The 120,930-nt window shown below is 62.0% G+C and overlaps 3 protein-coding genes and 1 long non-coding RNA gene across 10 annotated transcripts; 2 read left to right on the top strand and 2 right to left on the bottom strand.

Moving 5' to 3' along the window:
* Positions 1 to 21,889: 21,889 nt before the first annotated feature.
* Positions 21,890 to 33,800, bottom strand: Mrgprd (MAS related GPR family member D). Its single transcript, XM_047519014.1, has 2 exons — positions 33,489 to 33,800; positions 21,890 to 22,851 (listed from the first exon to the last, which is right to left on the bottom strand). Exons 1-2 carry the CDS (start codon positions 33,706 to 33,708, stop codon positions 21,890 to 21,892), a joined length of 1,182 nt encoding a protein of 393 aa, XP_047374970.1. The 5' UTR covers positions 33,709 to 33,800.
* Positions 33,801 to 38,864: 5,064 nt separating this feature from the next.
* Positions 38,865 to 46,474, bottom strand: Mrgprf (MAS related GPR family member F). Its single transcript, XM_047518475.1, has 3 exons — positions 46,125 to 46,474; positions 43,217 to 43,327; positions 38,865 to 40,693 (listed from the first exon to the last, which is right to left on the bottom strand). Exons 2-3 carry the CDS (start codon positions 43,262 to 43,264, stop codon positions 39,716 to 39,718), a joined length of 1,026 nt encoding a protein of 341 aa, XP_047374431.1. The 5' UTR covers positions 43,265 to 43,327; positions 46,125 to 46,474; the 3' UTR covers positions 38,865 to 39,715.
* LOC124959972 (uncharacterized) lies at positions 44,636 to 56,779 on the top strand. Of its 2 annotated transcripts, XR_007104012.1 has the most exons (4): positions 44,636 to 44,821; positions 45,420 to 45,543; positions 52,575 to 54,287; positions 54,480 to 56,779. It is a non-coding gene; the product is annotated as an uncharacterized LOC124959972 (long non-coding RNA). The 2 variants fall into 2 exon arrangements; XR_007104011.1 differs by lacking the exon at positions 44,636 to 44,821 and having other exon boundaries at positions 45,154 to 45,543.
* Positions 56,780 to 65,151: 8,372 nt separating this feature from the next.
* On the top strand, positions 65,152 to 102,043 carry Tpcn2 (two pore segment channel 2). 6 transcript variants are annotated; one of them, XM_047519041.1, is made up of 25 exons: positions 65,152 to 65,290; positions 67,976 to 68,040; positions 68,545 to 68,621; positions 68,984 to 69,161; positions 78,421 to 78,537; positions 81,036 to 81,142; positions 81,783 to 81,858; positions 84,757 to 84,856; positions 85,736 to 85,801; positions 86,122 to 86,186; positions 86,717 to 86,793; positions 87,238 to 87,319; positions 87,440 to 87,526; positions 90,850 to 90,969; positions 91,088 to 91,147; positions 92,306 to 92,434; positions 92,991 to 93,040; positions 94,240 to 94,339; positions 98,602 to 98,673; positions 99,256 to 99,329; positions 99,618 to 99,699; positions 99,779 to 99,861; positions 100,269 to 100,350; positions 100,702 to 100,781; positions 101,419 to 102,043. In XM_047519041.1, the coding sequence occupies exons 1-25, from the start codon at positions 65,176 to 65,178 to the stop codon at positions 101,495 to 101,497; spliced, it is 2,223 nt and encodes a 740-aa protein (XP_047374997.1). In that variant the 5' UTR covers positions 65,152 to 65,175; the 3' UTR covers positions 101,498 to 102,043. The 6 variants fall into 6 exon arrangements, 3 of the variants coding, with proteins under 3 accessions (XP_047374997.1, XP_047374996.1, XP_047374998.1); XM_047519040.1 differs by having other exon boundaries at positions 99,603 to 99,699; XM_047519042.1 differs by lacking the exon at positions 90,850 to 90,969 and having other exon boundaries at positions 99,603 to 99,699.
* The last annotated feature ends 18,887 nt before the right edge of the window (positions 102,044 to 120,930 follow it).

Raw genomic sequence — 120,930 nt, 5'->3', positions numbered from 1 at the left:
GCCAGGCAGCCTCCCCAAGGCCCGAGGTGCCCACGGCAGCCTGGCGGTTGGTGCGTCGTTCTCCCCAGTGTCCCTTCTTCAGCCCCTCCCTGCCGGGTCACTCATGGCCGCTCCGCTTCTGCCATTGTGGGCCACCCTCTCCACCCTGCCCAGGCCCAGAATCCCAGCCTGGGCCTGCCCTCGGGTTCTGCTTTCTTGGCTCGCAAGTGGCTCCGGGACGCAGTGGTCTGGGAAAGGAGTTGGCCTGCTGGGCAGTGAACCCACGTGCCCGGCCACCGCCCTGCGCCCCGGCCCTCCTGGGCGCCCGACCACCGCACCATTCCCCAGCCTTTGGAAACCGTTTCGAGACGGGGTCTTGCTAAGTTGCCTCAGCCTCTGAGTGGCTGGAATCACGGTGCCACCGCGCACGGCTACCTCCAGTAGCTTCAGCGAGCCCTGACCAGGGCAGGGACGTGCCGGGCCTGACGGCTCAGGGCGCCGCTTGTCCCTGCAACGGAGGAGGAGCGTCTACACAGGAGACGCTTCAGAGGAGGAGGCGCGCAGCGAAGCCTCCGTGCAGGGCTGGGGGGTGCAGGGCTGTGGGGTGCACGGGGGGGCCGTCAGAAGGGGTGCAGGGCTGTGGGGTGCATGGTGTGGGCCCGTCAGAAGGGGTGCAGGGCTGTGGGGTGCATGGTGTGGGCCCGTCAGAAGGGGTGCAGGGCTGTGGGGTGCACGGGGTGTGGGCCCGTCAGAAGGGGTGCAGGGCTGTGGGGTACACAGGGGTCGGGGGCTGTCAGAAGGGGGCACAGGGCTGTGGGGTGCGCAGGGTGGGGGGCCGTCAGAAGGGGGTGCAGGGCTGTGGGGTGCACGGGCTGGGGTGCGACTCGCTCCTGTCTGAACCTGGAGACCGTGCCTCCTCAGCTTGGGGGTGAAATCACCCTTCTGGCCACTGTAAGGTCAGACCCAGGGATGGGTCCAGATCCACGGAGGGCCAGTGAAGAGGTCCGCAGTGGGCTGCACACGTGGATGCTGAAAGGTGGCCGCGCTCCCTGGGGAAGCCCGTCTGTGGGAGGGAAGGAGTCCAAAGAGAAGCTTCCAAAAATGAGGGTGAGAGAACATTGAGCACCTGGACCCAGCCGCGCTGACCTCCCATCCGTCCTTCCCTGTGCCGGAACTGGTAAGTCCCCCTTTCAGCCGTGGCTCTCTGCCGCTCGCTGCTGAGGTCTTTGCTGGTCCAGTCCGGCCCACACCTGTGTGTTTTGGGGCGCGTGCATTCCTGGCGTGCAGGCGTGTGGAACCTGCCCCCCTCCAAGCCCGTCCCTCTGGCAGGCTCTGTTCCTGTGGCTGTTCTGCCGGGAAGAGCTCTGGGTGGGCAGGACCCGGGTCTGATGCGACCCTCTGGCTTCAGCCGGTCTCGTCCTCTCTCCGCCGCTCGCTCCTCTCTGTCGTGGGCACAGTCGCCGCCTCTGGTGCTGCCGAGGATCAGGGAAACGAGCCAGTGGGAGTGTGCGGTGCAGTGGTCACCGCCCGGGAGGGGCGTGGTCACAGCAGGGCCCATGGCCATCACGCCCGCCTGCCCACTCGGGCACCGTCCCTCACCCCTGGTTGCTGCCCGTGCGTGGCTGTCGCTAGTTCAGGAGTCCGAGCTGAAGGTGCCGCACCAGGAGCCCGTCCTTGCTCCAGGATCTTGTTAGGAAGGTGCCCTGGTGTGGCAGGCAGGTCAGCCCCAGAGGGACCTCTCCTCGGCCAGCACCAAGACCTCAGGACAGTGGCCTGCAGCCCGCAGCCCTTTCAGAGGGGGCGGGTTACCTTGGCTCCCTGGAGGTGAGGGTCCCTTGAGGACTCCTGCCCATGTGTCCCCTTGGTGGTGAGGGGTCATGAGCACAGTTGCTGTCCCTGGCTTCAGAGCTGGGTCCTTCCCAGGTTTCCTCATCTGGTGCCTCAGTTTCCTTGTTTGTAAACGGGATGGTAACAGGACCATCCTACCTGGTGGTTTTGAAGGTTAAGTCAGTCATGTGCAAAGGCCCAGTGGCCATGCCGGAGCCAGCATGTTGGCTACCACTGTCTTCATTGTCCTGCAAAGCTGCGGTGACTCGGAAGTGCGGGCCCTGGTGGACCACCACACGTACGGTGGTGTGCCGTGGTGAGGCGCCCGGGGCCTGCAGGCTCCCGTGGAAGGGCCGAGCCTGGCCGCAGCCCGCTGTGTCTCCCTTGGGTGCTGCCGGGCTGCGGGGAGGCTTCAGCCCACGTCCCAGCCTTGGCACCGAGGAGGAGCTTCCTTCTGAGCCAGGAGGTGGCAGGAGCGGCAGCCTTATTTGGTCTGGAAACTTCTGAGCGGAGAAGTGCATCAGGGGAGCAGCCTCTCACGGCGGGCAGACGTGTGGCCAGCTCTCAGCGTCCCAGGACGCGCTGCCCAGTCCTGCTTCTCTGCGTCGTTGGCCGCCTGCCCCGTCCAGCAGCCAAGCCTCCCCACGGACCCGCCTGCTCTCCTTGGGGGTGCAGCTCACTGAGGCCCAGTCCCCACCCGTCACGAGGGACAGTGCAGTGACGGGGCTCCCGGTGGCCATGGCTGGCCTCCTGTCCTTGGGCTGGGTCCCTTCCTTGGCGGCCCGCACCCGCCGTTGGCCGTGCTCGGGTCGGGTGGCGTCCTGCGCATGGCTCGGCCCCAATCTGCTGCCGTGGGCTGACGCGCCCTGGCCGTGGACGTCCTGGGGCTGCCGTGAGCACCGCCTTCACAGACTGGTGTGGACACGTCCCTTGCCATTTTTCTTGGGTGGCCCTGGGTGGGGCATTTCTGGGTCCCACGTGGCGTGTGTTTGTCTAGGAAGCTGTGCAGCTTTCCCTCCTGCCGGCCCGGGGGCAGCTGCCCTGCACCCCAGCGTGGCCGATTTTCACTGGCCGCCACGGCCGGGCCACTGGGCGTAGGCACACCTGCTAGCGCGAGCTCGCCTTTCCTTCAGGACTGCCGGCTCGGGCACCCAAAGGCCTCTCCGCACCGTCCTCTCGGGGGCAGCCTGCTGGCGTCCCCCTTCCCTTTCTCAGCGCTGTGACTGGACACTTCACTGAGGCAGGCCTGGGGCCCTGCGGCACCCTGCCCGTTCGGAGTGGTCACGTCCTGTTCCCGAGGTGCTCCCTCTGCGGCCTGGGCGCAGCCTCTCATTGGCTGCCTGGCGCCCACAGGTCATCTCCTTGTCCCCGCGTCCCTCTTCGCCTCGCTGTCTTTCCATGAAGCCCAGCCCAGCAGGTTCTTCCTCCACGGCTGTGCCCTCTTGCCCGCAGAGACCTCAGCTCACCTGTGTCTTCTCCTGGGCTTGCGCAGGGTCAGCTCTGCTGTCCGGCCTCCCATCCGCTCCGAGGCGACACTCCTGTGTGCGGCTGGCCTTCCTGTGAAGGTCGGCGTCCAGCACCGCCTGTTGAGCTCTCAGTCAAGCACCACGTCCAGATTCTCGGTGTCGCCCACGGATGTGCGTCCACCCTGAAGCCACAGCCCCCCCGCAGGGCTCAGAGGGAGGCTGGTCCAGGTGACCTGGCCCTGCCCCGCCTCCGCCCAGCTATCCGCAGCCTGCGCGGGAGCTTTGAGAGCAGGTGGCCGTGCTCACAGGGGAACCCGCCAGAAGCAGACGGAAGCCAGGCAGCCGGGACCAGGGCTGCGACCTGCTGGGGTCCTGGCCTGGTCAACGCAGGGGCGGCTGGATGGACCTGGGGTGGGGTGCAGGCCAGGTTCAGCATGGAGCAGGTCGCGGGGCGGGCTCTGACTCACCCCGGGCGGAGGCTGTGCTGTTGCTATGGCTGCATAACACGCTCCCCAGACTCCGAGGCACAAAGCGGCCATTGATCCTGCTCATGGGTTCTGTGCTCAGGAATGTGGACAGAGCTCAGGGGGACACAAGACTCAGAGGCTGGCAGCTGGCTTCCAGGAGGGACTGACCCAGAGCCGCCTTGTCTCCAACTGAGACCATGTCTGCTTGGATCTGCCCTCAGCCCACATGCGGGGGTCCCCGTGAGCCCACAGCGTCCTGCTGGGACTCTGCTCTGGACTCCACACCCGAGCCTCCAGCCTCTTGGCTTGGATGCCAGTTACTTGCTGGTGACGTGGAGGTGATGATGGTCAGCTCTGACTTCTCGTACCCGTTCCCACGGGATACTTAATGTCACGCTCACCACGTCCAAAACAGCCTGATCGCCCCCGGAACATGTCCACGTCCTGACCTGTGAAAGCGACCTTGCTGGGAAGGGCACCCTGCAGAGGTTCTTCTGTCTGGAGGTCTCGGCCTGGGTGGCCCTGCGAGCAGTGACAGGTGTCCTTGCAGGAGGCAGAGAGGGAGGCGTGTGAAGGCAGAGGCTGCGAGCCCGCCTGCCCCTCCTCCCCGCAGGGCTCCGTGCGCCTCCCGCCTGCGACCTCCCCCCAGGGCCTCCCTCCCAGAAGCACCCGCTGAACTTGCCCTTTGTCCTGACCCACCCGGTGGATGGGCTGGAGTGCCAGGGCCCGCGATTCAGGGTGGCGCAGAGGGCTCCTTGGAAATGCAGCCCTGAACTGCCACCCCCCTGTTCCCTGCCAGGGGACCCACCTGCCCTGCGGGGAAAGGGACTGGGCAGCTCCAGGCGAGGTTTGCAGAGTGGACCGCAGGAGCACACAGCCCACTTCCAGCATTGGCCCCCTTGGCCCAGGGCAGGTCTTCAGTGTTGTGGTGCCCAGGACGTCTGCCTTTCTGTCCCCCAGTGCCGGGGATTGAACCCGGGGGCATTTTACCCCTGAGCTGCACCCCAGCCCATTTTGTTTTATTTTGAGCAGGTCTTGTCTACATTGCTGAGGCCGGCCTCACACCCGCCATCCTCCTGCCTCAGCCTCCCGCGTCCCTGGGATCACAGGTGTGGGCCAACCACACCCGGCCTCCAGCAAGCTGGGCAGGTGCTCTACCTCTGAGCTGCACCCCCAGCCCCGTCTGCTTCCCACCGTGGGTCACATCCATGGGTGGGCTGTGAGGTCAGGATGGGAGTGGGGGCCAGTGTTTATTTGGGGGCTTGTGCACAACACATAATGGCAGAACCACAGCAGCTGCTTTCCCACCTCCTCAGCACCTGTTTCTCTGCAGGGAGAAGGTTCGCCACCCTGTCTTCTGGCTGTTCTGCAGTCACCCTGCATGCCGCAGAGCCCCGGAGCCCTATCCCCGGCTGGCCGTAGCTTGAGTCCCCTTGCTCCACCCTGACTAGCCTCTGCTCCTCCTCCGCATTCTCCCATGAGGCCTCGTCCCCCTTCCACGTGTGCGAGGTCACGTGCTGCCTCTCCGCCCTGCGTCACATGACACAGTGGCCCCAGGCTCCTGCTGCTGCCCACATGGTGGGCTGGCTACTGGCTGATCTCCGTCTGTCCATCGAGGCCGGGCCCTGGGTTCCTCCCGGGTCTCGGCTGTGCCTCGTCCCCGACGTCCTCTGCCGAGCGTCCTCCGGCAGTGGAGGGCTGTGTGGTGGCTCGGGGCCTCGAACCTGGAGGCCTTCTGTGCGTCCTGTGTGTCCTCGCTGGCCTCTCTGGTGCCAGCCCCCTTGCGGGTCCAGCGTGCTCTGCATGCGCTGTGCCAGGCGGGCCGAGGCCCCCCTGAGCCTCCTCTGGAGAAGTGCCTGAGGCGCGAGTGCGGAGCCCCTTCCCAGGCGCCCCCTCCTCTGTGCCCGTCTTTCCTCCTCCGCGCCCTTCTTTCCTCCTCCCTCTGTCTCCGCGCCTGCTTTCCTTCCAGAGATGCTCCTCAGCATCTCAACGTTCTCTTTGGGTTAGAATCCACCACGAGTGCTCCCGGTGTTCCAGAACCTTCCGTCGCGCCCCGTGTCAGGCGCTCTCTGCAGCCCCTCGTGGCGTCCTTGGTGCGTCACCAGGTGTCACCTTCTTCCTGCAGCGTCTTGATCCGCATTCCTCGGCCTTCGGCACTGCTGCCCTCAGACCCCTGCCCCCCGGCAGCAGGAGGACCGTGCCCGGGACTCGGGGACCACGCTTCGCTCGGAGCTGGGGCTGCGGCTTGTCTGTCTTCGTCCTTCCTCTGGACACAGCAGGTGCCCGCTGTCCCAGGAGGGAGTGGCGCTGGGGGTCCAGGCGGCTGTGTCTGTGCCTCCCGACCCCTCCTGCGGGGAGCCTGGCCCGTGGGGCCTCGGGCCCAGGGCCAACGTCCACTCCACCCCTGCAGCGGGCAGGCCTGCGTTTAGCCCCACAGCCCGGGTGCTTCCCGGGCAGCACGTGGGACTTGGTATCAGATTGCTTTTCCCTAACTGTCGCGCAACGCGAGTCACATGGAAGCGCCACCTGGACTCTCCCAAGGGCACCGTCCGCGGTCTGGTGGGCGTCCCGCCGCCCCGTGCCACCCCCACTGTCCACTGGCTGCACTTTCTCGTCTTCCCAGTGGAAACTGCCCCCCTGGAGCACTGACACCCTCCCCAGCCTGGCCACTCTGTCCTGCGTCCTTTCAGGCGCCCTCCTGATTCCAGCCCATCACCCGCTCCCGAGGGCCCCGAGCCAGCGGGTCTGGGGTCCTCCACTTCTCCCCCGAGTCGGGCCTGGGTCTGGTGGTGGGAGGGGTGGGGTGGGTAATGAGGAGGGGGAGGTAGGTTCCGTGTGTGTTTTGGAAAAACCTCCCTGGTGACCACCTCCTGCAGACGGCGTCTGAGGGGGACAGTGGTCACCCAGGAAGAACTGTGTGGGGCGGGGGCAGCTGCTGCGTGTTCCTGAGTTAGAGCAATGGAATTTGCTGCCTGCCCCGCGTGGGGGGCAGGACGTGGAGGGTCTGCGTGTTTCTGGCTCTTGGCTCAGGGACGGGTGACCTAGGGCACAGGAAAGGGTTCCCAGATGTCCTTTGTGATGACTCTTCTTTCACGCGTGACCCACATAGGCTGCCGAAGGTCCGCGCCCCGGGCAGTGCAGGCGGGGCGGGTTCTGGATTTTCCAGTGATGTCAGGATGGTCGTCATCAGACTGCGACGTCTGCCGAACTCCTGGGGACCCTCCCTTGGACCCGTGCCATGGGCAGGAGCTGGGAAGGCTGTCCTGACCCCGGGAGCCCCTCGTCCTTACTGTGGCAGAGATAGGCGCTGCCCAGGGCAGGGCTGGGCACTTCTTCTTGCTGACCAGGTCTGTCTCAGCAGGTGCCAGTTGATCTGATGGTTGTATTTACCCAAGAGGTGATGCACTGGTCCCAGCATCTGGGTGCAGTCTACTCCTCTGACACCACCCGCTAAGAGACCCGGTGACTAAACATACTATGGACCAAAGCCAGCAACCCCAGGGCAGAACAGAGCTGGGAATGGACCAGTCCTTGGTGGCACAGGGCTACAGTTGGACCTGCCCTCAGACCACTCCCTTCAGATGACCTTCCCCTAGCCACCCTCCCAGGTGACCCTACTACACGGGCTCACGGTTGGGATGGAGGACAGAGCGTGATGTACAGCCCTTTGCTTTTCCTGGAGTTGACGAGTGCCTCGATGTTTCTTATTTGCTGAGTTTTCTGTGTACTGTCCTGATCTCCCACCGATCACCTAAGGCTGAGAAACCTCTCTTAGATTCTGCCGTCGGTGGCCGTGGGAGAAGGAGGGGATGGAAGGTCCCTGCGAGACCGTCTCTTCGCCGACCCTCCTTGTGCTGGGACTGATGGCTCCAGACCGGGACCAGCTCCGCCTGACCTCGGCGGCGCGGCCTGCTCCCGCACTCCTTTCTCCTCCTGTGGCATCTGGTCCCTCGCGTTCACTTTCTCTGTATTTCTGGAAGCGCTCGACCTTCTGTTCTCAAGGGTGCAGCACTAAGAGCTGAAGCTCTGCGGGGGCGGCTGAGTCACCGGTGGCTTCCCTGTCCCCTTCCCGGGAGGGATGTGCTTTCTTTGGGAAATCTCTGCACATGGCTGTCTGTAGGTTTTGTCCCTTGGGCAGCCCATGTGACAGGAGAGCGTGATGTCCACGTCCTCGTCCCTGAGACCCACGTGGCAAGGGGGACATTGCAGATGTGGTCAAGCATCTGGAGAAGGGGGTTGTTATGTGTGGGCTCAGACCCGTGGCCCCTCCGGGGGGCGGCCCTCCCACCGGCTCCCGGGCACCCGAGGCTGACTCGGGGGGCCCAGGGGAGTCAGCACCACGCACCCGCTTCCTGCAGGGGCTTTGGTTTTCAGTCAGCTCTTCCCGTCTGGACTGTTCAGACACGGATGCCAAGAGCCCTGAGGCGCAGGTGGCACGGCCCTCACGCGGCTCCTTCAGCCACAGCCACGCGCCTGGGCGCTCAGACCCGTGCTCCACGGAGTCCTTGCCCATGGAGCCCAACATGAGGGAGTGTTCCTCTTACATAATCAAGCATGTATTAGATGCCTGCTGTATGCGTGGTCTGTGCTGGTGCTGGGTACCCGCTGAGGTCAGGGAGTGTCTCTTGGGACGCTGGCTCAGTGTGGTGGTGGTCACCGAGGGCGCTGTGCACACTGCAGAGGCGCGTTCCCGGTCTGCGTCTGGGCTGCCTGCTCCTGATGGACTCCATGGCTCGGTGCCCCTCCCCTCCGAGCCACCCCCGCCCTGCGGTCCTGTAGAAGATGCCCCGACCTTGTCCTGCCTCCCTCTGCCGCCACTCAGGCCGGGAGGAGCAGTCGGTGCAGCCTCACTGGCTGCCGCGGCCCTGCCCGGCCACTCTCCCTGCGCAGGCCATCTGTGCGGCTCAGATGGTGGAACCGGGCGGCCATCTCTCAGCGGGTCACCTGTGCTGGCCTCAGCGTGCATACCCAGCCTGTGGAACAGTCTCTGCACTGGCGGGTGACCGGCCTTCCCAAGGGCCCTGCTCCTTCCCCCAGAGCCCAGGCCCTCTCCCAGTGCTCCAGCGGGGTGCAGCGGCCTTGAACTTGTGATCCTCCTGCCTCAGCCTCCCGAGCCGCTGGGATAACAGGTGTGTGTCCCCTCACCAGGCCTGGCCGTTAGGACTTAAATGATCCCCCTCGCTGGGTCTCGCCCTCCTTCAGCCCCATGCCTGGCCCACACTATTGGCCAGTAAAGTGACCACTCAGTGCCGGGACAGGAAGGGGCAGGGGCCTGGGTGGGGCCCCAAAGCAGGAGCGGGTGGTGTCTCTGGGCCAGAGTCCTGGGTGCTGCTCTCGCCGCTCTGTTGATGCGTGGAGGCAGCTCCCTCTCCTCCAGCTTGGGCACAGTCGCACAGGTGGACGTGAGCAGCTGTGGCCGCCTGCCGGCCCATGGGTAGAGTCCTCCTGAGGCTATGGAGCCACCCTGGGTGAGGAGAGAGAAGCAAGGGCGTGGCCGGGTGGGCGTCTGGACACCTCCCTAGATGGCAGAGTGGGGCGCCTGTGGCCTCCCCGCCTGCGTCCCCGGTCCTGCACATGCCTGTGACCTCCCCTGCCTGCGTCCCCGGTCCTGCACACACCTGTGGCCTCCCCTGCCTGCGTCCCAGGTCCTGCACACGCCCGCACTCCTCTGGGAGGGCCGAGCAGGGGCTTCAGGTGCAGCTGCACCCCTCAGACCAAGACGCCTGGGAGGGACCCAGGGCGGCCGTCTCTCCTCTGCCCTGACCCTCTCATCACCACCCTGAGGACAGAGTAAGCTCCCTGGCCCTGGGCGCTCCTTCCTCAGCCGGCCCCTCCCCAGGAGCCTTCTGGAATGCTGTGGTTTCCTCTGGCCGGATCCCGCTGCTCCCAGGGGCTTTAGCAGCTACCCAGGGCTCCCCCGCCCCTAACTCAGGTTGTGTGCAGGGACCCGGGCAGGCCGGCCATTTCCCTCCCTGGCCGTGAGGTGGCCGAGCCCAGACCGAGCCCGCTTCTCTACGCGCTGCCGCCGAGGGGTCGCTTGCTGCAGGCCCCCCTCTGCCGCCAGTTCCTGGTGAGCCGTCTTACTGAGCGGTGGCCCCAGGCCTCCTCTGCACAGGCCGCGGGGTTGGGTGCAGGCCTGGCGGAGTCGCCCCTCTGCCTGGGACCCCAGGTCGGCGTGGGAGGGGAGCCCTCCCCAGAAGAGCGTGCAAACCGGAAGCCAGACACCCACTGGCCTTCTCCTGCACGAGAAGGACGCTGCCGCCGCTCGCTGGCCAACTTCCTGTGTGCCCACATGGGAGGGCCTCGGGGACTGACCTCTCGGAAGGTGCGAGGGATGCGGGGAGCGTCAGAGCAGCGTGGGAACAGTGGGCCACTGGGGACTGCCCCCCACTGGCCGCCCGGGCGCCTCCCGCCTGTGCCACCCAGAGCCCCCGCTCGTCCAGCGCCCGCTTCCTGGGAGGAGGGTGCTGAGTCGGCCCTGCCCCAGTCCCCTCCGGCCCCCTCCGGGTTTGCTGCGAGAACCAGGGGGGCCTTGGTCGTCAGGGTGGGGACGTGGGGACACTGGAGGCCACCAGCCCCAGCACCCTAGGTGGCAGGTCTCCACTAATCGCCCCAGGAACAGGAGCTTGGTCCCCCGTGCTGCCCACTCTCTGGGCGCTGGAGGGGCTGCACACCGAGGACGGTCCGGCTTGGCCCCAGCCTGGGCCCCCGCTCTGCGCCAGTCGCTCCCACACAAGGACACACCACAAGCACCCTTGACCCGCCAGAGGAAGACGCACCGCGGGCCTCAGCCTGGCCTCTCTGGCACCTTCCCATGGGCCTGGGCCTGGGGTCTGGCTGACCTCTGCCCCTGGGAGGCAGGTGTGTGGGGAGGGGCCTGCTCACCACTTGAGGCCCCCGCCCCCCCCCCCACTGCCCTCAAGCCGGGGTTGTCGTCCCCATTTCACAGATGGTCAGCCGAGGCCAGGGGAGGAGGTGGGCGGCCGATGGGCTTGTGACCTGCCCTGGGCTCTGGGACTCCGTGGTCCTCTCCCCTGGCGGGTCTGTGTTGGAGGACTGGCTTGGAGGCCCCTCAGCTGCCCTTGGCCTGCCTGGCCTGCTCTGCTGACCTCTGCACTGTCTGACCTCAGAGGAGGCCGTTCCTCATAATCCTGGAATGGAGGCCGAGGAGCCGCATTCGACCTTCCCTGCCAGAGCCGAGTCCGCTACCGTCCTCAGCCTTCCCGCTCCCTGGCCCCATGGCAGGGGTGGACCTGCCCCAGTGCTTGACGCCTTACCTGGCCTGGCCTCCCCAAGAAAGCTGCCCAGGGGCCAGGGGCTGCCCAGCGGCTGGCCCTGACCACGGGCAAGGGCCGTGAGGCTGGCCCTGCAGCGGGCGGTGGGAGCTGGGTCTGCTTATTTGGCTCACTCTTCTGGGAAGCCGGGAGAGCCTTCTTGCTGGTGCAGAGTCCCCGGTGGTGCAGGGCATCACATGGGAGAAAGGATGTCCCAGCTCAGCTCTCTCCTCTGCTGCCAAAGCCACGGTCCTTGGGATTGGGGCCCCACGCCTGTGACCCCATGCAACCTCCGTCACCTCCTAAGGCCCCACCTCCAGACACCCTGGTCGGTTAAGTTTCCCCCTAACCCCTCGTGATGGGGACCAACAGTCAACGTGGGCAAGAAGAAGCCCAGGGAGACAAGTCGTCGAGAGGCGCCCTAGAGCATCTCCAGTGGAGCCAGAGGCCCCACCTCGGGAGGCCCGTGGGCAGCTGGGCCCCACGTCAAGGCACTTCCCCGCCCGCTGGACTTCACTTGCCCAAATTCAAACACAGGAGGACGAAGGTCTGCAAGATGTCCAGCAGGAGCCCGAGTGCCCAGTGCAGCCCGCAGGAGCTCTGCCGACCTTTGGTAGCGGCGGTCTGCTGGTGGCCTCCTTGGCTCTGGCCTCGATGTGACAGGCTGCAGAAGGCAGCACCCCGTGTGCAGCTCTTCAGAGGAAACGGCCCCTGAGGCTTCGCCCCGAGTCCCCAGAGACGGAGGCAGTTGGGGATCGAGGGGAACCTGGGGAAGGAGTTTCCCTGGAGAAGCTGCTGCCACCCGTGAGTCCCCTGCCCACGTCCCCCTGCCCAATATGGGGCGGCAGGAGGCTGGGGGAGCTGGGGAAGAGCTCAGGAATGTGCTTCACCGCAGGGGCCGGGTCTGACTCGCACCGGGAGCCCAGAGGGCCGGGAGGCTGGGTCAGGGAGGCTGCTGGGCGGGGCCCAGATGTGACTGTGGGAAGGAGGTGGCCCACGCGGTTCTGTCCACAGGGCTGCTTCAGCAGGCGAGGCTGGAGGTTAGGAAGGAGTCCCCGAGGAGACACATCTGCCTGAGAAGGGCTCTGGGAGGGAGAGTCCATGTTCACTGACCGCCAGGTGACCATGTCACCTTTCTGTCCTGCCAGAAAGCACCTGAGACTTGATGCCTTATCCCCCAAAAAGGTTGATGTGGTTCATGGTTTCTGAGGCTGGAAGTCCAAACACTGGTGCCACCTCTGCCGAGGGCTCCACTGCTGTGTCACGTGGTGGGTGGCCTCGCAGCAGAGCCTGTGAGAGGGCAGCTCACACGGCAAGACAGGAAGTGGGAGAGTGGGAGGGGCTGGGCTTGCTCTTTTAAAGGACCTCTCTCCAGAGCTAACCAGGCCCAAGAGCCCCCCTTCACATCCCATCCCTCCTGAGGCAGCACGGGGACCTCGAGCCCTCCCGCCAGGGCCATCCCCCGAGGTGGCAGCACCTCCCCAGGGTCACGCCAGAGACCAAGCTCCAACACGTGAACCCCAGCACACCCAATGTGGCCGCCCCTCGCCATGGCCAGGCCCCCGAGCTTGGGTCCCCGGTCCCTCCCCTCCCTGACCCCGCAGGGCCATGCAGGGCGGGCGGCTCGGGTGTGCCGACCTGCGCGGTCCATGTTGGAGTCAGGCGCTGGCAACCTTGGCCACCAGGCCGATTATAGGACCAGGACCAGCCCCACCTCCCCGAACCTTGTGCACTCTGGCCCCTTCCCCCAGACCAGCTGCGTTTGCAGGGGTCCCTGTCCATCCGTCTCTCCTGGCCCGTGTGGCCGTGGCCAGCCGGGTCCCCATGGCCTGCTTGTGGCAGGGAGCACTTGCTTGCGGGATGCTCTCCTGGTGTGGCTCAGCTGGGAGGGGACAGGGCGGGACTGTGTCCACCTTGCAGGCGAGGAACTGGGTGGGGGAGCCGAGGAGCCTGCCAGGGGAACTCTGCCAGCCCGGGGACCGCGGGCCTCCCCCCTGGGGCTAGTCCCACCCCTGCCCCGGAGGCAGAAAGCGCGCCCTGGGCCTGCCTGGGGTTCTCCTGCCAGGGCTCTGCTGGCACCTGCCCGCGGCCGCCTCCGTGGGAGCCTTGGGGAGCCGGGCTGGGTATGAGGAGCCTCCAGGGAGCCCGAGGGGAGCCTGCAGGGGCAGGGACAGCGCTCCTTTCCCACACTGGCTCCTGGCCGGCCGCCTGCCCAGCAGGAAGGCTCAGTGATGGGAGCAGCTGCCAGATGGTGCACAGGGACGTCTCTGGGACCCAAAGCCACATTCTCCAGATTTGCTCCAAAATGGAAGTCCCGAGGCCCCAGGGCAGCTCTTTCCCCCTCTCTTCCTCGGGTGGCCTCTCCTGCGTGGCTATCTGACCCTTCCTCATGGTGGTCAAGCTCGATTAACAGAAAACGCGACCCTTTACCCACGTCCAAGTGCACCGCTGAGTGGCGGCCCGCGTACCCTGCCCTCGCCGTCCACCCCGGAGCGCCCCGGCTCCCAGACAGGAGCTCTGCCCCAGAGCCCTGGCTTCCCCTGCCCCGCCCGGTGCCTCCTCTCCTGTCTCTGTGGGCCTGACTCCCATCCCGTGGCGTCCGTCCTTCTGCGACTGAGCCGAGTGTCCTCCAGGATCGTCCCTGTCGTCCCCGCCCCTTCCTGCCCTCTGCTGGGTCTCCTCCCCACCCGAGCCCAGCTCCTCGGGGAGGGCGACCCCTTTTCAGGTGAGCACCCTAGGGGCTGCCCGCCGGGCAGTGGCCGGTCACCTCCTGGAGTTCCGCCTCCCTCCCCGCGTTCCCCTGGCCTGCTCTGCGCCTCTCTCCATCTGGAAACCCAACCCTTCTCTGCTGGGCGGCTGGCAGGGAAGCCCCTGGTTCTAAGGCCCCAGCCTGCTTTCGTTTACAGTCAAGACGGTAACTTGGGGACCTGGCACAGAGTGGAAAGGCTGGGTGCCTGTTTGGAGGGTCAGCATCTCCCAGGTGGCAATGGCGGGCCACCCACAGGCCCGGCTCTGTGTGGTCAGCTGTCCAGTAGTTCTGCCTTCCAGCCTGTCAGGCCCAGGAGTTCCTGCTTCACGCCCCAGCCCCTCCTGGCCATCTGCAGGTCCTGCTGAGAATGGTCACCAGCTCCCAGCCTCCATCCAGCTGGGCTCCCTCCCTGCCCTGCACCTGCAGCCGAGAGTGCTGGCCTCCTCTGTCGCCTCACCGGCTGCCCCAACTCTCCCTCCATCTCCATCTTCATGGCCTCCTCTCTCTCCCTCTTTTCTTTTTTCTACTGAGGATTGAACCCAGGATGCTGTACCACTAAGCTGCATCTCCAGCCCCTTTTACTTTTTATAGTGAGACAGGGTCTCACTAAGTTGTTGAGGATGGCCTTGAACTTGCGATCCTCCTGCCCCAGCCTCCCAAGTCACTGGGATTACAGGCATGTGCCACGGCACCTGGCTTCAGCCTTCTCTGTCTCTCTCCTCAGTGTGTCGTGTTAGGACACCTGTCATGGGATTAGGTCCCCCCAGGATAACCCGGGGTGAGAATCTCATCTTGAGACCCTTCTCCTGACAGCATGTGGGTTTGTCAGGGCTCCTGGACAGTGAGGGCCAGTGGTGCTTCTCTCTAAGCTGCCTGTCCCAGGAAGTGACTCAGGCAGCGAGGGAGGCCGGTAATCTGCCATCTGCAGGCTGGAGAACAGGGTGGAGGGGGCAGTGAGACGGTCTGAGTCCAGAGGCCTGAGATCCAGGAGGCCCAAGGTCCAAGGGCGGAGAGAGGGCAGGACTCAGGAAGAAGGTCCACCCTCCTCCGCCCTCTGGCTCTGACCAAGCCTCAGTGGATCGGTGAGCCCACCTACGAGGTGGAGGACGAGTCTTCCTTACTGTCCACGGCTGGAGTGCTCCCCCGAAGCACCTCCCGATACGTTCAAGGCCCCGGGCATCGGTGTGGGTGCAACTTTCGGGACCACGTTTCAGGCTGGGGCAGCGGCGCCCCTGATGAAGCGGCAGCCCCGTGAGCCGGGGTGAGATGCCGGCGGGGGAGGGGCATCCCGTCCACCTGCGGTCAGCAGATCCCAGACCCCGCCCCCGCCCCGCAGCCACGGCCAGGACTGGACCCGCGCTGCCTCCTTCCCGTGCTTCTGGTCTGCGCCCCTCCCACAGTGACAGGAGGAGCTACCGTGTAAGTGGACAGTCCACTGTGACACCTCCACCGGCCCAGGACCCTGACCAGAGCCTCAGCCTCACGGTGGTGTTTACTCAGGTCAGAGGAGCGCAGACCTGGGACTTGCCAGAGCCCGCTCCCGAGTCACCGGCTCCAGGGAACATTCCCGGCCCCGCAGGAGCCGGACCTCACGTCTTCTGTTGGCTTCCAAGATACAGCCGCCCTGCAGAGCCCGCGGGCGGACGGAGACGCTGGTCCCCGCGTGCTCATCAACAGCAGCGCTGGAGTGGGAACAAGTTCGGGGCCAAGTTCCATGAATCAGTGTTTTCCAGCTCGGTTCCATCAAAGCAGAGGAAGAAAAATATTCTGCTCTTTCAATTTGGCTTTCTTTACTTTGAATAAATAGAAGCTTGCTGTGCCCTCAAAGCAGGCCACAGTGCCACCTCCAGCAGAGCCGCCGGCTGCTGGTTTAACATGCGGCCTCGCCCCCGCCGACCCTCCTGAGCCCCAGGCCAAATGACCCTCCCGAGCCCCAGGCTGACCCTCCTGAGCCCAGGCTGACCCTCCTGAGCCCCAGGCCAAATGACCCTCCTGAGCCCAGGCTGACCCTCCTGAGCCCACTCCGTCTTCTGTCAGCTCCTGGGTCCTTGCGAGGCTGTCCCATGTGCGATCTGTGTCCTCCTCTCTTCTTCCTAGGGGACCCAGTCAGTTTGACTAGGGCCCACCGGAGGGACCCCATTTCAATGCTGCTACCCTTCTCCTAATTCCAAATGCTAACTCTGAGGTTCTGGGGTCAGGACTCCAGTGTGGGGGTGTGTGGGGACGGAACCCCGGTGTCTGTGCACCTGCCAATCAGAAGGGGCGGCAGACTGCCTGGCGGGATCAGAGGCGGGACTGCCCGCAGGCTGCCGCCCAGGAGGAAGCAGAAGCTGCTCCTCTGAGAAGCGGGAGCCTCAGGAGGACGGGGCCAGCTGCCCAGGACCGCAGCCTGGAAGAGCGTTCTCTCAGTCCAGTCAAAGCGACGTCCACCACTGGGGACTCTGCTCCCCCGCGGAGCCTCCGAGCAGTGGGCGAAAGACGGGAGCTCCAGAGGCTTCTGAGTCCCCGAGTTAAGGCCCCAGCATCCCGGAAGCTGCACCTGCAAGAGGGGAAGGAGAGAGCTCTGGAGGGGCCCCTTCCGCCCATCCCAGGTCCGCAGGTCAAGGGGCTGAGGTTCCAGTCACCTGGACCCCACGCGGAGCCACGAGTCCCTGCTGAGCCGCACGGGCCCCTCCAGTGCATGCTTCCTGCCCGAGGAGCCGGACAGTGCCCCAGCCGTGGGAGCCATCCGTGCCCTCGGCCGGGACCGGGGCCAGGAGTTCAGTGGCGGCGTGGACACTGAGGCCGGGTGCGGTGCCCTTCGCAGACCCGGGAGCCGCACCATGAGGAAGCTCACAGCCACGCACGCCGGGAGGTGGGCCCTCGTGGCGACCAAGCTATGGCCCACGTGCCGCTCCTGTGACGTGGGATGACAGGACAGTCATCGCCCGTCACCCCGCTCTGAGCGAATGGGGTGTCCTTCCACCTTGTGTTGGAAGGACCTGTGACATTCTGACTTTCTTGGTTGTCAGTCAACTCTCCCTGTCCCCACCGTCACCTGTGGGCAGTGTAAAGGATTGGGCGTGCTCGCAGGGCGAGTTCCAGCCGGTTCCTCAGAGTCTCACCCCAGGACACCGCCCCGCTGGCTGGCAGGGTCGGGGGCAGCCTGGCAGGAGCACTGTGGCCCTGTGCTGATTTAGGACCTGCCCTCCATACGGCCTTGGCTTTGAGCTGGCGATGCTGGAATGTGCGTGTGCCACCAGGTGACCAAGCTTTCAAGGGAGCTGGCCACCAGCCAAGCCCCTGCCCTGGCCTGCCAAGGTCCGGGGCCTCTGGCTACAGAGATGAGCCGCAGGTGATTCTTGGTGGGAGGTTCTGACCTCACTGCTGGCCCCACAGGCGTGTGCTCGGCTCCCTGATTACCTTGGGGAAGCTAAACGAGTCTAGTCCAAGAGAACTTGGTCCAATCAGTCCAGCAACTGTCAATCCCAGGAGCTTCATGGTACGAACTTAGGAAAAGGAGCCACCCTCTTCTGGTGAAATGAAACCTGAGATGTGGGAACCCATTATGTCATCCAAGGGTGAGCACCTGCCTGAGGATCAAGTCCACAGGGAGATCCGAGCTTCAGTAAAGAGAGAAATATTCCTGGTAGCACCGTCTGATCACCTGGATCCACCCATGCCTGAAGCCATGTTTGAAGTTTTTAGTTACAAGAACCAGGAAGTTCCTCTTCCCTTTTATCCAGTTTGACTTCAGTGTCTCACTTGCCCCCAGAACAGCTGCATTATGCTCAAATGACAGTAATGTGTGCATGTTTGGGTCACCATCAAGCCTGTCTGACTTAAAGAAAAAATAAAAAGACAACCTTCATTGAAGCAGGCTTGGGAGCCACTGTGCTGCCTGAGCCTGGAGCCCTCTGGATACCCTCTGTGGGTCAGAAGTGGCCAGGGACACCTCTCCCTGGCCACTGTGTCATGTTCAGTTCTCTGGAGGGAGGGAGTCTTCAGGCTTTAACGAAGGACCCGAGCTTGGAGTTTGGAGGCTGGGAACGGCAGGTACTCCTTCTCTCAGGTTCCGGGAGCCTGAAGTCCGAGGCGAGTCTGGGCCAGGTGGGTTCCCCCTGCACGTTCCGGGGAGAATGTCCTGATATCTCTTTTTCCAAGGACAGCTGTGCAGTCTCTGGTGAGCAAGGCCTTTCTCACCTCAAGGGCCCAGGCATGTTTGTTGACTGAATAACAGACCACCAGGCTGTGACTCCCGCAAGGCCTTGTGGCTCTGCAGTGCTGGAGACAGCACCCAGGGCCGGGAGAGTGTGCACCCCGCGCCACAGCCCTGCCCCAGCGATGTTCCAGCCCCAGGGTTGCGGAAGAGCATCATGAGGGCTGCTTTCCCCCTCCAATCAATCAGCCTCTGGGCTATACCAGCTATTACAGTAGCCCCACTGCCCAGCTATCCCCAGCTGATCCTGGGTCCATCTGGAATTTGAATTGGGTTCCTCCTCTTTCCACCCAGGGATAAATTTTGTGTGACCTAGGACTAGAGTGGGTGCTGCTGGGCACCATGGCTTATACCTGTAATCCCAGCGGCTTGGGAGGCTGAGGCAGGAGGCTCACAAGTTGAAGGCCAGCCTCAGCAACTTAGGGAGACCCTGTCTCAAAATTTTAAAAAAGGCTGACGATATGGCTCAGTGGTTAAGTATCCCTGGGTTCAATCTCAGTACCAAAAAGAGAGAGAGACAGAGAGAAAGGGAGAGAGGTACTTTGAGGAAAAGTATACAAAAAAGTAAATGTAAAATTGGGTTCAACAGTAAATATTTATTTAGAATGAGACAAGGAATCACAACAAGTGATTGGTTTTTAAAACCTGACAAATACCACAAATAATGCGACATACAGGAAACCACCTATGGGCCTGGGGTGGGGCTCAGCCATAGGCAAACTGAACACCAGGCCCTGGGTTCCACCCGGGAAAGGGAAGAGAAGAGCCCATGAATTTCTCTACCCTTTTAACCTCACACCCTCTGAAGGCCTTTTCATTTGTCAATGGTTTTGATTATTTTTCACAGGGAGAACTGAATTGTAATTTAAAATTTAAAAGCATGGTTGGTCAAGATTTGTACTTTTTTTTTTTTTTGGGTGCTGGGGATCGAACCCAGGACCTTGTGCTTACAAGGCAAGCACTCTACCTACTGAGCTATCTCCCCAGCCCCAAGATTTGTACTTTTTAAAAATGTTCTTTACTTCACGAATTCCTTGCTGGTAACGTCCTGGACATTGGTGGGGCTGTCTCAAATCTGGGAAAACCTCTATCAAGTTCTCTTTCTCCCCCATATGTTGGCGGTTAGCGTTCCGGGGTTCACGTTTTCTCGTAGTGATTAATCCGAAGCGGTCTTGACCTTCGATGCCCCTGGCCAGCTGTCTGTGGATGGGCTGGCCGCCCTGAGGTTTATGATTTTAAGTCCCCTTCACGGACATCAGATCCGCGAGAAATCTGATGGTCCCGTCTGTTCCTAGGACCCAGGGGCTGACTGCGCCACTGATCACCCGCTCGCTGCGATCCTACTGCCGCTGGCTCTCTGGCCTTAACCAGTGGATTGCTTTTGGTACAGTTTGGTTCTCAGTTCCAAAGACTAACGTCCTTAGATTTCGAAGTTCACCTTCTCCCTGTTTATAGTCCATTCTCGCTGCACTTCCTCTTTGTTCCTCAATAACGCAATACCCCAAAAGGTAAGAAAAGAGGCAGCCAGGACGCTGGGGAAGGCCGTCGCGCCCCGGGCGGGTGCCCGAGCCCCTTGGCGGTTCCCCCAGACCTGCCCCTGCCTTGTCTGGCTCAGACTCCTGATGGCCAGCGGGACTCACAGAGGAGGTGGGGGCCGAGGGTGCTGGCCGGGGAGGGGGCTTGGCATCAGGCCACCCCGGGAGCAGGGCCCTCGGGCGCATTGGTCTCTGGTCCTGGTCCTCCAGGGAGCGCCCCGGCCTTTCCCTCTCCCTTCTAGGGCCCTCTAGTCCCCTTGTGGCATCTGCAGCCCTTGCTACTCTCCGAACTCTGATGGGGACCAACCCGGCTTAGGGACTGAGGATGACGAGGCTGCCCTCCGTCTTCTGGGTGCCCCAAGGCAAGGCTCTCCCTCTTGGCCACCTCTCCCCAGGCTGTGTGAGGGTCCCCGCCCCAACCCCCTTCCGAGGCCACTGGGAGCCACCATGGGGGCCGGGTGGAGAGATGGCGAACGGTTGTCCTGACAACCAAAAGGGATTCCGGGAGGCGTTCCTAGGGGGACAGCCGGGGGCAGCGGCAGGCAAGGCTTGGCTTGGTTTGGAACAGGGGCTTCCGGACCGCTCTCGGGGCCACACACTGCACAGACCCGTCAGGGCAGAAAAACCCAAGTCCTTTTCCTGCTTGTTTATTTTTAATTGACACATAGCACTTGTGCACATTTACAGGAGGTGGGAAAAGATACATGTCCATCGTGTGACGATCCAGGCAAGGTGACCAGCATCTCCACCCCCCACACTTCTATCGTTTCTTTGGGGTGAGACTTTCAAAATCTCCTCCCTGCTATTGTGAAGTACACAGCACATTTTTATCTACCCAGTCACCTGCTGTGCATGGAATTCCAGAACCTGCTCCAACCATTCGGCTTTAATTTTTTTAAATACTTTTTTCAGATGTTGATGGATTTTTTTTATTCACTTATTTATACGTGGTGCTGAGACTCCAGCCCAGGGCCTCACACACACTAAGGCAAGCGCTCCACCACTGAGCCCCGGCCCCAGCCCCAGCTGTAACTTTGCATCCGCCGACCAGCCATCCTGGTCTCCCCCCCGTCCTGCTCCCTGTCCTCCTCCCCGGCAGGTGCGACTCTGCCCCCGGCCCCTGTGAGGTGGCCTTCTTTCCGTTGGGGTAGGTGGGAACGTGCGTGTTTGTTTCTCTGGGTCTGACGGTGTGCTCCGGCCATCCCTGTGTCCCCAGTGACAGGGTCTCATCCTTTTCCATGGCTGGATACTCGTCCGCGGTGCATACCCACGTTTTCCCCATCTATCGTCTGGACTCAGGTGGGGTCCAGCCCTGGGCTCCCGTGACCCCTGTGAGGCGCATGGGCTGCGGCTACTTTTCTTCAGTGGTGGACGGACACACACCCTTGTATTCGGGTGCTGAGGAGGGAACCTGCGCCCCAGCCGGGCCCTGTGGCTGTCTTCTTGACCCTGGGTCTCCTTCCCTTCGGATGGCCCCCCAGTGGTGGGACTGCCGGGCTCCAGGAGGCACGGCGCGCTGCTCTCTGCCGTGGCTGGACCAGCTGGCACACCCACGTGCTGGCCAGCACCCGACGTCTTTGATCCTTTAGGTAACAGCCATGCCAGAGTGCGTTAGCTCGTGGAGCCCCCAGGGGTACTGGCCCCCTGTGACCAGTTCTGGGGGGCCTGGTCACCTCCGCGTCCCCCACCCTTTCCCCCAGGGCTGCTCTCAGTTCTGGCCTCCCACTGAGGGGACGCTGTCTGCTCGGTCTCAGTGGCCATCTTCTTCCCGGCATCCCCTGCCTGGCCCTGGTCCTGGGGCAGCGAGGCCTCTGGAGGAGAGCAGACAGGCCCGCTGTGGGGCCAGGGGTGGTGGGGAAAAGCAGTCCCCAGCTCAGGTCAGGGGTCCAGTAGGGGACGAGGTCGTCCCGTGGCCCCCTCTGGTGAGAGGGGTCAGCGATGGCAGGGCTGTTGGCTGCAGACGGGCTGGGATGCCCCCAGCGTGCGCCCGAGGACCGGCGGGCTGCACGGCACACAAGGCACTGCCCAGCAGGTAGACAAAGATGCCGGCTTAGGGAGAGTGCAGCCAGAGAGATGGACACCCCCGAGGTGCCTGTTCCCCGCCTGCAGAGACGCCTCCCTGACAGCTTGAAACAGGACTGGTGCACAGCCTGCGGTGGGCTGTGCAGGAGGCAGTCCCTCCTCCCCAGCTGGGATCCAGCCGTGTGGCCCGGGTGGGGGGCTTTGGCATGAGCTGCGGAGCTTTTGGGGTCCCCTGCGGCAGGCCAGCCGGGTTTGCAAGGAAGGGATTGGAACAGCTCTGGGCCAGGAAGCCCAAGTGCGGTCCTGGGCAGCAGGCACGGAGGGCCGCACAGAGGGCCACACGCGGGCCTGGGCGGGAGGAGAGGTGGCCACTCAGAGCCCCGAGTTGGTCCCGGTGGACGGCGTCTCCCTCCCCTCCAGCTCTGGCTCCTCTTGCAGCGCCCGGCCCAGCACGGCCTGCAGGGGCTCGGCCAGCCTCCGGGTCCTCTGGCTGCCCACCAGGAAGTAGATGACGGGGTTGGCGCTGCTGCCTACGGCGGAGGAGAGGCGCGCCAGGCAGATGCACAGGAGCTCGGCCTCAGGCGGCAGCGGCAGCCAATACAGGACGAACCAGTAGAGGCCGAGGGGCAGGGAGCAGACCAGGAACACGAGGACCGAGGCCAGGATGACCAGCAGCAGCCGCCGGGGCTTCCGGCGCCGCAGCAGCGCGCTCCTGCGCACCCGGATGTAGAGGGTGAGTCCGGACACGGTCATCACGGGCGTGAAGACCCCCATGATGAGGGTGCTCAAGACCACGTCAATCGTGAAGCACTGGCTTTTACTGTGCTGCCAGAATTTGCTGCAGAAGGCGGAGGCCAGCAGGTTCATGAGCAGGAACAGCGCCCAGAGCAGGGCGCTCACGGCCGTGGACAGGTGCCGCGGGCGGCGGCTCTTGTACCAGACGGGGAAGAGGACGGCCAGGCAGCGCTGGGTGCTGATGGCCGTGAGCAGGCTCAGGCTGGTGGTGTAGGCGAAGTACTTGACGCGGCTCACTGCCTCGTAGGCCTCGGCGAACCTGTCGGCCAGGGCGGGGGTCTCCAGGCTCAGCTCGGAGGCCATGCAGAGGAGGAAGAGGAGGTCGGCCGCCGCCAGGTTGAGCATGTAGACGCAGAAGGGGGTCCTGCGCGGGCCGGCGCTCAGCAGCCAGACCACGACGCTGTTGCCTGCCGCCCCGCACACGCAGGCGAACATGGCCAGGGCACTCGCAGCCAGGTAGACCTCCCGCAGTGCGCGGCCCCTGGAGCCGCTGAGCCCCGGCTCTGCGTTCCAGCTGCTGTTCGGAGTCTGGTTCATCCCTGGAGGAGGAACGTGCACCCGTGTGAAATCCTGGGTGGCCTGGACCATGGGGATGTCCAGGAGCTCCTGCCCCCAGAATTTCTGATTCTGAGCTCTCATCCCAGGCTCTCTGGGCAGCTGCCCGTGACCCCCACCCGGGCTCCCGCTCAGCCTGAATCAGCCCTCAGCTCCGCCCTAATGGACACCAGGTTGCACTACAGGCCCTGCTCAGGTTAAGGTCCTTTCTATTCTGAGTTCGATTATTTTTCAGACCATCAAGGGGGGTTGGCTTTTATCACCTGCTTCTTTTTTTTTTTTTGGGGGGGGGTGCTGGGGATCGAACCCAGGGCCTTGTGCTTGCAAGGCAAGCACTCTACCGACTGAGCTATCTCCCCAACCCCTCACCTGCTTCTTGTATCTCTCTTGAGGTGTCATTTTTTTCTCCTGTAATCTTTGAATCCTGCATATTAATTTTTTGAAATTTAGATCTCAGGGGCAAAGAGTAGGATTGGTTTCACCCATTGATCTGAGGTGCACTGTGGCCCTCATTCCATTTACCATGGCCTGTTTACTTATCTTCCTCTTCATCTCTACCCCAGCTTCCCTCCTGACCCATGTCTGCTCTATCTGCTTAACACAGAGCCTAGGACATTTACATATCCTTCAAAATAGGGTGGTTGCCCATCAGTGTTTTTAAATCTACATAAATGTCGTGACTCAGAATTTATGCTTTTTTTTTCCCATTCAATAATGTTTTTAGGATATATCCAGGTGGCTGTGCCTTCAAGGCAACATTTCATGATGTACACTGACCCCATTTTACTTACCGTGCATCTTCAGATTGCTTCTAAATTCCCGTTATCATAAGAACACTGTGTTGAGCATCCTCATGGGTCTCCTGTTGGACAAGGCTCAGAATTTTCCTGAGGTAAGTATGTTCCAGAGTGGGATTGCTGGGTCCTAGGGTCGAGCATTTAATTCACTTATGTTGGTGGTTCCCTTCTGAATGGCTGCTCAATGCTCCACTGTCACCAGCAGGGCAGGAAGGCCCACTTCCCTCGTCCTCACCCACACTGGGTTTACGCACATCTCTCTATTTTCCAGTCTAAGGGTTATGAAGGGTTATCTCTGTGCTCTAACTTGTACTCCTCCGGTTACATCAGTCCATACATTTGACAGCCTTTGGGTTCACCTTCTTTGAAATGCCTGTTCATATCAGCCACCTCTTCTTTTCCAACTGGGTTTCCTTTCCTTTCCTTCCTGATTTGCAGCAGTTGTTTATCATTTGGATTTCTCCTTGTTCATCCCTTCCTGCATTTAGACATCGTAGGTGTTTTTGTCTGAGAACTCTCTTTACTATGGTGGCTTTCTCCTGGTTGGCTCGCCAAAAAATATAACTATATAAATAGAGATATTAATAAATAATTTAAAATGTACATCTTTACCTGTAGTGAAATTGGTGGAGAGAGATACTTCTTCTTAGGTACATTTTTCCACCCTTGAATGTTACACCTTTTGGATCCTAAGTTATTTCATATCCCTGGGTGAAAAAGATACTCTCTTATATTTTCTTTTAATATTTTTAGAGTATTTCCCTTTCTGACTTTGACTTGGATCCAACTGGAATCTATTTTTTCCTGAGGGATAAAATAGGAGACCACTTGGGTTTTCCTCCACGTTATGGACCAGGTTTGTTAACGCTCTCTCCCAGAGAGTCTATCATTTTTCTAAAGCTGACGAAGTTCCCTTTTATACATGGTACTGCTTCTCTCTCCTGTTCTATAGCATAGGTTTGCCTGTCTGTTCCACATTTCTTCTTAATATGGCTTTGTGATAGGTCATTTTATTTTCTGGTATGAATCTCCCTTCTTTGCCTTTCTTTTTCAGAATTGAAGGAGCCATTTGTAAATCTTAATTTTTCCTTATACATTCCAGAGCAAATTTCAAAAAATTTTCCCCCAAAAGTCTAAGTTTTCAGTGGAAGTTCATAGTATCTACAGATGACAACAAAGGAGATTCATCACCTTTATAATACTAAGTCATTGTGTCCATGGCAGGAACCGTCTCTCTGGTCTTGGATCTTTTCTTACAATCTTAAGTACAACTAAAAATAACTTTGGAATTTTCTTCACAAAAGTTTTACACATTTTAATGTGTTAATTTCTAGATATTGTTTGAGTGTTTTTGCTGATACTAAATCATTTTATAGTTATAGTTATACATAATGAGTTTTTTATTTATAGTTTTTATTGGACTTCTGATGTGTAGAATAGGATTAGAAATACTTATTGCTTTTTGACATCCTCCCTACATCAATCCATATCTGGCATGAGAACTGTAATTTTTTGTAGTCCAGGGGTGCTCTATCACTGGGTTACACCCCCGTCCTTCTATTTTGAGACATTATTACACCCACAGGTCTTTTATTCTGAGATAGGGTCTCACTGAGTTGCCAGAGCTGGCCTTGAACTTGTGATCCTCTGCCTCAGCCTTCTGAATAGCTGGGCTCACAGGCGTGCACCACCAGACCCGTCAGGAAGTGTGATCTTGACAACAAATGATTTAACAGAGTTTGCTGGATGGAGAATGGGTTTCGAAGTTCAAGAGTAGAGACTGAGAGACCAGTGAGGACGCTGATGCTGGATGGAGAATGGGTTTCGAAGTTCAAGAGTAGAGACTGAGAGACCAGCGCGGACACTGATGCTGGTGTCAGAGCAGCTGACCTGGGGCAGAGTTTGAAGGTCCAAGAGGCTTGCTGATGACATGGGCATTGGGTGGGTCCTGTCAGTCCATGCACTCAACCATTAACTCACTAGCTCATTCACTCAGCACCCTGGGAGTTCTTACTGCCACTCAGCCCCATGGGTAAACTGGACACCAGCGATATATGAAGGCTCCGATTTTCTTACTGTTATTGTCATTATCATTTTTTGATTGTAGCTTTCCCAGTGGGTGTCTATGGAAAGTGGCATGGTCATGGTGGTTTTGGTTTGCATTTTTCTAATAAATTAATTAATGATGTTAAAATTCCTTTCATGTACTTATTGGCCATGTGTATATCTTTGGAAAAATATCTGATCGGAAACTTTTTTCTGTTTTTAAGATCAGGTTGTTTTGTCATCGAGTTGTTAGAGTTCTCTGTAAATTGTGTACTAAACCCTTATGAGATATGATGCAAATATTTTTCTCCCATGCAGTAGGTTGACCTTCTGCTCTCTTGCTGGCATCCTTTGAGGTGCAAAAGACTCTTACTTTTGATGAAGTCTGATTTGTATCTTTTTTCTTTTGGTGCCACACCTAAGAACCCATTGCCAAATCCAAGGTCATGAAGATCATGTTTCCTTCTAATAATTGTATGATTTTAGCTTTTATTTTTAAGTCATTGATCCAGTTTGAATTAATTTTTGAATGTGGTGTGTCACCTCCCCTCCACTTCTCTTTTCTTTTTTCCTGTCTGTTTACAGTCCTGAGGGCTGAACCCAGAGGTATTCTACCACTGAGCTCCCCAAGCCTTTTTCGTTTTTTATATAATTTAATTTTAATTTTATTTTTTGGTCCAGAGGATTGAACTCAGGGCCACTTAGCCACTTAGCCGCATCCCTGGCACTTTTTTTTTTTTTTTTTTGATTTTTTTTTTGGATTTTTTTTTTTTTTTATTGTAAACAAATGGGATACATGTTGTTTCTCTGCCTGTACATGGCATAAAGGCATACCATTTGTGTAATTATAAATTTACATAGGGTAATGTTATTTGATTCATTCTGCCATTCCTGGCACTTTTAATTTTTTTTTTTTTTTTTGAGACAAGGTCATATTAAGTTGTTTATGGCTTCACTAAGTTGCTGAGTCTGGCTTTGAACTTGTGATCCTCCTGCCTCAGTCTCCTGATTTGCTGGGATTACAGGTGTGTGTGCCATCTCCTGGCCTTTATTTTTTATTTGGAGACAGGTTTTGCTAATATACCTAGGCTGGCCTCAAACTCACAATCCTCCTACCTCAGCCTCCCAAGTTTCGAGAATTGCGGGCGTGCTCCCCTGCCTGGCATCACCCTGATTTTGATGGGTCTTTCCTCTAGATAAAGAATTCTAGGTTAATCGCCACCCACCACCACTTCCAGGACTCCGAAGATGTTAGTCCATGGTCTTTGTCTTGCATAACTTCTGCAAAGGATCGCCCAGTCATTCTCATCTTTCATTTTCTTTTCTCTGGCTGTTTTTAAGGTCTTCTCTTTATCACCAGTTTGGCATGGAGATATGCTATGCCTTTGGCGTGGTTTCCTTTGTGTTCGTAGTGTTTGCCAAGCTTGCCAGGGATCTGAGGGTTTATAATTTTTTATCTACTTATTCCACATACTATATTTTCAGGTATAAAAGTTGCATTTGGTTCTTAACTATATCTTGTTTCTCTCTTTATTGTGTTCATACTTTCCTTTAAACTTCTGGGTGTTTTTTATAACTCTTTAAAACGCCTTACCTGCTAATCTCGTCATCTCTGCCATTTCCTGGTCTCTTTAAATTTCCTAATGTTGCTCTTGGTTCTGGTCCCCTTTTCCTGCTTATCACATGTCTAGTGATACTCGACTAGATTCTGGACATTGTTTGACATCATTAAATGTTTCTAAATTTTTTTGTCTTTATGAAAAAGGGGCGGGCTTTCTTCTAGTGGGTATTTAATTTGCTGAAGGTGAATGTGATCTTTTTGAGACCTGTTTAGCTTTGTTAGAGCTGGTTAAAGTGGCTAGTCAGGTGGCTTTTCTGGGCTTCTTCCTGAGTGCCTCAGACATTGGGTGAAGTCGCTCTGCTCTGGTTTATCAGAACTTGAAGCTCTCCTGGCCCTGTGTGGGCTCTGGGAATTGTTCAGCTGACAGCTAATTCATAGTTGGTTTTGGTCCAGTTTCATGTCACTTTGTCCTGAACACAGTTTAGTTTTCAGCCAAAGACTCAAGGGGGGGTTCCTATGCAGAATTTTGGAGCTCTTCCTCTGGATAGCCCATCCCCTTCCCCTCTGATACTCACAAATTCCAGCCCTTCAAGCTACCCAAAGTATGGTTTCTGAATCTTCAACTCATGCTCTACCTGGCTTCTCCCACATCCTGTGCTCCTGTCCAGAAAGCACTTCCAGGCAGAAAGCCAGGGTCATTGGAGGACTTGCCTCTCACATTTGTGACCCTCTCAGAGGTCACCGTCCTGGTCTGTTTATGCAATGAATACATGTTGAGAGTTTTTTCTGACATTTATTCACCCTTTTATTTCCAGGATAAACCACTATAGTTTCCTGGATTCTCTTTTCTAGTTCACTCTGATTTTATTTGGAGTCATTTCAGCCCTGTCCATCAGTGAGACGGGCCCCCAGCTTGCCCTTCTGGTGCTATCCCTGGCTGTTTTAATTTCAATGTTGTAAGGTTATATTGTTTTCATAAACGAGCCAGAGAGATCACCCTGTGATTCCACCCTCTAGAACGATTTGTGTCGTGTAAGGATTATCTTTCTTTGACAGCGCGACAGAAGGTAAAGCCATCTGGCTGGGCATTTTTCTGTGAGTGGAGAGGACGTGTGTGGCTTTGAAGCAGCACTACAGATCCAGCGTCTTCAGTGTTTTAGGTCTATTCAGACTTAACTGTCGGCGTCAGTGCACACGTCTTTTCCTTTAATTCTTTTCTTGGTTTCCTGATTGGCACTTTTCAACGTGACTCAGCTGAGCTCTGTCCCTCCCCATCCTCCACTTTCTTCTCCTTTTTTTTCTTGGTTTGCCAGATACACTTTTGTCAGGGGCTGGTGTGTCTATGTTTTTTTTTTTTTTTTTCCACTTCCCATTTCCTCAGTTTGTATTTTATTTCTACCATATTTTTTGCTTTCCTTGTGGTTCTTTTCCTTGGATTGAATGCTTAGTTAATTAACTCAGATTTTAAGACTTTTTTTTTGGTTCCAGGGATTGAACCCAGAGTCACTTAACCATGGAGCCACATCCCCAGCCCTTTTTATTTTTATTTTGAGACTGGGTCTTTCTCAGTTGCTCAGGACCTTGCTAAGTTGCTTAGTCTAGCCTCGAACTTGCAATCCTCCTACCTTAGCCTCCTGAGTTGCTGGGATTACAGGCATGCACTACTGAGCCCAAACTGTCTTTTCATAACTGGTATTTAGAGCTACAAACATACCACCAACTATTTCCACAGATGTTTCATGAGTTTAGATATGCAGTGTTTTTATGGTTCTTCATAGGTAGATATTTTCAAATGTAAAACTATTTTAAATATTTAAAATTTCAATGTAAATTTACATACATTATAGATTCACATACAGAAATATATTTTTAAAAGCATGATTTTGGCTATCTCTGTTGGTGTCTAACATTACTGCACTGAGGTAGATAATGTCATTTAAAAATATTTGTTGAGACTTACTTTGTAGCCTAGTAGGTGGTGGATTTTTGTTTTCTTTATGTGCGTATTTGATTAAGCTTTCGCAGTTGTGTTGTTTGAAGTATTTTTATCCTAATCTTTCCTCTGCTGTAAACCTTGGTCCATAATGATTGCCGTTGGGTCATTTTCTCTTTGTCCCCCTTGAAGACCTGTTGCATGTGGACAAACTCGAGATCCCCATGTGGTAGTGGTGCTTTCTGCCTTTTATGCAGAGGTGTCCTTCATATTTTTTAAAAGCGTGAAGTCCATTGAAGCTGATATCAAGTTTTCACAGGGTCCCTTGTGCTTTGCGGGCGCTGGGCATCTCCTCCCGGGTAGCAGGCCTTTCCGGTGGAGCCCCACGCGGGCATGCGTGCTCTTGGCATCAGCCTCTGTTGAGAATTGAAAGGGTCCGCGGGTCCAGGAGCAGGTTTTTGATGGATTCGTCTCTTGGCTGGGAGACTTGGTGTCGGGCCAGCGGTTGCCAATTCAGATTCTGCGCCCGGCAAGTGTGCAGAGCTGAGGCCGCGGCCGCTCCAGCTTGCCGCCCACTCTGCCTCTCCCGGACCACCTCCTACCCGCGAACCCTCCGGGCCCTGCCCCAAGCCCCTGGAGCCGCAGCTGAGGCTCCTGGGCCATGGGTGTCAGCTGGGGCCTGCGGAGCCTGAGTCGTCCCTCCCTGCCTTCCATGCTCAGCCGTGCTCCTTGGAGTGGGCGGGGCGGAAGGGTTCCTCCGGCACTTCTTTGTAGCCACAGCGGATACGGTTACCAATGCACAGTGCCCACCGCCAGGGTGCCCCTCGCAGCAATGCCACGCCGCTGCTTGGCATTCAACACAATCTAAACAATAAGCCAGGCACACGTGGACACATTCATTAGAGACCTAAGTCTGTGGATCACACACACACATACATAATAGCCGTTTTTTAGTACATAAGATGTAGTAGATATAATTCACAGCACAGTGTATATAACATAGTGGCAGCTTATGAGTATGGCACAGTGTATGTGCACATATATACACGTATGTAGCCCCCACAACATGTGTACACACGTGTATGCGGCACACACACACACGCGCGCACGCGCACGGTGCACACACAGCCGCACATGAGTACCTTGCACCCTCAGCACACATTTGGCAAGACCGGGGTGGCGAAAACCCCGTCCTCACGAACACACCTCTAGGGGGACACAGAGCTGACACACTTCCCTGCCTCCCCGGGGCGTAACCAGCGGGGTATGGCCCTGGCCAGTGCTCCCGGGAGCTCTGCGGAGAGGGATAGCAGTCAGGAGGGGCGGTGCTGGTCTGGTGAGTGGAGCGGGCTCCTCCCACAGGGCCTCGGGCTCCTCCCACAGGGCCTCGGGCGCCCGCCCCCTCCAGCTTGCGGGAACCCCAGTCTGGTCTGTGGAGCCCCGTGGCTACCTCTTGGTCATCTGCACATACGTGGGGTCCCTGGGCCAGAGGCAGGGCTTGGTGAATGCACGTCCCTTCAGGTGCCAGATTAAGAGGTACGCTGGAAGCCCTCTGCCGGGGTGGGGGCCGTGGGAGGAGCATCCATCCCCGTCTCCTCCCACCCCTGCTCGGGGTGCCTGGACAGGATAGAGATGCCTGGTGAGGGTCAGAGGCCTGGGGCACATGGGCTTCTCCCTAAGTGTCACTAGGAAGCTCCTCTGGGAAACACACGTGTGCCCAGGTGCTGTTCCAGGCAGGGCTGAGGTGCTGGGAAGAGACCTGCTCTCGGCCCCCTGCTGGCGGTGTCTGCGGGGGACACTCCAGGAGCAAAGCGCACAGGCTGCTCCAGAGACTGCTGGAGGCTGGCAGGCTGACCAGGGCTTTCCTACGTGGCTCTGAAGGACTGAGCAAGCAGGGGCTGGGTGGGCGCTTTGGGGGGCCAGCCCTCACCTGCAGAGAGCCCTGGATGCTCTGTGCACCAACGTGGGGCCGAGGGAAAGTGGTGGCTGCTGGTGTGAGTGGGCTGGGGACAGGAGAGTGAGGTCTGGAGGGACAGGTGAAGAGGACAGGCAGGAGAGGTGAAGGGACCCGCACCCAGCAGAGCCAGGGTCCTGCCGGGAGCCCAGTGGTGCGGTCGGGCGCACGAATGGAGGATACCTGCTCTTCCCAGCACCCTCCTGTTCAGGGAAGGGGATGGGAGGTTGGAACCTGGGGCTGGAGGAAGGGAGCTTTGGGGGGCTCCAGAGAGAGAGCAGCCCTCATCCTAACTGAAGCCGACACTGTGAATCTTTTCTAATAAGAACCATGGACTTATGGAGAAACACAGAGAAACTGGCCGCAAGCTGGGAAGCACCCGGGTGCTGCAGGCAGCAGGCTGTGAGGCAGGAGCGGGTCTGGCCCAGGTGCAGGTGGGCATCTCAGCTGTCCTTGCCTCAGGGTCTGGCACGCTGTGGCGCTCAATAAGTGTTTGTGCACCCCGCCCCCCAAGCCAGGAGCCTAGCGCTGTTCTGCCCTGTCACTCCAAACCTCCCTCCCTGGTCCCCACCGACAGGCTTCAGTTCGGCAGTGCACATGCAGGCCAGCGAGGGTCCGGCTGTGGCTGTCTGTCCACGGTCCCTGGCACCACGCCTGCAAGGCATAAATGTGCAATAGACTCGACGGCATGGAGGGAGCCCGTGAACTGCCTGGCACCCAGGCAGCGTCTGCAGGGGTCAACCATGGCCCCGGAAGCTACGGCCCTGCTCCAGGGCCTGCTCACGGGCACTTACTGGGAAATGGCTCTTTGCAGATGCGCTTGGAGTAGGGATCTCAAGAGAAGGGGGTGCTCTGAGGAGAGCCAAGTGCCGTGGCCACGTGGCTGCCTGTGGGGACTTTGGACAGGGACAGGAGAGGAGTTGCAGCCAGGCCTGTGCCGGCCCTGCTGCCTCAGGGTGGCAGGAGCTCCTGTGGCCGGGTGGCCACTCCCAGCGCCCTCTTGGAGGAGCTGGGGGTCGGGTCCAGCCCGGGGCCTTGCCCAGCTCAGGGTGAGCACTCGACTCACTTGCTGAGTGTCCGAGGAGTCTTGGGGTCACACGGTTCCCCTGGGCTGCCCTTGGGGCTCCGTGAGCTGGGTTGAGGCTTGCTCTCTGTCCCCACGGGAGCTGGGAGGCGTCCTCACAGACGTCAGTTGCCCTCAGCCACAAACAGCCAGCGAGCTGCCGGGGGCGGCAGGGAAGGAGGCCACCTCCGTTCAGGCCTGGAAGTGCACCTGTGGGCTCGGGCGCGGGCTTCCTACCTGGGCGGGTCCTTGCTTTCTTCTGGGGTTTGGCCCTTTGGGGTGTTTGTGGACTCTTTCCATTCCCTGTCGCTGAGTTCAACATATTTCTGATTTTAAAAGGATTTTCTATTTCTTCCACTTTCGATGAAGAAATGAGCCCAATTTTAAGATTCACTGCGATCTCAATTGCACTCTTTCTCTCTCCCTCCCCCTTTCCCTCCCCTCCCCCTCCCCTCCCCCTCCCCTCCCTCTCCATGTCTCTCCCCCTCTCCCTCTCCTCCCCCTCCCCCTCCCCCCCCTCCGTTTCCATGTCTCTCCCCCTCCCTCTCTCTCTCTCCCTCCCCCCCTCCCTCCCTCTCTCTCCCTCCCTCCCTCCCTCCCTCTCTCTCTCTCCCTCCCTCCCTCCTCTCTCTCTCTCTCTGTTGGAGAAGGCACTGAAGTTCAAACTCTCCTCTAATGAAAAATAAATTAACACATACGCTCTGCCCTCATGCCGGTCTGGCTGCACAGGGTCCCCTGGGCTGCCCTTTCTGTTCCTGCCCCTAAACGCCTGTCCCTTCTGCTACAGACTCAGCGGTGTTCTTCACACCAGGACGATCGCCATGTCGTCCATCTCGCCTCGGACGCTCCACCGTTATAAACCGCACAGATGCCAATCCACTCACTCTAAGCCATGCAAGTGTGAAAGAAGGAGATCTGCTGACTCGCCCCTGGGGACCCCGAATCTCCCGGCCTCTGTTCTGGAGACACATGATTGGGGTTCTTCTCCTTGGACTCTGCTCTCCTTGTCACCTTGTCCCTGCTCTGCCATCACCTCCAAGGCAACAGGCACCAGGGTCAGTGTCATGTGCTCACGTGACTTTAGGGCCTTGTGAGGTGGGTTTATTGGCCTTGCTTTCCTTAGGAGATGAGGGCTCAGAGAGGCTGAGACACCTTCCCAGGACACCCAGCCGAGCCTGCTTGCCCTGGGTCTAGTGGGTGGCGAGACACCATCCCTAACCACCATGCTGTCCTACTTCACCCAGATTGTAAGAAGCCTGCCTCTCACCTGCCCCTGGACGTGGCGCTGGTCCTTGAGGAAGGGCGTCAGCCTCCTGGCTCTGGTCCCTGGAGGCCCCGGAGCTCTCCGCGGCCCAGGTCCCGAGCAGACCTGCTGTCACTCTCTGCTCAGGCCTGAGCCCTCCGTGTCTGCCCCATCGGCCAGGCCTGCTCCTGGCTGTCTTCGCTGCCCTCGCCTCAGGAGCCCTGTCCCCAGGACCCCAGCACATCGAGGCTGGCCACCCTGAGTGCGGGGGGACGGGGAGCTGTTATAGATGCAGGAACTGCCGCCCCGCCCCTGCCTCCCACGTGGCTGCAGCAGAGCTGGGCTGGGACGTGCTGAGGGCTAATGGGCCTGCTCCCTGCCCGGGGGACGTGGCGGTGAGGCTGGGGGCCTGCAGGGAGCAGTGGGAGACTACCCCTTCCTGGCCATCTGAAGACCTCAGGGCATTAGCAGGCCCCACCTCGGGAGCCGGGGGCTGTGGAGTGGGAATGGGGGCTCTTGTGGGCTGGGAAAGGCCATTAGGTTCATCCGACTGCCGCGTGCAGAGACGTTCTGGCTAATGGACTCGCCCAGGCTCTGCTTGCTGAGAGGTGGGGAAGAAAGAGCCTGGGACCCAGAGTCCAGAGTCTTCTTCCCACTCTTGAGTTCTGCCACCAGTGAGATGGGGGACTCCTGAGCCCCAGAGTCCTCACTGGAAGCTCATATCCCTCTCTGGCCTCCTGACTCCACTGAGAACCAGAGATTGCATGGGAGGGAGGCGGTGCACCTCCCACCAGGTGAGAGAAGAATCCTGATGTAATGAGGCTCCTCAGGGCGGATGGAGGCGGGTGCCTCACCTGAGCCATCCGGCCTGCAAGGTGTGTGTGGAGCAGCGAAGGTGGAGGCCCTGGGAGGGCCGGGAGCCATTGCTGTGTTGTCTGGCCGGCTGGCCCGCCCAGGAAGGGGAACTCGGTGTGGGAGGCGGCTTAGACACAGATGTGAGTGGAGGAAGGGCTGGGAGGCCAGGTGTGGAACCTGGTAACAGAGGTGCCTTGGGGCCCTGGTCTGCTTGGACAGCCCGGGGAGTTGACCCTACAGTGATGGCCAGGGCTTGCTCAGGAGCTTTATCCTGTGCCCACCTTGCCTCCAGGAGGCGGACGCAGCCTGAGAACAGGAGATCTTGGACCCAGAGACAGAGACAGGAGGCTCAGGAGGCTGCAGCATTCCCCAGGCAGGGGTTGTGGGACTCTTGTACCGTTTGTGCCCAGAACAGTGCCTTGTACAGAGATCCTCGCGCGTCTTGGTCAATGGCTGGTAGTTTGACAGAATCCTCTGGGTTCTTGGACACCTGGATCCATCCATACCTGAACTATTTAGAAAGAAGAGCCACCCATTTGCAAATACCTGCATTGCGATGTGCACCTGCTGGGTCCTGAGGGATGACACTGGCCCCACTTTCTGTGGTGGGCCATGTGCGTCAGGAGGTGGCTCAGCTCTGCTTTCCCGCTCCCACAACTGTTGATGTTCATAGCTCCGAGGTCTCAAGGTGGCTGTTTCAGCTGAGCCAAGAGGGATAGCTGACTTCAAGATCTTGATTAGGTGTACTTAAGGCTGAGGTTTAGATTCAAGGATCATCAATCAAAGAGGGGTTGTGGATTTTGTTACTAACTCATGAAACTGACCCAAAGCAAGAAGGCCAAGAGTTACAAAGAGGTCAAGAAGTCTACATTGTCCGATGCTCCAAACCTGCCAACCAGGGCTCCTCCTGGGGCTGTCTCCTGGCCTTTGAACATGTACCACCAAGTGGTCCCTGCTGGTGTGTCTGAGGGCTCCCCTAGGGAGGGAGCTGCTTCAAAGCTCCTGTGGTCGTGGACGGTACAACCCTGTGGGTTGCTGGACTGAGGGCCTCAGTACCTTGCCTGGCTGGTGGCAGAGGCTGCTCCCACTTCTTGCCATGAGGGCCTTTCCAATATGGCAGCTCCCCACACAGCAGCTGGCTGCACTAATGCTAGTAGGGGAGAGACTGTGCTCAATCACCTTGCTGTATCCTACTGATGAGAAGCAGGTCACCTGTGTATCCAGGGAGGGACGTGAATTCAAAAGGGCGTGACCACCAGGGGCCATCTTGGATTCAGGCTACCTGCTGGTTGGTGGACCAAGGACTTCCTTGACCTACTGGTGCTTACGGTGTCCTGTCCAGCATAGAACATGCTACCGCCAAGAACCACTGGGTGCTGTTTTTGTTCTTTCCTCTTCCAAGTGGGAGTTTTTCTTTTCTTTTTTTTTTTTTTTAAGTATATGCTTATTACCTTTCTCTGGTATGTGAGTCAATAAATTCCCTTCAACACACATGCCCACTCCCACCTTCCCTCTCCCCATCTTGATTAATCCGGGGCTCTTGCCACCAGGACTCCTGGCTGATAGGGGGCACACCTCTGCCCGGGATGCTAAGCGGGAGCAGCGTGAAGCAGAGGTGAATGCTGCCTTGGGTGAGGCCAGACAGGCGCTGGACTGACTGCCCGCTGGCGACGGGAAGCTCTGGGGTGGGGTGGACATGTTCTCGGGGGATGAACACCTCCTGTGTGTTGGTTTGCTGATGCCAGGGGCACAGATCCTCCGATCAGAGACTCGTGTGTATCATATATTAAATGGTTACATCCTATTGCATGTCAATGACGCTTTGACTGAATTAATGAGACTTTTTTTTTTAATTCTCCTGCGTAGGTGAGCCTTCTCTTGGATTGCCAGGAAACTTCGTGTTGGAGGTCTGACTCATGGAAGCAGGGCTTTCCGTGAGTGTTAATTCCATGGACTTTGCCCTGCTGGCTTAGAGTGGCCTGTTTTGCATTGGTGCACTGGGGGCTCTGATTCTGGAAGGTTCCAGCAATGTTTGCTGGTCACTCACAGGTCGAGGGGCACTTTGACCTGAGCCTGGGCTTCTTCCCCAACAGTGAGAGACTGGACCCACCTCTCTACCCGCCTTCTAGAGAAGCCGCGGTTCCTGGAGGAAGGACACACGGTGCCTCAGGATTCTGAACCAAGCTATGCAGATGTGAAAAGACCGTGGGCTTAAAAATTCTGGCATAAAATGTGAAACTGAGGTTACGTGAAAACCACAGTGGGCAGGGTGTGGGGAGCAGGTCCCCGAGTCCTTGAGTCAGACGCAGGGGAGAGGAGAGACCACGGCTCCACTGGCTGCTGCCTGCCAGGCTCCCCACCTCCACTCCCTCTGCTTCCGTCGCCGACGGCCTGAACCTGAGCCACGTCTGCCCTCGGCCTCCGTCGACTGTGGAAACCAGCCAGGTCTGCCATCCTGGGTTGTCCTGGGGCTGTGCTGGGCATGTCCACTTCAGGCATCTTCCAGAATCCAACTGCCATTGCGTTGCTGACCGAGAGGCCACGGTCAGAGGCCAGAGCTTGCAGGGCCACTGGACAGCCACTGTAGGGACACTTTGGGTGGCGGTGGTGGGATTCCAGCATGGTTGTCCACCTGGTGTGGCTGACCATGGTCAGAAATGCCATCGGTGAGCCCCACCTTTCACAGCTGGCACTGCCAGCAGGTCCCGTGTGGCCCTGCCGTGAAAATTAAACCAGGCACCTACCTGAAGCTGTGGCCCAGGCCCTGCTGTGGCCCTGGTGACCAGAGCCTGGAACGGCTGTTTGTGCCTCTCCTCTACTGACCACCCGCGTCCTCCCCTCTACCCACCACGCCCTTGCCCTGATGCCTGGTCAGGGTGTGCTGGGCAAGGACACAGGTAGGCCAGCCCTGTGACGTCTGTGTAGTGGCATCCAAGGAAACTGAGGCACAGTAAGCCTGAGGTCCACAACTAGTAGGTAGCAGCCCTCTGCCTCCTGGAGACTCTGGACCTTTCAAATTTGTCCTTGTCCATCTCTTGTGCTATCTTAAGTCAGTGTGCCTTCCTGCTTATTTCTGTAGAGATGGTGGGTGCAGGAAGTGGGGCCCTGTCCCTCTTGCCCGCCCCTGCCGCTCCCTGTCCTGTGCAGGTCAGGAGCAGGTCAGGAGCAGGTCTGGGGGTAGCGGGCAGCCCAGCAGCTCCTCCACGGGCACCATGCTACTCTGCTGTGGACGGCCTTGCTCCAAAGTGTCAGGACAGAAATCTGCACGACTCAGGACACCTGGCCGTCCACCAGAAAGAAGGAAGCTGGGGGCAGCTGGACCTGGCGCCTGGCCTGGCTCCTCCAGCCACTTTAATAATTAAGTACCCAGGGAGGGATGGGAGGGATGGGAGGGTGGGCCTGGCGCACCCACTCCTTTAGTTGTCTGTGCCATTAGCACAGAAAGTGAGGGGATCTGGGAGGGGCAGGGACTCCTCCCAGGGCCGCGGGTGGAGGGGGAGGAAAGCCCAGCTCCCTAGCAGGACTGTAAGATCTGCACAGCAGAAGGACCCAGAGCCTGGACCAGCCTGTTCCTGAAGCCCACCCCGTGCTCCGCCTCAGCATGGTGAGGGCAGGTGGCACACAGAACCTTCCCCACCCGCAGACCCTGGAACCGCAGATCCCTCCATCCACAGATTCCTCCTTCCCATAGCTCATAGCTGGGAGGCCCAGACAGGACTGTGAGAAAGAGGAGCAGAGAGAGTCCAGGGTCAGAGTGGACGGGAAGGGCAAGTTGGGCGGCTGGGGGCGGGCCATCAGGCACCTGGACTTGGCAGGGGTCAGCTCTATCTGGGACCACGTCCCCCAGGTTAAGGCAGAGCAGGCTCAGGGCGTGCGGGTGGGGCGCCAGGTGCCGGCAGGCAGGCCCACTGGTCACGCCTTCCTCAGTGGCTCCTGGCTGTCCCAGAGAAGGGACCTGCTGCGTCAGCTACGCTTCCTGGCGGGCCACTGATGCCTCCGCCCTGGCTCTCTCCTCCGGCCTCGGAGTGAGCAAGTTCCCGTCAGGTTTCCCCAAAGAGAGTCCCAGGCTAGACCAGGGGCCCAGGATGTCCTCATGTGGGGCTCAGTGAGCCCTGAGAGCAGCCCTCCAGCCTGGCCCAGGTGGTGTCCCCGAGGGCTCCTGGCCGACGGGAGGAACGTAGAGAGGTCCAGGCACCAGGGCCAGCCCTGCCTGGGGTCAGGGCAGAGAAGAGCAGCAGGAAGCGCTGCAGCCACCTACTCCAGGGAGCCCTGTGGGGCCACCACATCCCCTGTGGAAGGGACAGTGTCAGCCAACAGAGGGCTGGACTGGAGTACCCGCAAACAGGTTTCCTGGGTCGGGACGGTCACTCCCTCTGGCAGACAAGTGGACGACCCACCAGGAAAGGGGCCGGCATGCCACAGGGAGGACAGAACCAGCCAGAGGATGAGGCTCAGAGCAGGAGGATCGAGCAGATGGCTCAGGAGAGCCAGCAGGGAGGGCTGGCCACTCCCCCTGCCCTTGGCTGTCCTCGCCGTGGGAGGCAGAGGCTGCAGGGAGGACCGCGGGCATTCGGCCGCCTCGCTGCGAGATACAAATGTTTATTGATAACATTTCATTGTCTTATGAAAGTCCTTTGGCTACACGGGGCCACTGCTTGCTGGACACCACGGTGCCAGTCCCCAGGGGCCAGAAGAGAGCCAGAGCCCATTTCTGGGTGGGCGGGGGCTGGAGCCCAGGGACTCGGTCCAGGAGCGGCCCATATGGTCCACAGTGGCCTGGAGGACACAGAGTGCTCAGGAGGCTGCCCAGGGTTGACCGGGCACAGAGTTAGTAAGGGCCGTCCTTCCTGTCCCGAGGGGCTCCAGGGCCAGGCGTTTCCCCCATTAAAGTCTCCAAATGTCTCACCGAGGGGACAGGGATGTTGTTTGCAGGAAGATTTGGCTGCAAGGCAGATGAATGGACACCTCTCCTCGGTAGCACCGTTTGGTTCAGATCCGCTCACGCTCCACCCTGGGGCTGGCATCTCGAGGACAGTCCACCACCGGGGATGAGGCCAAAGGGCAGGAGGTGGCAGGGCTGTGGCCACCTCCACCCCTTTGCTGACCAGCCTGGGCGAGGAGGGACCCCACCACATGGGGGCGACTTTGGTACAATGGGTCACTGAGGCAGAGTGGCTGAGGGGCCTGCAGGTCACAGGGTCTCTTCACTGGTGACCACTCAGCCTCTCGGCCACCCCCAGGGCCTCCAGCCCTGGGAGAAGGAGGCAGGAAGGGCTGAGCCAGATCATTCTCCCTCCTCCCACATGGGCACCAAGGCAGGCCCTGTTCCTGTCCAGTGGCAAAGGGTCTCTGGGGGCCAGGGTCCATTTCTGGCTGGGCTCCCCTGTTCAGGCCCCTCAGGAGGCATTCCCAGGGGGGCACTGCATCTCCATGGTGACCGTGTTGGGCGAGCCGCCCGAGGCCTCCCCCAGCTCGGCGCCGTCCCTCAGGGCCCGCTGGAAGACCACCCTGAGAGGCTCCCACAACCGCTGTGACTTGTCCCTCCCGGCCAGGAAGTAGACGAGGGGCTTAGCGCTGCTGTTGATGCAGATGCACAGGTCGGTGACGTACTCGGGGAAGGGGGCCGGGATCTGGAAGACCCAGAAGAGGAACCAGTCGATCCCCAAGTAGATGGAGGAGACGAGGAAGACGGAGACCATGGCCAGGACCACGTGGTTGAGCTTGGCCGACCGCTGGCGCCTCCGTGCCCGGCACTCCACGTGCAGGATGAGGGCCAGGCAGGGCAGCACCATGAGCGGGCAGAAGACCAGGAAGAGGAGGACGCCCAGGGCGATGTCCATGTGCCTGCAGGCCGCCCCGGAGCCGCCCAGGAACACACAGAAGTAGTTGTGAATGCCGGTGACCAGCAGGGACAGCAGCCAGAGCAGGGCGCAGACCACGGCCGACAGGCGCTTGGGCCGCCGGCGCCAATACCAGGCGGGAAAGATGACGGACACACAGCGCTCCGTGCTGATGGCCGGCAGGAGGCTCACGCCGCTGACGAACGTGCAGAGCCCCACCACCCGGGACACGCTGCGGACGAAGTCGGCGAAGGCGCCCGGGAAGCCCCCCGCGTTCAGGAGGGAGAACAGGGCCTTGCTGCAGAGGTACGCGCTGTCGGCGCTGGCCAGGTGCAGGAAGTAGATGGAGAAGGGGGTCCTCTTGATGGAGAAGCCGAAGAACCAGAGGACCAGCCCGTTGCCCACCAAGCCGCACAGGCAGAGCAGCAGGAAGATGTAGTTCATGACAGCCGGCGGGGGCAGCATGGCGATCTGCTCGATGGTCAGGAAGCCCCGGCTGTAGAGCTCCGAGGCCTCGCTCAGGCCGGGACACATCTGCAGGGGTGCAGGGAGACACTGCTGTGGCTGCGCCCCTGCCCCCCGCAGTGGACCTGCTCCCGCAGCTCCTGCGGGGTCCCCACAAGACACCTGGGTCCAGGGCCTGTAGGGTCACTGGCTCTGATTGCAAACAGCAGGAGGAGCCCTCCCGAGGCTCACACTGTTCCCGAGCCCAGAGCCAGCAGCACTGAGGGGCAGGCCTCCAGGAGGGACATGGCAGCTCTCAGTCCCCTGTGAGCACTCCAGGCTTCCCACCCGTCAGAACAGACTCCCCAAAATGCACGTCATGCAGCATAAGGGAGAATGGAGGGCGTTTTCTGGATGTATGGAGACTAAAGATCCATAATGCAGTGCTGTGAGCCTGCATCCACTGGACGCAGGCAACTGCTACCGAGCATGTCGTCGGGACATTTGGAGGACACGGGCTGCAGCTCGGGTCGGTAGTACTGTATCATGGGTGTGGAGGTGTGCTCTGGGCATGCAGGGAAACAGCCTGGTTCTCAGGCCAGTCTGGCTACGTTGAAGGCATAGGGACTTGGCGTCTGCCATTGACTCTCAAGTGATTCTGGGGGACAGGGAGAGGAAGCACATTTGGCACAAGGTCAGCAGTGTAGGGAGGGAGCCAAGGGCTGTGGGCGTGTCCCCTCCTGTTCTGGCAATTTTCTTGCAATGTTTCAGGACTAAAAGGTGAAAATACTTATTTCTAAGGAAATAAAATCAGTTGTAAGGAAAAAAATGTGGAGAGGAACTTGACCTCCACATTTGGAGGGGAACGGGACCTGGTCTCTCGGTGGGACGGGGAGAACTGGGATCAGAGGAGGCGCCCGTTGCTGGGCCAGGATTGTGGGAAAGCCCAGAGGGTCTCTGGGGAGGGGGCAGTGGCCATAGGAAGCACTTTCATATTTTACAACAGGTTTTGCTAGAAGGAGTATCAGCCTTGTCCCTGGTGCCTGGGTTGGTGTGTAAGTGCACAAGGCTGAGCCAGGTTCCAGACATTGGTGAGTGGTGGGCACTCAAGAGCACCCATCCTGATCAAGGTGGGCAGCCTGCTGTGCTCCACCCAGTTGTGGGTGTCAGGGGACCTGCTGGTGGAGGGGCCCATCCCCCTCTCCCCTCCTCAGAGGCGCCAGAACCCTAGATTGTAGCACTAAACACCCTGATCTTTCTATGTGGACATATAAAATCACTGGCCAGCCAAACAGCCCACCAGGGGTGTTTTTGACCACATTCCTGAAACTCACTCCCTTCCCCACACCCCTGCAGACATTATCAATCCATCCCAGCACTCTCCCTGAGGCTGGTGTCCATGCCTGTCACTCAGGACTCTCCAACAAAACAAAGGACCCTTTCTGCCATCTTCCAGAGGGCTCTGGCAGAAAACAGGATCCTGAGAAGCTGCTGTTGATGTCCCCTAGCCAAGGGTGGGCTTCTCTGGCCTGGCCCCCTCAAGGGATTCTGCAAACAGGAACTGGACGGTGTTGGCAGAACTCCGGGAGCCCCTGGAGGTCAGAGCCGTGTCGTTATGGGGTCACCACCAGCCACAGCAAGAGCTCTGTCTGCCTCTGTTGACCACTCGATCCCACTGTTAGCTGCGCTCTGCTTCCCTTCCTGGGGATGTCTTGGGAGTTCCACTCAGCAAGGACAGACAGGTCCAGGGAAGACCAGCCCGCCACTGAGAGGGAACTTGACCGCAGGGGACAGCGGGTGGACAGAGCCATGTCAGAGCACTCTTGCCTCTTGCAAGCTGGAAAAATCCTGTAATCCCCTCCTCGAAGGGGAGGGGGGCCGGCTGAGTCACAGGGTGGGAGCTGTTCCCAGCCACACGAGGCCTTGTAAAACTCCCGCTCTGGAGCCTGCCCCCTCCCCGAGAGCTGTCTCTGTTCCGGGGACTTCTGGAGACACCCCCCAGCCCAGCCAGTCTCCTGGGCTGCCATCACTTTACAGTGGGCCCAGTGGGGAGCAGAGAAAGGGGCAAGGACGAGGGGTGGGACCCCAGGAGCTGGGAGGGGGCAGGTCATCACCCTGGGGTCGGCCTCGGTTTCCTTCAGTGAGGAGGCTGAACTGCTTGATTCCAGGGTCTTTCCAATCCGAGAGTGTCCTACCCAGGATTCCGAAGAAAATTCCAGACTTTTCAAGGGGAGGGGCAGGGCAGGAGGAGGTGGGTCAGTCTGAAGGGCTTGTCGGAGTCTCAGGCACGGCTCTGTGGAGCACTAGACACCGGGGACGCCCGGAGGCCAGTGTACAGGCCTTCCGGGCAGGCCCTGGCCATGGTAAATGGTGACTGCCCCCTCCGCAGGGAAGGGATGAAATGAGACCTTTCACGACTGGCCAAGGACGACCCAGGGTCAGCAGCAATGGGACTTTCTGTGCTTGTCTCACTGAAGGGGACACTGGATCCTAGGGATGGTGACCAGGGCCAGCCCCATGCCCACCCCAGAGCAGACCTAGAGAGTTGCCTGGGAGGAAGGGTGTGGGGGGCAGCCTCTGGCAGACCAGTGGCCTCTGCCTGGTGGCACTTGCCTTGTCCCTGTTGGTGGGATGGGCCTCCCAGGAGCAGTTCCCAGCCATCGCCAGGCTGGGTGAGTCCAGGTTCCTGCTCACAGCTCACCGGCCGGCACGTCCACCTGGCACCTGGCAAAAGCCCAGGGAGATAGTGAAATGAGGGCACGGGGGTCTGGCTCCTCCGGAAATGCCCTCCACCTCACCTCCCAGCCGGGTTCCCCAGCCCCAGGGCTCTCACCTCGAGGGAAAGGCGACACCCAGCTCCCTAGGAAGGGCTTGGGGGACTGTCCTCCTGGGGTCTAGAGTGCTCGTCCTGCGAGCACAGCCCCTCCTGCCGGTGGACCCCTCATGCAGACCCCTGGGGCCCCTTGGAGCCCCCTGCCCCTCCCTGGGGAACGCCCCCTCACCCCTCTGCACCTGGTCTGGGAGGTTTCCGGGAGCCTCACAGTTTCCTGAGCACTGCGTGTGTCCTGGCCCGCCGTGGGCCAGGGGAGGGCTGGTGAGGTGCAGGGCAGATCATGTCTGGAGGGGTCTTTGTCTGGGCCTTGCATCTGGTCTTTCCCCTACAGGTGCCTGGAAGGCACCCCATGACCAACCCCAGCCTCACCTAATGCTGGCTGAGCAGCTGCCAGCCCACCTACACCCCTCATGTGGTGTGGTCCTCATTACCAGCTATGGGGCAGGGGCCCTCATTCCCCTCTAGCAGGTGACCTAGGATCCAGGGGTTGCTGTCCAGCAGCAGGTGTCTGTCTATTGTCAGGCCGCAGCTGCTGTGGATACCAGCCAGGAGGTCGTGCTCTGGGCTGGGGGAGGGGAAGCCTCAGACTGCCAATCAATGAACCTGGGAGGGGGACCAGCTGGGGAGGAGCCACCCTGCAGGAGACTGGTCCACCCTGGCCACCACGGCTCATGGGTCTATCCCGCCTGTGTCTGCTAAAAGTGACCTGTCCCTTGACCAGATCTCTGTCTCTGCAGGCAAGCTACTCCCCTCAGAAAATGGGGAAACTGAGGTCGAGAGTGGAGAAAGGCGGGGCACGACCCAGCTGCAGGCCACTGGAGCCCTCCCCTCCCTGGAGGGGCTGCTGGGCAGCGCAGTAGCCTCCACTCCCCAGAAATTCCTTCCACCGGCTGCCTGGGACCCGCCACCCCCCCTCTCCTCCAGCCCCAGCTGGGCTGCAAGTCATTGGCTGCAAATGGTGTCCGTCTGTGCAAGTGGCCCGCCCCTTCTTTAACCCTTGGCCTCCAGGATCAGGTGGTGACACTACTACCCCGAGTACCAAGGCTGTGCCAAGGGGTATGGAGGGCCCAGTGCCGTCCCAGGCCTGTGCCCAGTTCAGGACTTGCTGCCCTCCTGCCCCCAGGCGGCTGGGGGTGCCCTTGAGCTTGGTGGGCGCCCATGTGCTCAGTGGGGGCCGTGGGTGCTGGGGTGGAGCACCCTGGGTGCCCGTGCGGTGCTACGCAGAGCCCGTGCTCTCGGTGCTGGGGAATGTGTCTTTGCTCACCCCGCCTCTGGGCACCACCTGGACTCCAGGTGGACCACTGTCCCACAGCCGGGCGGCAGGCTGCCTGCTTCCCACGGTGGGCCTGCCAGGCTTTCCCCTGCCGGCACCCCAGACCCCCCAGGTAAGCAACCCCCAGCTTCCTCCCTTGCTCCCGCTTTCCCATGGCCCTTCCAGAGCCCACCACACCCAGGTCCAGGCCCTAAGCTCCCCTGAGGGATGCCCTGGCCCAGGAAAGCTTCACCCTTTCCCTTTGGCCGGGCTGGAGCGGGGCAGAGGGCCGGCCTGCGCACACGCAGCCTGGCATGCCGTAGGGCTCCCTGCCCAGCGTGCTGACAGATCTTATCTGGTCCTCGTCCTACCAGTCACTGCACAGTGATTTCACTGATGCAGAGAGTGATCTAGAAGCCCAGACGGGCCATATTAAAGACATGTGTGTGACATGTGTAAGGCTGCGTGTGCGTGCGTGTGCTGCGTGTTGATCTGGGTTAGGACGGAACTGGCTTCCGCCAAAGCTGACCAGAAAGCTGCCAGCCCAGCCCCCACCTGTCCTCCCTTCCAAGCAAGGACAGCTGGGCCACCTGTCTGCTTCCTCCAACCTGGCCCACCCCCAGCCCACCAGGACCAAAGCCTCTTGTTTTCCCCTGGCTGGGCCTGAGGGCACCGGCCAACAAAGGGGCCTGCTGCTGCCATCCACAGAAAGCGCCTGCCTCCCACTCTAGGACCCAGGTCCCTACTGAGGCTGGATCCAACGGGCTTATGCACGGGGACGGGACCTGGCAGAGCAGCTCAGGAAGGTTCCAGTGGAGGAGCACACCGCACCAGGCTCCGCCAACCTGGGAGAAGGTGGGACCCATCTGCCTGACCTCCTGTGGCTGCTGCCGTGACCCTGGCTGTCCACCGCGGGGCTGGCTGTGCAGCCGCTCCTCACCCGGGTTCAGCCCCGGCAGAAGGCCGTGTGCATGGGAGCTGAGGAGACCTCTCCCCTTTCTTGGGCCGCTGCCCACTGGGTGTTCCCTCTAGCCCTTCCAGAAAGCATGCTTGGACGTGAAGCTGGGGGAGGGACGGGAAGCCCCCACCCACGGGAGGACAGAGCAGGGGCTGGCTGCTGAGGCCAACTCGGGGCTGGGGGGGAGGCCAGCTGGCCAGGGCAGGGCCACACTGGAGGGGGGACTCTCCAAGTTCCTCACTGTCGCTGAGAACCCTGCAGCTTGAGTGGCGGGAGAGGTCGTCTGGTGGTTGACAGCCCTACTTTGGCATCTCAGGGCTTCTTGCTTGAAGGGGCGGCATTTCTGGGAGCCCCTGGCCCGACAGTGCCCACCTCCCTGCCTGAAGACGTCCGCCTTATTTTTCTTCCCTGCCTGGCCTTCACCCTGCAGAGCCCCTTCCCCGAGCCCCTCCCTCGGTCTCTGGACACAGGGAGCTACCTGCTGCTGTCCTGGTCCGCGGAGGCCTTCCCTCTGTGGTGGGCTCCTCCTGAGACTCCTGCCTCCGGCTGGCCGACCCACCAGGGCAGCAGGCCAGCCCGGACGCTGCCCGGAGTGTCGGAGCTCGGTGCAGGACCAGCCCTTGCCTGCTGGAGGAGATGGCTTTGGAAGCAGAACCCGCCCCAAACCCAATTCCAGGCCCGGCAGGAGGGGGAGGGGAGGGCGGAGGAGGAGGGGCCGAGCTCGATGAGGCTTCGGGAAGGAATGCCCCGCTCAGGAGCCCCCCCAGAGCCCCACTGGGGACTCATCTTTTTGCCTGATGACGTCAGGTTGGCCCGAGCACTGAGCACTGCGGCCGGAGTCCAGCCGTTACTCTCCTTTGCATCCCACCGCCCCCGAGCCTGTCCTGTCCCGTAGAGGGAGCTCCACGCCACTGTCCACTGGCCTGGTGCCTTGGGTCTGCTCCCAGTGGACATTTTGGGGTGGATGGATGGTCCCACCCTGCCGTCTCCACTGAGGGAGGGGCCGGCTTGGAGAAGCTGGGAAGTGTGGAGGCGAGGGCTCCCTGGCAGTGGTGCAGAGTCCCCCCAGGGACTGTAGCAACCCCAGGTGGCCTCCACCCCCCTGCCCACCCCGGAATGTGCTTGGGGGCCCCCTGTGGCCTTGCGGAACCAGGAATTCCCTTTCCCAGCCCTAATAGCAATCAGATGGAGTAAGTGGAAAATCACGGCGCGGCCCTGGTGGAGCAGGGACGCTGGCGGCCACGGTGCCTGGTGCGTGCGGCTCAGTGGGGATGAGTCAGCCTCCCCCAGAGAGGGGGTCCTGGAACGCAGCAGTGGCTGGGCACCGAGCCCGAAACGGGGCGGGCGGGCGGGTGGTGGGAGCCGGAGGGTGGGCCACCAGCCCTGGTGGGGAGGACTTGGGAGGGGAGCACGCTCCTGCCCCGGGCCAACTTTCTCATGGCCAGGCAGCCCAGGGGAGCTCACGCTGTCCCTGCACAAGCAAATGGTGCCCGGCGGGGGCGGCCTGCCCCTGTGGGCATCGCGCAGGGCACCGCCTGGGGACTCCCTGCACCTGCCTGGAGCCTAGCTTCCTGCCTGTGGAGGAGTCTGCGGTCCCTGCCCCAGCGCAGACCTCTGGTGGAGGAGGGAGCCTTGGGCTACGGCCTGCATGGCCCAGCTGGTTTCCTGGGGTCTCTTGGGAGGAGGGGGCTCTGGGATGCTGGGGACACACAGACCACACCCAAGGCCCAGAGAGGCTGGGCAGGCAGGGTGTTGACCTGTTTGCCTCCCCCAGGGCAGCAGCTGGGGCCCAGCTGGGCCGCTTGTTTACACGGGGAGGCTGGGGGAGGCCCGGGAGGCCGAAGCCAGGCAAGTTCCAAGTGCGATTGCTTTTGGACACTTAAAAGGAGCTGTGTGGAGTGGGCAGAGGCTCTGGAGTCCACCGCCTTATTTGGTATGGAAACTTGTTTCTTTCCAAGTCAGAGAGGTGCTTCTAGATGGGAGCGGCACCCTGTGCCTGGGCCATAGAGTCCTGTTTGCCACGGTCCTGGTCCCTCTGGCTTATAAACAACAGGAACTCATTCCTCGCAGTTCCAGGGCGGGATGGCCAGGAACCAGACGTGGGCAGCTCGGAGTCTGCTGAGGGCCCATCCCTGGTCCACATGTGGCGCTTTCCCTCATGTCCACGCACGGTGGAGGGGCTGTGAGCTCTCCGGCTGCCTTTCACGAGTTGCCGGCTCCCCTCAGGATGGCTCCACCCTCATGGGGGCCTAGTCACCCCCGAAGGCTCCATCTTCTAATCCTGCCATCTTGGGGGCCAGGATTTCAAATAGGAATTTTGGGGTGCCCTGACATGTAGTACACAGCACCGTCTCCATGTGGGGAGCTCTGGGCTGGGGCTGCAGGGGGCGGCCCTGATGCTGGGCTGCGACTGGGGTGGAAGAGAGAACCCAGCCAGCTACAGTCGGGATGGCCCCAGGCTGTTCACATCCCCCTCTGGGCCTCGGTTTCCTCATGAAGTGGTAGGAGGAAGGGGTCGGTCCCAGGAAGCAGAACTCCTCGTTCACCTCAAGAACACTGTGCCCTGGGCTCCGTGTGGGGGCTGCTCAAACACTCACCAGGGTGTCCAATCCAGGGCCAGCCCACATGGAACTGGGACATGTCCTTCGCTCTACGAACTTTTATAATCTTTCCTCAGGCTCTAAATGGCCACCACTGGCCATCCAGTGCTCTCCCTGCCTCTCCTAGTAGAAGGGATCTTTATTTTTAACTGTGCCACACACATCCATCCATGTACCACCCACACATTCAGCCATTCATTCACCCACCCACCCATCCACCCATCCACCCACCCACCCATCCATCCACCCACTCACCCACCCACCCATACACCCATCCACTATCCATCCACCCATCCATCCACCCACCCATCCACCCACCCACCCTCCCACCCATTCACCCACCCATCCACCCACCCACCCATCCATCCATCCACTCACCCATCCACCCATCCACCCACCTGCCCATCCACCCATCCATCTATCCACCCATCCACCCATCCACCCACCCACCCATCCACCCACCCATCCACCCATCAACCCACCCACACATCCGCCCACCCGCCCACCCACCCATCCATATGCACAGCTTTCCTCCCATTCGTCTATTTCTCTGCCATCCATACATCTATCCCTCTGTGTACCCATCCATCCACCCACCCACCCACCCACCTTTTCCCTACCTGGTCGTTCTTATCTTCATTCAACACAGATTTATTGAAGACCAGCTGCTGTGGGGGAAGAACTGGAGGAAACAGATGTGGGGCAGTGGGAGATTCAACAGAAGGCCAAGGAGCAGGGGATCTGACCCGGGGTCTGAGCCGCAAGGACAGTGGCAGATGTGCTGACAGAAACTTACGGGTTGGACAGGGAGGGAAGTGGTGGGGGGGGCGGAACTACAGCCTAGTGCACAAACCTGAGGAGACGAGGCCTGTCTGTGGCCAGAGACTGCAGAGGTGGTGAGGTTAAGTTCCGGAGGTGGCGACGATGCCCTGGATCCCCCAGGTGGCCCTGTCATCAAAAGGTCCCCAGAAGGTGGCAGGGGCACCTGCTCCTTGTGGCCCAGCGCCAGCTTCCTGCACGCCCCTGCTTCACGCGGGCCACCTGCTGTGGGACCAGACGCGCGCAGCTCCTCTGTCCTGCCCTGGCTCATGGCCCACCTGTCCTCACCCACAGTTGCGCCTCCTCTGCCCCAAGTGGACCCCAGGCACCATAGCACCGGGTCTGTGACCTCTTTAGCCCAAACTCAGCAACAAGCCTTTGGGAGCCAGCCAGGGGGGCTGGCAGACACCCTCCCGAACCTGTGTTCCTGTCCTGCCTCTCTCCACCCGCCCTCCTCCCTCCTGCCCTCCTCCCCCTCCCTCCCCACTTTTCTCCCCTGTCCTTTCTCAGCACACCAGGTTTCCTACAGGACAGGATGTGGCAGGGCTGAGGCAGGGAATTTGGGATGGGGAGGTTGTGGCCAGAGGGTTGGAGCACCTGCCCATGGGGACGCAGAAGCTGGGTGTGCTCCTGCCTCCTCCTAGGAACCTTGCGAGGACAGGACCACCTCAGCAGCTGGCCCATGTGGCTGCCCCAAGCCTGAGGCGGGGGCTGGAGGGGAGGCCGGGGAGGGTCCGTCTGCCCACCACGGCTCTGGAGGAAAGGCTCACCTCCAGATCTCCCCTGAGTTCCTCTCTTTTTGGGTCCTGAGCCCTCCCGTCACGTGGGGGAGACCGTTTGCAGGCTTGGGGGCCCGAGGGCCGCGTTGCGAAGCATCTGCCCTTTGTCCACTGGGCATGCACGCCACCTCGACTTCTTTTCAGAGGGGATGCTGGGGGTTTCTTTGGTGTGTTCCCAGGAAGCGCTGCGGGTAAAGGCGACGTGAGATAGGGATGGGAGGCAATTAGAAGGACGCGGGCCCGCCTTCTTCTGGGGCCTCGTTTCCAGCTGGCCCTCGCCTCCTCGGTGATTATGACAACAGGCACCTGCCAACCAGGGCACCCCCAGCAAGGGTGGCTCGGGGACCCTCCGCTCTCCTGCTCCTTTGCCTGGCGGGCTGAGAGCAGCCGTGGGGTGTCCTCTCCTGACCTGGGGGAGCAACCGAGAGGAGGTGAGAGATGAGGTTGCACTCAACACTGAGATGGCGGTCCGACTTCTGTCCAGGCCTGTGCAGGTGCACAGATAAAACACGCCTGGGGACCACACCAAAACCTGTCGAGGTCTTCCCGGGCACTAGTGCTCAACTGTCGAGTTGCCCTGCGTCTGAGCTGTCCCGGGTCCTCGGTTAGAGGCCACACGGGCTGGCCGAGTGTTCAGTGGAAGAGCGTTTTCCTGGCGTGTGTGCGGCCCTGGGCTTCCTCAACTTTCAGGCAGAAGCAGCTACTTCCAGCCGAAGCTTCCAGACTGGATCTCTGTGGATCTCTCTGATCTGGACTTTCCCTGGTGCCTGGTTGCATTTGCAGGTCACACTGATTGAGGGCAAATGCCATTTTTTTAAAAAAATTTTGCGCTGAGGGTGCAGCTCAGTGGTGGAGACCTGGGTTCCAATTCCAGCACTACAAACAAACAAATGAAAAATTATTTTCCAATTCCAGGATCTTTAAAAATCACACATGTTTATATGACCACGTGCTTTACCTCCTGACCGCTGTTCAGGGCACTAGGTGTGCTCACGAGCAGGCTGAGGGACTGTGACCCACCCCCGCCCAGAACTCTTCATCTTGCTCAAGGGAACCCTGTCCCCATTAACTGTGGCTTCCTCCTCCCTGCAGCCCTCCCCGTCCAGTCTCACATGGGGACTCCAGTCTCCACGTCCTGCCCACAGCTGCTCATTTCCGGCTTTTTCGATGGTCGCTGTCCTGGTGGTAGTGTTGCTGGAGGTGTCGAGGAGGCTCCTCGGTCCCTGGGCCCAGATCACCTAAGATTAGGGCATCGGCTGGTGCAGACAGCGCGCAGCAGGGTGGTGTGTGGGGCGGGTGGATCGCCAGGGGAGGGAAGGCAGGAGGACCAGATCCAGCCCGGAGGGAGGGCACCAGAGGCTGCGGTGCACCCTGGGGACTGGGGTCTGGGCTTCTGTTGGGCTGGGGTGGCAGCCGGTGGCCTGAACCCCGGGGTGGCAGGCAGACACGCCTCTTGGGCCCCTGGGTGCAGCTGCGGCCCGGTTGGCTGGAGTCACACGCCTGCGCTGTGGGCACCTGGGGCAGGTGCCTGCGAGTTCTGGTCACTTTGCCCTTCCAGCCCAGTGCCACCCACAGAAGGCCGTGTGACAACCCCAACCCGTGGAGCAGCTTGCGGCTGCCTGTGTGGCCTTGGGAACAGGACAGTGCCCAAAAACCCACAGAGGGGTCCCTTTGGTGGAATGCGGGGACCGGTGGTGCCGATCGGTGACGGAGTCGTCTGCCCGCCTTCCCAGCAGGGGCCTCCTCCATAGCCCTCCTCACAAGGGACGGGGAACACGTGTCCTGTGGCGTCACATGATGGACGTCAGGTCCCCTGGGTCATTTGCTGCTGGGGCCTTTACAGCCACCCCTCGGGGTCTCCCCGCCCACCTCTGCTGGCCTCCAGCTGACTCCTGGCCCTGGTGGCACCTCATCACGGCTGCCTGTGCAGCTTCTGAGTGGGGAGGACGGTGGTGGCCCACCTCCCACGTCCAGCGGCCTGTGCAACCTGGAAGAGGGGTCGAGAGGCCCAGCCCCCCGATGCCCAGGGTCCACCCCTCCCCCGTGGCCCCCGGATGCTCTGTCACTGGAATACTGGTTGGAGAGGTCTCCATGATGGACGTGTCCTTAGTGACCTGCAAGGACAGCCAATTGAGCCGGGAGGACACACGTGCGGCCACAGCAGGGCTTGTTCCTGCAGTGCCAACCAGGCAGGCGCAACCTCCTCTCCCTCACACAGCCTCACGCCCCCTCCACAGTGCCCTGAACTGTGGGGGTTCTTGCCAGGTGGGATGGTCAAAGCTCTGCTCCTGCAGGGCCGGCCATTGGGGGGCTTGCCTCTCTCGGGTCCCGTGGCTTCCACGCTTTTGACCACGGGGCAGGGGAGAACTTAGGGGGCCTCAGACAGTCTCCTGGGAGCCAGGCATGGGAGGCCCGTGGCCTCTAGCAACCAGCGTTCCCTCGCCATCAGGACGGGGCACATCCAGGGGGACGGGACTCCCTCTTGGCCCGGGCTCAGAAGCTATGCTTCATCTGTGGCCCCAAAGCCTCGTCGGCAGCCCTGGAAAGGCCACGGGAGCCTTCTACAGCATCAGAGAGGCTGTGTTCATGGGCATATGGAGAAAGGAGCTCCTTGACCAGAGGTCAGCTTGTGGGCGGCGATCGCCATCCCTCAGGTTCCCTAAGTCCAGGGAGGGGGGTCTGGGGGAAGTGTGGAGGCAGAGAAGCCAAATCTGTAATTGATTTTTCTAGGAGAAATAACCATGGAAGATGGAAGTGGCCCCGTGCAATCACCCTGCCACCAGGGCTGGCTGCCCCGGGGGGCGGTGTCCTGTCTGGACAGTCATATGTGGAGCGGGCCAGTTTCTTCCTCTGTCGGCTGGACACAGGGACCCCCACGGGTGAGGAGTCCATGCAGTGATGGGCGTCATTAGCTCGTGCCCCAGGACCCGCTCACGTCTGCCGGCGTGGCTGATGAGGGGGCCGTGCCGCGTGGGGAAGTTCTCAGCCTGTGGGGCTGGTGGACACCGATCGAGGTGGCAGCTGGGATCACACGGGGACTTCGCGCCCCCCGTTTGCACTGGGTCTCACCTGAGGCCCAACAGCGAGGCAGAAGCTGGGTCTCCCCAGGAGACTCCGTATTGCCAGAAGAGGACGGGACTCCACTCCGCGGTCCCAGCCGTCTGCACCTGCAGGAGCCGCCATGGCGCCCACACACCATCCCATGCCCAGACTCTTCGGGGTCCTGCGTCTGCCGGGCCAGCAGGGCTGGAGGGTGCCACGGCTGCCCACAGCCTTCTCTCCTTCCACGCCTGCTCAGAACCAGCCTAGGGGAGCAGGACACCAGGCGGAAGAGCACCCCAAGGCGCGCATCCGAAGAGACCCGGGAGCCGCCGGCCGGGCGGAGGCGCCTGGTGCAGCAGGTGCTTCCTCTTAGCGGGGGCGGCTCACGCGTGCTCACGGTCCCTGGCAATGTCCCTGAGGTGCCCCGACACGCCCGTGTCGCGCCAGGTCTCCCCGGTGTTCGTGACTTCTGGCTCATTAGGCCCGAGCCTCACCACGCTGCTGCCGCTGCCGCCGCCCTGCTGTCCAAGGGGTACTTCCGAGACCCCTCGAGGACCGACGCCAGCGAAAGACGAACAACGACAATCATAAAACAGAGGCCTGACGGTGTCCTGCCGTACAGGAGCCGAGGACCAGGCCCTTCCTGCGATCGCCCGCTGGGCCTCCCGGCAGCAGGCAAGCGCCCTCCGCGGGCCGCACCTCCCACCTGTGACACTTCACCCCTCCTGTGACAGCGTGAGTTAGTGCCCCGTCCGTGTGATGAGACCAGGTGAGGTGGGGGACGCGGGGGACTGTAGGGTCCCTGAACACCAGCACCGTGACGCCACCATGGTGGGTCTGACCGCTGCAGGGACTGTGGGCCAGGTTCCGTCACTGTGACAGGACGCCTGAGGAAATGAATAGAGGAAAAGGGTCGTCCTGGCTCGAGCTTCAGAGGCTGCATCCACGGGCGCCTGACCTGTTGCTCTGGGCCTGTGGGGCTGTGGCCCAGCACGGCAAGAGCTCAGGGCAGAGGCGGCCAACCGCCTGCCTCACGGTGGCTGAAAAGCAGGGCAGAGATAGGAAGGGAGCAGCGTCCTAAGAGCCCTCAAGGCACGTCCCCAAGGTCCTGACTTCTTCCCCCCGGGCCCCACATCCTGGGGTTCCACCACCTTCCGACTGTGCCACCATCCAATGACAAGCCTTCAGCGCACGGGCTTTCTGGGGACAAGTCATAGCAGTGACTAACGGGCAGGGCGTGTACACAGGTCAGATACGCTGGACAAAGGGATGGCGCCCGTTCCAGGCGGGCGGAGCAGCGTGAACTTTCGGCATGCTACTCTGAAGGGCGGATGGTTGAGAGCTTGTGGATCATTTACCGGAATTTTCCACGTCGTATTTGTGGACCATGGTTTTCTGAAGGTATGTGGGGGTGGGAAACTGTGGGCAAGGGGTCCTTCCGTGCCCTGGATCAGCTTCTTGTCCTGCGGAATGGAGAGGTAACCTGTGACGCTGGAGGGGCTGGAGAGCCTATAAGTCCCAGGGAAGGTGGTGAAGGGTCAGAGCTGTCACTGCAAAGCAGAAACACATTTCTCATTTGCTTTTGTTTTTCAGTAATGAGTACAGAGAACAGAAATTGCCAGGTGTTGGAAGCTGTGTTGATTTTCTCCATTAAGGGTACTACATCCAAGCCGAGTGAGGTGGCGCACGCTTGTAATCCCAGTGACTTGGGAGGCCGAGGCAGGAGGATGGCAAGTTTGAGGCCAACCTCAGCAACTGAGTGAGACTCTGTCTCAAAATAAGAAGATCTGGGGATGTCGCTGAGTCATAGAGCGCCCTGGGTTCGATCCTTAGAACAGCAAAACAAAGCAAAGCAAGGGCCACCTGCCCCAGGAGAGCACATGAAACTGGACTCGTCTTACCAAGTTTACGATGTGACTTTTGGTTTCTATTTCGAGAGAGAGAGAGAGGCAGTCCTGGTGGCTTCTGCCTAGCCATTTCTGCAGAACGGCCCCCCTCTACCCATCAGGGAGCCACGGTGAGGACGCTGCCAACCGCCGAGCTGTCTATTTCACTCTGCTTTGTGGGACCAGGTGGGGCGGCCTGGTCACAGGTGACTCCAGCGCCCGCTGAGCCTCCGTGAGACGGGTCAGAGTGCAGCCCGTCCACGGCTGGGCCTCTCCAGCCCCCTCTGACTGCCGCTCCTGTGGGGACTCGTGCCAGCTGGAGTCGATACCGGCTCAGGCCTGGTGCACCCCCAAATCTGAGTACTTCCTTTCTCTGGCCACCCGTCCCAGATGATGGCCCCAGTTCTCTGCGGCAGGCGGGGAGATGGTGCACACTCAGTGGTGGCAGCAGGACCAGGTCCTTCCTCAAGGAGACCCGGCCTCCCCTTCACCCCGGGGCTCTGGATGAACTCCGGGCGTTGGCCGAGGGGCCGCGGGTGTCCGCTGGGCCTATCAGGTGGGGCATTGAGGCAGCAGGTGTGGTGAGCTGCTTATTCAAATCGAGGACCACCCGGGTTGAGCCGTGTGGAATGGAGTTTGCAAGCCGTCACCAGCCATCCAGGGACGATCTGGGACACTCGGGAGGGAGAGCCCAGGACATACTCAAACTCCTCGCCATTTCACACGCGGGACCTGAGCGCCGGGATCTCCCATGGATCCGGGGACGCCTGTGAGGCCTTGCGAGGGGGCCGCTCCCAGGCCTGGAGAGATGGTCCCCGGGTCTCGACCCGGCGTGTTGCTCGGCAGGGAGGGCTGGGCACAAGGGGCCCCCCGCCAGGCCCTCCAGTGCAGCCGTGGCCCCCGTGGGAGTCCTCGCCAGCAGGTCTCTTGCCGTGGCTGCGGCTGTGGTCCCTGGACGTGGCTCCCGTGGCACTGGCTCCCTGCGCCTGGGGTGATGGTTTCAGGGGCTGTTTTGACAGCCGGGTGGCGAGTCCCTGGGTCCCTTCTCTGCGGCCGCGGGATCCGTGCCTTTGCCTGTGGTCGGCCAGTTGGCAGCTTCCGGGAACTCTTCTCCAGGTTTTCTTCTCCCGGCCCCACTTCTGTCCCTGCCATGTGGGCTGCAACCGGAAAGCAGCCACTAGGTCTTGCTGAAGCCAGGGGCTTGCTGTAGGGGGTCCAGGGTGCAGGAGTCCAGGTCTGGGCATCTGCAGCCAGAGGACCCAGGAAGACGGTCATCACGCACTTTGCATGAGGGCCGGCCACCACAGACACCCAGGGGAGACTCAGCGGGGTGCTCAGAGCCAAGTCCCTCCGCACGGGGCAGGGCGGAAGCTAAGGCAGAGCCGTGTGAGGGGTGGCCTTGCCGTGGTTTCTGGCTGACTTAGGCCTCACGAATCTTTCGAAAGCCCCTCTCACCAGGGCCACAGCGCGGAGGGCATCCTGGGTCGTCCTGGCCATGTCAGAGGGGGTCCTGGGGGCCCTGACGGTCACGCCCTCTCCGCCTCTGTTCTGGGTCGGTGTGGAGGACCTTGGCGTCTGCGGTCCTGTGGCGCCTCGGACCCGGCCCCTCAAACGGTGCCTGGCCCCCCGGGTCGCCCTCACCAACAGGCGTCCGACTGAGCAGTGCGGCTCTTTCACACGTCTTCCAAGGCTCTGTATTTCAGGAAGATGTTCTGGAATCCTGTTCTTTGGGTCTGCCCATGGCTTTGGTCTCCTCCGGGGATGACTCGCTGTCTTCTGTGCCTGGTTGTCCCCCTCGATGCTTGTGTTTGGTCTCAGTGCTTCTTTCCTGTTTGAACCCCTCCTGATCTCCATGGTCTGTCTCTTTCTTTGCCATTACTTGTAGTAATTATCTGCTTTTATGCTCTTTTTCATTTTTGTTTTCTTTTCATTTTTCGTACCAGGGATGGAACCCAGGGGTGCTTAACAACTGAGCCACATCCCGGTCCTCCTTATTTTTTATTTTGAGGCAGGGTCTTGTTCAGTTGCTGAGGCTGGCCTCAAACTTGCAATCCTCCTGCCTCAGTCTCCCTAGTATCTGAGTGTTGGGAGAAATCCTAGTTCTTGGCTCGCAGCAGTTAATGTCTCAAGTGTGTAAACTCGCAGAGAGGAGCATTCCGCTCTGACCACCTAGGAATGTAAATGACTGCCCCCAAATTGACCTAGTGCTACCAAGGAAACCTGTATAGGGGCCTGATGGTCTGATCCCCCGTGGCACATCGTGATTGGACAAAAAGTTTATAAAATGTATGGTTTTTCCTGCAATAAACGAGTTTGCAGGCTGCTTGCCACAAGCCTGCTCCTACCCAACTCCCAGGGTCTGGGTCCTGACTCCGCGGCTCTTACCTGAGCTAGCCTGGCACCCTTACAGCTGGGTCACAGGCATGCGCCACTGTGCCTGGCTTGTCTTCGTGTCTTAATTAGTCTCCTCTGCTATTGAAATCCCTTTCTGAGCTTTGGCACCTCTTTTTAAATTTTCCTCTCCTCCAGTTGCTTCATTTCTGGTTTCCTGGTTCTGATTCGTGCTGTTTCCATGCCTTCCTAGTATCCCGAGCTGGTGAAGGGGCAGCTTTGGTCGGGTTTTGAGGGTGCGTCCTCTGGCACGTCTCTGGCTGGTAGGGCCGTGGTGCCGCTTCCTCTTTTTGTCCTCGAGGTCGGAATGCGTCCCCGAGGCTCCCGTGTTGGAAACAGTGAGACAGCTCGTTCAGGATCTGCTCTGCTGTCCCGGGAGGGGCTCTACCAGGCCAGCTTGGCCCTTCCCTCCCCTCCCGATGTGCACTTTGCCTCCCACCTCCGGCCTCGGGTGAGGCAGCCAGGAGGCCGTGGCCAGATGCAGGCCTCCCAACCGGCCTTCCAGCCCCCAGGACCCTGGGAAGCAGATTACTTTTCTTTTTTTCCCTTTTTAAGATATTTTTGAGTTGTTGATGGAGCTTTTATTTTCATGTGGGGCTGAGGATCGAACCCAGTGCCTGCCACGTGCCAGGCAAGCGCTCTGCCCCTGAACCACAGCCCCCGCCCGGTTTCCTTTCTTTTTAAAACACCCAGCCTCCGCTGTTTGTTCTAGCAGCACACAAAGGAAGGAGGCGTCTTGGTTTGGACGACTCTTTCCGTTGCTCATTCCCTCCCCGCGAGACGCATCTTCCTGGGCACTTCGGAGGAAAGGCAGGTGGGACGGCTTTCCTAGCCCCGGCTCCACCGAGATGGCACATCAGCCTCACTTCCCGCACCCTCCACCCTGCCCCTTCCGCTGACGTCGGCCTGCCTGCCCGCTCCTGCCTGGCCCTTCTGGACTCACCCCAGCCGTCCACTCCCAGCACTGCATCTGCCCTGGAGTGAGTTCTGCTCTGTTGGCAGCAAGAGCTGGTGCCCCGCCTGCTGCAGGGCCGCCTGACCTCCTTGCTGCGTCCTTCCCACTGCAGAGGGAGGCCCATTACCCATGGGTTTGGGGTTTGCTGTCCCAGGCGCTCTGCCGTCGCTGCTGGGGAAGTTTGGGCAGCCGCCCTGGAACCCACCTACCCAAAGGGAGCAGGGACGTCCTGCAAACTGCAGTGTCCACAGCGATCCCCAGGAGCCGCTCCTCAGTGGGAAAGAGCAGAGCGTGAGGTGTGGGGGTCTGGGCCTTCCCAGGCCCCTGTCGCCAGACTGCAGAGGCCATGAGTAGAGCCATAAGCAGGGCCACCATGTCCTGTCGCTGGGCCGTGCACTCCCCAAAGGCACCTGGCTGTGGGAGAGTGGGGCTGACTTCTGGCTCATGCCCAGGTCTCTTGGTCCACCGAGACTGCCCAGCATGAGCTCGTGGTGTTCCTGACCACAGGAGAGGGGACCGTGTGTCTCCGGGGCCTCTTTCTGCATGCAGGTCCTACAGGGCGGTGTGCAAGCTGTGGCCTGGGCATAGGGTCTCTCCCTGAGATGGCGAGAGCCATCTTGCAGTTGAACGCACTTCCTCGGGTCTGAACCACTCTGCAGTCCCTTCCGGCGGACGTGCAGAGTCCTCTCTGTTCTGTGCTGGCCCCTGGCATCTCAGCCTTACCTGGGAAGGAGGTGTAGGGGAGGGAGCATCCTGAGGGTGCAGGCTCAGCTAGCGGGAGCTGGGGGCTCCTGGCAGCCACCTCTGTAGCCCTCAGGAAGGCGCCTCCTCAGTTTCTGAAGTCCGACCCAGCCCTGGAGCCTCGGTTCCTTTGTTGGTTCACCTCTACCCGCCATCCCCTGGAGAACTCCTACACATCCGCCAAGGCCCACCTCAAACATCCCCTGCTCCAGGCAGCCTCCTGAGCCTCGCTCCCACGCCAGCCAGCACTGCCTCCACTCAGCACGCTCTGCCATGGCTGTGGGTCCTTTGTTGAGCACCTGCTGTGTACCACCTCTGGAGGAGCCTCGGAGTGAGCAGACAGACCTGGGCTGCCTCCCTGCCTGGGGCTCATGGCCCGGGGCAGGGCGCCCCCGAAGACATCTTGGGGTTCCAATGACCACTCCAGTTCAGGAGGTCCCCCAGCCCCCCGGGGCTGAGGCTGAGAGCATATGTGGGCCAGGTGACCCCAGCTGCCAGGAGGGTCCGTGCCCTGGGAATGAGGGGGCTCTGCCGCCTTCCTCCTAATTCCTCCCTGCCCACCCGCCCACCACCCAGGGCCGTTAGAAGCATAAGCCCCACTGTCTCTGTCCCTGCTGGGGCCCCCCGGCAGCCCTTCAGTGCTTAGGACAGCCAGATCTGCACCTCTCCTTCCCCTGGCCCTCAACCCTTAGGTCACGGCCTGCCCCCACCCTGCGGCCCTCGGCTGAGGTGCAGCCCCTCCTGGAGGCTCTGCCGCCCTCCCCGCCCCACTGCTTCCTGGGTTTCAGACCTAAGTGACCATGGAATTAGCCCTGAGGTGCTGCCACAGAGGTTTTAGGCACATCATGAAGCCACGTGGTCACCACCACGTTCACACCTTATAATGTAGCCGGGTGCCAGGGCGCTCACCCTAATCCCAGCTGCTCAGGAGGCTGAGGCAGGAGGATCATAAGTTCAAAGCCAGCCTCAGAAATGTAGTGAACCCCTAAGCAACTCAGTGAGACTCTGTCTAAATAAAAAATGGGAAGGGCTGGGGATGTGGCTCAGTAGTTAAGGCCCCGGGGATCAATCCCCAGTACCCAAACAAAAACAAACAAACAAACGAAAAAAAACACCAAAAACCCAACTTAGAACGGTTTCATTGCCCCAAGAAGCGATTGCCCGTCATCTGTGGGTCTCCCCGCTGCCTCCCCAGGCCAATGGGCACCTGTCTCGTCTGCCGCCGTCCCGGGATGTGTCTGTCCCGAACATTTCACGTGACCAGAGTCGTGCCTGCTGCCCGGCCCTCTGCAGCCGGCCTCTCCTGAGCACAGGGCTCTCCACGTGCCCACCTGGGTGGGGTCCTGCTTCCTTCCTTCCCAGCCGCTGTGACTGCCTGCGTGTGACTCGTGGTCAGTGCCTTCGTGGCAGGACCCACTTTCTTTTTCAGAGTCCCTGGGGTTGGCCTGGTGTCGGGCATACAGATGTGAGGACAAACTCTGAGCGGGACAGTAGAGATTACTGGTTCCTGTCCTCCGTGCAGGGGTTCAGGCCCTAGGAGCAGCTGGACGGGAGCAGGGGAACCCCCAGCTTCGTGCCCCAGGCAGAGAGACCTCTGAGGCTCATTCTGCACAGTCCCCGGAGGTCTCCACCATCCGAAAACCCCTTCCTTGGCTCCCCCGTCCCTGCCCACTGCCCGATGCCCTACCGGCCCTCCTGCTCTTCCCACAAGCCACTGAGTGCCAGCCCTGTCCCAGGTCCTCCTGACTTAAGAAGACACGCATGGCTGCACCTCTCCACGGCCCCACAGAGCCTCTCCCCTGGTCCTGCCCCACCCTGACCCTCCTGACCCCACAGACCTCCCCGTCGGCCACCGCTGGCTGCACAGTTCCCAGCATGGAAAACCACCCAGGTCCCCCAGATTCTTGTTGCTTGTGTCACGGGTGAGAGGACTCAAAATAGCCAGTGCAGCCCAGGCCTGGCCGGGAAGTTCTGCCTTTCCCAGGGCGGGTTCCCAGGGCAGGGATGAAGCGTGTGTCCCCTGACGCCCGGCTCTGGGCTCGGTGCCCGGCCTTTGTGCTCGCCAGGCTTGGGCCAGGCTTGGGCCTGGCTTGGTGTCCGCTGGACCCACTCGCTGTGGCCCTCAGACAGTACGTGTGGCCCTGAGTCTCGGCTTCTTCAGATGCAGCAGGGGGCTCATTGCTGGGCTGCTCTCAGTGGCCGTTTCAAGGCCCAAGTGGGTCCAGGGACTGGAGAGGCTTTGAGGTTTGAAAGCCCCTCGCTGCTGTTGACCGGAGACGGGTGTGGGCGGAAGGGGCGGCAGGACAGGCGCGAGGCCCCGCGGTGTGTGCCCCATCTGCACACGCGCCCCTTCTCGCCACCACCCTCCTTTTAAGGACTGGGAAACGGAGGCCTCAGGAGGTGCCGGCAGCGGGGCCGTCGAGACCACGCCTTGTCCACTGGGCCACAGACCTGCAGGGCTCTTCCGCGTGAAGATTTCAGAAGCCATTTGAAACTGCCGGTCCTGCCTGGGACGGCTGCTGCGTGTCTGGGTGAGGGAGGGAGAGGAGGACAGCCGTGCTCCTGCCCACCGGGGCGCCCTGGGCCCCACTCCCTGCCGCTGGACGGGAAGCCCAGCTCCGTGAACGCAGGTGCCTGAGGCACCGGGAGGAGACGAGGCCAAGGGGCCTTGGGAGGCCAGGGCTCCCTCCAGGCTGCGAGGACTCTGGGGACCCACTGGAGGCCCCGCCGCGGAGGCGGCTGCGCGTCCCTGGGGCTTCCTCCATCTCAGGTGACCATCCCGCACGGGGGCTGGTGCTTCCCTGCTTGGTCCCTTAGGAGCCTCTAAAACAGAGGGGGACAAAACACAGGGCCGGTGGGCACTTCACCCAGGTAAGAGCCCAGAAGCGTGGCAAAGCCTCTGGGCCCCTGGGGAGGAGAAACTTAGGGTCGATGGTGGGACCTCCGGCAGCAGCCCTGGCGACACAAGACGCCACCCTTGGGCTGAGCCAGTCAGTGTCCCCACCAAGAGGACATCTTTGTCCACTGCAGTTTCCGAAGTGCACGGCTGGACCTAGAGCTGCGTTGGACAGTGCGGCCCAGTGGTGTGGGTGGCTTCCTGGCTTCCTGTGGGGCGACTGAGGGCGGGGGACAGGAGGACAGGGTCCCCTCAGAATCTCCTGCTCTCCTGCGTGGGTAGGAGGCTGTCCCTGAGGGACTGCCTTTCTTGTCTGCGTGGTGGTCTGCTGCCGACGCTGCCTGGAGGCTTCATCTGGGCCTGTCGCTTGCAGGACCAAGTCTTGGGCTGTGGCCAACGGCCATCCCAAGGCTGCAGGTGTTGGTCCATCCGGGTGGGCTCTGCTCCCTGCTCCATCCCATGCTGGGTGGGCCCACTGGGTGACCTACCCTCCAGCCTCAGTGTCCCCATCTGCCAAGGGGGAGTGATAGCTCCCTCAACTCCTGGGGTGGGTGTGGGGACGACATGGCAGCTGTGCCGGGACGGACCTCAGGGGCCCGGGGTGAAGGTCAGGACGAGGCCTTCCTGCCATCCACCGGCAGGCCTGTAGGACGACCCCTGCTAGGCGTGGATGTGGCCGGGCGTCAGGTGCCACCTGTTCCAGGCTCGGTCTCCACTGTGGGATCTTTAAGAGGGTGACTGGGGTTTGGGGCGCCTTCCTCACGAACGTGGCGTGGGACAGAAGAAATGAGCCCTGAGCAGAGCGTGGAGTCTCGGAGGACGGCCGAGGAATCGCTCAGTCCAGGAGTTCCAGGCTTCCCTGGCGCCCCGACTCCGTCTCCCAGGCCCGCCAGCGCCAGATTCCTGGGAAATCCGTCTGCTCTCTACACTTTCATTAACCCCCAAAAACAGACTAAGCAAAGGGAAGTATGACGTCTTGAGAAATCTACGACTTAGGGGACTTTCCAGCATGACCTATGCGTCACATAGTGGAGAGCACGTCACGTCATGGAAGGATCTCTGGATGGGCCGTCTGGGATCCCCAGGCCAGGCTGTCCTGCACGCCTTTCCTGCCCATCCCCCTCCCAGTTCCCCTAAAGGAAGAGCCAGGACCCCAGAAGCACCTCGGGCTCCCAAGATGGGCCACGTTCACCCTTGGACGCATGTTCCTCGCTTCGCCCCAAAGGCCTCGCTCTCTTGGACGTCCGCCTTTTCCCTGATGAGCACCTGCTCTCCTAGGGAAAGTTCTGCCTGTTCCCTGAGTGGCACCCATGGAAATTCTTTTCCATCTCGTGTGCCAAGAACCCGGCTCGTCCTGAGCTGAGTTTCCCCTTCTCTCTGGGAACTCCTGGGACCCTTCTCTGAAGACACCTTCTCCTGGGACATGGGGGTCCATGTAAGAGTTGAGGCATGGGTTGGGGCCATTGAGGGTGGTCTGTTCTTTTATTTTTGGAGTTGCTGTTATAAAGTGAGGCCACCCTGCTCACCCCCATCTGCCTGCAGTTGAATTCTCCTTCTGCTTCCTTGCCATTTAGTAATGGGTGGCCAAGGGTCCCTTGCCAGGGCACCTGTGTCATGCTCTCTGGATTTTTCAGCAACCAGGATAATGAGCAAAATAAACCTATTTTCTTTGTACAGTACCCAGCTTCAGTCATTTTGTTACAGCAATTCAAAGTGGACTAAGGAGCCCCAGCTCCTGGTAATCATGCTTGCATGATCTCCTACCCTTGGGTGGGCTGGACCTGCTACTTGCTTCCAACCCACAGAAATACAGCAAGAGTGATGGAATGTCACTTCTGTAATTGGGTTATAAAACCCTAGATGACAGCGTGCAAAGAGCTTCCAGGTTGAAGAATCCATGGAGGCACTGGAAAGGTGGCGTGATCAGAAAAGTCATGAAAATTCCCTCCTATATCTTGCCCTAGGCGTCTCTCATATTTGGCTGTTTCTGAGTTGTGTGCTTTAATTAATTAATTAATTAATTAACTAATTATAGCTGTACTGGGGTTGGAAGCCAGGGCCTTGCAGGTGCCAGGCAAGTGCTCTATCACGGAGCTACATCCTAATTATTCTTATTTTTTGTTTTGAGACAGGGTCTTGAAGAATTGCCCAGGCTGACCTCAAATTTGTGATCCTCCTGCCTCAGCCTCCTGAGTAGCTGGGATGACAGTCCTTTGCCATGGCCCTGCCTGACCTCCTCCCCTTTATTAGCCTGTCCCTCCCCCTCATTTCTTTTATTAGTCCACTCTCCCCCGTGGAGGGAGAAACAGATTCATAAGCTTTTCTCTCTGCTTCTTCCATTCTTTGGCTAAGGGAAAAAAAACCTTTCCTCGCTGCTCGATCTGGGCTGGCCTCCTTTATTGGCTCTGTGATTCCCAAAGGAAGAGGAACCTCACACGGTTCTGACTTTCAGAGCATGAAGCCTCAGTACGCTCGTGCTGGCCCTGGTGATGGAGGGGCCGCAGTAAGCCTCAACGGGAAATCTGGTACTGCCCAGGAGCTGAGAACCACCAGCGACGGCCGGCGGGTGGAGGAGACTTCAGCGCTAGCGCCCGGCAAACAACGGGGAGTTCCTTTCCCCAGTTTGCATGTCAAGAGCCCAGAGTGGCTTTACTTTGACCTCTACCCTGGGAGGTCTGGAGACAGGAACTCGGTTCAGTCCCCGACTTTTGACTGCCAGGACTGCTACGTAAATGGGAGTTGTTTTTTCCTGAATTTATGGTAATTTGCCACTGCAGCGATAGAAAACCAACATGAGCTTTTTGCATATTAATGTTGCAAACGCTTTTTATATATGTTGTAAATTTTTTTTCAAGCGTGTCACTTGTGTTTTTAAACTTTGCCCTAGATCACGTTTACTTTCTTTAATTTCATTATCACAGATAAACTCAAGTTCCATTTCGGGGAACCTTTGCCCATACCCCCACGCACACAATGTTCACATGCATCGGAATCACCCAGAAAGCCAGTTTAAACATATTCCTGGGCCTGCCCCCAGAGTCCCTGACTCAGTAGGGCTGGGAGGGCCCAAGAATTTGCATTTCTAAAACGTTCCCAGGGGATGCTCCAGCGTCAGGTCGCGACAGTACCTAGGGAAAGCACTTTCCCAGCACCGGGAAGGGCCCCCGGGAGGTCCTTAAAGCCCCAGGGGCTGCCCCTCCGGGGAGGGAAGGAGGCCCGTCCCAGCGGAGGGGCGGGCCCCCTAAGCCCCGCCGGGCCCCCTAAGCCCCGCCCCACGCCTGAGGCCTCCGTTCTCATTGGCTGCCGGCTCAGGGCTTCCCTCGCGTCACAGTGCGGTCGCTCCTCCCCCAGAACGCCAGGGGCCGGGCCTCGCGCCTGCGCAGTGCAGGTGCGCCCGCGGGTCCCGCGCGCTGTGTCCGGATGGCGGAGCCCCCAGCCGAGTCCAAGCCGCTTCTGGGCCCGGCCCGTAGCGACAGCGGTGGCGGCGACTGCTCGCAGGCGCTGCCCACTTGCCGCAGCGTTCAAGTCGGTCCTGGTGAGCGGCCAGGGTCTGGTGAGGGTGCCGGTTCCGCCGGGGTCCCGCGAGGGTCCCGCGGTCCCCGCATCCGCGTGGCTTCCCGGAGCCCACTCGGCCGGGCGCAGGGGAGCCCTTTCCAGAGCCCGGCAGAGTCGGGGCGCTGTGGAGTCGTGGCCGGCCCCGAGGAGCCGGGCGAAGAGGGCGTCTGGCAGCCCGCGCCGACCCGCAGCCCGGTCCTGGTACCAGGCTGGCCAGACCGCGGCGTTTCTGTGGTGGCCTTAATGGCTCCTAGGAGGCAGCCCTTTGATCCCCTGCTTCCCCCCGTTTCTTTCGGGGAAACTGAGGCTCAGAAGGAGGCTTCAGGCCACCCAAGGTCGCACACCAACAAGTGGCTCATGGGGGATTCCATGCCTGGTCCACTGCAGGTGGGCCTGGGTCAGTTCTTCCTCCCTACCCCTCCCTGCCCTTCCTGTTTATGGTCAGAGGTTGCAGAATTTCTAGGAGGGCGCCGCCAGGTGGAGTCCACCGCCAGGTGGAGTCCACCATTCCCCGCAGACTGGAGAATTAGGTGCTGGGTCAGAGGCAGAAGGAGCTGTGTCATTTTACTGAAGAAGAAACAGAAGTTCTGGAGAGGCCCCAAGACCTATCCACCGTCACTTGTGGTTGCTGCTGGGCGTTCCCGCCTAGCCACTTCCCTCTCTGGACTTCTTTCTCCTCCTCTGCCCTGGAGCAGACTGTGTTGGGATAGTGACCTCTGCCTGTGGGGTGGTGGCGCTCCCGAGGTACCTGACAGGAGATGAGGAAGCTAGAGGCTGATCTGGCCACGCTGTCTCTTCCCCTAGAGGTTCATCAGTTGCTTCCTGGTACAAGACTTCCTTTCAGCCCCTGCCAGACTGGGACAGGAGATACAGTTCAGGGGACACAGGCTTTGTGTCTGGAGGGTTGGGTGCCTTTCTGGGTCTGTGACGGTGGCAGTTGCTTGTGCGTTCTGAGTCTCAATCACAGGCAGTGGTAGGGGCTGGGGGAGGAGCGCTGTGTGATTTGGAGCATCTAGGAGGTGGTGGGGGCGCCGTGATGCTGCAGGTCCCAGCCTGGCAGGGTGGGCAGTGAGGGCTCTTGTCCCCGTTGCTGTGGCTGGGCAGTTGAGAACGAGGCCTGGAGTCTTTGCCTTGTGAACTCCTTGGCCAGGCTGCCTGCCTGCCTCTGTCCCTCCCTGTGCTGGGCTCTGAGATGGCCCCTGTGCGCCACAAGGCAGGGAGCTGCTGCTGCAGGGGCCCTGTGATCGGGTCCTTCTGGCTCAGCCCACCTGACGGGCCCCTGTCAGTGGTTCCCTGGGTCAGAAGGACGTCCTTCTGCAACTCGTGGAGAAGTCGGGCTGTAGACCTGCGTCTGGTGGGGAGATGTGGGGTGGGCAGGCGATTGCCAGCAGGGATGGGCAGGTGAATGCCCAGATCCCATTTCTACCAGTTGGGGAGCAGTGTCCCTGGCAGAGGCAACAGCCCAAGGGGTGGCTTGGTGGGGCCACATTCACAATGAATGACATTGTGGGGACAGGGTGGAGAAGCAGCAAGAACCAGCGGCTGGGCAGAGGGCCACCCCCACAGTAACAGGCTGGGTGGCGTGTGACTCGGGACCCATGGAAAGCTGAGGGGCTTCCCAGCTGGCACTGCCTTCCTGACATGTAGGGCTGGGACGAGACTTCTCAGTGACCAGACCCAGAATCTGAGGACCAGCAGCCAGAAAACCAGTTGACGTGGTGCGGGGTGCTGAGGCCCTGGCCTGGGTGGCCTGTCGGGGGCGTGAGCCCCTCCTCAGCCTGGCTCAGATCCACCCTGGGCCTTGGCCGCCTGTCCCTTCCGGTCTGAGGAGCTGGTGGGATGCCTCTCTCCAGGCTTAGCTTTGTCCCTCCTCCAGGGCCTTTGTGAGGGGTGGGCTCTCAGGCGCCCTGCCTCCCGGGCTGCCTTGGGGTGAGTCAGCTCTGGGGTCTGCTGTGAGCTGGGACAAAGCCAGGTGGTGCCTGTTCACCCCACCCCCGGACACCAGGACACCTGGTGCTGGAAGGGGCCTGGCATCCGGGGGCTCCTGGGCTCCGCCCTGGGGTGACTTGGGTTTCTGGTCCCGAGGGCAGGGACCGGGAGGGAATGGGACTCTGGTCGGTCTCCGTATTTGATGAAGGGTCCTGGCGGTGCTTAGTGTCCCTCTGTGGTCTCAGGACGGAGGTGGGTGGGTAGTGTTAGTGCATCGGGTAGTTGGGGTCGCCAGGGCCCTGCGGGAGGCCAGGGCTGGGGCTGGGCAGCCGAGGAGGGACGCACCCCCGTCGCGGGTCATCCTTGCTGCCAGGCCTGCTGGGGCTCTCGCCGCATATTGTGCCTGTGGGAGCCAGGCGGGTGGCTGTCCGCATCCCTGCTTGACGGGGCGGGAGGCGCCTGCGCTGCCCGGGGCGCTGCAGCGTGCTGCTGGGGGCCCAGGGCTTCCGGGGCAGGTGTCCTCTGCCCTCCGCCTGCTGGGCAGTGGCGGTCCTGAGGGTGGAGTGGCCTCTCTGGGCCTGGGGCCAGGAGCTCGTGCTGCCACACTCCTTGCCCGGTGGGGAGCCTGCCTTGGCCAGGTACCAAGCTCAGGGTGGAGGGCGACTTGTCGCGAGCAGCTCGGGGGTTGAGGCCATGCGATCCCATGTGCTTCTTAACACGTCCTCTCTGCCCGCAGCTGACACGGCCAAGTGGGACCTGTGCATTGACCAAGCCGTGGTCTTCATTGAAGACGCCATGCAGGTGGGTGGTGACTCTGTGGCGGCTAAGTCCCCTTGCCCTTAGTCCTTGCCGGCCTGAGTTAGAATAGCGTGATAGCGGGGCCTTGGCCTGGGGGCTGTCTTGGAGTCTCGCTATGAAGAGGTGACTTTCTGGGTACTGGCGTCCTTGAGTTGTTGATTGGCCACACGTCAGGGCCTGTCCTGGGCCCCTCTTCATCCCAGAGGAGGACACTGAGGGCACGGAGGCAGGCCTTGCACGTGGAAGAGCCTCGCGGGTAGGCGGGGGCACAGCTGTGCCTGCCCTTCCCCAGGTCCTCTCAGGCGCTGGGCAAACCTCCCAGCTTCCGGGGGGCCACCTGGCGCTGCCGGTCCACATGCCGACAGACTGTCCGAGATGGCCCAGGTCCGTCTCTACCTCTGGGCTTGTCTGAGGTGGGTAGCTGACTCGCCTGTGTGTGGTGTGGGGACCCAGGCGCAGTACTGAAGGGGCCCTGCTCACGTCCCTCCTGTGGCCTTTCACTTCCAGTACCGCTCCATCTCCCACCGCATGGATTCCGGCTCCATGAGGCTTTACCGCTGGTACTACTCGAACGCGTGCCAACGGTGAGGACGTGCCACGTGAGCGCAAGGTCCCCATGGGCTGCTTGTTAATGGGAGGTGGCCTCTCCTGTTCCGGCTATACCTGCCTCTGGCCAGGTGGAGGCCCCTCCCTGTGGGCACAGAGGTGGCCGTTGGCCTCCCCCAGGGAGGAGCCCAGGTGTGGGCAGCAGGGGCTCCTGGGGATGGGGGCTTCCTTCCCAGAGCGCTTGGGTCAGCCCAGGCCGTGGAATCTGGGTGGACTGGTGTTACTGGAGCAGGAAGTGCTGGCTCCTGCTCCCCCAGAGCAGTCTGGGTCGCCTGCTGGCCACCTCCTGGCTCCAGGGGCGGCTGCTGCTTGCGCTTGACCATGTCTGTCTCCTCTGCAGGGCCCTGAACCTCACCATTTTCTTGATCCTGGCCTTGGCTTTTATCGAGACCCCTTCCTCGTTCACGAGAACTGCGGACGTGCGCTTCCGCTCCCTGCGCTGGGAGCCGCCCTGTGGCCTGACCGAGGCTGTGGAGGGGCTGTGCCTGCTGGTCTTCATGGCTGACGTGACTGTGAAGGTGAGCGGGGCAGTGGGGCGGCCTGGCCCGTGAAGCCTTCCAGCGCCCGAGGCCCTGGGCCGGCTGCCTCTCTTCCTGCTTTGGCATTCTGGCCTGCGAGCAGAGGCCCAGGCTCCTGGACACGTCTCGGGGCAGGGTCTGCGGCTCCTCTCCCTCCCCAGAATGGAAGCTGGGGCCAGGCTGTGCTGTTGGGGCCTAGGGAGTGACCTTTGCGAGGGGCGACCCCAGCCACACCGGAGGACTGGGTGATCCTCCTGAGAAGGGCTGGGTGTGGGACAGGGGCTCTTACCACATAGTGGCTGGGCACGTCCAGGACAGGGGCTCTTACCACACAGGGGCTGTGCACGTCCAGGACAGGGGCTCTTACCACACAGGGACTGTGCACGTCCAGACAGGGGCTCTTACCACACAGTGACTGTGCACGTCCAGGACAGGGGCTCTTACCACACAGTGGCTGCACCTCCAGGACAGGGACTCTTACCACACAGTGACTGTGCACCTCCAGGACAGGGGCTCTTACCACACAGTGGCTGTGCACGTCCAGGACAGAGGCTCTTACCACACAGTGGCTGCACCTCCAGGACAGGGACTCTTACCACACAGTGGCTGTGCACCTCCAGGACAAGGGCTCTTACCACACAGTGACTGTGCACGTCCAAGACTGGGGCTCTTACCACGCAGCGGCTGTGCACGTCCAGGACAGGGGCTCTTACCACACAGTGGCTGCACCTCCAGGACAGGGACTCTTACCACGCAGTGGCTGTGCACGTCCAGGACAGGGGCTCTTACCACGCAGTGACTGTGCACGTCCAGGACATGGGCTCTTACCACACAGTGGCTGTGCACCTCCAGGACAGGGGCTCTTACCACACAGTGGCTGTGCACCTCCAGGACAGGGGCTCTTACCACACAGTGGCTGTGCACGTCCAGGACAGAGGCTCTTACCACACAGTGGCTGTGCAGAGGCTCTTACCACACAGTGGCTGTGCACGTCCAGGACAGAGGCTCTTACCACACAGTGGCTGTGCACCTCGAGGACAGGGGCTCTTACCACACAGTGACTGTGCACTTCCAAGACAGGGGCTCTTACCACGCAGCGGCTGTGCACGTCCAGGACAGGGGCTCTTACCACACAGTGGCTGCACCTCCAGGACAGGGGCTCTTACCACACAGTGACTGTGCACCTCCAGGACAGGGGCTCTTAACACACAGTGGCTGTGCACGTCCAGGACAGAGGCTCTTACCACACAGTGGCTGCACCTCCAGGACAGGGGCTCTTACCACACAGTGGCTGTGCACCTCCAGGACAGGGGCTCTTACCACACAGTGGCTGTGCACCTCCAGGACAGAGGCTCTTACCACACAGTGGCTGTGCAAGTCCAGGACAGAGGCTCTTACCACACAGTGGCTGTGCACCTCCAGGACAGAGGCTCTTACCACACAGTGGCTGTGCAAGTCCAGGACAGAGGCTCTTACCACACAGTGGCTGCACCTCCAGGACAGAGGCTCTTACCACACAGTGACTGTGCACCTCCAGGACAGGGGCTCTTACCACACAGTGGCTGTGCACGTCCAGGACAGAGGCTCTTACCACACAGTGGCTGCACCTCCAGGACAGGGACTCTTACCACACAGTGGCTGTGCACCTCCAGGACAAGGGCTCTTACCACACAGTGACTGTGCACGTCCAGGACAGGGGCTCTTAACACACAGTGACTGTGCACCTCCAGGACAGGGGCTCTTACCACACAGTGACTATGCACCTCCAGGACAGGGGCTCTTACCACACAGTGACTATGCACCTCCAGGACAGGGGCTCTTAACACACAGTGACTGTGCACCTCCAGGACAGGGGCTCTTACCACACAGTGACTGTGCACGTGCAGGACAGAGGCTCTTACCACACAGTGATTGTGCACCTCCAGGACAGATGCTCTTACCACACAGTGGCTGCACCTCTAGGACAGAGGCTCTTACCACACAGTGGCTGTGCACGTCCAGGACAGAGGCTCTTACCACACAGTGGCTGCACCTCCAGGACAGGGGCTCTTACCACACAGTGGCTGTGCACGTCCAGGACAGAGGCTCTTACCACACAGTGGCTGCACCTCCAGGACAGGGGCTCTTACCACACAGTGGCTGTGCACCTCCAGGACAGGGGCTCTTACCACACAGTGGCTGTGCACCTCCAGGACAGAGGCTCTTACCACACAGTGGCTGTGCAAGTCCAGGACAGAGGCTCTTACCACACAGTGGCTGTGCACCTCCAGGAAGGGGCTCTTACCACACAGTGGCTGTGCACGTCCAGGACAGAGGCTCTTACCACACAGTGGCTGCACCTCCAGGACAGAGGCTCTTACCACACAGTGACTGTGCACCTCCAGGACAGGGGCTCTTACCACACAGTGGCTGTGCACGTCCAGGACAGAGGCTCTTACCACACAGTGGCTGCACCTCCAGGACAGGGACTCTTACCACACAGTGGCTGTGCACCTCCAGGACAAGGGCTCTTACCACACAGTGGCTGTGCACGTCCAGGACAGGGGCTCTTACCACGCAGCGGCTGTGCACGTCCAGGACAGGGGCTCTTATCACACAGTGGCTGTGCAGAGGCTCTTACCACACAGTGGCTGTGCACCTCCAGGACAGAGGCTCTTACCACACAGTGGCTGTGCACGTCCAGGACAGAGGCTCTTACCACACAGTGGCTGTGCACCTCCAGGACAGAGGCTCTTACCACACAGTGACTGCACCTCCAGGACAGGGGCTCTTACCACACAGTGGCTGTGCACGTCCAGGACAGGGGCTCTTACCACACAGTGGCTGTGCACGTCCAGGACAGGGGCTCTTACCACACAGTGACTGTGCACGTCCAGGACAGGGGCTCTTACCACACAGTGACTGTGCACCTCCAGGACAGGGGCTCTTACCACGCAGTGGCTGCACGTCCAGGACAGGGGCTCTTACCCCACAGTGGCTATGCATGTCCAGGACAGGGGCTCTTACCACACAGTGGCTGTGCACCTCCAGGACAGGGGCTCTTACCACACAGCGACTGTGCACGTCCAGGACAGGGGCTCTTACCACACAGCGGCTGTGCACGTCCAGGACAGGGGCTCTTACCACACAGCGGCTGTGCACGTCCAGGACAGGGCCTCTTACCACGCAGCGGCTGTGCACGTCCAGTACAGGGGCACTTACCACGCAGCGGCTGTGCACGTCCAGGACAGGGGCTCTTACCACGCAGCGGCTGTGCACGTCCAGGACAGGGGCTCTTACCACGCAGTGGCTGTGCACCTCCAGGACAGGGGCTCTTACCACGCAGTGGCTGTGCACGTCCAGGACAGGGGCTCTTACCACACAGTGGCTGCACCTCCAGGACAGAGGCTCTTACCACACAGTGACTGCACGTCCAGGACAGGGGCTCTTACCACACAGTGGCTGTGCACGTCCAGGACAGGGGCTCTTACCACACAGTGGCTGTGCACGTCCAGGACAGGGGCTCTTACCACACAGTGACTGTGCACGTCCAGGACAGGGGCTCTTACCACACAGTGACTGTGCACCTCCAGGACAGGGGCTCTTACCACGTAGTGGCTGCACGTCCAGGACAGGGGCTCTTACCCTACAGTGGCTATGCATGTCCAGGACAGGGGCTCTTACCACACAGCGGCTGTGCACCTCCAGGACAGAGGCTCTTACCACACAGCGACTGTGCACGTCCAGGACAGGGGCTCTTACCACACAGCGGCTGTGCACGTCCAGGACAGGGGCACTTACCACACAGCGGCTGTGCACGTCCAGGACAGGGGATCTTACCACGCAGCGGCTGTGCACGTCCAGGACAGGGGCACTTACCACGCAGTGGCTGTGCACCTCCAGGACAGGGGCTCTTACCACGCAGTGGATGCACGTTTAGGACAGGGGCTCTTACCACACAGTGGCTGCACCTCCAGGACAGAGGTTCTTACCACACAGTGGCTGTGCTCGTCCAGGACAGAGGCTCTTACCACACAGTGGCTGCACCTCCAGGACAGGGGCTCTTACCACACAGTGGCTGTGCACGTCCAGGACAGGGGCTCTTACCACACAGTAGCTGCACCTCCAGGACAGGGGCTCTTACCACACAGTGACTGTGCATGTCCAGGACAGGGGCTCTTACCACACAGTGACTGTGCACCTCCAGGACAGAGGCTCTTACCACACAGTAGCTGCACCTCCAGGACAGGGGCTCTTACCACACAGTGACTGTGCACGTCCAGGACAGGGGCTCTTACCACACAGTGACTGTGCACCTCCAGGACAGAGGCTCTTACCACACAGGGACTGTGCACCTCCAGGACAGGGTCTCTTACCACACAGTGACTGTGCACCTCCAGGACAGAGGCTCTTACCACACAGTAGCTGTACCTCCAGGACAGAGGCTCTTACCACACAGTGACTGTGCACGTCCAGGACAGGGGCTCTTACAACACAGTGACTATGCATCTCCAGGACAGGGGCTCTTACCACACAGTGACTGTGCACGTCCAGTACAGGGGCTCTTAGCACACAGTGACTATGCACGTCCAGGACAGAGGCTCTTACCACACAGTGACTGTGCACGTGCAGGACAGAGGCTCTTACCACACAGTGGCTGTGCACGTCCAGGACAGGGGCTCTTACCACACAGTGACTGTGCACGTCCAGGACAGAGGCTCTTACCACACAGTGGCTGTACCTCCAGGACAGAGGCTCTTACCACACAGTGGCTGTGCACCTCCAGGACAGAGGCTCTTACCACACAGTGGCTGTGAACTTCCAGGACAGAGGCTCTTACCACACAGTGACTGTGCACGTCCAGGACAGAGGCTCTTACCACACAGTGGCTGCACCTCCAGGACAGGGGCTCTTACCACACAGTGGCTGTGCACGTCCAGGACAGGGGCTCTTACCACACAGTGACTGTGCACGTCCAGGACAGGGGCTCTTACCACACAGTGACTGTGCACGTCCAGGACAGGGCTCTTACCACACAGTGGCTGCACCTCCAGGACAGGGGCTCTTACTACATAGTGACTGTGTACGTCCAGGACAGAGGCTCTTACCACACAGTGACTGTGCACCTCCAGGACAGAGGCTCTTACCACACAGTGGCTGCACCTCCAGGACAGAGGCTCTTACCACACAGTGGCTGTGCACGTCCAGGACAGAGGCTCTTACCTCACAGTGGCTGTACCTCCAGGACAGAGGCTCTTACCACACAGTGGCTGCACCTCCAGGACAGGGGCTCTTACCACACAGTGGCTGCACCTCCAGGACAGAGGCTCTTACCACACAGTGGCTGTGCACGTCCAGGACATGGGCTCTTACCACACAGTGGCTGTGCACGTCCAGGACATGGGCTCTTACCACACAGTGGCTGTGCACCTCCAGGACAGAGGCTCTTACCACACAGTGACTGTGCACCTCCAGGACAGGGGCTCTTACCACACAGTGGCTGTGCACGTCCAGGACAGAGGCTCTTACCACACAGTGACTGTGCACGTCCAGGACAGGGGCTCTTACCACACAGTGGCTGCACCGCCAGGACAGGGGCTCTTACCACACAGTGACTGTGTACGTCCAGGACAGAGGCTCTTACCACACAGTGACTGTGCACCTCCAGGACAGAGGCTCTTACCACACAGTGGCTGTACACGTCCAGGACAGGGGCTCTTACCACACAGTGACTGTGCACCTCCAGGACAGGGCCTCTTACCACACAGTGACTGTGCACGTGCAGGACAGGGGCTCTTAACACACAGTGGCTGCACCTCCAGGACAGAGGCTCTTACCACACAGTGGCTGTTCCTCCAGGACAGAGGCTCTTACCACACAGTGGCTGTGCACGTCCAGGACAGGGGCTCTTACCACACAGTGACTATGCACCTCCAGGACAGGGGCTTTTACCACACAGTGACTGTGCACGTCCAGGACAGGGGCTCTTACCACACAGTGACTGTGCACCTCCAGGACAGGGGCTCTTACCACACAGTGACTGTGCACGTGCAGGACAGAGGCTCTTACCACACAGTGGCTGTGCACCTCCAGGACAGGGGCTCTTACCACACAGTGACTGTGCACCTCCAGGACAGAGGCTCTTACCACACAGTGGCTGCACCTGCAGGACAGAGGCTCTTACCACACAGTGGCTGTGCACGTCCAGGACAGAGGCTCTTACCACACAGTGGCTGCACCTCCAGGACAAGGGCTCTTACCACACAGTGGCTGCACCTCCAGGACAGAGGCTCTTACCACACAGTGGCTGTGCACGTCCAGGACATGGGCTCTTACCACACAGTGACTGTGCACCTCCAGGACAGAGGCTCTTACCACACAGTGACTGTGCACGTCCAGGACAGGGGCTCTTACCACACAGTGACTGTGCACTTCCAGGACAGGGGCTCTTACCACACAGTGGCTGTGCACGTCCAGGACAGAGGCTCTTACCACACAGTGACTGTGCACGTCCAGGACAGGGGCTCTTACCACACAGTGGCTTGCACGTCCAGGACAGGGGCTCTTACCACACAGTGACTGTGTACGTCCAGGACAGAGGCTCTTACCACACAGTGACTGTGCACCTCCAGGACAGGGGCTCTTACCACACAGTGGCTGTACACGTCCAGGACAGGGGCTCTTACCACACAGTGACTGTGCACCTCCAGGACAGGGCCTCTTACCACACAGTGACTGTGCACGTCCAGGACAGGGGCTCTTACCACACAGTGGCTGCACCTCCAGGACAGAGGCTCTTACCACACAGTGGCTGTGCCTCCAGGACAGGGGCTCTTACCACACAGTAGCTGCACCTCCAGGACAGGGGCTCTTACCACACAGTGACTGTCCACCTCCAGGACAGGGGCTCTTACCACATAGTGACTGTGCACCTCCAGGACAGAGGCTCTTACCACACAGTGACTGTGCACGTCCAGGACAGGGGCTCTTACCACACAGTGGCTGTGCACGTCCAGGACAGAGGCTCTTACCACACAGCGGCTGCACCTCCAGGACAGAGGCTCTTACCACACAGTGACTGTGCACGTCCAGGACAGGGGCTCTTACCACACAGTGGCTGTGCACGTCCAGGACAGAGGCTCTTACCACACAGCGGCTGCACCTCCAGGACAGAGGCTCTTACCACACAGTGGCTGTGCACGTCCAGGACAGGGGCTCTTACCACACAGTGGCTGTGCACGTCCAGGACAGGGGCTCTTACCACACAGTGACTGTGCACCTCCAGGACAGGGGCTCTTACCCCACAGTGACTGTGCACGTCCAGGACAGAGGCTCTTACCACACAGTGACTGTGCACCTCCAGGACAGAGGCTCTTACCACACAGTAGCTGCACCTCCAGGACAGGGGCTCTTACCACACAGTGACTGTGCACGTCCAGGACAGGGGCTCTTACCACACAGTGGCTGTACACGTCCAGGACATGGGCTCTTACCACACAGTGACTGTGCACCTCCAGGACAGGGGCTCTTACCCCACAGTGGCTGTACACGTCCAGGACAGGGGCTCTTACCACACAGTGACTGTGCACCTCCAGGACAGGGGCTCTTACCACACATTGACTGTGCACCTCCAGGACAGGGGCTCTTACCACACAGTGGCTGCACCTCCAGGACAGAGGCTCTTACCACACAGTGGCTGCACCTCCAGGACAGAGACTCTTACCACACAGTGGCTGTGCACGTCCAGGACAGAGGCTCTTACCACACAGTGGCTGTGCACGTCCAGGACAGAGGCTCTTACCACACAGTGGCTGCGCCTCCAGGACAGAGGCTCTTACCACACAGTGACTGTGCACCTCCAGGACAGAGGCTCTTACCACACAGTGGCTGTGCACCTCCAGGACAGGGGCTCTTACCACACAGTAGCTGCACCTCTAGGACAGGGGCTCTTACCACACAGTGACTGTGCACGTCCAGGACAGGGGCTCTTACCACACAGTGGCTGTGCACGTGCAGGACAGGGGCTCTTACCACACAGTAGCTGCCCCTCGAGTACAGAGGCTCTTACCACACAGTGACTGTGCACCTCCAGGACAGAGGCTCTTACCACACAGTGAGTGTGCACCTCCAGGACAGAGGCTCTTACCACACAGTGACTGTGCACCTCCAGGACAGAGGCTCTTACCACACAGTGGCTGCACCTCCAGGACAGGGGCTCTTACCACACAGTGACTGTGCACCTCCAGGACAGAGGCTCTTACCACACAGTGACTGTGCACGTCCAGTACAGAGGCTCTTACCACACAGTGGCTGCACCTCCAAGACAGAGGCTCTTACCACACAGTGGCTGTGCACCTCCAGGACAGAGGCTCTTACCACACAGTGGCTGTGCTCGTCCAGGACAGAGGCTCTTACCACACAGTGGCTGCACCTCCAGGACAGGGGCTCTTACCACGCAGGGGCTGTGCACAGCCAGCTTCAGTTATGTCTGTGGCAAGGTCCTTCTGGAGGCTGGAGGTGGCCCTTTTGGCTCGTGTGGGCTTGTGGGCTGTGTTGCCTAGGAGCCTCCAGCTTCCCAACTGGGCACAGAGGGGCCGGCTGTCTCTCTGGGGCCACGTTGTGTTTTTGTGACGCCTTTTCGCACTGTGGTTCCAGGGGCCCCACGGCCTCCTGGTCACACGGTACCTTTGCTGGGAGCCTGCCGGGCAGCACTGCCAGGGCTGGCCGCTGGGGCGCGCAGAGAGAGGTGTGGGCTGCAGTCCCGGTTCTTTTTAACCCCTAGTGCGTCGGCAGGCTTCCTGCACTGGAACCCTGCCAGGTGAGAGGTTGACGGGAGCCCTGGAGTGGCTGGTGGGTTTGAGTGGTCTAGGTGAGAGCGCCGCTTCTGTTGCTTTGGAAGAGGACGTTAGGACGGGAAGAGCGGATGGAAGCCCACCCCGCCCCACCTGCTGTGGTCCAGGCGCCTCACAGCTGGGGCTCTGTCTCGTGCCCATCCCCTCCAGGATGCCTTCCATGCTTGCCCTTCTGTGCTGATGGCTTGCACGGGCAAGGCGGGAACCCCTGTTAGCACTGCGGGAGCTGAGACCAGAGAGGCTGGGGGCCATGCCTGAGGCTGCACAGCTGGTCAGTGGTGCCCTTGGCCGGAGTGCATGTCCTGATCACAAGGAGATGGCGTTCTGGGACAGGCTTCTGCTCTGTGGACTCCAGTGTGCACCGCTGTGCCCGGCTGCAGGGTCCATTTCTGCACGGCTCACTGCGCACCCCTCCCTGTCTCCTGCAGTGCTACCTGGTCGGGCGGGCCCAGTTCCAGAAGAACGTGTGGCTGCTGGCCTACATCACGGTGCTGGCCGTGTCTGTGGTCGACTGGACTGTGTCCCTGGGTCTCCTGTGTCAGGAGGTAGGTGGTGAGGACCCTCTGAGATGAGGGGAGCTCCTTGGGGGCTGTGGGATACAGGTGCTCCTGTCCAGGGTCAGGCTGCTGTCCTGAGCCCCACGGCACTGCCCTCGCCCCGTAGCACCTTGGGCTCCTGTTGGCTGGGGAGCCCTGCGCTCTCCTGCACGTGGAGACCTGAGGCCTGGGGAAGGCACGAGGTGTCGCTCGGGCATCCCGTTCGTGAGAGGAGGACCTGGGAGCACGTTCTGGGCTCTCGCTCCTGGCCCTCAGTCCACTTGGCAGCAGGACTCACCTGCCTGGGTCCCCGTGAAAGTGCCACCCTGGCCCCTCACTGTGGCCAGAGCCACACCCCAAGCTCTGTGCGACCTGGCAGTGAGATACTCCCCTCACCAGCCACCCCAGAGCTCTGGCCGCAGGGCACCCTCTGGTGGGTTGGCTGTGGTAGTTGGCTGGCTGTCAGCCACAGCCGTCAGGGTCTGGGGGAGAGGGAAGCCCACCAGGTGCTGTCGTAGATGGGATTGGAGAAGGGCACAGGTACTGAGGAGCCAAAACCAGGGGAACCCCGTGGGACCAGAGCAAGAGTGGGGGTTATTGGCACCGGAGGCCTCTGGGAGGGGCCTCCCGAGCTGGGCCCTCCCTGCCTTTGGGCCTCTGCCGCTGGGAGTGCGGGTGGAGGGAAGGGGTGCAGCCCCTCCCGCCTCCACCTGGTAGCCTCCCAGGAACCCGCAGAGCCCCAGGGAGCCATGCCTCCTGCTGCCGTGGGGGGCAGCCCCTGGCCTCCCTGTAAGGAGGGCCGGAGCCCAGCAGCCTGAGTGGCAGTCAGGACATCCCCTGACTGGCCGGCAGATACTCTAAGCCCCCGGCGAGGTTCAGACCTGACCCCTCCACGCTGCTTAAGAGAAACCAGGAGGGGCGGAGGGGGAGGAGTGCCCGCTGGCCACAGCTTCGTCTGCTGAGGCTCTGGGCCCTTCCACGGCCCTGCTGCTCGGGGCAAGCCCGTGGCTGCCCCCCAGGAGGAGGTCCTCTGCACTGATGGCTGGTGATGCCCCGAATCATTGCCAAGTTCTGGGACGGTGGTGTCAGGAACGGTCATCATGGTCATCCCCAGATCATGACCTGCACCCCGTCCAGTCAGGGACAGGTCAGCGTCTATCATGGGGAAGGCCCATGTGGTCAGTCTGTTACCTGGGGCCACAAGGGTCAGGCACGGGGCCCCGCACGGGCAGGCTGGGCGTTGACCCCGGGCTGAGCCTCCGTCTCTCCTCAGAGGCAGCTGCGGGTGGGTGCGGTGTGCGCTCGGCCCTGCTGGGCCCAGGCCTGTCCTCCCAGGCCTCCCCCTTGTCCCCAGTTCTCCAACCCTATTCTTTCCATGTCCTTGTTCCCCTGACCCTGGCCCTGGGGTCATGTCCCCTTTAGACCAGGCAGTGGGAACTGCCCACCCCTGCCCAGCTGTGGGCACCATCTCTGGAGGGTTTCGAGTGGTGCTGCCCAAGGCCCGTGTCTGGCTGGGCCGGCTCATCTAGAACACCTGGAAGCCAGACCCGAGGTGTGCCGCGGGACGTCGGGTGCTGGGCAGGACCCGGAGCCCCGTCTAAGTGGCCCCTGTTCAGTTTCTGCCTCTGGCTGGTGGGTGAGGCCACCCCTCTGATGGGCCAGGGCCACCTGCCACAGCTGCTGGGATGCAGCTTTTCTCTAGCCTGTGGGGTCTGGGCTGTGATTCTGCACGTGCCAGGGGCTTGCCTGGCACTGTGGCCAGTGCTTGGAGGTGGGTCACCTGGACACACCTGCCTGGCCTTGTAAAGGCTGGGAGCCGAGTCTGGCCTGATGGGTCTCAGCTGCTGGGAAAAACCTCGGGGTGGGAGCTTCATTCCTGTCTGTGGGTCCACGTTCCGGAGCAGGTGGAGGGGAGCCAGCAGGGCCCCAGCTCCCATGTGGCAGTGGGGAGGCCAGAAGAACCCTGTGGTACTGGGCCGCAGGACCAGAGCCTCCACCTGTGGGCAGCCTGTGACTGCGCCTGGGGTGTGGGGCACCCACCTCTGCAGAGCCTGGGCCAGGTTGGCTCCCCAGCCGGTGCTGGGTCACCACTGTTGCCTTGGGCCTGCTCAGCCCGTGCCTGTGCTGGGGCCCTTCTGGGGACAACAAATGCAGCCCAGAGTGGGTCAGTGAGTCCTTGGGATGGGTCACTCCACAGGGCCTGCTGTGCCAGGCGCTGATGGGCCTTGTCCTGTGGGACCCAGGCTCTCTAGCGAGGGAGGGGCTGCTGTCCCACCAGGAGTGCCAGACCCAGAAGGCAGCTTCGAAGTGACGGAGGCGCCCAGGGCCTGCTGGGGAGGCGGCTCGGCCCAGACGGGAGGGACAGCTGTGACTTGTGCTGAGTCTGGCAGACCCGTGCCTTGTCCAGCAGGGCCCAGGCTGGGACCGAGGCCCCTGGGACATTTGCCCCAGCAGCAGGGGTGGGCTGGCGGTGGGGACACGGGCGCTGAGCCTGCCGCACTCCCTAGCCCCTGCGTGTCCGCCGGCTGCTGCGGCCCTTCTTCCTGCTGCAGAACTCCTCCATGATGAAGAAGACCTTGAAGTGCATCAGGTGGTCGCTGCCGGAGATGGCCAGGTGTGCTCTCGGTCTGTGGCCCCAGGACCTGCCTGGACACCTGGCTGGGATGTGGCCGGAGGGGCCCCCTGCCGCTGCCCTGTGGCTGCTGGTCCCGGGTGCCCTCGCGGCTCTTGGCTCGCCCGTGTTCCCACGGTGGTGCCCTGCCCGCTCTGCACCTCCTCTCACCCTTCCCGCCCGCGGTTCTGTCTGCTGCTGCTGGGATGTCACCGTCCCGATGGTGTCCCTGCCCGGAAGCCCATGCGGTTCCCGTCATCACCAGAAGTCTCAGTGCGCCCCGGGTCCCCTTCCCTGCCCATTTCCCTGCCCATAGCCATGCCCCATGGTCCTCCCTCGGTCTTGTGTCCCTTCCTTGGTGGTGCACTTGGCCGATGGCCCTCCCTTCCGGCCAGAGGATGGAGGTGACCTTGGGTCCCAGGCTACGCCCCTGGGGTTGCCTTTGTCCCACCATAGAAGGCGGCTGTGCCAGGGCAGGAGCCAGGACTGTGCTCCAGGCCTCTTGGCCTGGGTGCCCAGCAGGTCCTCTGGGGACAGGAGGGCACTGCTGTGCCTGATGGTGCCCCAGGGACCCCTCAGGCCAGGGGGCAGGTCGGGGCGCGTTGCCCGCGCCTCGTGGTTCTGAGCCCCGCCCTCTCCCCAGCGTGGGGCTGCTGCTGCTGATCCACCTGTGCCTCTTCACCGTGCTGGGGGTGCTGCTCTTCACCGTGGGCCAGGAGGTGAGGTGGTGGGCGTGGCCAGGGCTGGGCTGACCCTCAAGCAGCGGCTGCACAAGTCTCTGCCGTGAGTCGCTAGGCTGGAGAGAGCGAGGCCAGAACTGTGTGACCAGGAAGTCACGTGCCCTGCCTGAGCCCCGGTCTCTCTTCAGAGGCCCCACTGCCAGGGCCCCGACTGCCCTGGGTCTCTGGGCCTAGGACTGCTGTCCCGTCCTGCCCCACCCCTGCCACCTCTCTGCCGGCTGTTCAGTCCCCAGTTTTGCTCCCCAAGGGGCTGCCCTGCCTCGTGCTGAGCCTTCCTCTGCACCCCTCCTTGACTGGGGCCCTTAGACCTGCTCTGGCCTCTGGCGGTGCCCCCTGCCAACACGCCCATGTCTCCTGCCATTGACCCTGGTCCCCTGCCCTGCCCAGCTGAGGCTTTGGCCCCCAGCAGATCAGGGTCGTGTGGGGCTGTGCCAGTCACCTGGCCCCGCTGCCTGCGTGGGCTGCCTCGACCTTCAGTCCTGTGTGTCTGTCCTCATATCCTGGCTGGGGTCTTTGTCCTCCTCAGGCCTCGGCCACCCTACTTCTTTTCTTCTTTGTGGCTGGTCTAGGTCAGCAGGCAGAGCTGGTTTTTGAGTTGGGGGCAACCTCTAGGTGGGCTGTGCCGCCCAGGAGGGGAGTCAGGCTCACCTTCTGACCTGGGAGAGGAGTCGGCTCTGTGTCTGTGTGGCTCTGTGGGTTGGGCTACGTCTCTGTATCTCTGTGTCTCTTTCACCTGAGGGTGTCTCGGTGTGTCTGCATGTTCCTAGGCAACAGGGCAGTTGCTGGGCTGCTGAGGTGGCCCCACTGCCGACTCTCAGGACCTGCGTGATGTCCCTGAGGGTGGTAGTCTCTGCTGCTTCCAGAGCCCAGGGTGGGCCCAGTCAGTGTGGGGGGTGGGGTGGCCTTGGCTCTAGCCTGGGAGTGCTAAGTGTCCCCAGCTTCCTGGAAGTGTGGCTCCCCCTCCAGCTTGGGTCTGGCCCCAAGAGGGGAGCTGGACTGAGCAGGGTGGACTTTGAGTAACAAGGGAGCTGCTGCCTGGTCTCGACGAGCGTCCAGCTCCCTGCCCCTGCGGAGTGGGCAGAGCTGTAGTGGTGGCCGGCCTCTGGGAGGACAGCATGGCCTGGAGGACAGGCTGGGAACCTGTGGCTACAGGTCTGGGTGGCCTTGCTCAGTGTCCCCTGCCTGTGCCCACTGACCCAGCGCCTGACCTTGTGTTGGCCCCTTTCGTAAGCATGGCCCAGGGCCAGCCTCCTGGCACTCGGGCCTTGCTCACCACGAGGCCTAGTCGGATTTATTTCTGAGAATGGGGTTCGTGTTAGGGCCTGTGGTCCCAGGGTGGCAGTGTACATCCCACTTGGGATGATGTCCCAGGCTGGGCTGTCCTTGCGTGCCGGCAGTGGGCTGAGCGGAAACCCTGGGTTTGGGGCTCCCCTGTGCGCCCCCACTGGGTGGGGCCTTGGACTGGGGGTTCGGGGTCGGAAGGTCCCATGGAGCTGCTCCACAGGAAGTGCTTTGTAGAGGTGCAGCAAGAGCCCTGCTGGGGACAGGCCCCTGAGGCGCCTGCCTCCTCCTTGACCTTGTCTGCAATCGGGCGCAGGCGCCCCCTTCCTCAGTCAGCTCAGCCCCGGGAGCCAAGCCCCGGTGGAGTCTTTCCAGCCCTGGAGGGCCAAGCTCTCGCCCAGAGGCTGCCATGGCTGCCCTGTCCGTGGGTCTGGCCGGTCCTCCGGGCTCTTCCACCGAGCGCTCTCTGAAGGCGGTTGCCTTCCTCCTCTGGGTACTGCTGAGGTCCTGCAGGGGCTGCCTTGCCCTCCCCAGTGGCGGCTCCGTGCTGGACAGGTCCCTTGACCCTGCAAAGTCTCTGCCTCCAGGGCTTTTGTTGGCACAGTCAGCTCGTCTGTGCTCAGCACGCATCTGGGCAGATGTGTGGCGGTGCTGTTTGCTAGACAAGGACAAGGAGGTCCTTTGGGTGTTGGTGACATGCCAGGGTCCCACGTGGGAAGGGCATCCCTGCAGGGAGGAGCCACCTTGGCTGGTGGCTTCTTGGGACTGCTTGAGGGCGGGCTCTTGGCTGGCAGCTGGGAACTGGCTCTGAAGCCACCCTAAGTGACAAGTTTGATGGGTGTGGGGTCCGAGTCCTGCACCACCATGCTGTTGGCATGGCCAGGCTCCTAGGGGCCTCCTGTGCTCTGGCTGGGAGTCCAGGGCTTTGTAGGCACAGGGTGACCCCAGGGAGGACCCCAGCTTGGTCTTGAGGGTAGCCTCTTCCTGGGGCGTGTGCTGCATGTGCTTGCTGCCCTCCGTGGCTGGGACCCCCGGGGGACAGGCTGGAAGCCTTGTGTGGAAGACTTGCTGACCGCCGTGATAGGCCACAGCTGCATGGGGGGCCTTGGCCCTGATGCTCAGCCCATGGGACAGCAAGGGCTCTCAGGCTGCTTTCCAAAGCCCCTCCCTGCCGTCATAGCCTGCTGGAGGCCACGCCCAGCCTGGGCCCCTCTGCTCCTCCTGTATGGCCAGCACAGGGCCCTCAGGCTGTGAGCAGGCTGGCCAGCCGGCCCTGCCTGAGGTCGCTCTGCCTCCAGGCTGTTCTTGGCCAGACTGGCTCCAGGTTTCCCAGTGTTTCCGGGCAGACTTGCTGCTGCTGAGGTTGGTGGGTATGTGCCAGCCTCCGGAGGCCGCTCTGTTCCTGGAGGCCCTGGGTTCTGTCCTGTCTGACCATGAGCTCAGAGCCTGCTGGGAAAGGGCGGGGATGTGGGCTGCGGGTGCTGACGCCCTGGTGTATGGTGCTGGCTTGCTGGGTCCTGGACTCTGTCGACCTGAGGCCCCGACTGTCGGGTGGAGGCCTGCGTGGCTCCCCAGAGCCTCCTCTGCTCTCGGCAGGATGAACAGCAGAGGAAGGAGAGGCTGACCTACTTCCGGGACCTCCTGGAGGCCTTCACTTCTCTGTTGGTGCTGCTGACCACTGCCAACAACCCTGACGGTGTGTGCGGGCAGGGCGGGCGGGCAGCCGGGCGCGGGGCCTGCTGCCTGGACGCGTGTCTGAGGCTCTTCATCCGCGGGTGGGGTCGCTGGGTCCTGTCCTCTTCTCCGGTTTCACCCTCTGCCCTTCTTGCCGCCTGTCTTTCCGTCTCGCTCCTTTGCCTTCCGGCTCCTGCTTTCCTGTTCCCTGCGTCTTGTCTCCTTTCTCCTCGGAGAAGCTGACAGTAAGCCGTGTGCTCTATGTGGCGATCAATGGCGGTGGTCAGGGGCCCCCCTGGCGGCCTTGTTGGGGCCCAGCCACTTTCCCTGTCGCCGCCCAGGCCCAGTGTGAGGTGTGTGCTGCTTGGGGTCTTTGTGTGTGAGAGGCCCTGGGGTCTTAGCTGGCCTGGGTGATTATAGGCCCCCAGCTGCCCAGGTGCAGCTGTGCCCCGACAGGGAGGCCTCCGTCCTCCTGGACGTGGCTGTGGCCTGGCCACTCGGCTGGTGCCTTTCATCTGGGCTCTGGGATGCTCAGGCCAGTGAGGCCTTCCCTGTGGGCCGCCTGGGGTGCCCACCCAGAGAGAGCTGTGCACCCGCCCTGGGCTTGGCCCCCCTATGCTCTGGGACCTGGCCAGTCCCTGTGGGGAAGCTGGACAGTATGGGGTGTAGTCACAGGGAAGCTCGTCTCAGCTTGGCCCAGGGCTGGCCGTCCTCCATGGGCATTGAACCTCCTGCCCCGGGGAGGGCCCAAGGTGATAGGCTGGGGTTTGGGCCAGGAGCCTGCGCTCTCCCGGCAGCCTCCTGGGCTGAGGAGGTGGGTGACCTCAGTCACACGGAGCTGGGAGGGTCCAGGCAGGGCTGCGAGCGGCTTTCAGTTTCTCTGGTCTCTTCTTTGCCTCAGTGATGATGCCTGCGTATTCCAAGAACCGGGCCTACGCCATCTTCTTCATCGTCTTCACCCTGATAGGTGAGCGTGGTGTTGGGTTCCTCCGGGTGTGACAGTCTCAGTGCTCAGGCACAGGTGTTCCCTGACCCCAACCCTACAGCCGCCCTCCCCGCGCCGGCCCCGCAGCCCTGCCCTGCAGTCCCACACTGTGGCCTGTGACCTCGACCTCCCACCCACGCTAGGTGGGCCTGGTTGTGCCCACTGGGAGACGGGGCCCGAGGCCCTGAGGTGCTTCTGCTGGGAGCCAGGAGCATTCAGCCGCAGTCCTCAGCCCGCTTCACGCCCCACTGACCTCACGGGTGCTCCCTGCCGCCTCCGGCCTCACAGGCTTTTCCCTGCAGGGAGCTTGTTCCTGATGAATCTGCTGACGGCCATCATCTACAACCAGTTCCGGGGCTACCTCATGGTGAGGCGTGCCGCGCTGCCGTGCAGTGCCTGGAAGCGTCCCGGACCAAGCAGGGCGTGGCCTCAGCTGGCCAGAGCCTGGCCTGAGCTCCGTAGGGCCACACGGGGCAGGCAGGGATCCCTGCCTCCTGTGAGCCGACCGGGCTACACCCTTCTTCACTGCCTGGAGTCGTCCTGGGATGCGGCAGTTGTCACGGCCACCCAGGCTCCCCAGTGTTCTCACATACCTTTGAGGGAAGCTTCCAGAGCCGGGGGCTCCTGGGCAGCTACCTAAGTCCTCACATGGGGAGCCAGGGACCCCACATGCTAGGAATGAGCCAGTCAGGCTGTAGCTCCTCTGGGCCTTGGCCAGGCTCCTTCCTTTGAAGACAGTCCCCTGGAATCTGGCCATCCTCTGATGCCCAAGGGGAGAGAGGCTGAGGGTGGCTGGCCGCCCTGGAGGCTGCCGAGGCCTCCTGTCGGCCCTGTCTCGGAGGGTGGCAGGGACCAGTGACGTGTGGATGAGTTGGCCACTGAATGTCCTCCTTGCAGAAATCTTTGCAGACCTCGCTGTTCCGGAGGCGGCTGGGGATCCGTGCTGCCTACGAAGTCCTCTGCTCCACGACAGGGTAGGCTGGGGCTCCCCAGGCATGAGCGTGCCAGGACCCTTTCTCCCAGGAGGAGGCTGCTGCCCTGGGAGGGGAGCTGGGGCACTCCCGAGGGTCACCCAGCAGCTCCCTGCTGCCTGGCCCCAGGCTCCAGGTTCACCTGGAATCACGAAAACGCGTGTCTCCAGCTCTCTGGGCTCCTGCCTGGGTCAGGCGTCCACTCTGTCATGTCATGGATGTGGGCAGAGAGCCTGGACCCGCTGCTTGGTGGCAGTGGAGTCTGCCCCCTGAAGGGGATGCGTGTCCCCCGGGGACCTTAGATGTCGGTGCCATCATGCCCCTGCTGGGTGGGCTGCTCAGGAGGTGCTCAGTCCAGGCTCTGCCCAGGGTGGTGGGTGGAGTCCGGGTGGGGCTGCCGAGGGGCCAGCTGACTGTGTTCACTGGGCAGGGTTTTCCTTCCTGCAGAGTTGGGGTGATGCCCCAGGACTTCCTGCAGGTGCTTCAGAAAGCGCAGCTGGGCAGTTCCCACAAGCAGGCCATCATGGAGGTAGCTGCTTTCATGTCCTCCCAGCCTCTGGGCTCTCCTGGGCCAGTGCCCTGGGGCCGAGGGTTGGGGGCCAGGGGCTCTGCAGTCCCTCGAGGCCTGCTGACCGGCTTGCCTCTGCAGAAGGTGCGCTCCTTTGACGAAACGCTGCTGTCAGCCGACGAGTTCCAGAAGGTCTTCAGAGAGGTTGACAGAGGTGTGATCATAGAGGTAACTGGGCCAGCCTGTGCCTCCTGCCCCACTCAGGGCCACAGACTGAGCAGGGGCTCTCCACTTGCTTCTGTTGAGCACCTGGGGTTCTAAGGCCCAGTGCCAGGACTGGCCTGCTGAGGGTCTTGCCCCTGGTGGGGAGTGGGTGCAGGTCATCTGGCTTTTGCAAACTGGGGAGAGTTTTTTTAAAATATATATTTCAGTTGTTGATGGACCGTTGTTTTATTTCTTTTTATGTGGTGCTGAGAGTCGAACCCAGTGCCTCACATATGCTAGGCAAGTGCTCTACCACTGAGCCATAGCCCTGGCCCCCTGGGAGACTTTCTGACCTCAAGAAATTCACCAGCATGGGAGCTGGCCTGGGCCATGCTTGCCTGAGGAACTGCCTCTTGGGCTTCCGTGTGCGCTTGGAAAGCTGCTCCCCCTGCCTGTCCCTGGGAGCTGGGCACTGTGCTCCCATGGCCTTCGTCTCTCAGCCTGGCCGGGTGTGCAGAGCCACCAGGGCCCTCGGCCTCCAGTTCAGCACAGTGCAACAGTCCTATGGCAGGTTCTGGTGGGCAGTGGTGCTGGGAAGGAGCAGAGGTGTCCCGGGCAGCAGAAGGGCAGTGGAGGGGCCGCCATGTCTGCTGCTCGACCTGGGACCCTGCAGGAACTGGAGTGGGGACAGATGGGGGGCAGAGTCCTCCTGCTGGGTGGGCTCCTGTGTTCGTGTGTGCTGCGTCAGGCAGCCTCGGCTTCTAAGTCACCATCAGGGCTGTGTCTCGCCTGTGACTGTCAGCTGCCTGATCCAGCTGGCCTGTGGCCTCAGCCCTGTCGTGGGTTTTCTTGAGGACAAGCTCTCTTCAGGAGTCTCCAGGCCACCCTCAGCCTGAGCAGGGTGGCACACGCTTGTCCTGACATCCTTTGGGGCGTTCCTCGTGGGGCCTGGCAGTGCCAGTGGTACAGTAATTAGGGGCCGCCATGTGCGTTCAAGCTCCACAGCCCTGCTCGGGACAAGGTGGCACTGGGGTGTCACTGGAGTTGCTGGAGGGGCTGAGTGCAAGCTGTTGGTGCAGAGGGCATGGGCCTGGGGACCGGGAACCTGGGAGACCTGCTCCCGATGGTTCTGGCCCTGGTGGTGGCTCCCCTCAGCAGCACCAGGGCTAGACGTGCGGGGGACAGCCCCTGGTCGCTGTCCGGGGTTCTGGTTCCCCAGGTCTCACGGTGCTGCCCCCCGGCATCTGGCTCTCCCTGGCAGCCATCTGCAGACCTGTGGGCATGGTCAGATCTCCCGCCTCCCCCAGTGTCAGGATCCGAGGGTGTCCATGAGGTGGTGCTGCCTCCCTGAGGCAGGGAAGATGGAGGGGCTCTGGAAGTTGAGACCCGGGGCAGCGGGCTCAGGTCCACGAGGGCCCAGGCCAGACCAGACCCTGCTCTGGCCTTGTCCTTCCCAGCCTGCCAGTCTGCTCTGCAGCCTGTGGGTGCTATCTCTTCCCATGGTGCTGGGAGTTGGGGTGCAGAGCTTCTGGGAGCTGTGCATCCTCGCCGTGGCTGGATGCCACCTCTCCCTCCGCAGTGCCGAGTGTGGGGACCGTGTCACGTTTGAAGTGCAGGAGCGTGCAGGCTGCTGACCCATGGGGCAGGATGCCTTGTTTCCTCCCCGATGCCGGGGATGGAGCCCAGGGCCTCGGGTGTGCTGGCCAGTGCTCTACCACTGAGTTACGTCCCAGCTTTTAAAATTCTCTTTTGAGACAGGGCCTTCTTCAGTTGCACAGGCTGGCCTTGAACTTGAGGTCATCTTCTTCAGCCCCCAGAGGGCTCATAGGTGTTCCCCACCATGATAGGCAGGCTGTGGTTTTGGGTGTTCCCTCCAGAGTCACGGGAACTCACACGGCCATCTGTCCATCATCCTGGCCTTGCCCCGATTGCCGGTCCGTTCACACTGATGCGCTGCAGACAAGACACCCCTGCCAGTCTCCAGAGAAGCCTTTCTTAACGGGAGTCCTCGGTTAAACGTGTGGCGGCCCTTGTTGTAGAAGAGGTGGACAGGCCCCCTTGCTGCCTGGAGACCAGCCGGCCAGTCACGTGGTTTGCCGTTGCCTGTCACAGGCAGCACAGGAGCGCTCTCCGTAGCCCGGTGTCGTGGTGGGCGTGCCGAGTCCTGCCTCGATCTGGGCGTCCGCGTGCGTGGTCAGGCACGGGCACTGTCGCGGTGGTGTGGGAGGGAGGAGGAAGCCCTGCTGGCCGAGGGGAGTGCCCAGGAAGCGTGAACCTGGCAGGGGCCCTCCTCTAGATTGTGCCTCTGCTCTCAGCGGGGCATGCAGGAGGCAGCTGTCCCTGGTGTGGCAGGGCCTCAAGTGGCCCTGGGCACTGGCCTCCACGTTGCCAGGTCAGGCTGCAGCTCTGGGTCACCTGGAGCACTGTGTGGCTGTAGGACCTTGGATGTCCTCATGTCACCCCTGCCCCACCTCAGGCGCCTGAGCCCACCCTCCACCACTTCCAGTGTCCTCTGCTGAGAGTCCCCCCTCCTACTTGCTGGTGGCCAGGGTGGCCGTTGGGGACTGGCCCATCGCCATGGGGCGGGGGTGAAGGGTGCCCTGGGAGCCAGGGGGATGTGAACGCCCAGGCCCACCCCAGGAGCTCTGCTCCTGCACTGCGGCCCTGGACGGCCTCGGCAGCACCGGGCTGTGCCCTGCACGCAGAGGGCCGCACTTCCTCGGTGCTGCTCGCTGCTCTTGTCGCGGTGTCTCCTGGGTCTTTCCATTTTGCATGGAATGTCTTGGGTTCAACTGCGCGCTCTGCCCACCTGCAACGGTGGCCTCTCCTCGCGGAGCCATCTGGCACTCGCCATGTGGCTTTGCCTCAGAAATGCTGTTTAGCGTCATTGGACTGAAACGGAGGTGCCCGTGTGGCTGGCGGCTCCAGGGGCGCACAGGCACCTTCCTTCCCCTGTGCTGCCGGCTCTCCGTTCCGCGGCGGCCACCGCCCTGCCGTCTCCCCATCCCTGTGTGCTGGTGCGTGTTTCAGCGAGGGCACGCGCTCGGCAGTGCTGTCTCGAGGGTGCCAGGCTGGCTTCTGCTGCTGGCACTCCTGCTCTGCCTGGCTTTGCTCCGTCTGTTAACCCTGCACACGTTTTGAGCGGCCGTGTGGCGCCCCCGTGTGGTTTGCTGGGGTGCCTGAGACGTGGGTCTTGGCTCCCTGGGGTCCAGGCTGGGCCTGCTTGTGCCCACTGCTGTTTGGGACCGCTTCCTCGGCTGCCAGGCCCGGGAGGGGAGGCAGGGGCAGGCCAGCCTGGGAGCGGGCGGGCTTGCTGCTGCGGCCCTGAGCCTGAGTTCCCTCCCCAGCACCCGCCGAGGCCCTGGTATCCATCCCCGTTTCTGCAGAGTGCCCAGTTCCTTGTCGGCCACCACTACTTCGACTACCTGGGGAACTTGATCGCCCTGGGAAATCTTGTGTCCATTTGCGTGAGTGTGGGCTCGCTCCCTGGCGTGGGAGGCGTCTTTAAGTCCCCCTTCCCCTGTCTGTGCCGCCCGTCCTGTGTCCTGCTGGCAGAGTGAGCTGCCCTCTGCTCTGGCTTCGCAGGTGTTCCTGGTGCTGGATGAAGACGTGGAGCCCAGGGACCGGGATGACTTTGTCCTGGAGGTAAGCTCCGGGTCCCCGGCCTGGCAGGCCGTAGCTCTGTTGAGGAGAAGCGAGGCAGGACTGCCCAGTGCAGAGCGCAGCGTGGCTCCCTGGGTGGGAGGGCCACGAGAGGCTGGGGTGAGCGAGTGGTCTTCCTGGCCATCCGGCTCTCGAGGCTGGGCTGTTGGCCCCAGGCCTTGTGTTGCACACGGTGGTAAGTTCCTCAGGGAGCTAAAGTTCTCCCCGGACAGTAGGTAGCGCTGCCGGGCACCCCAGCTGTTTCCCGCCTGCTTAGGGAGGGTGGAGGAGTCTGCAGGTTTGCTGGCATTGGTGGTGGGGGACACTGAGTCCAGGAAAGCCTTGATGCTCCCTGGAGATGTAAGAGTAAGGCTTGATCCACCAAATTGAAGTGACTTTGTGTCGTGCGTACGAGATGTGGGGTGGAACGTGCGGAGTGGAACGTGTCACGGCATCAGACGTGGGGAGGGGGCTCCCCAGACCTCCACTTCCTGTGGGAAGAAGACCACGTTTGCTTCCTTATCGTGGGCCTTTCCCCTGGCTGGTGTCGGGAGGCCCTAGCCCCCACGGGTAGCACGGTGCCGTGCTGGCTTGTCTCCCTCCTGAGGAGGCCAGCGCGACACAGTGGACCTGGGTTGTCTTCCTGGCTTTTTCCTTTCTTGGCTGTGCTGGGTGGGACCCGGGGCCTCGCGGTGCCGGCTGCCTCCCCTCTGGCCACACCTGGCACTTGCATCTTGCCCTTCCTGGTCCTCCCCACTGGAGGCAGCGTGCTTGTCAGGGGGCCACAGGTGGACCCACCGGGCACCCATCAGGCCTCTCTGGAGCTCTGCGGAGCCCGTGGCTCGACCCCTCCATGCTGGCGCCTCCCGTAGTGTCAGGGTGTCGCTTCCTCCTCAGTGGTCACCTCCATGTGGGAAGGCCCGGGGCTCCTCTTCTTTACTGGCCGAGACCACCTTTAATGAGGGGCCCCCGCCAAACCCTCGCCCAGGGGCTGGGGACGCCTATGAGCCAGGAGACTCGGGGCCCCGTCAGCGGGCGGCCTGGGTGGGGCGCAGACCACGGGGGTGCTGGGTTGCTGTGGCGTGAGGGGCGGGCCCTGGAAGCCGCGGGCTGCGAGGCGGCGGGCCGGCAGGGCTGCGAGCTGACCGCCCGTCCCCGCAGATCCTCAACTGCGCCTTCGTCCTGTACTACCTGCTGGAGTTGCTGCTCAAGGTCTTCGCGCTGGGCCTGCGGGGCTACCTGTCCTACCCCAGCAACCTGTTCGACGGCTTCCTCACCTCAGCCCTGCTGGTATGTGGGCCGTGGCCCTGCTGGCCTCTGGGGCAGTGTGGACTCGGCTCGGCGTCCCTGAGGACCAGAGTGCCTTGGGAGCTGGGCTCTGCCTCATGGGACGGGCGCTGGCCCAGCCGCGTGAGCTGCTTGGCGGGTGCTGGCGGGCGCAGGAGGTGGCGTTCCTGTGGTGTCCAGGTGACGCAGGAGTGGGCTGTCCCCTAGGCCAGCACAACCTCTGCCCTCATTCAGGTGGTGTGCCAGGCACCCTGGTGTCCTTGGGAGTGGCCACGTCCTTTCCTCAGATGCAGGGTGGGCGGGCTGGCGTCCACGCTCCACATGTGAGTGTGGGTCACAGCAGGGACCCTGGACTGTGCTCCAAGAGAGCCTGGGGCCTCTTGGTCTGGCCTTGATTCCTGAGGCCAGAGCGACACAATTGCTGTCATCTGGAACCAACCTGTGGGGACATGGGCGGAGCTGAGCTCTGCTGGGGAGAGCACGCTGGGCGCCAGCCGCGGGTCCTTGGAGGCTGTGTTTGCCGTTGCGCCACGAGGCTTTCTCTTCTTTTGTGATTGAGGTTTTGGAGGTCGCCACGCTGGCTGTGTACCAGTTCCCACACCGAGGCTGGTATGTGACTGAGGAGAACCCGGGGGGTGGGCACATAGGCAGTCCCACCCTGGCCCGGGGTGGCCCTGGCAGTGGCACGTGCTCTGCACGCTGGGGCAGGGCGTGGTTGGGCTGCGCTGGGCCCGCCCGACAGGGAAGGTGAGGGGCCTCTTCCTTGCTTTGAGTGTCCGCCTGTAGCAAGTGCCCAGCTGATGGGCGGTGGCCCCCTTGAGGTGCCCTCCTGAGCAGCAGGGGTTCCTTCTCTCAGCATTGCCACGGGCCCGTGGCCCCAAGGTGCTGGGGCCAGAAGCAGAACCCTCCTGGCTCGGGTGTGGGCGCTGGTGAGGGCTGGGATTGCCTGGGCCCCCTGCTCTGGGAAGGTCCTGGTGGGAGCTCCTGTCCAACTTGGGACCTTAGGTTGTCCCCTCCCGCAGTTCGTCCCCATACAGTGGCGGGGCTGGCCCTGGTTCTGGCCAGGCAGAGGGACACCTGGGCAGGGACCCCAGGTTGGTGTGGTAGGGCTGTGGGTCCTGGCCTGTGCCAGAGCTTCTGCGGGTTTGGTGCCCCACCCCCGGACCCGACAGTGACTGGTTGGTGCTCTGACTGGCCCAGAGCACAGCACAGGCCGGGACAGGTGGGCATGATGCAGGTGTGCGTCCAGAGACGTGCAGCACTGGCAGCCTGGGTGCCACAGGAGCCCTCGGCCAACCTGGGTGGCGAGAGGCCGTGCTGCCTGGCGCCCCGGGGCAGGCGTCCTTGTGTCCAGCGTGCACTGGCGTGGTCCTGCCTGGGCTGCGGGTGGGTGTTGCGGGCGAGGTTGGGTTGAAGTGCATAGAAGGAGCACACAGAGACCCGCACGGTGCCAGCCGTGGGCGGGGCAGGAGATGGGGCCTGGGCGAGGGCACAGGAAGAGAGGCAGAGGTCAGGGGCCCAGGAACGGGTTGGGGACAGGGTTGGAGGTGGGGGTCTGGGGATGGGCTCAGAGGAAAGACCTCTGTTTTGCGGGGACCTGAGCGCTCAAGTCCAGGACTGCGTGGCCTTGTGACGGGGTCTCCTGCCCCGTGGTGTCGGGAGGTGCGTCCGTGACGTCTGCCTGCAGGGCCTTCTCTGGAGGGCCTGCTGTGACCTCCCTGGCCCCGTGTGCCTCTGCGGGCTGCACCAGACTGCTCCTCCCCCCGGCCCTTGGTCTCTGGCCTCCACTCTCCTGTGCGCCTCCGCAGGAAGCCAGAGGCGCGGGGCCTGCTGTCGATGTGGGACATGACGCGGCTGGTGAACATGCTCATCGTACTCCGGTTCCTGCGCATCATCCCCAGCATGAAGGTGCGTGTGCTGACCTCTCGCCCTCCCGGTGTGCGTGGCTCTGGGGAGACCGACCCCACCACCCAGGCCCCCCGGGCACACCTCACCGCCTGCATCTGGGGGCGGTGATTACGTGTCAGGAGGAGAGGGCCAGCGAGGTTAGGGTGGGTGTGCCCTGGCCGCCCCAGGTGCACTGCATGCTGGAGAGGCTGCGGCAGCGAGGGCCAGGGCAGGGGTGGCTCGCGGCATTGCCGGGCCTCTTCTCTAGGGTGCCCTCAGGAGCCGCGTGCTATGGAGGCCCGTGGTCAGTGGGTTCGGGTGGGCCCTGGAGTGGAGGCAGAGCATTTGTGGAAGAGGTGAGACTGAGGACGTGAGACCCCCTTCCAGGCCTCCAGGTCCTCCTCCTCGGACGAGTGTCTCCTGTGTGTGCTCCTGTCCCCTGTGCCTACCTGAGCCAGGTGGCGTTTCCCGTGGGAAGGTGGCGGGGGGCGGGGTGCAGGTGGGGCTGCTGTGCTGGAACTGTCTACATGTGGCACACACGTGCACACACATGCCCACGGGGATCACTCTTGTGCACATGTGGCCACGTGCAACCGCAGGGCACTTACACGTGCAACCACAGGAGCCATGGTCGTATGCACGCACACAGCCACAGAGGCACATGCAGACACGTGTCCACGTGACCACACGTGCAGCCATGCGCTCACCACTTGCATGCACGTGGCCACATCCAGTGTGCGCACCACACGTGGGTACGTTGTAGCTCTGCACAGCCACGTCGCACGAGCAATGTGCAGGCCCCTGTGTGTGTGGGTCCACGTGGACTTGTGCACTCACTCATGGGTCCCGCCTGCAGGCGTCCCGTCCAAGGGGTGGTGCTGGTCGGCAGGCCTTGCTGGACTGGAGCGCCGAGGAGCCGCCTGCACGGGCTCCCCACACGGGGCAGGCCTGGCGCCCCCAGGGCCGTTTCGTTGGCACCGTCCTGGCCCGGGGCCTGGAGGGGGCTCTGCCGAGGGGGGAAAGGAATAGGCACACTGGGGAAGCTGGCAGTGTGGGGAGTGTGCGTGTGTGTGTGCGAGTGTACGCAGGCATGTGTGCACAGGTGGACTTGGTATGAGGGCATGTGAAGTGGTGTAAGACTTGAGGTGTGTGCAGGTGTGTGGGCAGCTGTGGGTCTGTGTCCAGGTGTGTCCTGGTGTGTGTGTGTGGGCAGCTGTGGGCTGTGTCCAGGTGTGTCCTGGTGTTGGGCAGCTGTGGGCTGTGTCCAGGTGTGTCCTGGTGTGTGTGGGCAGCTGTGGGTCTGTGTCCAGGTGTGTCCTGGTATGTGTGTGTGGGCAGCTGTGGGCTGTGTCCAGGTGTGTCCTGGTGTTGGGCAGCTGTGGGCTGTGTCCAGGTGTGTCCTGGTGTGTGTGGGCAGCTGTGGGTCTGTGTCCAGGTGTGTCCTGGTGTGTGTGTGTGTGGCCAGCTGTGGGTATGTGTCCAGGTGTGTCCTGGTGTGTGTGGGCAGCTGTGGGTCTGTGTCCAGGTGTGTCCTGGTGTGTGTGTGTGGGCAGCTGTGGGTCTGTGTCCAGGTGTGTACTGGTATGTGTGTGTGGGCAGCTGTGGGCTGTGTCCAGGTGTGTCGTGGTGTGTGTGGGCAGCTGTGGGCTGTGTCCAGGTGTGTCCTGGTGTGTGTGGGTAGCTGTGGGTCTGTGTCCAGGTGTGTCCTGGTGTGTGTGTGTGGGCAGCTGTGGGCTGTGTCCAGGTGTGTCCTGGTGTGTGTGGGCAGCTATGGGTCTGTGTCCAGGTGTGTCCTGGTGTGTGTGGGCAGCTGTGGGTCTGTGTCCAGGTGTGTCCTGGTGTGTGTGAGTGGGCAGCTGTGGGTCTGTGTCCAGGTGTGTCCTGGTGTGTGTGAGTGGGCAGCTGTGGGTCTGTGTCCAGGTGTGTCCTGGTGTGTGTGGGTAGCTGTGGGGCTGTGTCCAGGTGTGTCCTGGTGTGTGTGTGTGGGCAGCTGTGGGCTGTGTCCAGGTGTGTCCTGGTGTGTGTGGGTAGCTGTGGGTCTGTGTCCAGGTGTGTCCTGGTGCGTGTGTGTGGGCAGCTGTGGGTCTGTGTCCAGGTGTGTCCTGGTGTGTGTGAGTGGGCAGCTGTGGGCTGTGTCCAGGTGTGTCCTGGTGTGTGTGTGTGGGCAGCTGTGGGTCTGTGTCCAGGTGTGTCCTGGTGTGTGTGGGCAGCTGTGGGCTGTGTCCAGGTGTGTCCTGGTGCGTGTGGGTAGCTGTGGGTCTGTGTCCAGGTGTGTCCTGGTGTGTGTGTGTGGGCAGCTGTGGGCTGTGTCCAGGTGTGTCCTGGTGTGTGTGGGCAGCTATGGGTCTGTGTCCAGGTGTGTCCTGGTGTGTGTGGGCAGCTGTGGGTCTGTGTCCAGGTGTGTCCTGGTGCGTGTGTGTGGGCAGCTGTGGGTCTGTGTCCAGGTGTGTCCTGGTGTGTGTGGGCAGCTGTGGGCTGTGTCCAGGTGTGTCCTGGTGTGTGTGTGTGGGCAGCTGTGGGCTGTGTCCAGGTGTGTCCTGGTGTGTGTGGGCAGCTGTGGGGCTGTGTCCAGGTGTGTCCTGGTGTGTGTGTGTGGGCAGCTGTGGGCTGTGTCCAGGTGTGTCCTGGTGTGTGTGTGTGGGCAGCTGTGGGCTGTGTCCAGGTATGTCCTGGTGTGTGTGGGCAGCTGTGGGTCTGTGTCCAGGTGTGTCCTGGTGTGTGTGGGCAGCTGTGGGTCTGTGTCCAGGTGTGTACTGGTATGTGTGTGTGGGCAGCTGTGGGCTGTGTCCAGGTGTGTCCTGGTGTGTGTGGGCAGTTGTGGACTGTGTCCAGGTGTGTCCTGGTGTGTGTGGGTAGCTGTGGGCTGTGTCCAGGTGTGTCCTGGTGTGTGTGTGTGGGCAGCTGTGGGCTGTGTCCAGGTGTGTCCTGGTGTGTGTGGGTAGCTGTGGGTCTGTGTCCAGGTGTGTCCTGGTGTGTGTGTGTGGGCAGCTGTGGGCTGTGTCCAGGTGTGTCCTGGTGTGTGTGGGTAGCTGTGGGTCTGTGTCCAGGTGTGTCCTGGTGTGTGTGTGTGGGCAGCTGTGGGCTGTGTCCAGGTGTGTCCTGGTGTGTGTGGGCAGCTGTGGGTCTGTGTCCAGGTGTGTCCTGGTGTGTGTGGGCAGCTGTGGGTCTGTGTCCAGGTGTGTCCTGGTGTGTGTGAGTGGGCAGCTGTGGGTCTGTGTCCAGGTGTGTCCTGGTGCGTGTGTGTGGGCAGCTGTGGGTCTGTGTCCAGGTGTGTCCTGGTGTGTGTGGGCAGCTGTGGGCTGTGTCCAGGTGTGTCCTGGTGTGTGTGTGTGGGCAGCTGTGGGCTGTGTCCAGGTGTGTCCTGGTGTGTGTGGGCAGCTGTGGGCTGTGTCCAGGTGTGTCCTGGTGTGTGTGGGCAGCTGTGGGTCTGTGTCCAGGTGTGTACTGGTATGTGTGTGTGGGCAGCTGTGGGCTGTGTCCAGGTGTGTCCTGGTGTGTGTGGGCAGTTGTGGTTGTGTCCAGGTGTGTCCTGGTGTGTGTGGGCAGCTGTGGGCTGTGCCCAGGTGTGTCCTGGTGTGTGTGTGTGGGCAGCTGTGGGTCTGTGTCCAGGTGTGTCCTGGTGTGTGTGGGCAGCTGTGGGCTGTGTCCAGGTGTGTCCTGGTGTGTGTGGGTAGCTGTGGGGCTGTGTCCAGGTGTGTCCTGGTGTGTGTGTGGGGGCAGTTGTGGGCTGTGTCCAGGTGTGTCCTGGTGTGTGTGTGGGCAGCTGTGGGTCTGTGTCCAGGTGTGTCCTGGTGTGTGTGTGTGGGCAGCTGTGGGTCTGTGTCCAGGTGTGTCCTGGTGTGTGTGTGTGGGCAGCTGTGGGCTGTGTCCAGGTGTGTCCTGGTGTGTGTGGGCAGTTGTGGGCTGTGTCCAGGTGTGTCCTGGTGTGTGTGGGTAGCTGTGGGTCTGTGTCCAGGTGTGTCCTGGTGTGTGTGTGTGGGCAGTTGTGGGCTGTGTCCAGGTGTGTTCTGGTGTGTGTGGGCAGCTGTGGGTCTGTTCCCAGGTGTGTCCTGGTGTGTGTGGGCAGCTGTGGGTGTGGGTCTGTGTCCAGTTGTGTCCTGGTGTGTGTAGCAGCTGCAGGGTGTGTGTCCAGGACTGTCCAGCTGTGTGTGGGTGCCTGCTGGGTGCATGTTGGGGTGTGGCTTGGGCTTGGCATCCATCCTGCCTCCTTTCAGGGCCAGGTGGTGGCTGCTGGTGTCCCTCGGGAGCGGAGGGTGAGGGCTGTGGTCTCTTCCTTCCTGCAGCTGGTGGCCGTGGCGGCCAGCACCATCCTGGTCCTCATTCGGAACTTGCGGGCATTTGGTGGCATCCTGGTGGTGAGCCCTGCGGGTGCTGGTGGCAGGGGGACCAGGACCCTGGGCAGTGGGCTTGGGTGGGCTGGCCCTGGGGCAGCAGGTTGGGGCAGCTGCAGGCTGAGGCCGAGGTGCGGGGCTGGTGGGAAGCCAGAGGTCTCCTTGGAGGAAGCCCCGGGCTGTCATGGGTGGGCAGGGTCAGCAGTCCTTTCCCAGGGGCTGGTGGGGTGCCAGACGGGAGCTGCAGTGTGTCCCAGTCCCTCCAGGGCCACCTTGTCCCTGGGGGCTGGGTGGCTTGCCTGCTGGCTGAGCTTGGGAGGAGGGGCCCATGGCCAGCTGGGGCCCTTGAGCCCTCTTTGGTTGGTTGGTAGCTGGGTACCTGGGAGGAGCACCCAGGTCCCCGGGGGAGCATGGACACACCTGCCCAGCCCCACTGGCACCTGCGGTCACCCTGGTCTCTGGAGGCCAACTGTTCTGAAGCAGCGGTGCCCATGGTTGGGGGCAGCAGCCAGGCTGGGAGCCTGTGCCCAGGGTAGAAGGCCCTGGCCTCTCAGTCCCTGGCTGGCTCTGGGCCATGGTGGGCTGACGGGCTGACCGGGCTCCTAGGTGGTGTACTACGTGTTTGCCATCTTAGGGATCAACTTGTTCCGAGGCGCCATTGTGGCCCCTGGAAATAGCAGGTGAGGGGTCCCCACTCCCTTTGTGCCTCCCCTGGGTGCCCTGCCTGGGGGCTCCTGAGAACCGCACTCCTCTCTGGGTCCAGGCTGCAGAAGTGGGTGGGATGGCCGCACCGGCCCCACTGTGGCCCCGGAGCCCAGGGGAGCACGCTGTGTCACGGCCCTGCTGGGTGGAAGGCATATGCCCTGTTTCCCAGGGGCCTGAGCGACATCCTGGCCAGTCTGCGGTTGGGGTAGTGCTGGCCACTGCTCACCTGGACCCTGCCCCTGACCCAGGGTCTTGTCCCCCAGCCTGGCCCTCACCAATGGCTCAGTGCACTGTGGCAGCTTCGAGCAGCTGGAGTACTGGGCCAACAACTTCGATGACTTTGCAGTGAGTCCTGCCGCCTGCCCCGCCCTGCCCCCTGCCCGCCCTGCCAGGACCCTCCTGGACCCTGCTCTGTGCCCCGTAGGCCGCCCTGATCACCCTGTGGAACGTGATGGTGGTGAACAACTGGCAGGTGTTCCTGGATGCGTACCGGCGCTACGCAGGCCGGTGAGCCCACCCGCAGCGCCTGCCCGACCAGCTCTGTGCTCTAGGTGCCGGGGCCTGGCCTGACGGGCCTGGCCATTGCATCCTGGCCGACCTCCCGGCACGTCTGCACTGCTCCTGGGTGATGGCCCAGGTGTTGCTTTAGTCTCCTGGGAGGCTGGTGTGGGAGGCTGGGGCCTGCTGTTGGAGGGGGCCCCTGGGAGGGGGCCTGGCCAGGTGGCAGGAGAGCCCAGCCCAGCCCAGCGAGGGCCTGGCCTGGAAGCCCAGGTGCGCTGGCTGGCTGACCTCAGGTGTGAGCGTGTGGCAGGCGGGGTGTCCCCAGTGGGGACGAGCACCCTGACAGCGCGTGGCGGGGTTGTCTCTGGGCCGCCTCGCTCTGCTCACCACGGGCGGCGGCCCATCCTCCACAGGTTGTCACAGATCTATTTTGTGTCGTGGTGGCTGGTGTCCTCTGTCATCTGGGTCAACCTCTTTCTGGCTCTGCTTTTGGAGGTACCAGGGGTCCCCGCCCAGGCTTGGCTTGATTTCTGACATGTCATCACTGGTGGGAAGCTGGGTGGGGCCTGCCTGGGTGCAGGTGAGTGACCCTCTCCTCACGCTCAGCGCCGCTTGCCCTGGCTGCTGGGCCTCTTGGGACACTCCTGACACTGGCCTGTGGTGATTCTCAGTCCCTGGAGTGGGGCTGAAGGAGGGGCGCCAGCCCTCTGCCGTAGCAGGAGGGGATGTCTTGCTGTCCCTGTGTCCGGGCGTCCAGGGTGAGATGCCCACCCCACAGGGGACCAGCAGGGCTGGCTTCATGCAGGCCCAGCTCACTGGCCGTCCTCCCTCCCTCTTGCTTTCCAGAACTTCCTTCACAGGTGGGACCCCCGCAGTCATGAGCAGCCCCTCTCTGGGACCCACGTGTCTGCAGAGCTCATGTTCAGGTGTGTGCGTGGGGCGAAGCTGAAGGCCAGAGGGAGGGTGTGGGCAGCAGCTGCAGACCTTTGATGGGTCTTCCCTGCCACCGTGTCCCTCTCCTGTGCCACCGCCGGGCAGGTCACAGAAGCTCAGAGCCAGGGCCAGGAGTGAGGTGGGGACTCTGCCCTGCTCTCGGGACCACCTTTCAGCGTCCTAGCCTCCACATGGTCCTGTGTGGTGTAAAGAGGACCTGAGGGAACCTCCTCCTTCCTGTGGCCACGGGGATACTGTTCTGTTCTGGTCCGGAGCAGGGGCCAGCCACCTGGAGGTGGCCTGCTGGGTGGGGCCTCATTGCCCTCCGTGGGCGCTGCCCGCCTGTGCTGGGGGTCTGGGCTTCCGTTGGTCCTTAGCTTTGTGGTGCTGGGGACGGACCCGAGGGCATGAGCCCGGGGGCCAGAGCCCACCACCGAGCCCCGCAGTGTCCTCGCGACCAGTGACTGTGAGCCGAGGCTGGGTCTGCCCTCGGGGTCCCAGGCTCAGGTGCCCCTTTGCCCGCCTGGTTTGGGGACCCTCCTCCAGGCCCACTTGGCCTCCCCCAGGCGGTGGCTCTCGCCCCAGTGGGCCTGGTCTGACTGCGGCCCCCGCGGTCCTCTGCCTCTGCAGGGAAATCCTGGAGGAGCCCAAGGAGGAGGAGCTGATGGAAAGGCTGCGCCACCACCCACACGTGCAGCTCTGCAGGTGACGTCCAGGTGGCCCGCGGCCAGTGGCAGGAGAGCGTCTGGCCGGGGAAGAGATGGCAGCGCGACTGAGCAGGAAGAGTCCAGGCTCCTGAGGGACCACTTAGCGGGGACGGCGCAGGGGCACCAGGCCTCCGGTCCCTCGCGAGCTGCCCATCAGCTGCTGCAGTGCCCGGTCTCTAGCGTGGGCGGCGCCTGCGCCCTGCCACCGGCTCCTGAGCTGCCCCGGGAGACTTGCTTTTCTAATAACGGGTGACTCCGGCGCCTTGAGTCTGGAGGCGAGGAGCAGCGGCCTCCCCTGCAACGTGCCGCCTGCAGGTGACTTCGCTGTGGAGGCCGTCAGGGAGCAGAGCTGCGGGCCTGAGCAGGTCCCCTGGCTGACCTCGGGCCTTGACGGGTGCTGGTGGCTTTCACACACAGGGACTGTCGAGTGTGTTATTATTATTATTGTTCCAGTGCGACTGGCTGATTGGGCTTTTCTGTGGATCAGAATGCCAGTGATTTCCATTGATAATTCTTGCAAAGGGTGAGGTGGTGGTCCTTCCTTTCACTCGCCTCTCGTTCTGCTTGTCGGGAGCAGGCTGCTTGCTGGGTAAAGCTGTTCAGGTTGTGCACTACACAAGAACGCCTGGCCAGACGCTGTCCCTGCATGCGGCTTCCTTCCTGTGGGGAGGGGCACTGTTAAACCCTTAGCACGATGGCTCGTAAGCCAGTGGTGGCCCTACTTGGGTTGGGGTGGGGGGAAGTAAGCATGCGTGGCCGGCCATGTCACCTCTCCACTCACTCTGGATCCAGGGTGACCCACGAGTCTCTCATTTGGGGCGCCAGCTCAGTGGGTTGCTGCTGGTTCCTGGAGTCCCTTCACGGGGGAGAGGGCTGGGGCCTGAACGGGGGTGGGCTCGGCCTCACCTGCTGCAGGACAGCTTGTGTGGGGACAGGATCTGAGGACGGCTTACTGGAAAGGAGCCCAGGGGCACCGTGTGGCCCCAGAGCGCGGGGCCCCGAGACCGAGGTGACTGAGTCCACACGCCGGCTTCCTGTCTGTCCTGGTGCCCCTTGCAGTCCTGGGCATGTGCCCGACACTGCCTTGGTCTTTGGGGCTGAGGCCCCTCCTGGAGCTGTGCTGTGGGAAGGCTGGTGGGAGGACCCTCCAGGGTAGCTGCCTGGCTCACGTGCCCCTCTGGGGACAGGGTGGGCCTGCTGCCCCTTGCTCTAAGGTTTGGGTGCCACCTAGTGGTGGGACGGTTCTGCTGACGCTGACTTCTGGGGCCCCAGAAGCCACTGCTGCTTTCTGGGTGGCGCCGAGTCCCCTGAGAGGCAAGGCCGGAGCCTGGCCTGTCTGAGCTGTGGCGTGTCCACGTCTCCAAGTGAGTTTAGTCCTCGGCACTCGTCAGGTGGGCTTCTGTGTCCTCTGTCCTGCCTCTTCATGTCTCCCCGACCCCACTGTCCACCCGCGTCTGCCTCTGGGCTGTGTGCAGAGCCGCCTCTGTGGCTTTCCCTGCCCAGTGGGGGGTAGTTCTGGGTGACCTGTGCTGGGCTCAGGGAGCTTGCAGTGGTCAGAGGCTGTACTGCCCTCGGGAAGGACATGGAAGGGAAGCGGCCATCCCTGGGGAATGTGTAGAGGGCTGGTCGTGCTGGCGCCCATGACCGTGAGCCGAGTCTCGGGGGCCTTGGGGGGCTTCCGTCAACGTCAAGTGGGCTGAATTTGACGAGGCCGAGCTCCATCCTGGCTGCGCTGACCCGGGGAGGCAGGGCTGGTGGGGTGACTGTTCTCCCTGCTTCCCACCCAGGTGGGCACTCTACTGAGTGTGCTGGGCGCGAGGCCCCGTGGAGAGCACCCCGAGGAGCGTGCTGGCGCCCTGCAGCCCTTGCAGCAGTTCCGGGCGGCTCCTGCTGGTTCTGTGGCTGCTCGCGCTCTAGCTGGGCACGGGCAGGGGCTTACCCTGCTGGCCTTAGGGTCCCCCGGCACTGTGTGAAGCTGGTACCTTGGCCCTCAAGGAGCCCAAGGAAGAGCAGGTGAGGCCGGCCTGGGCCTGGGTGCCAGGAGGGGCTGGCCTTGCAGCTGGGGCGCCCAGCCTGGGGTCAGGAGGCAGGGCTGGAGGCAGCTGGCCTGGTCGCCATGGGCGAGGTGAAGGGAAGGGGCTGGAGCCCATGTGGGAGAGCAGCCTGCCAGGGCCACCGGAGGGGTGGGGCGGGCACCTGCCCTGGACACTGGGCTTGTGCTGCACACCCTGAAGAGACACGGCTGTGGGTCTGAGCTGCTCCTGGCTGTGGGGCAGGGCGCCTGGGGGTCAGTTGGAGGGGACCTGCTCTGGCAGGCACCGAAGCCCCATGGCCTGGGGGCCTCTCCTGCCTGCTGGCCCTTGCAGCCTGGACCCGGGAGAGTCTTGCTTTCCGTGGCCAGCACAGCCTCTGGGAGCGCTGGACTGGGCCCCGCTGGCGAGCCGGGTGCTGGCGAGCCTGCTCCTCCCAGCGCACTCCTCCCGCCAGGGGCCGTTCTCATTCTCCTCCCAGGAGGCGCTGGGTTCCCACCGGCTCTGTGCTGGGTGACCCTAGGGACACATGCCGTGACAGACCGTGTGGAGCAGGTCCAGGGTGAGTCGGGCTCGCGTTTGGTAACAGAAGCAGGGAGAGCAGTGAACTTGGAGGAGGGCTGGCTGGACAGTAGAGCCCTTCCGAGTCGCTCGGGTGGGCTGGCGCTGGCCCCTGTGCCCCCCCGGGAGGTTTCCAGCGAGCGGCAGCCTGCTGCACAGCCACACCCGCGCACCGGGGAACGACTGGTCACTGCCCCGCCCGCAGGCCCTGCCCGGTGTTCCTCATCCCCTGAGCACATGGGTCCCCTGAGCATGTGGCCGGCCCGTGGCTCTGTAGCTGGTGCCCCACCTCCCAGACGTGCTCAGTCCTCCTGGCGTCTGTGACTGACGTGTGGCGGTGAGCCAGCCGTCTGGAGCGTGGCTCCTGCTTGGGGTCAGGCGCAGTCACCCTGGGATTGGATTCGGATTCTGCCTTTCTTGTAGGAGTGGCACTGTGTCCCCTCCTGTGCCTTCTGCTGGGAGCCCTGGGCCTTCGGACTGAGCCGCAGCGCGGGTGGCCCTGGGCCTCCTGGCCTGTCATCCCAGCTCCCTCTGCGCCTCCTGGTGGTTGTCTGGAGGGCCGTGTTGCTCCTCTCGCCTGGTGGGGCACCTGCTCCTCCAGCCCTGGGTCCTTAGTGCAGCACCTGCTGCCCCTTGAATGTTTCTTTACTTTTTTTTTTTTTTGCACAAAAAGATACCCAGGGCTTGTGTTCACCTTGCCCGGCTCTGCTGTCCTGGGGGCATTTCCACGGAGCCTCTCATCTGGTCCTCAGAGAGGAGTGTCTGCAGCTGGGATGTGGCATGGGGGCATGCCCCGTCTGCCCCGGGGCCACATGGGGGGCAACTCCAGACTTGTCTTCCCCTTGGACAACCAGGAGACTGCGCCGGCCTCCCTCACCGCTGCCATGCACCCCGTGGCCCTCCCGGGCTATGAGCCCTTTCTCTGGTTGGCTCTCGCTCTCCTTCTTAGTTGGATCACTGCCCCTGAATGCAGTCACTGCCCCCTCCTTCTCAAGAGACGCCCCTTGCCCGACTTGGCTCTGTGTCCCCACTGGAGGCCTCCGTCCGTGGGCTTTCCTGCTGCCCAGACCTGCACGGAAGGATTTTTGAGATGGGGAGATGGTCTGTCTTGTGGGTCCTTGAGTGAGGAACAGAAGGTCCGGCCAGCTCCTGGGACCTGAGAATGATGGCTTAACACAGGAGAGTGGCACTGGGTGGGCTGTGGCCCTGCAGAGCCTCCCTGAGCCTCCCCAGTGGGCAGGAGGCCGGGTCCATCCCCGCTGCAGACAACAGAAGCAAAGCAGAGCAGTTGCCCCTTTACTGGAGCAGGTGACGTGCATTCAGAGAAGGGTCAGTCACTAAGCGTAGGAAGAATTCAGCAGCAGCGCTGGGGAGACCGCCCTGCGGTCCCGCGATTCTCCAGCTGCAGACCCTTGGGAGCTGTGTCCTTTAAGACACCACGAGGTACAAGTCCTCAAGGTCCCGTAAGACCCGCAGGCAGGCAATTCCCAGCGCCAGCGTCCACTGCTGTGCACCAGGGAGGATGTGTCCGTCACCCGCCTTGACCTCCGCCCTGCTCAGTGGCCTGGCACGGCCCTGCCTGAGCTCTCAGCTCTGCGGGCCACGTCCAGTGTTCTCTGCTCGGGGTGTCAGGTGACTGCTGAGGTCAAGGTGTGGGTGGGGCCGTGTCCTCAGGGCTCTGGACGAGTCTGCAGCCAGGCTCCCGGGGTTGCCTCTGTTTGAGTGTGGATGTCCAGTGTCAGCAGCGAGGCCACCTGCATCCTTCGCCTCATGCTCCCTCACCCTGTGGCCAGAGAGCCCCCTCCCCTCCAGTCTCCCCCTGTGAGGCCTTCAGAAGGAGCCCTGGGCTTTTAAAGAGTTACCAGATGAGGTTGGGCCCACGGATAGTCACCCCTCAAAGGCACCCCTCAGAGCGTCACCTAGGCTGTGAGTGGCCTCACCCCCACCTTCAGCCCACTCCCCACGGGAGGTCGTTGGGGCCTTCTGGGGTTCTGCCCTCTGGGGTTTTCCTGTCTTCGTGGCAGAAGGAATTGATGCTGTAAAAATGTCTCTTCCCCAATTAATCCGTAGACGTAATTCAAACGTCATGTCCTTTTTCAGGAAATTTGATAAGCAGGGTAAAAATGTACATGAATGTGCAGAATCAAGGACAGCTAAGCCCCTTTGCTGGTGGAGTGATTCCACGGAGGTGGGAAGGTGCTGGCTCCCCTCGCTGGTGACGAGGGACGGTGGAGGTGGCTGCCACCAGGCACCTTCATGCCACGGCTGTCGGAGCTTCTGGGACTTCTGGGAGGAGGCCCAGGGCGAGGGCCTCTGGGGAGCTCTGGATTACCTGCGAAGCGACTGTGACACCTGCCACCAGCATTTGGCGGGGCTGCGTGTCTGAGGGTCCTGCCCCTGCGGCTCATCCAGCCGGGAGAGTCTGGAGAGCCATGGTGAACGCCAGGCTTTTCCTGGGGTCACCGGCGGAACATGGCCAGCCGTGTTGGGAGAAGAGGAGGGGACACAGGTGGAGCGTGGCCAGCCGTGTTGGGAGAGGAGGAGGGGACACGGGTGGAGCATGACCAGCCGTGTTGGGAGAGGAGGAGGGGACATGGGCGGGGTGTGGCCAGCTCCCCAGGCTCTTGTGGCCTGAAGGGAGGCTGGAGAACCCTGCAGGCGCTAGCCAGCGGGCGAGGGCTGGAGTCATGCCGGCCACAGACACGGGGACTGTGGCAGGAGGTCATGGCGGCCGTGGGGCGGGAGCCTGGCCCGTGGCAGGGCTGGCTGGTGGGTTCCTGCAGCTTCGTGTCTCCCTCAGGAGTGGCCCTGGCCGCCGGGTCTTCTCCCCGGAACCCCAGCAGTGCAGGCGCGGGGCGCTGCCGCTCTGCGGTCTCTCTGGGCCGGGAGCAGGTCCTGGTGCGCGCGGGGCCTTTCATGTGGTCTCCTGCCGCGTTGGCAGGCTCCTCCCCGGCGGCCGGGCTTGGGTTTCCTCCTGGAGATAATGGGCGGTTCTGATGTGAAGGTCAGAACGGTTCCTTGCTGAGAAAAGGAGAGCGGCCTGCGCACCGGGCTGCTCTTAAAAATCCCAGGGCGGCGCGGCCCGGGGGCGCCCCTCACATCAAAGTGGCCGGCAGACGCCACGCAGCCACGGGCGGTGCCCTCCCTCTGATCACGTTTCAGCGTAATTCAATCGGGCCTTCGCCAGGGTGCTGGGCCACACCTGTGGGACCTGGGTGGGCCAGTTGCCTGATCCAGGCCCGTGCCCCGGCAACACCTGTCGCCAGGTGAGCCCCACCTGCCCCTCTGCCTCCCTGGCCTTGGGGGTTGTAGCCCCTGCCGTTAACTTCAACTGACGGGGCTCATGGACTGGGCGGTAGGCAGGGAAGAGCCACCAGCAGTGGGGCCACCACGAAGGCCATTTGGCTGCACCCGTTCTGAAGCCCTGTGTGCCGGCCTTGAGTGGCAGAGCCCCGTGTGAGGGGAGGGGCCTGGGGACCTGACTTCTAGTAAGTCTCCACGGACTATCCTGAACTGACCAGGAAACGTTAGTGTCCCTTCGTCCCTCTTTCCCTTCCTCCTTTGCTTTTCCTGTATTCTTTCAGCAAATAAGCTCTCAGCTGTTGGAGAGTTTTGAAGGCAGAGTTTGGAAAGGGCGGTCTCAGAAAGACCCCTATCTAGGTGGCCACATGGCCCCCCGTGCCCCTCTGGGCAGAGGATTCAGGAAAGTTTGCTGGCTTGGTGGACACGTAGCTGGACCGTCAGGGGTCGGGGGCCTCCCTTCCACCCACGTGCTTTGCCTCAGGGTCTGCACAGTACTCAACTGGACACAGGACCTCAGTGAACCCTGTCAGCCCTGGCCAGGACGCCGGCAAGAACCCCTGGGCATGAGGAGGCCAGAGGGGTCCCCCACTACCTCAAGTGGCCTGAGGGGCAGGGGCAGGGTCTGAGGCCAGGTCCAGGCCCGCCTGCTGCCTGCCGTGGTCTGGGACAGCAGCCAGCCTCCCCTGACCTGTGCCCTCGGGACCAGCTGACCAACTGGTGTGGAGACGTGCTCATGGCTCCTTGGTGGACAGGGCCGTCGGGTTTCCTGGCGTGGCTCAGCCACGGTGACGTGGTCTCGGTGGGCCACCAGTGTCCCCATGCCTGTGTCCTCAGCTGTCAGGTGGACCCCAGTGAGTGGAGGTAGTGGGGCTCCGGGTGTCCTGCCTGCCCTCCCCAGGGCCCAGCCCCCGTGTGTCCTGCAGATCCCCAGCTCTGCCACAGGCCAGGGCAGAGCCAAGTGCTGGGCTCCCACCACCGTTCACCCACCCTCCTGGCGGCTCTGCCCCAGCCCATGAGCTCCTCCTTCCCTCTGTGAGCAGGAGGTTCCGGCCATGCGTCCTCGAGGGCGTGAACTCTGGAGGCCAGAGTCTCTCCATCTGGAGGTGCCTTGGGACACGGAGCCAACCTCTCTTCTAGGAACAGGGACACTGAGGGCAGGGCAAGCAGGACGTGCTGCCACAGGGTGGCCCGGAGAGGACTGTCCAGGCCCTGTCCTCCAGTGCTGCTCCGTGGTCCTGTCTCTTTGACCCTCTTCCCTCTCCTGAGCACAGCAGGTCAGCTCTGCAGGGACCCGAGCCAGCATGGAAGGGGCCAGCCGAGTGCTCCTGGCATCCCTGTGTTGACTTGGTTTTTCTGGCGCTGGGCAGCACACCCCGGGCCTCCTGCAGGCTGGGCACACGCCTGTTTCCTAAGCCCAAGGTGCTCCCATGTGGCTTCTCTGGGCACAGTGGCCGCCCAGGCGCACGGGCTCCCACGCGGCTTCTCTGGGCACACTGGCCGCCCAGGCGCACTGCCCCAGGCCCTCCCACTGAGCGCAGGAGCAGGGGAGAGTGGAACCAGCGTATTCTGGGAGTCCTTTGGGGTGCCCGCCACCCGCTAAGGGAGGAGAGAGCTCAGGCCGGGGTGGGAGCTCAGCTCGCCTCCCCGTCCTCACCGTGGAATGACCTCTGCCTTGTGAGAGGTCTCCAGGGCCGAGCCTCAGGGAGGCGCAGGGGGCGTTGGGAGAGCGGGTGACGTGGGGCCGTCCGAGGATGCAGCTCTGCCTAAGGCGCCATCAGGTCCCAGAGGCCCAGCCACTTTCAGGATGAGAGGGGAGTCATGGCTGGACCAAGGGGACTTGGTTGGGACCTGAGTCTTGGGACCTGTCACTCCCTCTCCCCCTGCAGCTCCTCTGTCCCCTCTTCCTCCAGACTGGCTGCCTCGGCGGCTGAGGCGGAGGGCCGCCCGTCCTGGGAGGTGGCAGGTGGGCAGACCGCCCTGGGGGCTTGGGTTTGCGGCGGCTCCTGTGTGGGGGGCTCCCTCCTGCCCAGCGCCTCTTGTGCAGGTGTGGCCTTGTCCTTGGCCGTCGGAGCCTGTGTCCTCCCAGGGTCCCTGGACAGGACCTAAAATCGCCCATCCTGGTGTCCTCCCTTTGTGCCTGGCCCTGGGAAGCTCAGGGGTCGCTCGGCCCATTGGCTGGAGGCCAGAGCTGCTCCTGCCCTCTCTCCTGGCCTGGCTCCCTCATGCGGCTGGGCTGCTGTGGCCACACCGAGGCACGTCGCACCTCCCTGCCCTCCGGGTCCCAAGGGTGAGAAGTTGCGCCTTGGGTGGGACATGGGATTTTAAGCCTGCGACGGCCGGCTCACCTGGACACAGCTGGGCGTTTCCCTGGCGCCCGGTGGGTGGTGCGTGGCGCGGGGCACATGCCTTTCACCTGCTTCTCAGTGTCTCAGACGTTCCGCCACGAGCCTCCAGGACATGGGAAGAGTAAGACGTCGAAGCCACGAGCCAGTGCCGGCTTCTCCCACGTCCCCTCCTGATGGTGGACAGTGTCTACCGTAAGCTGGGACGTTCTGGATGGCACCAGGGCCGGGGCGGGTGGCCGTGTCCGGAGCCCTCAGACGCCTCCGGGGCAGCGTCTGGGTCGTGGTGCGTGGCGCACGGGGCGGGGACAGCGGCTGCGTGGAGGGGTGTCTAGCTAGGAACGCAGGGTGCGGGTTCAGGCGAGGGCGAGGCCGGGGCCTGTGGGCCGTGGGTGGCTGGAAGGCTCCCGCGACGTCTGGCCCTGGCCAAGGCCCTGAGGACGCTTCTTGGGGTTTGGCTGCCACGCATGGAGGGCACTGGCAATGCCCTTAGGTTTCCCACCCCGGTGTCCAGCCCTAGCTGGGCACGTGGACCTCACGTAGGACTCGGGCCTGTCCCTGGTGAGTGACGGTGCTGGGGGACGTGGTTCTGGCGGCTGTCACCCAGCTCGGGTGACTGAGCAGCTTGGCCTGGCACAGGAGGAGGTGGGGGGGCCCAGACCCCTGTAATCCCCCAAACCAGCCGGTCAGCGTGGCTCTGGCCCAGGCCCAGCTGAGACCCCTCGGGTGCAGGTGGAGGGCGGCAGGCCGTTCTCTGGTCCTGAGATGCTTTCCAGGCATGAGTGCCTGATGGAGCCCCTGCTGGCCGGCCCTGGGTTCCTGGTCAGTGGGTCTGGGCCATCGCAAGCCCACTCCCAGTGACAGCAGGGTGCAGCCTGGGGTGCAACCTGGGGAACCCCGTGTGTCCCTGGTACCTCCAGTCCTGGCACAGACGGGGTCCCGGTCCGTGGTATGTGACCGTGACCTTGCTTGGGCCTGGGGTCTTTGTAGTTGAGCGTCTTGAGATGGGAGGCCTGTGTGCCCTCAGTGGAGGGCCGGAGGAGGGCGTGCAGGTGGAGCAGAGGCTGGCGGCAGGGAGGTCCTCCCCTGGGCTGCACTGCGATTCCAGAGCTGGGGTGAGCAGCCTGTTGTCCTGGGCCACCCTGTGTGGGGTGACATCTTGGGGCAACCCTGAGCCTCTAGCTCAGCCCTGGAGGGACCAGGGCCTCAGATGGCCGACCCCAGGCAGCCAAGACCCCCAGCGGGGGTGCTGCTGCGGGACAGCAGGCACCCCATCCCACGTTCCTGTTTCCTGTTTTTTCTTGACGGGGCCCAGGGGAACTTCTGGGACACACCTGGTCTAAGCAGCCTGGGTACAGGGGCATCTCCCAAGGCCTAGTGGAGGGGCATCTTCGTCTTTTCCAGAAGGGGTGGCTGTGAAGGCCGGCTAGGTCTGGCCAGTGGTGCCAGCTGGGCAGAGGTGTGCTCTGCAGTGACTTCATGGGGCCGTGTCATTGGGAAAGCCACCTGCCTGGGCCCAAAGGGGTCCCTGGAGCAGGTGTGTGGCTGGGAGGTGCTGACGGCTCCCCCAGTGGGCGCTGCTCCCGGACACCTCAGGTGTGGCCTGTCCGCCGCGGAGGTCTGGAGGCCTCAGGGAGGCCTGCTGATGGCTCACGGGATGTCCAGCAGCAGAAGGCAGAGGTGCACTTGGCCTTGGCCTTGACCCCAGCACAGGCGCAGACTCTGCCGGGCTCTTCTCTGGCCCGTGAGAGGGACAGAAGCGACCTGCGGCTGTTGGCACAGGGGGGCCGAGGCGGGGAAGAGGTGCAGTGTGCAGTGTGGGCTCTCCTAACGAGGGCCGAGTCAGGACAGCCCCCTCCCTTGCTGCTGTGGAGGGGGGGTCTGCCTGTCCAGAGAGCCCTGTGGCGGCTGTGTGTCGCTCTCTGCAGCCCTCAGCAGTGCTAAGGCGGGCCTCCCTCTGTCCCCCCCCAGCACTGTCCCTCTGGCCTGCACACACAGGTCTGGGTCCTGATGTCTGAGGGTGAGGTCACCACCGCTTGAGGATGCTGAGCACCCCCTAAGATGAGGTGTGCTCACAGCACCTGCATGCAGAGCAGTGGCCCAGGGCGTGTGTTGCTGCCCAACTGGTCCCTGTGGGACCCGGGGCAGATTGGCATCTCCAGCGCCCTGTAAACCCACGGATGCCTGCGGAGCTGGATTGGGCAAGTGCGTGCTCCTCCTGATGCCCTGCTGGCAGTGGGCCGGGTGCCCACAGGTGATTTGCATACAGGTGAGGGCCTGTGGCCGAGGCCCTGAGGTTGAGGCCCTGAGGTCCAGAGGCAGGGTCAGGTAGACAGGCACCTGGAGAGCAGCTGCGTGGGGCCCACGCAGTACCCGGGCTCGCCAGCAGAGGGCAGCAGAGCTCCAGTGGCGGCGAGCTGTGTGCCCGGCCTGGCAGAGGGCAGGGCAGTCACCCCTTCCTCCCTCTCACAGGGCACGTCTCCTCTGCGGGCAGCCTTCCCCAGCCCCACCCTGGGCAGGGCATCCTCTCCACCTCCACCTGTGTTTCCTCTCCTGTGCTCACCGCTCTGGCTTCAGGGACCCCAGGGGGTCTGTGCGCTGGCGGGGACGTGTCCCCTCGGGTGGCAGGGCCCACATTGACATTGCTGAATTCTGGGCTGCTGGTCTCTTTGTGGGGAGAGGGCGTGACGAGGTGGCCACTGGCTCCCCCCCAGGCTTGCTGACATGGGGTGCAGGGCTGTGCCAGAGCCTCTGGCTCAGGGATCCCTCCGGGTGGGTCTCTGGTGGCCCCTGGGCCTGCCCTACCTGCTAGCCACTGTGGAGGCCGCTCAGACCACTGTCCCCCCCGGGGGAACCTGCAGCGGGAGTCTGGGTGCTGGGCGGTGGGTGGCACAGACCGGGGGATCTGCTGTGGCTTGAAGACCTAGGGTTTCTGTGGACATCTGATTCGCTCCATCCCATTCCCCAGAATCTGGGTCTCTGCTGGGCCACCCGCCTACCCCTCACCTGACGGCAGACTCAGGTGTGGGAAAAACCACTTCAGGCTTTGTCAGGGCGAAGGAAGAGGTCCACGTCGGAGACCCGGCAGCGGGTGTCAGGCAGGCTCCCGCTCTGCAGGCAGGACCACGGTTCCTGGGGAAGCCTGGGGTCAGAGGCCAAGCTGGACGGCTCCCCTCAATGGGGAGGTGGGCAGGACGGGGGACCTAGGCCCAGGGCGCTGGGCGGGGCGAGGCCAGAGGGCAGGCGCTCCTGCCCGCCCACCTGCCTCCGTCTTCCCGGGGTGCTCGCCGTCAGCGTCTGGAGCTGTTTTGGGGGCCGCTGGGGTGCAGGCTCCATAGGGACAGGGCTTATCTTATTCATGGCTGAGTCCCCGAGGGCTGTGGCCTGTTGTGCTGGGCACATAGAAGGTGCTCAAAGTGTCTGGACTGACGGATGGAGGAGCCGTGGACGCCTGCGCCGTGGCCTCGGGCAGTGCCGCCCAGCCCCGGTAGGTGAGGGCCCAGCCGCCCTTTCTTTGCCAGCACCCAAGGTGGGGCGTGAGGCCGCGGGTGGCCCTGGTACAACGTTTGTGCCCTTGTGACGAGGAGGAGAGCCAGGGACCTGTGCCCACATGGGGAAAAGGTCAAAGGATCCTCGGGCTGGGCCGGCCTGGAGGGGCGGGGACCCTGGCCTCAGGCTGGCTGCTGTGGGGTGCTCTGCAGCGTGCGTGCACCCCGCACCCCATTTCTGTCTCAGGAGGGAATGTGGCTCAACGCTCTGGACACCTCCCCAGCACCGACCCCCTGTGCACCTGGCTGGCTGCCTTGTCGGCCACTGAGGGACAGAGGATTGCTCTGATGTTGGGGACCGTCCCCAGCGAGGACAGGGGAACAAAGGCAGTTGTCATGGTGTCTGAAGTGGTGGCATCACCACGACTGTGGCATCACGGCAGCTCGCGCAAATGGAGCTGAGCGCGATAGGACTCTGGCCGCATCAGGAGGTGGTAGGATGGGAGGGGCTGTGGGCCTGCGTGCTGGTGAGGACGGAGCTCCGGTGGCAGGTGGCAGTGGTGACCAGGGCCGGACTGCAGGGACACGAGTCTGAGCCCGTTGGCTCGTGGTGGACAGGTGGCTCGTGGGACTGGGGCCCTGGTAGAGAAGTGGCCGGCTCCTGCAGGCTCGAGGCAGGGCCACGGGCCGCAGAGTCCCCTCCGGGAGGCAGTCTCCGTCGGTCAGATGCCTGGGGCGGTTTTGAGAGGTGCCAGGAATGTCTGGGGCGCTCGGCTGGCGGCCCTGCATTCCACCTCAGGTTGTTTTGCCACATAACTAAACAGCAGTGACTCCGCGTGACCACGGGCGTGCAGGGCAGTGATCTCTGCTCCGGCCAGCGGCAGTGGCCAGGGTGAGGAAGTCAGGCTGGATGTGGAAAGTCGGGAGAGCACATGGGCAGAGGCAGGGGGGCTCTGTCCGGCGGGCGGACAGGGAGGTTCCTCAGGCTCTGGGACCACGGCGCCCTGGCGGAGGGCCAGCTGCTGCCTGGTTCTCCCAGAAGAGAATTCACCCACCTCCTGCAGGTGCAGGTGGGGACAGCACCGCACGGGGCGCTGGGCAGGCTGGCTCCGGGGCTACTGCAGCAAGTCCTGCAGGCTGGTGGCGTCGGCCGCAGGAGCAAGACCTCTCGGATTCAGAGGCCAGGGTGCCGGTCAGGCTGTGGGGCACCCGCCTCGGAGGGGGCTCTGCGGACCCGCCCGGCTTCCCCCAGCTTCTGCGACCCCTGTGTTCCTGGTGTCCCTTGGCTTGTGGCCATGTCTTTCTAGGCTCTGCTTCCGATGCTGTTTGGCCACCTTCCCTGTGTGTCTGGGGCAGATTTCCCTCCTCTTATGGGGACGCCAGGTGTGTTGGACTCAGGTCCCCCTCCAGGTGGCCTCGGCTGAGGTACGTCTGCAAAGCATGTTTCCAGATAGGGCTGTGCTCTGAGGTTCTGGGTGGATGTGACTCTGGGGACCTTCACTGGCTTGGACCCTAGCCCCCACCACTGCTTGGAACGGCCAAGTCTCCAGCAGGGAGGACAGGGAACGAGGGAGGAATCCAGGGCAGGGTGACCCTGGTGACCCTGGTGACCCTGCCACTTTGTAGCTGTTTGGCCTCGGGCAAGTTGCTGTGCCCATCTGAACCTCGGTTTCTGCGTCTGTAAGACAGGCCCACGTGTCCGCCCACTGCTCTGACCCACCGCTGATCCCCGGAGCTGATGGAGGCCACAGAAGTGGTTTGAGCAGGGCTGGGAGCAGCGCTCAGAGTTGGCCAGGCACACACATCTGCCCCTGGGTGGCCATACTCGTAGGCCTGGGATAGTGGCAGACCCTCCTTCGCTGACCCGTGGTGAGGACAGAGGAGGAAGGGCACAGTGTCCTCCCAGGACTCTGCAGAGACCAGCCTCTACCAGTGCGGGCTCTGGATGTCTGCCCCTGGGAGATGGTCAGGGGTCCTTGTAGATCCTACTCTTTCCTTGGGAACTTTCCTTAGGGACTGTGGGTCCCGTGGGCACTATTGGTGGCGGGTGCCACGAGGTGAGCCTGGTCACTGGCACCTTGTGTGGAGCTGGTGCGGGTGGCAGATGTGGGGCCTCCTACCTAGCAGTGTCCTGGAGCCCTTCTCTGTTGATGGCCAGCAGGACACCAGGCCTGGCAGCCTCTCTGTCCCCGGAGCTGCCACCAGTGGTCTGAGGTGAGGAGACAGCCTTGGTCCAGTGAGACCCCAGGCGGATGATGCCACACCAGGCCACTACAGGCCTGCCTTGCCCGCACCCGCGGCCTGTGATGGAGGAGGTCCATGCCACTCTCACAGGACCTGGGTGCCATACGGGCCGAGCCACGCCGGGGCAGGGACCGCCACTCTTGCTCTGCCCTCCCTGGACTGTGTCTGAGCAAGCAGCGCAGTGTCTGCTGGGACCTTGTTCCGAGTGCCCCGCTGTGCCTGGGCTTTCCAGGGGCTGGCGGGAGCACCTGCGGTCAGCCCCAGCCCCACCCTCCGTCTGGGTGAGGCGGCTCTGGCCTTGCCCAGCCCGATGCCCTGCGCCCATTCACCTGGCACAGAGGCGAGTTCCAGGAGAGGGACTTTGATCCTCGGAGGCGGCTGCTTCTGCCAAGAGCCCCCAGACGTCCCCACCTGGCTCGGGCCCAAGCGCTCTTCTCAAAGGACCGCTCCTCCGCCAGAGGCTGTTGGGAAACACCTTGAAAAATGGCCCGTGTGGTGTCTGGAGGCGCAGGCTCAGCCCCAGGGTCCTCCTTGGCCACCGGCCGGGGTCCAGGACGCAGAGCCATATGGCAGGTTCAGAGAGCCAGCCGGGCCTGGCATTCCTGCGTGCTGGCCCTGGGGCCCCGGCTCTGCCTGCCCTGTGTGCTCCTAAGCCTCCCCGTGCTGGGTCAGGTGGTGGCCTGGCCTTGCCCACCCTGCTGGCCTGGACGCTTCTGCCACACCGGGATGTATAGGGCGAGCCAGGAGTCCTGTCCTGCTGCCTCCGCTTTGGCTCGGGATGTGCCACAGGGCTGCTTCTCTGGCTCTCCGAGTCGGACGGGGGCCTAGTGCATTTCTGTCCTGCTCGGCCGAGCCGATGATCTTTATGGGGCCACGGTGAGCATTTCCTGTGGGCTCGTTCTGAGGAAGTGTGTGCACCGGGCTCTTTCCCACAGCTGGGAGACTGTGTGCTGGGCTGTGCCAAGGATCACATTTGCCACCCTTGGCGTTCTGGTGCTGGAAGGTGAACCTGGAGCCCAGCCAGGCGAGGCTGCCAAGTGCCCTCCATTGATCACTATCAGGATGCGTTTGATTAATATCCGCCATGGACAGAGGCCCACGCTTGGCGGGGCCCGGCCTCCCTGCTGCTGGGGGGCTCTGCATGCCGGGTCTGGGATGGCGGTTGGTGGCGGCTGCGAGGCTGGTGCACGGGCCTCAGGCAGGTGGCCTGAGTGACAGGGCCGTGTTGGGCTGTGGCTGTGTGAACCGGCCGCCCAGGCCTGCTCACAGCTCTTGGAGGAGCGTCCTCTGCCCAGCTTGGCTGCCCAGCCTGGCCTCTGCGTTTCCAGTTTATCCAGATCTGTGAGGCAAAACCCAACTGTCCAGTCCTGGAGCCCCCTGGCCTGTCTCGCAGGCCTCCGTGGGAAGGTGCCTCTGGGTGATTCTGGGAGCCTGTGGTCAGGGACTGGGAGCCCATTTGAGCCTCCTGCCCCCACAGACTGCCCCAGCGGGACAGGGGAGGCTTCCGGGGTTCCTGCCCCCCACAGACTGCCCCAGCAGGACAGGGGAGGCTTCCGGGGCCCAGCCCGCGCCCGTTGTGTGGTCGGAGCAGGGAGCAGCGGCAGTGCCGGGCTCCATGGGGGCTGGCCACAGAAAGCCAGGTGGGGACAGCAAACAGCAGTGTGGGGCCTTTGGGGCCTCAGTTTCTGGGAAGGAGAAAGAGAATCCTGGGGAGGGGCAGCTGCGGCGTCCTGTCTGTCTGAGAGGTGCCTTGGGGACCTGCGGCCTCAGGAAGGGTGAGCAGCCTGGGGACCCTCTGCCTGCTGGAGAAGCTGGTGACCGCCTGGGTGAGGCTGTCCCATGAGCGTGTTCCACGTGGTCGAGTCTCTGATTTTTCAGGAGTTGGGGTCTTTGAGCAGAAGGGTCCCTGGAGACCTGGGTGTGAGGCCCCTGGTGTCACGGGGGCCGAGCCTGGCACGGCAGGAGTGGCTTGGCCACACAGCCAGGGCTCCCCTGGGGCCTGCCTGTCACCCAGGTGCCTGCGCTGCCTGTTCGTCACCACGTAGCTGGGGTTGCCGTGGTGAGTGGCTGGCTCGGCTGAGTGCCGCCCAGGTGGCCTGCCGCCTGCCCCCCAGCCCTGGGGGATGCGGACCCGTGGCCCAGCCACACCCTCCTCCACCTGCCTTTACCTGTGCCAGCCTCCCGGCCCGGGCTCTGACTCGCTGTCTGTGTGTGGGGTCTTCCCAGCCTCTAGTGCGGCTAGGGTCTAGCCCCTCCCGCCCTCCATGCCAGCCTGAGGCACGAGGACTGCGCAGCCCTGGGTACGCACCTGCTTCTCCACCTGTCCTCGCTGCCCCCCCGTGGGACCACGTCCCTTCCCAGTGTGAACCAGCCGTGGCATCCACCAGCCGTGGCTCTGGGCCGGGGCCGGCAGGAGCCAGCCACCCACCACCCAGGTGCACTGGGACCAAGCTCCTGCCTGTCATGGTCCCGTGTCATGCCTCCTGGCCTCAGGACGTTTGCTAGGAGCTGACAACTTGTCCAAGTCCTGACCCCCAGGACTGGCAGCCATGGCTGTCTTTGGAAAAAGGATCTTTGTAGGTGTGGTTTAGGTGGGGGCTGTGCTTTGAATATCGTCCTCTACCCGAGATTCGTGTTGGGATTGAGGCCCTGCTGTGGAGCTTCAGAGGCCCTGGGGGCAGACCAGGACTGGACGAGGTCACCCGGGGGACCCAGGCTGAGTGGCTCCCCAGAGGGAGAGCCCAGACAGACTCCCGCTCTGTCTCTTGTCCTGTGACGCCCTGCGCCACCTCAGGACTGCCAGCCAGGGGCCACCACAGAGGAGGCCTCTTGCCCTCCACCAGATGTGATGCAGAGTGACCCTCTTCATGGCCACCCTGTCTGTGGTGCGTTACTGGCAAACAGGAAAGTGAACACAAGTGACCAGGGATGAGGTCACGTTATGGTCCTTGTGGGCAAGTGTCCTGTGAGAGCCGGGGCAGGAGAGGCCCCAGAAGACGCAGGCAGAGATGGCAGGACGCGGCCAGGGAGCACCAGGGGCCACCAGAAGCGGGAGGTGGTGGGGAGCGTCCTCTGAGGCCTTTGGAGGGCCCGCGGCCCTGCCCCCAGCTCCCTCAGGCTTCCCACGTCCACGGTCGACAGGGTGTCTTAGGCCACCCTGGGGGTTCATGGTCGCAGCAGCGCCAGGAGGCTCGAACAGTTTCTGGGGCCTGAACTTCCTCTTTCTTAGGAATCTTCTAGATCTCGACTGAGACCTGAGAGAGGAGCCCCTGGTGCCCATCCAAACACCTGGCCGCCTCTCTGGGCGGGCATCCCGAGTCACCAAGTGCATGGATGGATTGTGCGTTATCAGTATGTGGTCACTAATTGCTTATCTATTCTTCATTTACACATTTACGGAAGTCACGGAGGGCGGGGCGGGTCCTTCAGATCACAGACCGGGCTTGGCTGTCGCCGGGCTCTGCTCTGACTGATGCCAACCCATTGTTTGCGGCAGTACTGAACCAGTGAGTGAGCATGTCCTCACCTATCCCTCCCTCCTTCATCCACTTTTCCAAGTGTCCCCTGGGGACCAGGGGCTGGGACGAGACTGTCCCAGGCGAGCACTGAGACCTCCCGTGTGACCTGTCCGTGTGGCTGTGCCCAGGATTTGGGCCAGGCTGGTGAAGAGAAACCTCGGCCCAGGCCCGGGGAGGGGAAGGAGGAGCTGAGCGCGGCTCGGGGACAGCGGCAGGTGCCCAAGGTGAGGCCTGCTGGGCTGCAGCGCTGCGTGCGGAGGGGGCAGCTGGGGCAGAGGCCATGCCTGTGGGCCCTGCAGGCTGGTGAGAGGCCTCTGCTGTGCTGAGGAGCCAGGAGCATTTCCAAGACCCAGCCTGGTGACTGGGACTCTGGTGGCCCTTGAAGTGGACAGTAGGGGGCTGAGGACCCACAGGGCGGCTCCTGGATGGCCCCAGCCTGCGAGGTGTGCTGGGAGGAGGGAGAAGCAGGCGGGGGGTCGCCAGGGTAGGCGTCCCCGGGCCCTGCGTCCCTGAACGGTTGCCCCGTCTGCTGGGGCAGAGGTGCCCTGAGCTGTGCTGGGCACTACCCTGGCCATCTGCACGCATGGGCCTGGGACCTGCCACTCCCACGAGGTGCCTTCCGTAGGTGGGCACACTGAGGCTCAGCCAGGACCCCTGACTTTGGGTCCCTCGGTGAGAAGTGGCTGAGTGAGCTTGGGCTCGGGCCATGGGGGCCTCAGGACAGGGCTGTCATTTGTCCCAGCACACGTCCCTCACACAGCGCGTCATGGCCTGGTGGACAGAGGTGGGTCATTCAGTCTCTGGATGTGGGAAAGGCGAGGGCTCTGGACCGGGGACACCGCTGCAGGCAGCGTTTGGATGTGGGCGTGGAGGGGCAGCTCCTGGAGGGAACGGCGTGAGCGGTGTGGACGCAGGAGACGCAGATTATTCCACCACGACAGGCGGCTCTCTGGAGGACGGTCAGTGTTGCCCACCCGTCCACCACCTGCCCGTCTGTCCGCCAGACCCCTCTCCCTCCCTCCTTGCAGTCCCCAACAGTCTTCAGGTCCCGGGGGTCAGTGCCTGGTAGACCTGGTTCCCGCTCCAGGAAGCTGTGGGCTGGGGTCAGTGCAGACACCGGACAAGCCAGTGATCCCACGGGCGCCGTGAGGAGCCGGGACGGGCGCCGCTCTCCTGGAGGGCGGAACCCCGGCCTCACCTCGCCTGTGGGTGGGCCTCCCCGGCCAAGGCACCTCTAAGCTTGGACGGACCAGAGGAGCCCGTGACCTGGAGAAAGGGAGCAGGCGCGGGCCGGGCAGACGCCACGCCTGTGAGGAGGGCAGGTCCCTGTGCGGTGGGGACAGAAAGCCCCGGCGCGGCGGGAGGGACTCCGGGTGTTGCGGAGCAGCTGGGCCGCGGGGTGGGGCAGTGTTCTTTGGCTCTGACACTGGGGCTCAACGTGGACCCCGGTTCTGTTCTGCAGTCTTGGATTTGTTAAAGGGAGCTCAAGGTCACGATGGCACCCGGCCGCCTTTGACGCCCAGCAGTTCGCTCTGGCCATCGGCTGGGGGAGCACGTGGTCTGGCCCCGCCTGGCGAGAGCGGCGCTCCTGCGGGCAGGTCCGCGGGGCTCCCCGGCCATCGGCAGCACAGTCTGTTTGGAACTTTGGAACATTCCTGAGCTTTTATTGAATGTGGGAAGAGTCATTTCTGGAATTAGCATAGAAATTGGCAGAAGTCAGCAGCTCTTCCAGAGGGCACTTCCCGTGCCGGGCAGGTGGCCGGGGCTGACTCCCTTGCCCGCCTTTCCTCCCAGGGGCAAAGGCACCCTTTAAAACCCCAGACCTCTTCCCCAGACGTGCAGCTCGGGAAAGAAAGTGTCCCCTTGGCAATGGCCACCGGGGAAAGGGGCCAGAGGCAGGGGTGCTTCTCGGCGTGGCTGGCCCTGGTGATGTCCCCACGTGGGAGCCC

The sequence above is a fragment of the Sciurus carolinensis genome, chromosome 11 (assembly GCF_902686445.1).
Source record: "Sciurus carolinensis chromosome 11, mSciCar1.2, whole genome shotgun sequence".
NCBI classification, from domain to species: Eukaryota; Metazoa; Chordata; class Mammalia; order Rodentia; family Sciuridae; genus Sciurus; species Sciurus carolinensis.
Note: the sequence above shows the minus strand (reverse complement) of the source record. Positions and strands in the feature narration are given on the sequence as shown.

Coding starts and splice junctions, on each gene's coding strand:
- Mrgprd (XM_047519014.1), bottom strand. CDS start 33,708: ATGTGCTGGGGTCCTGGGGACAGGGCTCCTGAGGCGAGGGCAGCGAAG. Junction 22,852..33,488: donor AGCGCCACGTCCAGGGGCAG/GTGAGAGGCAGG, acceptor TTCCTCCTCCAG/GGATGAACCAGACTCCGAAC.
- Mrgprf (XM_047518475.1), bottom strand. CDS start 43,264: ATGGCTGGGAACTGCTCCTGGGAGGCCCATCCCACCAACAGGGACAAG. Junction 40,694..43,216: donor ATCCCACCAACAGGGACAAG/GCAAGTGCCACC, acceptor GCACCCCTGCAG/ATGTGTCCCGGCCTGAGCGA.
- Tpcn2 (XM_047519040.1), top strand. CDS start 65,176: ATGGCGGAGCCCCCAGCCGAGTCCAAGCCGCTTCTGGGCCCGGCCCGT. Junction 81,859..84,756: donor TCTTCACCGTGGGCCAGGAG/GTGAGGTGGTGG, acceptor TGCTCTCGGCAG/GATGAACAGCAGAGGAAGGA. Junction 94,340..98,601: donor GCATCATCCCCAGCATGAAG/GTGCGTGTGCTG, acceptor TCCTTCCTGCAG/CTGGTGGCCGTGGCGGCCAG.